This window comes from Polypterus senegalus, chromosome 15 (assembly GCF_016835505.1).
Source record: "Polypterus senegalus isolate Bchr_013 chromosome 15, ASM1683550v1, whole genome shotgun sequence".
In the NCBI taxonomy this organism is placed as follows: domain Eukaryota; kingdom Metazoa; phylum Chordata; class Cladistia; order Polypteriformes; family Polypteridae; genus Polypterus; species Polypterus senegalus.
In genome coordinates, this window is record NC_053168.1 from 104,954,729 (window position 1) to 105,098,907 (window position 144,179).

Genomic DNA, 144,179 nt, shown 5'->3' on the forward strand with positions numbered 1-144,179 from the left:
CATTAAATGGCAAAGGTCCGGCTTACTTGTCTGAACTTATCATGACTTACAAACATGAGCGCACATTAAGATCTCAAGATGCCGGTCTGCTTAGGATTCCAAGGATTAATAAAATAACAGTGGGGGGTCGAGCTTTTAGTTACAGGGCCCCTAAACTGTGGAATGGTCTTCCTGCTTCCATAAGAGATGCCCCTTCAGTCTCAGCCTTTAAATCCCGGCTGAAGACTCACTACTTCAGTTTAGCATATCCTGACTAGAGCTGCTGATTAACTGTACAGACTGCATCTCTGTTGTTAGTCATTAGTACTAAAACATAAGTAACATGATAATTATATTTGAATACTAACCCTCACCTATTCTGTTTCTTTTCTCGGTACCCAAATGTGGCAATTGGTGCCACGGCCCACCTGCCAAGTTGTTTGCCTGCCTATGGTAAAGTCATCCCTGATGGAGGATCACAGGAATCATGAGTAAGTGGGGTCCTTTCATCGGAGCAACGTTTCAGCCGTGGCATGGCCAAATGGGGAGGCAGCTAGATGGATGAGGTCTCCAGGACTCTAAAAATATCCAAACCTAATTATGTCATATCATCTACTGTTAAACCGTACTTCTAAAATTTTTATTATTATGCTGTCTTAAGGAATTGTTCTGTTCTGTGTATTGTATTGTATTGACCCCCTACTTTTGACACCCACTGCACGCCCAACCTACCTGGAAAGGGGTCTCTCTTTGAACTGCCTTTCCCGAGGTTTCTTTCATTTTCCTACAAGGTTTTTATTGGGAGTTTTTCCTTGTCTTCTCAGAGAGTCAAGGCTGGGGGGCTGTCAAAAGGCAGGGCCTGTTAAAGCCCATTGCAGCACTTCCTGTGTGATTTTGGGCTATACAAAAATAAACTGTATTGTATTGTATTATAAGGGTCTCATTGCTGCACTGAGATGATGCTAGAGGTGATGGGGTGTTTGTCATAAGGTAACTTCAAAGTTAGAGAGTACAAGCAAGACAGTTTGTAAGTAGGTAGGGAATGGGCATATGTATTACTTTAATAACCCTAGCATGTCTAATCTAACTTCCCTGCTATTACAGGCCATGGGCAATGCCTTCAAAACATCAAAGAGAAAGTAAGGGATCACGTCATCTTGTCCACCATCACATGCCTTTGTGATGATTGTTCACCATTATGTTGAGCATCTAGAGACATATTGCCAATACCTTGCTTCATTATTAAGCTGTTCATGCTCATCTCAATTAGCTCCTCAGCACATCACCTCTTCTTGGTTCCTGGGGGGTTCCTCCACATGGAGGTTCTTATTTGCCTTCCAGATGCTGTAGAGAAGATGGAGATCCTCTGTCAAGTTCAGTGCCACTCATTTTTAGTTGGTCCCATGCTGTCTGTAAGTGCTCAGTTTGCTGACCACTGCATTATGGTTTCTTTACATTTACATTTACAATGTTTCATTTAGCAGACTCTTTCATCCAATGTTATGTTGTCTTTGGTGTGGCCTCGGCTTCCTTTTAATATTAGGCATAATGCCAATTGATATAAGTGCTCCATTGTGTTCTATGAAATTTTATACAATATTCGTTGAGATGTAGATGTTGACTTTTTATGTGACAAAGTTTGTTCAGATCTAGCTTTGTACAGAAAAGTGATTGTGGAATGCCAAATGCTTGAGGGGATGCTGCTCTACGGAATCTGTTTTCAATTAGGAAATCAGGAAACACATCGGGTTCATCCAGTCTCGTTACTGATAAAAAAAAAATCCTGTTGTGTGTGTTTTCATGGTTTAGAAATCATTGCATAAATACTGATGAGCACATTTGGGTACATTTGAGAGGGAAGCTCGGGAAAGCAACAAAAGTGTGCATCTTTGTTACTCATTCCTTCCACTTTAGGATTATAGGTACTACACCAAATTGCACACAGACATCGCGCAAACACGATTCACCCATCGAGTCATCTTCAGACCCATTATTCAGTTCAGGGTCCTCAAAGGTGATGTCTGTCCTGGCAACCTTGGATGCAATTTGAGATTTCATCTTCACTGGGACGTCAGTCCATCACAGGGCGTCACTCACTATCTTTTTGATCTTAAAAGCTAAGATGCTGAAAAAGTTTGACTGATACATCACTAAAGTTTTATTTTCTCATGGGCTTGAAGTTGCTTAAATAATTAGTGGATGATTAAAGAATTCATTTTACTTCAAGTAACGCAATATACATGTGAAAAGGTTTTGTATAAATGAATATAATCTTTGATTCAGCTTGCTACCTCACTGCTTTCTGGGCCTTGGTTTGAGACTCATCTGACCACTCTTCTGTGTCCCTCTACAATGCTTTACTGTAAAAGGATGGCTTAAATGTCAGTGCTGGTGTCTCATGGATCAAGCGTCCTGGGTTCAAATTTGTGGTCAGTTGTTGTCTGCGTGGAGTGTACATGTCCTCCTATTATGGATGGAGGTGGCAATGGGGATATTAAGTTGTTCCTCCAACACCCCAAAATCAAGCATGTTAGATGTTCAAACATGGCGTTTAGTCTGATGGATAAAAAGTTTGATTTTGGTCTCATTGGACCATAAAGTGATCTTTCAGTTGACTTCAGTGTCTCCCATGTGCCTTCTGACAAAGCCTAGCCCAGATATCTTGTGCATTTATTTCTAACTGTCACTTCCCCATAAAGCTGCAACTGGTGAACCAAGAGGCCAACATTTGTTGTCTACACAGTCTCTCTAGTCTCATTCACTGTAGCTTATAACTCCTTCAGAATTTTTATAGTTCTCTTGTCCTTCCTCATTAGTCTTCTTCTTTCATGATCGCTCAGTTTTTGTGGATGGCCTGCTCTCTATACAGTAGCTGCAGAGCTGTGCCATACTCATTCAACTTCTTAATGACTGGTTTAATTGGACTTTGGAGGATATTCAGTGACTTGCATACTTTCATGTCTCCATCCCCTGACTTGTACTCTAAATCATCCTATTCATTGAGATGCTTGGAGTGTTCTTTTGTCTTCATGAGGTGTATACTGTAGGTTAGGCCATCATACTGATTTACCATAATGTGGACCTTCAAGATTCAGGGGCATTTATACTACAGTCAGTTGAACCCCCTTGACTACAGATGTTTGATCTCCATTGAACTAATTATGTGACTTCTAAACTAACTGACTGCCCACTGATGATTTAGGTGGGTCATATTAAATGGGTGAATATTTATGTGATCTATTATTTTGTAATTTACTGTATATTTACAATTAATTTAGTTTATTCTGCAGGATAGTTTTGAAGTAAAGGGTCAGGCACCCATGCTTTATAGACAGCTACCCAATAAGCCAGTAGAAGTTTATGAGGTTTCACTTGCAAACACTAAGCAGCTTCTCTGAGCGTCTCCCAATACCCCATATTTTGTCCTTAGAACAGCTTGGTCCATCTTAGCCTAGAAGTGCTCAGTTGGGTTAAGATCTGGTAACTCAGCAAGGCTCATGTTCCTGGGATCATATTACTTTCTTTGTTGTTGAGCCATATTGTCATGATGGAAATGACCATCTTCAGATAGTCAGACATCAGCCTTGATGGGATGCACCTGGTCAACTGCAACATCACATTGAATTGAAATAATACCTAACCTCGCTGTTCTCACAAAGAGGTGGCACTAGCTGTGAAAGAGGCTAAGTAACAGTAAGAAGGATTAAAAGACTTTGTATGGACAAGCCACCACATTGAACAAATCACTGACATTTTATTGTTTTGAAAAGAATATTTTTTAAAACATTGAAAGCAACCAAGTTATAAAAAATGTCTATGTCCAAAGACATGAAAACACCTAGATTACTCAAATGTACTTTTGTCCATTGAAAAGAATTAGAAAGCATCCCACAGAAACACATGACTACTACCAGCAGAGGGAATTTGAACCCACTGTCCCTGCGCTTCACTCTTAAAACTTCTTTAAAGGCACTTTAAGGTTCTTTACTGAGTTGGGTGGTTCATTTCATTCTTAGAAGGTGCTTTAAAAACTTCAAATATGTGAAAAAAAAATCTGAAATCTTTAATGTATGGTAGGCTACCTAGCAGGGCACTAACAGAGTAAGAAAACTTGGACTTAGATTGCGGTATTTTATACAGCAAAAGTCCTTTAGAAATCAGGGTCTCTCATTATTTTAAAAAAATCTGTTACCATCTATTCATGGTTATTTACTGTATGGAGCCTGTTATGGATCTACATTAATAAACGTTCTTTCTAGAAACTTCATGGGGCTTTTGGGATCCAAAAATGGTTAACCTATGCAATTGTTCTGAAGAACCACTCTGGAACCTTTAATGTTAAGAGTGTTTCTAGTCCCAAAGCTTAATCTCTACACATTTGTATTATTAGGAAAGAAGAGAAAATCAAAAGCAATAGGGAAACACTGAGAGGTGTTTAGTCCTGGTCCACCATAGTGTCTTCTTGAATGCCAATCGGTCACTCATACGCCACACCCTGCTATGTAGCTGCTGAGGTCCCGTCCTCTGCAATGGTTTCTCCAGGCCACCCTGTGGATGAACAAAATAGCATAAATATAACCAGCAATAAATCTGAAAGAGCCTGGGGGCACAAAAGTGATGGAGGTCAAGAAGACTTGTGTGCAAATGAATTTGCCTGTTCACATTCTCACTTAAGCCGACAAGGGAAGCATCTTACCAGGCGCTGATTCCATTGGGGTCTCTCACCACTCTTTTAGCACATGCAATGTCATCAGCGATGTCACTATTCAGCAGACCTGCAGAGAGTGAGAGAGCTGTTGTCACATGTTCACTTACTGTAACTCAACCCATTTATGAATACCTTTAATTAAAAAGACCAATTGTATCATATCTAACATCTTTCAGAGTCATTGCCTGTACGGTGAAGCTGTTTATTTTGTGAAGAATTTGACAATGTGTTGTGGGTTTTTTTGGGAGGTTTTTTCTTGTCTTCTTAGAGAGTGAAGACTGGGGGGCTGTCAAGAAACAGGGCCTGTTCAGTCTTTTGAGGCATTCCTTGTGTGATTTTGGACTGTACAAGAAATAACTTGTTGTTTGCAGGGTTGGAGCTGACTCCAGGGATATCAGGTACTTTTCTGTTTCTTCCCCCTGACCCAGAAGAAGAACTATAACCATGATTTAACAACTTGCGTTTCAAATAAGTCAGTAGGTTTAACAGGTTAAAGTTACGTCAACATGAAGAGAACATGGAAACACTACAAACAGACACTACTAATAATCAACCAGATTAGACTGCTTTGCCAATGTGCAGCCCAAAGAAAGTGTAGTGATAATGTGTAAATAGATAAAAATTAAAATAAATTCTCAAAACGCAGGCACAATTTAGTTAAAATCACACCGCTTTAAGCATAAAGGAGCTGCCTAACCTTTTAATAAATTGTTGAAGGGCATTTTGTTAAATGAGGAGAAACATCTCAGGTTAAAGTGTATTAGTACTGATAAAGAAGCATCCAGAAACTGAGACAGTGAATTCAATTCTGTCGTCTGTCTAAGTATTTTAGAGAATAATGACATTTATACTGTCAGATATGTTGGTTTAATGCCAGGCATGAATTATATGCACACATTAAAACAGACCGCATAAAAAATCTGTGACCATCCAGAACTGAAGCTGCCCACCACCGACCAAAGTCCAGATTAACTGTGAACAACGTAACAGTGAAACAACACTGCAAGTAAACACATTTATCTGAACTACCTGGAATAACAGTTTTACAGTGGAATCTACCAGAAGCAAAGGGACAATTGCTTTCCTTATGCCCACCTCGCCTCCTCTGCACCTTCTAGAAAGATTCATTTGTAATGAGGAATACGCCTCTGACATGAACATAGACCTTCGCAATGGACACTCTAAACATTTGCACTTTTACTACCTAACAGGGCCAAGAGCAAGTTAGTGGGGATGTGCACCTCTTGACTGGTGCCATATCCAGGGTTTGCTCTCAGTGTTGCAGTGAATTGACTAAGCAGGTTAGAGAGTGGATCACTAATGAATGTAGCTTTATATGACAGTACTGGGAATAGCAGGGCACCTCAGACTGACCTCACCAATCTCTAGGTGGCACACTTTCCATTTCATGCACACAATGGAGGTGCTCCTCCATGATTCCAAGTGTTTACTTATAACTTGCCCCAGGCCTCTGCTTATTACTAAGACGTAGTAACTGACACAGCATGGTCTCAAAATGAAGCGCTCAGTACTTGTCATATTTCTGTGTACGTTCACTATCATCTTATCAGCCCTTTACAAATATGGAACTTCTTGCTGGCGTGGATAATACATATTACTCTTTTTATTATCCCTAAAGCAACACTACTGTTTACTAGGTAATGAACTATAAAATGGTGTTTCTCTCAAAAGATTATTTTACTGTGAGGCTTCACCTCTAAAACTCTCTAAAATATGCACTTCATGTCCAGATATTTAATATAAGCTCCCCACTCCCAGAAATCCTAAGACTCTCAAGAAAAACATGACTTTTCTAGGAAATGCATAAGTTACTTGCCTTCATTCTCTTTACTTGGCCATAGGAATGCACTAAAATCTCTAAAAAGAGTCACAGACTGGTATTTTGCCCAATATTTGCCAAGACAGGCTGAAGTTTACCATAATGTTAGAAATGGTGGGCATTCTAACTGGCAAATGTGCATTTCGTAGATGGTGAAATCACTAAATGATGAAATTTCAAGCAGTTACTTGCAGACAATTTACTTACCATGTCAATTATTAGTAACTGTTGATTAAATAAATCTGACACCCATATATTCAAAGGCACTCTAGCAAGCTTTAGACACATGGAAGTGCTAAGCCCTACAGAGGAGTCACACATGGCATTGTAACACAGTAGAAGTTGGGAGCTTCCCATTCAAGACCTGCAGAATCCACAAAAGTTCAAAAAGACTCAACTTCACAAAAGAAACACAGGTACTCACGGCTGCATGGGATCCCGCATCCATCTGCAGATCGGATTCTTCCGTCTCTACACCACCAGCGACTGTTAATCTGGAAGATGCCATAATCTGTGGAGTCATCTGTGTTGTGGTTTTCTGCATTGGTGTTGTAATCTGACTCCCATTTTGCTAGACAGACCCCTGTTTGGAGATGGAGACAGAGAGAAAGAGAAATGAGAATGGTCAGTCCAGAGTGCAATGAGTGAGCAACAGGATTATGAAGGGGTGGGTAGAGGATGAGATAGACCACATCTTAGGGGTGGATTAGTACAAAAACATGGGTCTGGAGTGAGGACTCTGGGTTTTCAAAGTCTACTTTGACAGATACTGTATATGAAATTGAAAAGACATAGTTTAAATTGAGGTGAAAGACTCATGACCTCAAAATGGTTTGAAGAACAGGATTTGAAGTGATCCAAATAAGGAAGCACAGAATAGCACAAAATCTAAGAATTTTTCAAAATCAGACCTTTAAGACATTGAATCTGCTTATTATTGGACTCTCAAAGATGCCTGGAGACTCACTGAAGGTGCACCTGTCTGTTCTGGGACCTGAACTGGGTCCAGTCCTGCTGAAGTTCAGCAAGCAGGTAAGCAGATAAAAAAATACTTACAGTCAGCCAGCTGGACTCCTCTGTATCCACTCATTCCTGATGCCTTCAGTATCTTTGCCAGCTCACATCGCCCATAAACTTTCCCTGTGGCTGGAGAACAGATGCCAACTAGCAGCAGCACTGCAAGCAGAAGAGGGGAAGACATGGTTGTCTCTGTCTATGTCTTACACTCACTCTTCTCCAGCTTTGCCTGCAACCCACCAAGGATTTTGAAAGACAATAGAAGAAGGTAAGAGAGAGCTTGGTGTGGACTTCAACCAAGAATCAGTAGTCTGCTGTGTTGCTTCACATTTATATCCTCTTAGTTAATCTTGAACAGATTGAGTGAGTAAACAGAGGTGTGGAAGCAAACATTGAAAAATAGATCAGGAGTTTGACTCCTGAACTTTAAAGGGGATGTATGAATCTGATAAATAGCTTTACAACTTAAAAAGAACATTGGTTCAGCTCCCAGATGTACACAAAAAAATTCAAAAGTGTATAAAGATTAAAGATATACAATATTACATCCTTTACCCATTCATCAGGTTCCGGGAGAATGGCAGCTATGAGGACCTGTCCACATACATCTCTTACATATTGGAATGATTTGAAATCAAGAAACCTCACAGCATGAGACATATGAAAGGAGGCCATTCATACCATCAGACTTCTATTGCCTGTTTTTGTAATGTTGGAAGAAATATGTGCCGACTTGAAAAATATGCAAAGACCATGCAGAAATCACCGATTAATTGAACAAGAAATGAAACACAGTGAGGAAACAATGCACTTTCATAGTGACCGTGAGAGTACATTAGCGGGATTGAGAAGGTTTATTGGCCCTGTGTATGTGTGAGTGAGTGAGTGAGTGAGTGAGTGAGTGAGTGAGTGAGTGAGTGAGTGAGTGAGTGAGTGAGTGAGTGAGTGAGTGAGTGAGCGAGCCCGGGACTGGGGTCCTATCCAGGACTCTTTTGAGTTAGTACTTCCAAGATAAGATACAGTCCCCTGTGACTCTGAGCTGGATTAAGTGAGTTTGACAATGTTATGTTTGTCAAAATTTTGATTTGATTTGGATATGCAACTGTAAATTGTAATGGACACAGACAGGTACGCATTGAGCAAAAAACATTAAGGGATCCTATAAAAGACTAAGGGTGTCAATTTTTGCTTTGCACCCTCCCCCACCATAATCTCTCAGTTATAGGCGAGGAGCAAAAGCTTTCATTTTGTCAAAAATTTTGATATCCGGTTTTTGATGGTTTGCCATGTTTTAGGGTCCCCTGATACTGAAAACATCAGTATCTCAATGATGGGTGTGTGTCAGTCTGTGTCTGTAAGTGTGTGTCTGTGTGTCACAGAGCCTTGAGGAGTATCTAGAGGTAAAACAGCTAACCGAGAAAATACCAAACTTGAAACTTAAGCCTGTTATGAGATGACAATGTGCTGATTAGTTTTGACCCAAATCGTGCAAGAGAAAGAGGCCCTCTAGAGGAACCCACAGACACCGTAATTCTGTAATTAATTATGGATTCTTCTCGCCAATTGCTATCATAATGACATATTTTATGACCAGAAAGATCAGCATCAGAGCAGTAAATAATTACTGAAATGCTATAGGATAGTTTATGTAACTTGGTTCCTAGGGTGTAAAGCCTACTGACGCTCACTCTCAAAATATTTTATAATCTAAATTTAAAAATACTACAACCTGACTATTTTTTAAAGGAATCATATTCATTTAGAAGTCATTCACAAAACTTACAAGTCAGCCTTGATAATGTGTTCTTGGTCCCCAAAAAAAGCAAAGTCACACGCAACATTCATTTTTGCCATTTTTCTGTACTCCGTTTAAGCTGCTACAATGGCATAAAGAAATTACAGAGTGTAACACACTAAATGTGGACTTTCAGAACTGCATAATTGGGCAACCTGTGCTGTACGGTTAATATTATGTTGATGAATTCTGCTAGCATGAGCTGTCCAGACAGTAGTTTAAGAACTGATGACCTGTCAGCCTAGCTGGTCCAGCAGAGTATGTGTCCACTGGCTGCATTTGATTAGCAGAGGAACAAGCTGAGGCCACTGTGAGTACCATCTACACCTCTACACTGATCTACCATGACATATGACAAGCAGCACTCAGGAAAGACTGGAAGGAGCAGAACTTGTTCATCAAAAAAGAAGACAAAAAGCCATCCACTCTCTAAAAAGCAAATTAATTTAACAGTGGACAAGATTGATGCAGAATAGCCATTTACAGAAAATGCCTCCAAATAAATCTGTAAGGCCAGTGACAGTATGTCACATCAAGAGTACTGAGATCAGAGTAAGATGAAACGCATTTAGGGGTCCATGGTGATGTACAGTTTTTATTTTAAAAAGTGCACTTAGGCTTTGAGGGGTGTAATTGTGTATGGTAGTGTGGTGGAGGAGGGAATTGGTGGAGCATCTACTGACGTGCAGACGTGCGCAGTTCAGCTGATTTCCTCATTAATACTCTGGAGTCTGTAATTAGGGCACCTGCACCCATAGGGATAATAGGAGCCTGAACAGGATATACTGAAAAAAATACCAAGTTCAGAAAACAAAGAAGGAGAAAGAAAGAGAGCTGGAGGCAACAATGAAATGAAAATAAGAAGAAGCAGGATCATGGCTGTGCAAGGCAGGCAAGCAGTCAGGGAGTTGCTCTGGAAGAAGTAGGCAGATGGCAATTATGTGGTAGGGTCATTTGTGCTCCTTGGGTGTATTCAACCACCCTGAGCAACTGCTGCAGAAGGCCAAGGGATGGTGACAGGAGAAGGGAACAGGGCATCCAGGGTTCCCTGCTGAATGCCCAGGGAAACTGGCAGGAACTTGGGCCAGATAGAGGGTTGACTGCCCTTGCTGGAGGACATCTCCTCTCGTTGAAGAGAGCAAAAAGGGTGAGCAGAAGAATCTTTGGTTTTAAAGGGATGCACACGCTCGTAAATAGTTTTCAATCAATAGATCCTGACTGTATTTTAACCTTGGAGTTCAACCATTTATAGGATTATTTGTTGTTGTTTTAACCTCTGCAAACACTGTTTTTATCATGGATTATTTATTAACTTATTTTTTTGAAATACTCCACTGCACTTTTTGAAAACTGCCGTGAATAAAAGGAGAGTAATATTTTGCACCTTCCTCTGCTATTATGTGTTCTCGTTGCCCAGTCCATCCTCAGTACATGAGTATCAATGTCCCAGGTTTTAGAGGAATATGCCAGCTGTGGGCATCCTGGGCACAACACAGAGATGAGGTAAATAAATTCCGGAAAAGGAATTTAAATTAACAAGTTGACACTGTCACCAATACATTTTTATTTATTTATTTTATCCTACCCCACTCTGTCCTCTAAACACACTGGGATGAACTCATTTAAACGACAAGGTTTAATTTGCACCATGCTGTTACCTGCACTGTGGCTGTTACTGCCAGCATAGGCTTCACTTTCCTGTGAACCTTCATTTAAAAAGCGGGTTTAGGGAGTGGAGAGATGGATGGATGACATCACTTCTGCTATCACACATTCATTCATTTTTAGTGTAGACACTTTTTTTATCCATCCATCCATCCATCCATCCATCATCCAACCCGCTATATCCAACTACAGGGCCATGGGGTTCTGCTGGAGCCAATCCCAGGCAACAAAGGGCACAAGGCAGGGAACAAACCCCGGGCAGGGCACCAGCCCACCGCAGACTTTCTTTTATTCCACCTTAAAATGTTTTAAATGAAACAAATAAATAAAATATGTCAATTGTCAAAGATAGGCTTTAATATTTGAATTAAAAAAACATTTTAATTACAATATAAGGAATATATACACTGATGTTTAGATATAAAACAGAAAATCTCTCCATAATGAAATCCATTTTGTCCAGTTTGGGATTTCGGGGGCTAGGGACTATGGCTAGCAGCCAATCATCTGCACTTCCGAACAGGTCATCACCTGAAGCTACTCAAGTTCAGCCACAGCCAAGACCAACCAGGAAAGTTTAGGTTGATGCTGAAGAGGTGTTGGCAAGGCCAGTAGGGGGGCGCTTACGGTATGGTCTAAGTATGCATCCCAATGACCCAGTGCAGTGACACTAGGCTTTAAAAATGGTGCCGTCCTTTGGATGAAATATGAAAAACAAGGTCCTGACTCTCTGTGGTCATAAAAGATCCCTGGACAACCTTAAGAAAGAGTAGGTTGTGTCCTGATGTCCAGGCTAAATTGCCAACCATGGCCTAGTCATTCTGATCCACTAATCATCCTCAGTATCTGAATAGCTAACCATCTCTCACCCTTTTTACACCTAACAGCTAATGTGTGGTGAGTGTACTTGCCCAAAATGGCTGCCATCCCATCCTTCAGGTCGATGCATGTTAGAAGTGGTTTATGTGGCTCTTCACTCACTATGTAAAGTGCTTTGAATAGTGAGAAAAGTATTATGTAAATGTAATCAATTCTTCTTCTTCTTCTTCTTCTTATTATTATTATTATTATTATTATTATAAGGCACATCAACCACCCTTCTAAGGGCCAATCATGAATTGTCCAAATAATCAAACCTGCATGACTTTGAGATGTGAGAAATAAAGACTTGCCAACAATGGAAGACTATGCTATCTCCGCACAGACAGTGGCCATAGAGGAATCTGAATTGTGACTACCATTAACTTACATACTGTAAGAAATATGAAAATCCAGAAGCATACATGTTATAAGTAAATGCAAAGTGGTGCCACCCTTTTATGATTTAGAGGTTCACAAAATTATGACTCCTAGATGTAGAAAGCAAATGAAATCTCAGCTTGCAGTTAAAGCCTAGTTGAGCCAACATCTGGCCATATCGTTAAATCTGTACTTTATGTTGTCAAATGTTCTCCTTGGGTTATCCTGAGGGTACATCTGTTTTGTTCTCACATCACATACAGTGGTGTGAAAAACTATTTGCCTCCTTCCTGATTTCTTATTCTTTTGCATGTTTGTCACACAAAATGTTTCTGATCATCAAACACATTTAACCATTAGTCAAATATAACACAAATAAACACAAAATGCAGTTTTTAAATGATGGTTTTTATTATTTAGGGAGAAAAAAATCCAAACCTACATGGCCCTGTGTGAAAAAGTAATTGCCCCCTTGTTAAAAAATAACCTAACTGTGGTGTATCTCACCTGAGTTCAATTTCCGTAGCCACCCCCAGGCCTGATTACTGCCACACCTGTTTCAATCAAGAAATCACTTAAATAGGAGCTGCCTGACCCAGAGAAGTAGACAAAAAGCACCTCAAAAGCTAGACATCATGCCAAGATGAAATTCAGGAACAAATGAGAACAGAAGTAATTGAGATCTATCAGTCTGGTAAAGGTTATAAAGCCATTTCTAAAGCTTTGGGACTCCAGCGAACCACAGTGAGAGCCATTATCCACAAATGGCAAAACATGGAACAGTGGTGAACCTTCCCAGGAGTGGCCGGCGGACCAAAATTACCCCAAGAGCGCAGAGACGACTCATCCGAGAGGTCACAAAAGACCCCAGGACAACGTCTAAAGAACTGCAGGCCTCACTTGCCTCAATTAAGGTCAGTGTTCACGACTCCACCATAAGAAAGAGACTGGACAAAAACGGCCTGCATGGCAGATTTCCAAGACGCAAACCACTGTTAAGCAAAAAGAACATTGGGGCTCGTCTCAGTTTTGCTAAGAAACATCTCAATGATTGCCAAGACTTTTGGGAAAATACCTTGTGGACTGATGAGACAAAAGTTGAACTTTTTGGAAGGCAAATGTCCCGTTACAGCTGGCGTAAAAGGAACACAGCATTTCAGAAAAAGAACATCATACCAACAGTAAAATATGGTGGTGGTAGTGTGATGGTCTGGGGTTGTTTTGCTGCTTCAGGACCTGGAAGGCTTGCTGTGATAGATGGAACCATGAATTCTACTGTCTACCAAAAATCCTGAAGGAGAATGTCCGGCCTTCTGTTCGTCAACTCAAGCTGAAGCGATCTTGGGTGCTGCAACAGGACAATGACCCAAAACACACCAGCAAATCCACCTCTGAATGGCTGAAGAAAAACAAAACGAAGACTTTGGAGTGGCCTAGTCAAAGTCCTGACCTGAATCCAAATGAGATGCTATGGCATGACCTTAAAAAGGCGGTTCATGCTAGAAGACCCTCAAATAAAGCTGAATTACAACAATTCTGCAAAGATGAGTGGGCCAAAATTCCTCCAGAGCGCTGTAAAGACTCATTGCAAGTTATTGCAAACGCTTGATTGCAGTTATTGCTGCTAAGGGTGGCCCAACCAGTTATTAGGTTCAGGGGGCAATTACTTTTCACACAGGGCCATGTAGGTTTGGATTTTTTCTCCCTAAATAATAAAAACCATCATTTAAAAACTGCATTTTGTGTTTACTTGTGTTATATTTGACTAATGGTTAAATGTGTTTGATGATCAGAAACATTTTGTGTGACAAACATGCAAAAGAATAAGAAATCAGGAAGGGGGAAAATAGTTTTTCACACCACTGTAGAAGTGAATGCTCGGTTATTTTACAGTTCTAAATTGAGTGCAGCTACGTGCAAATGTGGAGACTGTCATAAACTGGAGAGAATCTGGTGCCTTGCAGCCCTCAATTGGTTTAAACAGTCTGAGAATGTGTTATGTTATCTTATCTAATGTTTGCTGTCTTAGGTGCAGCCATCGGCTTCAACACATGAAATGATGCCAACTGCAATAAATGTCCCGTTGTATTCTCTGAGATTAAGTATAATTATCACTGAAATATAGATGTTGACTTTTTATGTGACAACAGTTGTTTGGTTCTAGTTTTATTTAAGACATATCAAATGGTAAATGCCACATGCTTGTGAGGTTTCTGCTTTATCAGCACTCTTTTTATTTATGTAATGATGAAATGCACCAAATTCAGCCAGTCTCAGTACAGACAAAGCATTGCGCTTGTGTAATTTTGTGGGTTAGTTTAGAAATCATTGAATAAATACGACTGAGTACAGTTAGGTATATCTGAGAGGGGAGCTCAGGAAAAACAACTATTTGGTTAGGAGTGTGCAGGAGCTGAAGCAAAGAACCTTATGAGAAAAGTAAAATGTGTGATAAGCTCACTTCATTGAGCTGCAAATGAGGTTTCTGCCTAAAAGCAGTTCTTTTTTTTTAAGATTTTATTGATTTTATTAAAATGAAATAATATTCCATAGAAGCAAGTCAAGTTTAACAAAACTAGGGTTCAAAACAAATCAACCCCCACCCATGAGAAAGAGAGTTAGGCCAGCAGAATAAAACTTTAAACTAATAAAAATAAGTAAATAGATAAATGAATAAATTAATAACAATAAATAGAATAAAAAGATGAGAGAATCCACTTCCTCAATTTAAATGTTTATTCTAAAATGTCATTGATTAGATCCTGCCAGGTTTTGAAAAGTTCTGCACAGATCCTCTTAGTGAGAATTAGATTTTTTCCAATTTCAAATAATACAGTATATAACATCAGTTACCCATTGACTTAGAAAAGGAGAGTTAGGATTCTTCCAGTTGAGCAAGATAAGTCTATGTGCCAATAATAAAGTAAAGTAAAGGCAATTACAGTTTGTTTGTCCTTCTCCAATTTAAGCCCATCTTAAAAGCAGTTCTTTTAATTAACCTGTTACTTCTGACTATATGCTGTGTGGACCACCGGTGAACGTACAACCGCCCTAACCCGACACAAGTTTGCCACACAACACGGAATTTATTTACAATTGGGGAGCCTTTGTTTCTCCCCACAGCACTGTCCCAAAACACCACAATACAATAAAGCACAGTCCTTTAGATTCTTTCTTCATTTTGTTTTTGATTTTATTAAAATGAAATAACATTCCACAAACAAACAAATAACTCAAGTTTTACAAAAAAAAATCAGCTCCCACCCCTGAGAAAGAGAGCATGGCCAACAGAGTAAACCTTTAAGCTAGTAAAAATAAGTAAATAGATAATTTAATAAATGAAAATATAAATGGAGTAAAAGAGGGGAGAGAACCCGCTTCTTCAATTTAAATGCTTATTTTAAAATGTTATTGATTAGATCCTGCCAGGTTTTGAAAAAGTTTTGTACAGATCCTGTGAGTGCAAATTTCATTTTTTCCAGTTTCAAATAGTATATAACATCAGTTACCCAACTGACTTAAAAGAGGAGAGTTAGGATTCTTCCAGTTGAGCAAAATAAGTCTACGTGCCAATAGTGTAGTGAAGGCAATCACAGTTTGTCCTTCTCCACTTTAAGCCCATCTGGAAGTCCACCAACAACAGCTATTAGTGAATCAGGAGGGATTGTCACACCAAGGCTGCCTGAAAGGCATTTAACAATTTTGGTCCAGAATGATGTTAATTTGGTGCAGGCCCAAAACATGTGACCCAGTGAGGCTGGAACTTGATTGCAGCTTCGCAGGCTGGATTTTGCCGTGGAAACATTTTGGACAGTTTTAAGCGAGACAGATGTGCTCAATAGGTGATTTTAAGATAAATAATTGTATGCTTTGCTTAACCTTAGAAGGCTGGCGTCCTTCAACATCTGCAATAAGATGCTGCAGATGTTCTATCAGACAGTTGTGGCGAGTGCCCTCGTCTACGCTGGTGGTGTGCTGGGGAGGCAGCATAAAGAAGAGGGACGCCTCACGCCTGGACAAACTGGTGAGGAAGGCAGGCTCTATTGTAGGCACGGAGCTGGATAGTTTGACATTCGTGGCAGAGCGACGGGTGCTGAGCAGGCTCCTGTCAATCATGGAGAATCCACTGCATCCACTGAACAGGATCATCTCCAGACAGAGGAGCAGCTTCAGCGACAGACTGCTGTTACCGTTCTGCTTCACTGACAGACTGAGGAGATCGCTCCTCCCCCATACTATGTGACTCTTCAATTCCACCCGGGGGATAAATGTTAATATTATACAAAATTATTGTCTGTCTGTTATATTTTCATTGTTATCACTCTTTAATTTAATATTGGTCTTTATCAGTATGCTGCTGCTGGAGTATGTGAATTTCCCCTTGGGGATTAATAAAGTACCTATCTATCTATCTATCTATCTATCTATCTATCTATCACAGAGCTCGAGTGAATTCTGTGCATTGCTACTTTCCACTCCTTTTCTGAGATGTTGAGTGACAGATCATTTTCCCACTGTCCTCTTGCATCTTTGAATGGGAGGGACTGTAAAATGGTTTTATATATTACAAAAATGCTGTCTGAGTCCCCAAGACTGTTCATATTTTTTCCGACATCGAGGAAGGTAGGAGGTGAGGAAAATTGGGCAGGTTCTGTTTAACAAAGTTTCTAATTTGAAGGGAGTGAAAGAAATGTGATGCTGGAAAGTTAAATTTGGAGTGTAATTGTTCATAGGATGCAAAAATTTTGTCTATGTACAAATCTCTAATTGATTTAATCCCGAATGTTTTCCAGGCATTAAAAACTGTGTACGTTTGAGTGGGTGGAAAAAGGTGGTTCTCGTGCAGAGGTGCTTCCTACTTCCTACATTGGTTCCATATTCTGAGTCAGTGAAGCACAATTGAGTTGAGACTCTTCCTTCTATCCGTCTCTCGGTTTATCCTTCCACCTCCACTCCCTCTCAAGCAAGCGTCATCCACCTCCTCCCGACTCTGGCTTCCTGAATGGAGTGAGGCGGTTCATTTGATAGGTCTTGGGAGTGTTCCAGGTGGCTCATTAATATTACCTGGAATCACTCCCAGGTGCATTGGAGGTCCTCTATAGGGCTCTGTAGCTCCCCCTGGTGACCCTGACGGAACCCAACAGGGCTGCACCACACTCCAACTCCCAGCGTGCCCTGTGGGAATCTGTGGTGGCACAGCCATCCAGGAGGGCTGCCTCTATGCTCTCTCCTCCAGTCCTTCCATTCCATTGGTGTTCCATCCAGGTAATGGCCGTGACCACTTGTCACAGTTGTCAGAGTCCAATTTTAATTCTATAAGACAGCTGCTTGCATGTGAAAGAGTGGATTGAACAGAGCATCTATGTCTGCTTTCTCCCTTCCCATTGCAGACATTACAGGGGAATTCCTGGGTCCCTCTGGGGGTGGGTGGTCTACTGTTGGGTCTAACTGCTTAAAATGATTTTGCTCTTTATCATCTGCTGCTTCATTTCATTTTGATATTTGCAGTGAATATGATTGAAATATTCGCCATGTGGGAAGCCAAAGACTATTAAATGTGTGCAACTTGATTTTTTATTCCTTCCCCTGTAGGTTTATGAGGAAACTACTAAGTACAGGTATCACCCGACCTTTACCTTCCCTATAATTCAGCTTGAAACCTACTTATACCATACAGGGTCCTTGGAATGCTGTGTTTATCCTGGCACCATTTTGTACAAGGCAACTTGCTACCCCGGTCAGGGTGTTAGTTCATCACATGGTATTAAATGCTACCCTTTTGATATAAATAAAAAAGATGTGGTGAAAGCAAAGGAGATACTTCACTAACTGTTCAATTTCTCATGGCTGTGATATTTCCTACATAATTAATAATAGAGCAAAGAACTAATGGCATCAACATACAGAAAACAAATTACATTTACATGTGCATTTATTCACTTAGCAGATGATAACATAAGAGGTCAACATAATCAAGTAAACATTAGTCTGGGCCTGTTTTGAAACAAGTGGTACAAGACAAGGTTACAAAATTGACAATGACAAGTGAAGAGCTCTAAACCACACAGCACAAAGCAAGACTAGTTACTCTATTCTTCGTTACTAAGAACAAATTGTCAAAACCATTATCAATTAGAGAGATGCTTACAGAACAAGAGAGGCTTCAAACTCTCCTTAAACACTCTGAGGGAGTCAGCAATTTGACTGGAGTTGGGCAGCTCTTTCCACCAACTGAAAGCTACACATGAAAAGAGTCTGGATTGAGATTTGATGCCATGTGGATGTGGTATCAACAGACATCATTCACTAGCAGACCTGAGTGGGCTATAAGGAGCACAGGACCCATGAGTAATTGGTGCTGACCCACTGGTTACTCTGTAGACATGTATTAAGGATTTGCATGCTGCTACAGGGAGAGAGTGTTGTGACATATGCCCATCTTGGCTGGTTCAATACAAGATGTGTCACTGCATTTTGAATCATTTGCAGTGGCTTGGTAGTGCATGCAGGTACTCCAGCCAGTTAAGACTTGCAGTAGACCAGAAGTGACAAGACCAATACCTTCACCTGGAGTTGTGCTGTGTACCTTGTCAGACATGGTGTAATACAATTTATTTTTGTATAGCCCAAAATCACACAAGAAGTGCCACAGTGGGCTTTAACAGGCCCTGCCTCTTGACAGCCCCCCACCCTTGACTCTCTAAGAAGACAAGAAAAAAATCCCCCAAAAAAAATGGAAGAGACCTTGGGAAAGGAAGTTCAAAGAGAGACCCCATTCCAGGTAGGTTGGGCGTGCAGTGGGTGTCAAAAAGAAGGGGGTCAATACAATACAATACAATACACAGATCAGAACAAATTCTCAATACAGTATAAAAATGGTATGAAGCAGAATTTAAGAATAGATGATATCACATAATATGATTTGGATTTGTTTAGAGTCCTGGAGACCTCAGCCATCAAGCTGCCTCCCCCATTTGGCCATTTCACAGCTGAAACAGCATTGGGCCAGCCAATCCGATGAAAGGACCGTTCTTTCCCACAATTCCTGCGATCCTCCATCAGGGATGACTTTACCTTAAGCAGGCAAAACAACTTGGCAGGTGGGCCGTGGTGAATGACTAACAAAAAAGATGCAGTCTGTGCAGTTAATCAGTAGCTCTAGTCAGGATATGCTAAACTGAAGTAGTGAGTCTTCAGTCGGGATTTAAAAGCTGAAACCAAAGGGGCATCTCTTATAGTAGCAGGAAGACCATTCCACAGTTTAGGGGCCCTGTAACTAAAAGGTCGACCTCCCACTGTTATTTTATTAATCCTTGGAATCATAAGCAGACCGGCATCTTGAGATCTTAATGTGTGCTCTGGTTTGTAAGTCATGATAAGTTCAGACAAGTAAGTCGGACCTTGGCCATTTAATGCTTTATATGTTAAAAGTTGGATTTTGAAATCTGCCCTAAACTTAACTGGGTGCCAGTGTAAGGATTTAAGGAACTGGAGTTATGTGTTCATTTTCTTGTTCTTGTAATAATTCTTGCAGCAGCTTTTGGATTAACTGGAGGCTGCATAAAGAACAGTTTGAAGATCCAGTGAACACCACATTGCAGTAATCAGTCCTACTAGAAATAAATGCATGAATTAATTTCTCAGAATCCTATATTTAGAAAGCACCTTAATTTACCAGCATTTTAAGATGGAAGAAACATGATTTGGACAACTTTGTAATATGTGCTTTAAATGACATGCTAGAGTCAAAGATAACTCCTAGATTGCAAGCTGATTCAGTAAAATTAATGGTTATTACAACTGTTAAATGATGACAAAATATTGTTTTGATCAGCGTCATTCCCTCCAACAATTACCATCTCTGTTTTATCTGTTTTTAAAGACAAGTTCTCATTTATCCACTCTTTTAATTCACTAACACAACTAATTAAAGACAACATCGGAGAAACTTCATTTGATCTAAATGAAAGGTATAACTGGGTGTCATTTGCATACGAGTAAAAATTAACATGTTTCCTAATGAGAGATCCCAGTGGAAGCATGTAAAGTGAACTTTGGTTATCACGGTTAATCCGTTCCAGACTCTACCGTGATAAATGAATTTTCACGAAGTAGGATTCTTTATTTATAAATCGAATATTTTCGCAGTTAGAGTATAGAAAACCTGTTTACGACCTTTTAAATGCGTTTTTTAACATTATTAGAGCCCTCTAGACATGAAATAACACCCTTTAGTCACCATTACACTCGTATTAGACAAAATATGAGAAAATAAGACATATTAGACATTACAAATATATTATTACTAGGCTCACCCGCCTTTTAAGGCGACTGACTTTTATCCTCAATTTCTGTGCGCTCCATGTGTACATCAGGCATGTAAGTGTAGGGAATGAGAATATCAAAGTGCCCATTCATAACATCTCCCAAAATCTTAAAAGTTTTTTTATCCCCTCGAGTGCCTGTCCAAAGTCGTACAATGTCAGCCCGAATCTGTACTGCTAAAGACGGAGTTTCATGCACTAAATAAGCTATAGATGAGAATAAGCAAGCACCATCTCCCCAGATATTTACTACGCGGTGAGGCATTTGTACTCCATCAATATTAATTATTTCCAGAGACATAATTTTGTCTATTTTTCCAGCGCATCGCGCACAAAAGCAAGGGAACAATGGCAGCACCAGAACTCTGCTCACATCGCGTCGCTTCGTACCGCAAGCCGCAAGTAGTAAGTCTGTGATAAGCAGAATACCGCTACGCTTTGCACTCACGGGACGGAAGGACAATCCTTAATGCTTTTATATAGTAGATTATTGTACTGTACATTTAATTACACACAACCACTAACCTATGAAGGCACAACTTCAGTAGGAGAGTCTTCAGGTGGTGCAGTATCTTCAGCAGGTGCATCGTTGTCTTCTTCTGCTGAAGGAGTAGGCAGTGGGTGTCTGGATGCATGGCTGAAGAACATCTTGATAGGCAGTTGCTGGCGCTGTCTTTTCATATGCGTGAGGAGGCTTTTGTAGGGTATTGCCATCTTTGATCATATCCAAGAGTTTCACCTTCTCCTAGATAGTAAGCATCTTCCTCCAGTGCTTAGTTTTATTGTCAGAAGGTTTAGAAAAAGCAGCACATTTAGGAACCCTCGTGGGGCTTAGATAAAAGTTCTCAGAAAGTGCACGCGTAGTGATGTAAGCGTGTATGAGAAAAAATCGCGATAGGGTGAAGCCGCGAAAGTCGAAGCGTGATATAGCGAGGGATCACTGTAAAGTGAAAACAGCAAAGATCCCAGTACTGAGCCCTGCGGGACACCATATTGAACTTCTGTGTATAATGATGGAGTACTGTCAGCACATTTCTGTACATATTGGAATCGATTTGATAAATAAGAACTAAACCAAGTAAACACAGTGCCTGTAAGCCCAACATCATTTTCTAGCCTGTGCAGTAAAAAAGAATGGTCAATGGTGTCAAATGCTGCACTTAAGTCTAACAACATAATTACAGTGGAGTTTCCTTCCTCAGAGGATATCAGAATGTCGTTTACAACCCGCGTTAGTGCCATTTTTGTACTATGACCATTGCGGAAACTAGACTGGAATTTCTCAAATAAATTGTAATGAATAAGGTGTGACTGAAGCTGATTGGCGACTACTTTTTCTAGTATTTTAGAGAGAAAGGCTAAATTTGAAATCTGCCTATTATTATTTAGTATGTGTGGGTCTAGGACTGACTTTTTAAGTAATGGTTTAATGACTGACAATTTTAGTGCATCAGGTACTGTGCCATGCAGTAATGAACTATTGATAATGTTTAGAATAGGTGCTGCAAGAACATCCATTGCACTTTTTACTAGTTTTGTTGGCACTGGATCTAGGGAACAAGTAGTTGGTTTCATTTTAGAAATTAAAGTTAAGACTTCCTGCTCAGTTACAGGATTAAAATTACTAAAGTACTGAATGCAATGTGAGGCAGGGTCTGCTAAGCTAGTATTTGGTTTGTACTGTGATGCTGAGATCTAGGATTTTATATTTTTAATTTTCTCATTGAAGAAGTTCATAAAGTCTGTACTGCTAATATCTGTTGGTATTTTGCACTGTAGATATGAATTCCCATTTGTTAATTTAGCAACTGTTCTAAACAGTACCCGAGGATTTTTATTATTGCTCTCTATTATTGTAGAATAGTATTCTGAGAGAGCTTTTTTATATTTCTTAACACTGTCCATGTAATTTGAAAGACATGTAGCTTTGTTGTTCTCCATCTGTGCTCCAGTTTTCGACACTCTAATTTAAGAGCTCGAGTGTTTTCATTAAACCAGGGAGAGTTTCGATGTGGTTTGATCACTTTTGTTTTAAGGGGAGCCACTGCATCCAGAGCATCTGTCAAGGTCACATTATAATGTGATGTTAGCTGATCTAAATTGTTTTCCACGTTTACATTTGATGTTAACTAATCTAAATGGTTTTCCACAATTACACTCAACTTACTCAAAGTATCTATACATTTTGAAGCAGAATTACAATCTAGATGTCACACTGTCTTTGGTTTAATCTGTGACAGTAGAGTGTTGTACCATGTTAGCCATAGATTGATACAGGAGAAAATAAGGTGAAATGACACTTTTTATTGGCTAACTAAATAGATTAAAAATGCAAGCTTTCGAGGCAGCGAAGGCCCCTTCAACATGCAAGGTGTAACAAAGAAACTGAAAAATACTCTAGCTTATATTGGGACAGCAAAGTGATTTTTTTCTTTCATCTTAACAACCTTTTTGTTCAAATGTTAGCAAAATTAATAAATCTTAGATGACTTAACCCTGAAAGAAGGGAACAATGAACTAAAAAAAATGTAGAGATAAGATAACCATCACTAGAAAAAGTCCTGTAAGGTTTTTTTGAAGTGTATTGTCTGTAAGATAGGCCACTGATGTAGTCAGCTGGTCAATCAGTCTGTTAGTCCACATATCTGGTCATAAAAGTCTTGTATTTATTCAGACCATTTTGTAGAGTGTTGAATTTAAGTATAACTTTGTATTCCCATTCTCTCCACTCCTGTGGGGTCTTGAAATTACCCATAAGCACAGTGACCCTCAGATCCTTTATGCTGTGGCCATTACTATTAAAGTGTGCTGCCACTGGAAGATCAATACTGTTCTGATTAATATGAAATCTGTGTGAACCGAAGCAATTTCCACCATAGGATTGTATGTAGATACAATTAATCCATTCCAGATCATACGAACTGTATGTAAATATATATATTTTTAGTTTTTAAGCACAAATATAGTTAATTATACCATTGAATGCACAGCGTAATAGTAAACTAAATGTAAAAACATTGAATAACACTGAGAAAACCTTGAACAACAGAGAAAACTAACATTGCAATAGTTCGCGCTATAGTGCTAGGAACTGCTCACTAAAAACACTTTTTTTAATGAGTTTTAAGCACAGGGAAAAAAATTAAAATTTGAAAAATCCATAATTAAATAAACCACCAAGAAAAGTAACATTGCCACAATGCACACTATGAACCAATCGCTGTAAACAGAACTGAAAACAAAAACAAGCCTTTTCCACCTTATAAGTCCAGCCCTCCCTCTCTCGCTCTCTCTCTCTCTCGCTCTTTAGCGTGTGTCTCTTTTGGCGAGCCTGGAGTGCCTGTGTGTGTGCCTCTGTCTCGTGTGTGTCTCTGTCTTGCCCACCTGTGTGTGTGTGTGTGCCTCTCTCGCATGCCTGTGTGTGTGTGTCACGCTCTCTCTCTCTTGCTCGCTCGCTCGCTGTACAGGAAATGCACAGGGAGAGACTGAACATGTACAAACCAAAAGGGAAACTGACTTGTTCGTATACAGAGTGTGTGGTCGTGAACTGAGGCAAAAGTTTGGTGAACTTTTTGGTCGTAAACCGATTTGTACGTGTACCGAGACGTTCGTGAACTGAGGTTCCACTGTATATTTAAATCTAATGTGTGGTTATTATTATGAGTTGGACCTTTGACAATCTGACAAAATCATACTGAATTTAACAAATGAGTAAAACATTTGCTAAAAGTGTCAGTTTCCACATCAATGTGTACATTAAAATCCCCCATCAGTACCACGTGATCATAATTTATGGCCAAATCAGATAAAAGTTTGCTAAATTCAGTCATGAATAATGAATATGACCTTGGTGGTCTGTAGACTAGCACCACAATTGTGTTGGAATCTGTTTTAATATTTAAAATGAATGCCTCAAAGGATGAAAAGTTGCCTAAATTTTTGGATGTGATTTGTATTTTGTTACAATGAATTATTCCAAGGCCTCCTCCTCAACCAGAATCTCTAGACTTATGAAGGAATGAGTATCCATCTGGTGACGCCTCAGCTAGGGGGACAGTGTCACATTTACTAAGCTAGGTTTCAGTGAGAAGACACAGATCAGATTTTATACTTAATATAATATCATTTACCAAAACGGCTTTACTGCCAAGAGAGCGAATGTTCAATAAGCGGCATTTAAAACTGCATGCTTCTTTCTGAACTGGTGATATGTTTATTGTTTTAATTTTAAGTCAATTTCTATTACAGATGACCCTGGTGGAGGGTCTGGTTTTATCCCTTGGTCTAATTATACACCTTATTTTTTGGTTATCAAGTAATTTAAGGTTTGCATCAAGACTAAATTTACTGGATGCCCCACAACAGGGATTATGGGTAACAGCTTCAGGAAAATAACAGGTGGGATAAAGAACAGCCTGTGATTTAAGATCACATGACTGCGGCCTGGATGGTGCTCTAATCAGTCAATCAGGCAGTTTTGCTGCCATATTTTGGGATAATACATAAGATCCACTTCAGTTAGGATGAAGACCATCTCTTTTGAAAAATCCAAGCCTTTCCCAAAAATCAAAAAATTGTTCACAAATACTATGCTTTTATTTGTATGCCAGGTTTCTAGCCAGCAGTAAGAGGAATGCAATCTGCTATAAATCACATCCCCTCTATATAATTTTAGCAAGAGGCCAGATACAACTAAATTCCAAATTTTTTCTTTTAGCTTTGGTGCATAAAAAGATGAAGTTCCTCTTTAATACCTCAGATTGCTGTAAATAAATATCATTAGTGCCGACATGAAGCAATAAGGTAGATACTTCATCGTTGGTGAGACGGTCCAATGTGGCCTCTATGTTAGAAGTCTTGGCCCCTGCGAGGCACTTAACATTAACTGCTGGTTTAGCATAGTCTGGAATTCTAACATTCAGGACAGTATGGAATCGCCAATTATGAGCACTTCTTATTCTTAGTTTCCACAGGCGCACTGCGGAGTGCTGAGAATCTATTCTGGGTCAGAATTGGTGACCTGGGTGCTGAGGGACTAAATTTGGGCTTCTTAGACCCCCGCCTTACTGTTGCCCACTCTCCCTGTGGCTGAATTGGTGCTGCTGATCTTGCATATGTAATACAAAGTGAATCTGCATTATTGATAGACAGTTAAAATGTGGTCAGTGACGAAGAGCTGGTCAACAACCATCATCCTTGGGCTGTGTACTGACATAGTAGGCATTGGAAATAATGAGCCAAGCTTTATAGATACAATGTGTAAACTCGACAGACTTGAGCAACATAGACTCTGTTTTCCCAGCAAGCATCTCTTTCCTGCTACATGTTGGCAGGGGTGCTTTTGAAACAGAAGTGTAGGCGCTCCCACACCTGCCAGTTTGCCCATCTTCTATCATCCTGGAATGAGTAAGGCTTTAACTTGTTCTCTCTCCACATGCTGTGGTACCCATGTCTATAGCCTTTTTGGGATTCTGTGCCATCTTAGTGTTTACTGCCCCCTAGTAGCCTCTACCTTTCCACACTGCCAGTGTGACCCTATTTGTTTAATTGATTCTTCACACAGAACTGCTCTCAGGATTCTACAACTCTGTCATTTGCATTGCTGTGTCTTTCAGGCACCCTTCATACCAAATAAAGACAGACAAAAGTAAAGAAAGTGGGTTTAATGTCTGTATTTTGGAATTTTATTAAATTATAAAAAAAGATTAGGAATATACTCATTTATTATTACATGCTAATTATAATGTTTTTGCTGTGTAGGCCTGGATATTACTATTCCTTAGTCTCATACCTGAGACATGCTCTCCAAACTCTGCAAGATGGTCTTCTGTGTTGTTGTAACCATTGATGATGTAAACAGTAACAGTTCCAACAGTTCCAATGTTGTTCCTCAGTGGAATCACTTCTTCAGCATATATTCTCTGCAAGATGGTCAAATGAGCTGTGGCATATTCTGAGTTTTCAAGTGGGCACGCTCTTTCCTTGATTTTTCACATTCCTCCATTTGCTGACCAGCTTAATCCAGCGTTTTTATTATTGTTCTAGTATCAGAATGTAGTTTAAGTTAATTTGTTTTGGATTCAACAGATGTTTTTTTTTATATATTTTTGATTCTTGTTTTTTTTCACATCTCACGTCCCCCTTTTTGTTACTTCGCACCCCCCTAGGGGGCCCATCCCACAGGTTGAGAACCACTGGCTTAACCTTTCAGAATCACACAAAGCAATCTATATCTACTAAATATCTCAATTATACTTTAGCCTATATTCAAAATATTAAAAAAGGGTAAAATAAAATATGAAAATATTAATATATATTTACCAGCTCAATGTCAGTGCAATTTTTGATTTTGCACTATTTTAGAATTTAAATAGAAATATAATGAAAAACCTTGTTCTACAAAGATGTCTTATTGCCTAAACTAAACATAAATATAATACTTCATATGTGATCAAAATGCTTAGTGCTCCAAGAGTTATGATTTAGCCAGTGTTTTATACAAGTAAATATTTCCTTGGTTTAAACTTTTTTCAGTTTATGAAATATTGCTTTGTATATTATTGTTATTAATGACTTTGGTCAATTTGTATTTTATGTTTTGAATACTGTTTTGCAAAATCTTAATATAATATTTATTTATGAAGTGTATTTATGGTTCAGTGTTTTCAGTTATATAAGTTGTGTTTTGTAGGGTGGAATCTCGGAAGGCAGGGCCACCTTTACATGTCAGCTGAAGCATCATCCTCTGTCTATGTATTCTGGGGGGGTCTACTCTAGAAAGGCATTGTGATTTCTTTGTGATAACATCTAGTTCATTGTTATATTGGCTCTGTTGTTGGAATTAAGGACTTGGATTTTGAACTGGCTTAGGTGGCTTGCTTTATTTTTTAAAAAATGTCTTTTTTGTTAAATGAATCTTCAAAACATTTTGTGAAAAAAAAACTTGTTTTTTGTTTGACGCTTTCAGGACAAGAATTTTTTGGTTTTGTTTCCTTGGATCCTTTATGAATGTTATATTGCAGAATTGTATGGATTTTTAAGATATGGCTCTCCTTCTTTTGGCCCAATTGTGAAGGGAGAAAGGCCATTTGGATCCTCATTTAAAACTGAGGATAGTTGTGACAATGAGTCTTTGGGCCTGAGGTTCCATTTCAGTAGTGTGAACCTCATCCTGTCATTTTCCTCATATTTATGGTATTTGTTTTTTGGAAAGCCACATAAAATCATAACACAAAGGTACCAGAATCTTTCTAGTTGTACAAAATTTGTAAATGGTTTTGGATAAAATATCTCATCAAAACCAAGGTTTAATTTAAATTTATCTTTAACCAATTTCCCATTTCATTTTTCAGTATATACTATACTTATCACAGTGGTGTCAGCAGTAGGATGGCCAGTTGTCGGGCTGTGAATGAGATTGGAGTGCATTAGAGTTAAGCCATCAGACTTGCACCAGTAGAGTTTTTCCTTACAATTCCACTGCGGTTTGGACTGCCCATCTGGCTCCCACTGCTGATGCCCCCCAGGGATGTAGAGGAGAGCTTGACAGAAGAATGCATTTCTCTTAATGCCTGCCTGTGAACAGGGGTTATGAATGAACAGTGCTGAGTCTAGTTTCATGCTATATGGTTTTTAAACATATAAATATTAAAACATTTAATATTACATTTAGTTCTTTTTTGGAATGAGAGATGATGTGAATTGCATATGATTATGATAATGATTTTTCATTTGGAAAATAATGTTCTTAAATAATAATTAACAGAGCTGCATATATGTAGTTAACTGCTTTGCAGAGGCCTCAAGCACTATATTCTGTCAGCAGGAAAGGAGAAAGACCTTGATCTGGTTTGTAAAGAAAAGCACATCAGGGTGAGAGTTTTCTAAATATTGCTGTCTTTGGTCCTTAGATATGGTCAGGCTAGCCACAGCAAACATCTTCAGCTGTCATTCCAGAAATCTGCTTCACTAGAAGACATTTCCCTTTGCAAGTAAATGTATAAGTATTGCAACTCCAGGTGTTACATTTCCACTGGTTCCTTCTCATATCGTAGACTGAAGAGGTTTCTGGCCTGGGAAGTCACCTCCTGTGTGCGCAGTGTGACTCCAAAGATATCTTCATGAATTCGCTGTTGGTCCTGTAGATAGAAAATTATGATGTAAATATGGAAGGATGTACAAGAGGTAAAATAAAAACTAGCTGGTCTGAGGCCATCACTCGGGATATAGTATTTTGACAGTCCACCATGCTTGGCAACTCATCTTTCAAGTCTTCAAAGGTGCTATTACAAAAAAACAAGTGTCATTGCAATCTGAGTCTGTCGATTATTTGTTAAATGATGCAATGTTGTCCATTATTGAGTTGTTGCCCTGGCTAAAATTTAATATATTTCTTTCCAGAACTTTTCGTTCTGGCTTATCAAGTACTGTCTTGATTTCTGTACAAATCAGCACTGTTGTGATGTCCTGTGTTTAACATGGTTGTAAGCTCATTCTAAGAACTTTCTCGACAGAAATGAGACAATTCAATTTTTTTGCGACATATCAAAATTGCTTAGGATAAAATATTAAGTGACGCTGACTTAAAAAACTATATATCTATTCAGGGTCCTGGGGTAACACTCACAGCGGGGTATCTGATGTTCTTCAAGTAATTATATGGGTGGCAACACAATTCTGATCTCTTAGTCCCCCATTTGGAATGGTCTACAATTTTATGAACAGCAATAGCATCTTTCAAAGCATTGTGACCATCAGCACCAACCATTGCAGTTTCATGAAAGGATGTGGGGCTACCAACGCTATACATGCCACCCACCTGCTCATGGAACAACATCGAGAAAAGAACAAGACCATCTACATTATATTCCTGGACCTGGAAAAGGCATTTGCCTGTGTTCCCCATGCCCTGATCTGGAAGGCCCTCTGGGAACACAGCATGCCCGAAGCCTACATGTCATAGGTCAAGTTACTCTACACCAATGTGATGAGCAGAGTGAGGTGCCCCATCGAAGCATCATCCCCCTTCCTAATACGTGTTGGCATCCACCAGAGCTCAGTGCTGTCACCACTCCTCTTCATTCTGTGTGAGGATACAGCCACAGCAGACATCCAAAACCCAATCCCATGGACACTGTATGCTGACAACATCATAGTCACAGAAGAAGCATGATCTGCTCTTGAGCAGCTAGTGCAAAAGTGGAAAGATCAATTGGAGGAAAATGGCTGACAGCTAATCATCAAAAGGACAGAGTACTTCGAAAACAGCACACAGACAGTCAGGATCATCCTATGTGTGTACGGTCAAGACCTGAACAAAACCACTGAGTTCAAGAACCTGGGCTCCCATGTAAGCACCAATGAAGACAGCTCTCCTGACGCCCAAGTTCAAGTCACTGCAGCTTGAAAAGTTATAGGAGTCCTGGTGATTTACAAATGCTTAACTATATCAAGGTGAAAATGTACAAGACCATTGTCCGATCTGTGGCCCTCTACTGCATTGAATGCTGGCTGACGACTGTGCAACAAGAACAAGCATTCCACATGATGGAATTGAAAATGGTTCGATGATGACTCGGCCTCTCACAATGGGACCATATCATGAACAAGGATGTTAGGATGATGATAGGAACAGAACTGCTTACCAAAAAGATGTGAGAGGCCTGCCTGAGATGGTATGGACATGTATTTCACAGCAAAGAAGAAGCAGTGGCCCAGATAGCCCTAAGATTCAGTCCAGTTGACAAGCGATCACACGGGAGGCCCAAAAAGAGCTGGCTTGACAAGATCAAAGAGGATATACAACAAATCGACGTTGATCTGGAAGTCGCCATAGACCAAATGAAGTGGAGAAGGGCATAGAAGGCAACAAACCCTGCGTTAGCATGGGACAAACACTGGGAAAGAGAGAATAGCATATTTCCACAAAAGGAGCAAATCACTGGTATTTATTTTCTCTAGGTGGTAGACGTCAAAAATAGGTAAACAGAAACTAAAACTTTCAGACAAGCAGGCTCAATTAAATAATTACATTTTGTTAAAGGGCATGCCAGAAATCGTACTGAAGAGTGCTTAGACACTAAACTGACATTCTTAAGCCTAATTTATTAATTCCATTTTTTAAAATATGTCACAAAGAGTATTTAATTCCTTCTTTTGGTCTTAAATAAAATGGCATCTGATCTATTGAGCAAAATGCTACACCAGGCTTGCTCTCGGTGCTGCTGGGATAATCTCTGGCCCACCTCGTGACTCCGACTTGGATTAGGCCAGTTAATGCTTTATTATGTCAAATTCATTGAGCCATTTTGGGAAGAAAGATTTTTGAGAGTCAACTTGTATTGCTTCAGTGTCTCCAATAGGGAGGCCGATTAGGTTCATCAATGGAAATGTTATGTGCATTCATGACAGTCATTTCACTTGCAAACAAAGCTGCACTGCCACTAGAGTTAACCATTTATTTAAAAGTCTACTAAATACCTGAAAGATGGCAGCCATTTTACCAGCAAGAAAAGAACTTTATTATAATATATTTACACATAGTGGTGAACAAAACAGGAAAGTTTTGTTTTGCATAGTATTTTCCAAAACTGACACCCAAATTTATTTTAGATGCATTTCTGCAATCACAAAAAAGTTAAACTCATTACAAAGAGTTTTTTTAAAGACTTCTTGGGGTGGAAACCAAGACATATTGTTCCCTAAGGCATCAATGTCACTTCTGTGCTTATGCATCTGTACACCAGTAAAATAATTTTTATTCAATGGCTTTCATTCACATTATCATATATTCATAACATTATACATTTCTGTATGAAGACATATCAAAATGCATCTTTATTCAAATTATTGCACTTATCCTGACAAAAACTTTCTGCATGGAAAACCTGCCTTTTGCTGTTACCTCGCAACTGCCTTTTTTCTTGTTTTAATTCACGCAGATGAGGCTGAGGATATACATACAAGTATACAAGTGCATTGGAAGAATGTACCGAGTATTATTTTTGTCTCCTACACATCTTTAGGTTTACAATTGACAAGACTGTCACCTTAATTTGGCAAAGCAGACATCATACTACCAGAACAATCCTAACACACATCTCACGACTTTACGCGTGACAAGAAAGGAGTCCAGTGATTTTGTTTCCACTAGTAAACTTTATTTAAACACTAAATGAAAGGCAGGAACTGCAGAATTAGAACATGAAAATTCAACCCGATTAAAACTAAAAGCCTTTCTTCCTGTGTTAATTTTACCAATTTCACTGGTTGAGAAACACCATAGTCTCATTTTTGTGCAAATTAAAAGTAGTTTCCATCTTAATCCATGACATTAAGTACATTTTTTTCTTAATTTTTAATACAACTTACCTTGATGAAAGGTTCAAACTTGCTGTAGGCCAGTTTTAAAACAGTTGTAAACAGTATGGTGTCACACACATGCAAATAGGTGGCAACTGAAGGGCTTAAAGAATAATGATAACAAATCTGCCCAGGGGGTGGCGGGGTGCACTAAAACTCTTTCTAGGTTCCCTGCACACCTTTCCCGGTAAATCCCACCAGGAACCATTGCCTCAACTCGGGACACGTCACTTCCAGTCCCGGGCCCGAGGACGACATCACTTTCCCCAGACTTCCTATAAAGCCTCTCACCCTTCCTCTGGAATTCAATTCTGTTTTGGACTCAGTCTTGTAAACTACTCTGGTCTTACAATTCTTTACTATTGCAGCCAGGAACATATTATACCGGTGGCTGCCCCAAACCTTTCCCATGTCTGAAGTCTCGTCTTGTTACAATGGTTCAACATGTTTCCTTACATTCTTATATTTATTTCACAAACAGTGGTACTTCACTGTAAGCTGCACACAGCAAAAAGTATAATATTTATGATACCACCATGAAAAAGAAAGAAGCATACACTATGGTTCTTTAGGTCTATATGTTAAGGAAGCCGTTAGTAAAACGTCTGAATAAAAATGTAATGGAATTATTATATTACAAATGTTTAAACTGGTATTTAAAAATGATATCAATATCAACTGAAATGTTTATTTTCTGTCTTATCATTGCAGCCCTACTTTTAGCTTTGAAACGTCACATTGGACAGACACAGAAATGAGATCTCCTTACCCTCAGCTTGCTTAGATAATCACCAGCCTCACTGAGGGCCATGCCTGAGTGGGAAGCCACAATCTGCTGCACTGTTTTCAGCACGTTCTTAGCCATGTTAACATCTCCACATACGTACATGTGACCATTCTGTTCATACAATGTCTGGAAAACAAGTGTAGCCATCTGCTGTTGCAGAATGTCTTGGACATAAACCTGAGGAGACAAGGCAGAAGAGCTGTCTGAGACATCTATGATGACATCTACAAGCTATGTCAGCAGCCATACCACATGCACTTCAGAAAAGGTCATCCACCTGAAGCTAAGCAGGTTCAGGCCCAGCCAGTACTTCTGCAAAAAACGTGGGTTGCTGCTGGATGAGGTGTTAGTGAGGACAGCAGGGGGCACTTACCCCATGGTCTGAATGTGGATCCCAATGCACCAGTGCAGTGATGGGGACATTGTGCAGTAAAAATGGCACCATTCTTTAAATGAGACGTAAAACCAAGGACATGACTCTGTGGACATAAAAGATCCCTGGGCATCCTTTGTAAAGAGTAGGGTGCATCCTGATGTCCGATTTAAACTGCCCACTATGACCTAGTCATTACAGCCCCCTAATCATCCCCTGTCTCTAACTGGCTAAATTTCTTACCCCTTCACCACCTAACCGCTAATGTGTGGTGAGTGCACTGGTGCAAAAATGGCCGCTGTCACATAATCCAGGTGGATGCTACACATTAGTTGTGGTTGAAATGGACCTTCAGTCTTAGTAGTGCTTTGAGTAGTGAGAAAATCACTATATAAATGTATAGAAAAGAAAGAAAAATATATTTAAAAAAAATCAACAATCTGTGTTGTGAACAGCAGAATATCAAGTATGAATGTTTTAAAAAATAAATACAACAGATGACAATCATATGATTGATTTACCTGTTTGACTGTCACATTATAAATACTTGGTGACTGGCTAAACAACCTCTTTAAAACTGGAGTGGACATCATTTCATGAATATGAGTCTGTAGCTTTGAGACATCCATTGCTTTAATATTTCTAAGTGAATCTCACAGTTTACATGCCTATATCACTCCATTTAGGAATCACCAATTATCTGTATGACATGTGTGAACAGTAAAGTAAATGGAGAGAACTAAAACAGACACATGGAGGATGCACAAACGGCAAAAGCTAACTCTGCATTTTGTCACATATTAATATAAGTAGACCATTTACATCTTGTAAATTTGAAAGGGGGTTACCTTATTGAAAATCCAAGGTGAAGTTCTAGCAAATACCATGTTATTACTGAAGAATGTTCTTGTTTTATAAATGTAACATGACTATCATCCATTAACAAAAACCACATTGAGTCATTTAATGTTATAGATATGGTATGTGCCCACCTTGCACATGCTGTCTGTGTAGAAATATGAAATTTCCAGTACCTTTGTGGTGGTCTCTCTGGAGTAGGCAGTGTAAACTGCACTGAGAGCTCCTTTGCTCTTGGCTTCTTCTACATCTTCTCTGTAAATGTGGTCCCACTCTGATTTACGACATCCAAACACCAAGATCATGTCACCAGGCTTTTTGCCTGAAATAGTCAAATTTATTGTTATGTGTACATAGTAGCATGAAATTTGTACTTGCATGGCTCCTCAGAGCAACTTGCAAAAATACATTACTAAAAAAAATGAATAAATAAATTAAAAACATACAATATGCAATAGCAAGTATTATATATAGGTATGCACCTCTTAACAGCCACGATATGTTCTGTGAAATAAGATGTTATGCAATTTGGGCGTTGGGTAAACGCCATGTTTTATACATTCATTAGCAAAGTTACATGGGCTACTGTAGTGTGCCTGTTTTGACCAAATACAAAGAGATAATGCTACAATACTCCAGAGCCAATGCGATATGAGAGACTGGATGCTGCTGCCTATTACTTTATAAGCAGGGAAAGATAACATTAAAGGAGACATACATGTATTGCATGTGGGAACCTGTTGTATTCACTGTGTCCGGTTACATTTGATATGTCCCATCCTCCAATTGGGATTTCTGAACTCTATTATAATCTTAATGTACCACAAATGTATATGCTGTAGAAAATTGCCTGAATGGACTTTTTGAGGCACACAGCTATATGCATAAATATATATCTATACTAATAAAAGGCAAAGCCCTCACTCACTCACTGACTCTCTGACTCACTGACTCATCACTAATTCTCCAACTTCCCGTGTAGGTAGAAGGCTGAAATTTGGCAGGCTTATTCCTTACAGCTTACTTACAAAAGTTAAGCACGTTTTATTTCGAAATTCTACGCGTAACGGTCATAACGGTCAATAACAGTCGACAACGTCCGCCATGTTGAACTTTCTTATTTATGGCTCCATCTTAACGAAATTTGGTAGGCGGCTTCCCTGCGCTAACCGAAACCAATGTACATACTTATTTCAGTGGTATGACGCCACTGTCAGCCGCCATATTGAACTTTCCAACGTCACTAATTCTCTAGCTTCCCGTGTAGGTAGAAGGCTGAAATTTGGAAGGCTCATTCCTTACGGCTTACTTACAAAAGTTTAGCAGGTTTAATTTCGAAATTCTACGCATAACGGTCATAATGGTCAACAACGTCCGCCATGTTGAACTTTCTTATTTATGGCCCCATCTTCACGAAATTTGGTAGGCGGCTTCCCTACGCTAACCGAAACCAAAGTACGTACTTATTTCGGTGGTATGATGCCACTGTCGGCCGCCATATTGAACTTTTCAACAGTCTTTGTTACTTATGGGCCTATCTTCAAGAAATTTGGTACGCGGGTTCCCAACGCTAGCTGAATCCTACTTACGTATATATATATGTCCATAGCCTACAGCTCAGTCACCGTGTGAGGCGGCGTTGGGTCCCCCATCCCAACGCCTCCTACGTTGTTGGCTGCCTGGCGAAATAAGGCCGTCTGTCGCTTCAGTCTCTTCATTCCCTTCCTTGCTTCGCCACGGGATTCACGTCTCCCTGCTGATAACTACATCCTTTTTATTTAATCCACGGCTTCTCCGCTGTTTTATTGTTCATTTATTACGATTATAGTTATTGTGTAGGTATTTTAGAATTACTTTACATTGTTCAGGTACCCATTTCCTTTATCATTCCAACCCCCATTAACATGTCTATCGAGGTGATCACCATCGATCAAATAACTGTCACTTACTGAGTGGTTTCCATGCCCAGAGATGGCACCTATCTTTTCCATTCTATGTGTTACATATTGCACGACCATATCAGGCTCACTCTTGATATCTGGAGAAACATTGTGTCTTATGTATTGAATGACTGGGACAGGTTCAAGGTGTGGACTGATGACGGTAAAGGAGATAATTATACTACACAGGAGCACTAGAAGAGTGAAATGCTTAAGCATTCACCTATGGTTCTGCATGTGAGTTGATGGCTGCCGCTGAATTGTTTGGTTGTCGCTTTCAAGTGTACCGAAATGGCCAAATATTTTACACCTTTGGACAACCGCCAATGCCTCTTAAACATCTTAGATCCACATGTGACGATTTCAGTAGTGGACACTTTGATGTTTATGAATGTTTAAACTCTCAAAAGCTGGATATGAAGTTATCGATGAAACTGGTTGTATACTTACAACGCTTGACAGATGCCAAATGTCACTTTAACACAAGTCCTACAAATACTGTCGTAATTGAAACAAACCATGAAACTCAAACCGATTATGACAGTAGCAATCCAAGCTGTGAGATTTGAAACAAGATTACTGTCCAAATGTACGTTGCATGCTCAAGAGTAAGCTCAGCGCATAGCTACAGCTTGGTCATATTACAACCGGAGGGCCGAACTCACAACGTAGCATACAAAGAGATCCTTAACAAATAATTATTGGTATTTTGCTATATATGTATATATAGATATAGATATAATGTGTGTGTGTGTATGTATATATATATATATATATATATATATAGATATATAGATATACAGATAGATAGATATATATACTGTATATATAATGTTAATGTGTGTGTATGTATGTATGTGTATAGCAACAGTGACAAAACAATTACATTGACAATCATGTTGTTATTTTCAAAATGTTTCTTTAATTTTTAAAACATTACTTGTGTTATATTTGACTTTAACACACTATTTCTCCTGTAGATATTATATATATAGATAGATAGATATATATACTGTATATATAATGTTAATGTGTGTATGTATGTATGGACAAAACAATATTTTTTCAAAATGTTTCTTTTAATTTTTCATTACTTCTTTAACACACTATTTCTCCATGCGATGTGGTATATATATATATATATATATATATATATATATATATATATATATATATATATATATCTATACTAATAAAAGGTAAAGCCCTCACTGACTCACTCACTCACTCATCACTAATTCTCCAACTTCCCGTGTAGGTAGAAGGCTGAAATTTGGCAGGCTCATTCCTTACAGCTTACTTACAAAAGTTGGGCAGGTTTCATTGCGAAATTCTATGCGTAATGGTCATAACTGGAACGTATTTTTGTCCTTATACTGCAATACAAAGCAGCTCGATAGCCGTGAGAGGCAGAGTTTCGTATTAAAATATTTAACCAATCACATTTCAGCCGTAATTTGTTGCCAGGCAGAGAGAATAGACTGCAGCTCGATAGCCGTGGGAGGCAGAGTTTCATATTAAAGCATTTAACCAATCACATTTTAGCCATCATTTGTTGCCAGGCAGAGAGGCTTTCACAATCTGTTATGTAGGCACTCTAACACAGAATAAATGTCGATTAACCTGTTGCTTCAACCAATCAGATTTTGAGTTGATGTCAGTAGGGCCCTCAAGCAGGCGTACAGCAACTTCACCGTATTCAGACCCATTGATTGGATAGAAGCCGATATGAGGAACTCTCCGAGGCCACTGAACGCACCGCAAACGCTACGAGCGAAAGATCGTCGTGTGCACTACGGCCAACTCCATGGCAGGATTCTGAACAATATTATTTGCCAGACACAGACCAGATTTCAAGACCACGAAAACCTGATGTTTGTCACGCTCCTCAAGCCCCAGAAGTTTCGGAAATACAAGAAAAATTTCACGCATGCAGCCTTCTCCACTTTAACACAAGAGCCACGGAGTGCTTTTTGATCTGTCTTGGCTAAAAACAGAACTGACTCTAATGTATGCCATGGATGATTTTGCAGGAAAATCTCCCACTGATCTCCTTGACTTCCTTCATCAGAAAAATCTGAATGAAAGCATGGGGCAGCTGTTCACATTGGCATATTTGGCGGTGAGCATTCTCGTGTACACTGCTTCTGTCGAGCGGACATTTTCAGCCCTAAGGCGAATTGAAACTTATGCCAGAAATACCATAGGGCGGGTTCGCCTTTCAGCATTAGCTTCGATGGTGATAGAAAGTGAGGTTTTGATGGAATTGAAGCGCACGGATAATCCGTACGACAGAGTAATATATACTGTATATGGAAGAGAAGGTCTGTGATACGGTTTGCATATTAGCAGTTGGAGATCCACAAAGGGAGAAAATGAATCACGTATCATAAAGTAGTTTTTATTCCTGAGCTTTCAACCCCTACCAGGGGTCTTCATCAGAGGATAATGCTTAGACTTACAAGAATCAATATATAGCAATACCTTACAGGGGGAGGGAGTGGGGGGGGTGGCTAGGTCCGTGTGTTTGATTTGAAAACATGGCTCTATCTCAGTTCACACCCAAAATTTGGATACGCTATGTGGACGACACATTCGTCATAATAAAAAATGATCAGCTGAATGAATTCTACAAGCACATCAACTCAATATTCCCGGCAATCCAATTCACAATGGAGAAAGAAATTAACTGACACATCAGCTTCCTGGACATCTACATTGAAAGAAGTAATGACGCCACCCTGACTACTAGTGTTTACCGTAAAGAATGCTATGCAGACAAGATATTACACTTCGCCAGCAACCACCCAATATCTCATAAACTGAGCTGTGTTAAAACTCTATTCAAAAGAGTCCACACCCATTGTAATACGAAGGAAACAAAAATGAAAGAGAGACGCTATCTCTTTCACCTTTTCACTTCAAACGGATACTAGAAAACATTCTTTAATCGAAGCCTACACAGAAGACGCCAAAAAACTCAACAAACAATTGACTCGAATCATAACCCCCACCCAACCTGGCACCCACTCCCTTATCACCACAATGTGTCTGAAGGTGCTGCACGCATCTTGGCCAAGTCAGGTGTCAGAATAGCACACAAACCCATGAACAATCTGCGCACGGTCCTCTTTAATGCCAAAAACAAGAAATCGACAGCAGAAACACTAAACGCAGTATACAGCATTCCATGCAGTTCGTGCTCAGCGGTATACATAGGACAAACTTCAAAAAGAATCGCAACACGTATACAGGAACACCGCAACGCCGTCAGAAGAAAGGACGCACTGTCATTGATCTATAAGCATACTAAATCAACAGGACATACATTTAATTGGGACGATGTACAAGTAAAATTTAAAGCCAATAATAAAAGTGCTAGAGAGCTGGCTGAATCCTGGTTATCAAATGAGAACGCCATCAACAGACACTTGGACATAAATCCAGCATATACAAACTTAAGAAAAACTTATTCTTAATAAACAAGACTTTACTCCCAACAACCTCACCCCCCAACACGGACCTAGCCACCCCCCCTCCTCCCCCTGTAAGATATTGCTATATATTGCCTTTGATTCTTGTAAGTCTAAGCATTATCCTCTGATGAAGACCCCTGGTAGAGGTTGAAGGCTCAGGAATAAAAACTACTTTATGATACGTGATTCATTTTCTCCCTTTGTGGATCTCCAACTGCTAATATATATATATATAGCTCTCCCGACAGCATGATCATACCCCGAGTTCCAGCAGAGCATCATGGACTATGTAGTGTTTATACACAGCCCTGCTGGATACCTTGGGGGCCACCAGGCGTCGCTGTAGGGGGGCTCGTAGGCTGTTATGTGCCCTATGACCCAGGAGTGCGTCACGGTCACGTGACAGGAAGAAATGATGTGCTCCTGGGTTGAAGAAAGGACTGTTTACCCTGACCCGGAAGGAATAAGGAACTGTGGACTGATTGGGCAGGAACACCTCTGGGTCAGGGGCTATAAATGGACTATGGGCTAGTCCAGACACTGAGCTGAGCTGGGAGGTAGGAGGGGGAAGTGTCTGGGCGAGGAGGAGAGAATATTATTGTTGTGATTATTGAATTTATGAGTGTAGAGTGCTTGGTGCACTCATAAATTCAATGGTGCAGATCATCAATCGTCATAATCGTCCTTCCATTTTATAATTTTTTCGCGACTAGCAATGATTAAATGAACGGTAAAAAAGTAAGACAGAAGCGATGGTGACTTATTCAGGCAGGCAGGCGACAGCTCAATAGCTGGAATTTGGATATAAGTAGGTTCTATTTAGTCGCCAGAAATATCTTTCGTAGGAATGGAAGTTGAATTTAGTCTTTAAATTTCTATGGTGAAGAAAAATTTATGCAATTATGACTAAATTTAACTTACATTCCTACTAAACATATTTCTGTTGACTAAATAACAATTACTTTTATTTATAATTTAAATAGAACTTGAACAGATACGATAGTTCATAATACCCATGCAGCACTAAGTGCACATAAGATTAGGAGTCATCCGTTTTAACAAGCAGCGTATTGCACTGATACGAAATAGCCTGCCTATTTAATTATTTAGGAATGGATAAATAAATTAAGATTTTGTACAAATAATGTTTTTAATTTTTCTTCCTCGCTAGATTCTGGCACCCCTAGCAACAGCTGCTCGACCCCCAAAGGATATATAGATAGATAGATAGATAGATAGATAGATAGATAGATAGATAGATAGATAGATAGATAGATAGATAGATAGATAGATAGATAGATATATGTATATATATATATATATGTATGTATATGTGTGTGTATATATATGTAGATATGTATGTATATATGTATGTGTGTATATATATATTGTAATGGATGGCCGGCCATTTATCCCGGCCAATACCCCCAAGCCGCCAGGTGGAGCCCTCCTTGCAGCGTGGAGGTCCCCAGAAGACCAGCAGGGCATAATGGACATTGGAGTTTTTATGCAAAGCCCTGCTGGATGCCGTGGGGCCACAGGAGGGAGCTGCAGGGAGGACCGAGGGCTTCTTCGTGCCCTGTGACCCGGAGGTTCGTCACAGGAAGAGCGACGGACTTCCAGGTTGAAGAAAAGAACTTTTTACCTGACCCGGAAGTGATTGAGGATCACATGGACTGGGGTTTGAGAACACTTCCGGGTCAGGGAGTATAAAAGGACTTTGGGAACTCACAGACAATGAGCTGAGCTGGGTGGAAGGGTGGCAACGCGTCTGGGAGCTGGAGGATTGATTTATTGTTCATTATTGTGTAGTACTGTAATTATATGAGTATTGTGGAGAAGAGTGTGCTTTGTGCACTGTGGGAGAAAAATAAAGTCAACTTGAGGACTTTTACCTGGTGTCTGGAGTCGTGGACAGGGGTTCAAGGGAGCGAGAGTGCCCCCTTATCGTTCACAATATAAATATATATATATATATATATATATATATATATATATATATAGTATAGTATGGGTGCCAAACAGGCAAATACATTGATTTTCTGAATATATAAAGTCAAAACTTGAATATATAAAGTCATATCCCGAATATATAAAGTCAAAACTTAAATATATAAAGTCAGTGTCGGAATATATAAAGTAAGCACTTGAATATATAAAGTCAAAACCTGAGTATATAAAGTCAGCGTTGGAATATTTAAAGTCAAAACTTGAATATATAAAGTCAGCGTCGGAATTTATAAAGTCAGCGCTGGAATATTTAAAGTCAAAACTTGAATATATAAAGTCAGCGTCGGAATTTATAAACTCAGCGCTGGAATATCCATCCATTTCCCAACAAGTTGAATTCGACCACAGGGTCACGGGGGTCTGCTGGAGCCAATCCCAGCCAACACTGGGCGCAAGGCAGGAACCAATCCTGGGCAGGGCACATGCATCATTTTCAAAACATTAACCGAACAGTGTTTTTTTAATTTATTTTTCTGAATACGTTTTTGTTAACTTATTTCAGTTTTTTTACTTTACTAAAAATGTTTCAATCAATTTATTTTGACTTTGACTTTATATATTCAGGAATGAGTTTATATACTCCGATGTTGACTTAATAAATTCTGACGCTAACTTTATATATTCAGGTATTGACTTTATATATTCCAGCGCGAAATCAGAAGTGATGTTGTCTGGACCGGAAGTGATGTCAGCAAAGGGACTGGCTCAAGAAGTGATTTCTTCTGAGGCACCGTAACCTTGCAGGATTTCCTGGGAAAGGTTTGTGGGGAACTGAGAAAGACAGTCAGCGCACTCCGCCACCACCTGGTCAGATGTTTTATTACAATTACTTGGACCCTTTAGCAGCCTGCTACTCGCAGGTGTGTGACTAATACTTATATATATATATATATATACATATATATTGTGGCAGTAGGGGGCGCTAGTGCTCCCTTGAACCCTCAGGGATGACTCCAAACACCAGGTAAAAGTCCAAGACCTTTTATTTTCCTTTAACACAAATGTGCACCAAGCACCCTCCACACTACTCATACAATAAACTAACACAATAACCACTACTAATAAACTCTCCTCCTCGCCCAGACACTTTGCTCCTCTCCCACCCAGCACAGCTCAGTGTCTGGACTGAGCCACAGTCCTTTTATAGCCCCTAACCCGGAGGTATTTCTGTCCCATCAGTCCATAGTTCCTAATTCCTTCCGGGTCAGGGCAATCAGTCCTTTACTTCAACCCGGGAGCACGACATTTCTTCCCGTCACGTGACCGTGACGTAGTCCCGGGTCATACGGCATCACACAGCCTATAAGCCCCCCCACAGCAACTCCTGGTGGCCCCCAAGATATCCAGCAGGGCTGTGTATAAACACTACAAAGTCCATAAGGCCCTGCTGGACCTCGGGGCACAATCCTGCTGTCGGGAGAGCTCCTCCTGGGGCCTGGGGTGCGGACTGGCATGGGAAGCCGTCATTCCTCCACAATATATATATATATATATATATATATATATATATATATATATATATATATATATATATATATACTAAGTTCTGTTTGTCCAGTCTCTCTGATCAGTTTGGCTTTGGTGTGATTGGTCAGTTTGGCTTAGTGACACGATGGAAGAGAAAATGCAAGAGTGAGACACAGAAAAAGGAGTAAAGGCTTAAAAAGTAAATTGAGAGTGTCACCTTCAAAGATGGCAAATTTAAAACAAGGCAAGAAAAAGATGACTCAAAAATAATAACAGAGTTTGAGAAGCAGGTTTTACAGGAACATGCTTGATAGAGGGAACACCTAAATCTACTGCACCAAGTGCCAAGATACAAGGGCAAAACTGTTTGAATCCAAAGGTTCCCAAACCCCAAATTAAACCTTAAGGTTCAGTTTATGGATAATTAGAGCTGCCAGGTAAGAGGAAAAGAGGAAGGCCTTAAGAGAAGATTTATGGTTGGTGTGAGAGAAGGCATGAAGGTGGTGGGTGTAATGGAGCAAGATGCAGAGGACAGGATGATCTGGAAAAAGATGATCCACAGTGGAGACCTTTAACAGGACCGGCCAGAAAAGAAGAAGAAGATAATTATTTACACATATGAATAAGCTTTTCCTGTAGACATTTAATGTATCTCTATGACCCTAGGAGAAGAGTAGATTAAGTAGTTTCACCCTGGAGCTCAGCTAACAAAAGAACTTAGCTCAGGAATTTCAAAATACATCTTTGTCAAAAGAATGCAAGCTCCATGGCTTCAGGGGATCTTCTTATTTAAGCAGCTCATTGAACATTAATCTACTGTGCCAAATAACATGCAAGTCAAGGGACTACAGGTCAAAAATCTTCGTTCAATGGAGCTCAAGTCAATGAGTGTAATGGGATATAACACTTACCAGACTTGGACCAAATCATTGTTTACAGATGATTAAATTAATGGGCCTTACATACAAACCAATGGTCCTTGGGTCTTAACATAACACTACAGTCAATAGCCCTCAAGTCAGTGAAAAGAACAGAAGACTTAAGTTAACAGACTTTGATTCAATCAGTCTTAAAGGACACCACAGTTAATAGACCTCAACTTATTGTTTCTTAGCAACATGAAAGTCGAAGGTCATCAAGTCAATGAACCTTCAAGAATCCTTTAGGCAATAGACTTTAAGTCTACAATTTACCAGGACAGTTAAGTGAACTAATGGACACTTAAATCAATGAACCCTATCTTAATAGGTTTATAGGGTCATAATATGTTCAAGGATTGCTTTATTTTGCACAATGAAAACCTTAATAATGTAATGTTAAAAACAGTGTTTCAGGCTAGGGTAGCAGTGATGACTATGTTTTGATGTGTCACAATGAGGCATGGACAATTAGAAGAAAGCATACCAACCTTGTTGCTCTATCTCATACTGACGCTGTTGCCAGAAACCCCTGAAGGGAGCAATTCCTGTTCCGGGCCCAACCAAAATACAAGGCACTGAGTCATCATCAGGGAGGTGGAATGTAGGAGTTCTACAGAAAAGCAATTAATAACAAAAGAGCAAGAAATGAATGGGAAGCTAACCTCATAGTCAAACGGAGAGTTCATACTGTGACATTAGGTTTGACTTTGTCGGTATATCACCTAAACCCAAGGGCACTATTACTCTTACCCTCGAATGAAGCAGGGCACCATGTCTCCTGGTTTGGTATGGTTTAGCCATGTGGAGCAGACCCCTTGGTGCAGAGGCCCCTTACCATCTGTTACAGAGAAACACACAAGTTAAACCTCTAATTCTCCTGCACTAGCTGTCCAAGTTACTGTAGGATGTTTGACAATGATTTGGCTGCAACCAATAAGGCAGATAAGCCATCATCCTCTTTAATAGGAATGTTATATTATGGATAAAAAAGGACACATGATGGTCAGACAGAGAGGGAGTATAGCAGTTAGTGTCAAAGTTATCCATTATTTGCTGCAGTGTCATTTTGGCATCAGTACCAAGGTGAGAGCTTGTATGCGGGGCTACATAATAACAGGGTTTTTTTTGTGTCTGTGCTGAGTTGCATTTTGTTTTCACATACTATCATGTATGTGTGTGTACGTAAATGTTGTCCCTGCAAGTCAAACGGGGAAAGACGATGAAGGGAGACCGCAACCCTGAGATGGGAATTTCCTATTTAATCATTCGATGACCTGCAGTGGGCTGGCGCCCTACCCGGGATTTGTTTCCTGCCTTGCGCCCTGTGTTGGCTGGGATTGGCTCCAGCAGACCCCCGTAACCCTGTAGTTAGGATATTGCGGGTTGGATAATGGATGGATGGAATCATCCAATGACATCTGGGACATTCAGTATTAAATGAGAGGAGCGGAAAAGAAGAGAGGGGTGAGGAGAGAGAAAGAGAGAGAAAGGAGCCGTTTTATACATTCATTTTCCAACTCATCACTTCTGTTCATTGTGCAATTCCACTGCTTGCTTTTCCAGTATCCGGATCCTCATCACGACAACCAGTGCAGAGAAACCCCAGGGTCTGGATTACTATCAGCCATTGCCAAGGACTTACACAGTGAGGTTGTTTTGTATTTCGGGAAGAAGCAAAATATCACTTCAACCAATATTTAATTATCGCCGGACTCATTTACCACATACATTTCAAGTGACATTTATCATTATTCTGTGTTTGTGTTTCTTAGTTTATTAATTTATTGTTTTGGGGCAAGGGAGGGTTTTTGTAAATATTATTATTGTTTATTTGTGTGTTCGTATAAATAATATATATATATAATAATTCAATGTTGTCTTTGGGCTGGTGGTGAATTGTGTGCACATATATAGTATTGAGTATTTGTCTGTCCTTGTGTGTGTGTGTGTATATTTATCCACTGTCAATATATCTGCCCTTGATTTTACATTGATGACTTGTAGTTCCTGTTATTTCGTCATTTGAGGGAAAAAAGGACTGTTTCTAAGGAGTATGGCTTGTTATTTGCTTGAGAATCCTCAGGTTAGCCAAGGCAATAAAGAGTCTTGGTAGTGTAGTTACCAGTCTAGATAAAGGGGTCGGCCGTTACAAGCTGGTATCACTACCAAGGTCAAAAGTTTTGTTTTGATTAAGCACTAGTCATGAACTAAGTGGATTAAAGCAGTTACATATTGTGGAGGAGGACCAGAGGAGGGCTTGTACCTCCTCCAGACCGCGAGGGGGCGTCCGTCCTGGTTACGCTGGTGGCCTCGGGTAGGGGGCATGGAAGCCCAGCCCTGTAGGGGCCCATGTCCACCGCCAGGCGGCGCCCCACTTCCAGACCATCATCTGCCACATCCGGCAGAGGCAGGAGCCCGGCCAGAACGCCCAGGAGGACCGGAGGAGGGCCTGTACCTCCACTAAACCACGAGGGGGTCCCTGAGGGGGGGGAACACGACAGGGGACACCCGGACGGCTTCCGGGTGCGCAGCCGGCACTTCCGCCACGCATGGGCGTGTCTGCGGAGGAGTGCCGGGAAGCAGCTGGAGCCCATCCGGGTTCCCATAAAAGGGGCCGCCTTCCAGCAGTCGGGGCGAGAGTCGGGAGGAAGGAAGATGAAGCTGGCGAGAGGACAGGAGGCGGCCAGAAAAGGACTGTGTGGCTTGGACTTTGGGGGATCGGTGCTGGAGGCACTGGGGGTAATTGCACGGTAGAGACTTGTAAATATTAGTGTAAATAAACGGTGTGTGGTGAAATTATGATGTCCGTCTGTCTGTGTCGGGGCCAGCGTTCACAATATCTTATCTGTCCTGTTACAGTGCTATGGAACTAACAGTGACAACCTGTCATTTTAGACTATGTTCCTTTGTATTTGCCTTCCAGTTGCTTAACAGGACAACAAAGGAGATAAAAGGCACCATAAGAGTAGTTAATTGTAGATCGACTCATGGAACAGGAAAATTAGGACAGGTGAGACAAATAAGCAGTACAAGGACAAAGCAAACCACAAAACATGAAGTAATCATAAACCAAAGTGAGAGTGACAGAAACTGAAAGAAAGCTCAACACATAATCATCATGACAAAAAACATGACTTCTTTGTGTGCTCAAAAACATGGCTTCTTGAGTGTAGCCTAAAGAGAATTAGAACAGGTCCATGGCCTGGTACCCCACTAGCAAACAGTAGGGCAGACTTACAAATGAAGAGATGTAAGAAAACAAGAGGCCTGGGATAAAGAAAGAGGAAAGGAGATACTGTAGATATTGCAAATAAAAATTCACAAGCAAGAAAGCAGAGAGGACAAAATGACAGACACACATGGACTGGTGGGAAGAGACAATGACACATAGACGAGAAGGGAAGCACCAAGACAAGCCCCTGCCAAAGTAGGACCAGTACAGACCAGTACACTAATGGAAATAAATTCAGATGGGCAGACAGAACAAGACAGACACCAATAGAAAGGCTTAATACAGCACAAAACACACAGGTTAACTGGCAAACCCGTGCATGGACAGACAGGAGGATGACTCTCACCTCTGCTCCGGTACTGCACAACAGCCACAGTGATATGGACCTCCCCAGGGTGGGCAGCACTAGAAGAGCTAATAGAATAGTAGCGAGGCTTCAGAAGAGGAAGCTGACTGAGGAGCAGGGAGGTGGGCAGCATAACGGATGGAAACTCCTGCAGTACTTCCTCAAGGGTGGGTGCATTGTTCCATTTCCAGTGATCATACTCACGGCCAGCCTGCACATTAGAGAATAGTGTCAGAGTCCTTGTACATTCCAGGTGTGTAAAATGAAGACTTTCCATCTTAAATGTACCTTATCTTATCTGAGACCCAGATCTGCTCACAAAATGTCCAGGCACAATTTCTACACCCCAACTCTCAGATCACACCTACCTGGGTGAGAACACTAAGCCTTTTCTTGTCTTGGCTGGAGGTAGCCAACAGTAAAAGACTGGAAAGAAACTGGGGGCTAGGAGTCGATGTAAGATCAAGAAAATGAGACAGTGCCTGCCGCAGGGTGCAGGGAGGCAGGCGGTCAGTGCGCGCCCATGAGCTGACACCTGAAGAGAAAAGAAGCAAGTGCGTTAATAAGGACTGTCCAGCCTTTCCTAACTGACCTGGGGCCTCATGTATAACGCCGTGCGTAGAATTCGCACTATAACATGGTGTAAGCACAAAAGCCGAAATGTGCTTACGCACAGAAAAATCCAGATGCAGGAATCTGTGCGTACTCCAACTTCCACGTTCTTCCGCTAGATAAATCCCGATCAGCGTGAAAAGTAACGCTTTATATAACGCCCCGACTCCCAGAATTATGCCTCTTTGAATATGCAAATCAATATAAATTACCCTTAAGCGCAGCTTTCTGTGAAAAGACAATGGGAAAAGCACGGGGGAAAATATAAGAATTTCAGCGAATACCAAGTGGAGGCAAAGGAAAAACATACTATTTGTTCAAATAAACCGTGGTATAATCAACAAAAGGAAGTTGATCGAGTGACATAGCGTGTTGGAGAAACTTGAAAGCTCACGTTCACAAAATTGCACAGTGCCGGAAATAAAAAAGAAGTCACATATCAAAGTCGCCGTGAAAAGCCGAGTTGTAAGCCCACTGTCTGAGTGTCATATGAAAGCTTATTAGGGTACAGAGAAAAAAGCCACACGGTGGGGAAAAAGCACGAAATGTCAACTTCAATCTCGAAATTTCCACTTTAATCATGCACTTTATTTTGTCATTAAAGTAGAACATCATAAACTTCATCTTAAAATCGTTTAATTAACGAGTTTATCAAATCACATCGTAATTAAAGTAGCACATTAAATGCTTTGTTTTGTATGTGATCTTCTACTCGTATGTGATCTATGTGTGTGAATCACTACTTGCTTCTTAAACTGGCTCTCTTCCTCCGACTGGACACAGAATCCATTACATTCGTGATATTACAGCTCTATGAATAACTAAAATACTGAGATGTATACATGATATCATTTTCATGATGATAGGAGTTAAAGCACGTTATTAAACATAGGCGTCACGCGCAGTGATTATGTGCGACCTTCGATGAAATCATTTATTGCAGCAGTACTCAGGGTCGGCTCTAGGCTTGTGGTGGCCCTAGGCAGAGGAAGAATCGGTGGCTCCTTCGCCCACCAATGTCAATATGGTATCTTATGCACGGTGGATGGCCACGTCCGTTGCGGACACTGCATAGCCGCCTCGTGCTCATGCCACAAGCATTTAACTTTTGCCGAAATCTGTTGCTGTGTTTTTAGCTGTGTTGTTATTTTCTCTTTCTGTTTTATATTCAATATATATTGGCATAGCCACCCCTGCAATCCTTGCTTTTCTTTCTCCAAGTAACACACAATCAGCTCTGTAATAGACGTTAAGCCATCTTTAAGCTTAGAGCGCAGATTCTTCAAAACGTTTAAGGAACATTGAAATATCTTCGTAGTTCATGTTTAATTATTCCATCCTTCACGACAGTCCCAGTGAAGAATATAGATTATTTAAATGAAGTTAAAGTTTTATCTGTATAATATAATCAACATATTTTGCTGCATTTCATCTTAAAAATTATATCGTCATCATATGTAAATACGCGCTTTATAAAGTGGCTCAGCTTGTGCGATATTATAACTGTAGTGCAAGTTTACAGTGGGGTGATTGTACTTATAAGTACAAACAGTTCTACAAGGAGCAATTGATTAAGTGCGTTTAAAGTTCTTTGGGATGAAACTGTTTCTGAACCACGAGGTCCGTACAGGAAAGGCTTTGAAACGTTTTGCCGTGGCTGAGGCAGTGTGTGCTTGAAGCTGTATACCGATAATTCTCTTTCCGATCAGCTGCTGCTGTGATTCCCCACTCAGATACAGTGATATAAATACTCCGAGTCGTGCAGTTAGAGTAATATGCAAAAAAATGATCCGCTGTGGCAACTCCTAACGGGAGCAGCTGAAAGAAGAAGAAGAAGAAGGTGCAGTGAGAGTAACAATGATAAAGCAGTTATGGTATTTGGAATACTATGACTATTCCCTGGACCATTATATTGTTACAAGTTAATTACAATCAGATGCATTACACTAATAAACAATATGCGGTTAGTTTCAGTGTATTTATGAAGCCGCATCAGGAAAATAAGGTGTAACCACACAGGAACAGTAGTACTGCTTGACGCTGGGTGCCGCCAGTCTGCAAAACTGAGCAGAGCAACTTGCGTACGACAAGGTATGAGGTACCGTGGAAAAGTGCATTGCTTTATGCCAAGTGTAGGTTTTATACATCGCGATTTGAACGTGGAAAAGATCTTACACAACATTTCTGTGCGTACGCACCGTTTATACATGAGGCCCCTGGAATTCTCCTCTCTGCTAAATGCTTTGACATACTGCAGAGATCCCTAAGTCCCCAGTTCCTCTGAGTTGAGCCATGGAAATCCAGTGATTACAACATAAGTTCGAATTCATGCCCCATATGGGATCCTATCATCTGAGTGTCACCCAAGAGAGATACACGTGTGTTTATGAATATCGCTAATAGATAGATTTTATTACATACATACTAACAGGTAGTCCCCTGACTTACCATTATTTTCCTCCAAGGTCTCAAGGACAATGTTCTCATTGATAGGTGGAGGGTCTATAACACGGGCAAGCACAGCATCGACTAGTTCTTGCCGGTTAGTGGGGAAGATCCCAAGGTGATCTCCAGGAACGTATTGGAGCTTCTCCTGGTCTCTGGTGTCCAGGCGCAGTAAGATAGTTTCACGGCTACATGAAGAGAGCAGAAAAGACGTACAGAGAAAGTGTTCTTTGGTATCTGACTTGCTCAAAACAGCACAAAATTAGGAATTAAAAGAATGTGTAAGTACCAGGAGCTCTCACTCTGCAGATTCTGCCTAGAGATGACCCAACTGAGAAGAACCTTCTTCTTGTGGATCTTTGAAAGTGCTACAAATGCAAAAATTAACAGGTAATTCAGGTAATTTAGACATCATGGTATTCAGTCATTTCTGACCAGAATATTTCAAAATTTTAGCACTATATGGAGCTCAGTGGCACACTGATTCCAGTTAGTGGTCACTCATAGTGGAGTACTTTGCCTATGAAAACCTCATCACCAACGGCTGTTTTCTCAAGGATAAAATCTGACCATTACTTTCTTAAGATGTGTTGACCTACCATTAATATTCCGAAATTCCCCAATCTGTAATCTGACTTTCAAAATTCCCAAACACTGAATTGATGAATTGCATCCTTTCACAAAAATTAGTGGAAGAATAAAATCAAATCTTAAAAGGGAACGTCTAGGACTTGCAAACCTGAAACCAAGTCCATGGGTTTCTTAGCAGTCACCCTCCTGCATTTCTCAGGCTGCCACTGCATGCTCTTTGCAAAGACGCAGGTATCCAGTCCAAGGCTAGATTCTTGTTCAACGCAAAACGTTTGGCAGGCTGCCTGTTGAAGGAAGAATAAGATGCAGTTAGTAAGAGTGGACAAGTGCAAACCTGCAGAGATCTCCTGATTTTTTATGTCTGCACCTCAGACATCAGTAAACTACCCTCAGGAAATTAATTGCAGTTTGGGTAAAGCAGCAATTGTTGTTAAAATTGAAAGTCAAAAGACAGAGCATCTAAATTAAAATGGGTTGTGTAAAAGGCGAAAAAATAATGAAAGGCAAGTTAGTATCACTGAGTACGGTCTCCCAGATCTGTTTAGTACATTTAATGTAGTAACAATTAGATGAGATATTTAAGGACATTAAGACAGACATATACTGTAGATGAATGGGAGCACATCTCAGTATACTAAATGGCTAAGCTCATACCAGTTAGAAGGCAACATTAAAGATTAAATTCAGTTTGGTGGCTCAAAGGTCAACATCTGAAATTCTTCATTTTAAAATTCTTTTAGCAGCCAGCAGACTGAGTGCTTAGTCACTGAGTTAGGTCAGTAACCTGGAGTGATCAGTACAGCGGCCTGGCAGACTAGCCACTTACAGACCTTTCAGGTAGGATTTCATCCACAGGACAGGCTCCCCACAAAGTGATGATTTAAATAGGATCACTGAAAATACCAATGCACTCCAAAGGGCCAGAGTTAGAGGGAAACAACAAAAATCCACTTATGGAGGGGCCCGGAGTTTGGAGGACATTCACTGTAATTGAAAGAAAATTGAGAAGAGTGTAACAGATATTGGGAGCCACAACACATACATTTCAGAACAAGTCAGTCGAATGAAGCCAGTACTTGTATGAAAGGCTAGCTAGGAAAAGCCTTGGTTGCTGCTGGAAGAGGTGTTGGTGAGGCCAGCAGGGGGTGCCTACTCTGTGGTCCGAGTTTGGATCCCAATGCCCCAGTGCAGGGATAGGGACATTGTGGAAGGTAAAAAAAAAATGGTACCTTCCTCCAGAAGTGTGATCATAAAAAATCCATGGGCATCTTTGGTAAAGAGTAGGGTGTTTCCTGAGGTTCTGGCTAAATAGCCCACCATGGCCTAATCATTTTGGACTCCTTATCTCCATTTCTAATTGGCCAACTATCACTACCACCTCTTTATCACCTAATAACTAATGTGAGTTGAGTGTACTGGCACAAAATGGATTGTGGATGCTGCACATTGGTGGTGGTTAAAGGTAACCCTATGTAAAGTGCTTTAAGTGTCTTAAAAGCGCTAATTAAATCAACACTATAAGTAGTCTTCTTCTTCTTCTTCTACATGCTGGAGGTGTCAGGGGTCCAGGGTGGTCAATGAGATTCTGTGTGGTCAAGACAGTGCCCAGAGTTAAGAAAAACTATGAAGAAACCGCATGCTGAAATAGAGGATGCAAAGAGTTTCTAAACATCTGCAGATGTACAAGAGAGTGTAACCGTGATCGTTATTCATGGGCGCAAGGGATGGAGAGTGAAGTGACCCGAGTAACCCCATTGTTACCCTAGTGTCTAGGTTTGCTTTTACATCTATGCCGTATTTGTGCCAATCAGTATCAATTCAGTCTATTACAGGATGCGAAAAAGAGATTTTTACATAGAAGTTATTCCAAGTTGATAATACACACTTGCTTATAAAACTGTCTGCTATGTTAAGAGAGGCATTTTTTTGATCTAGTCTCATACACATAATCATGTATGTACAGATTTCAAATGAACGCACTATTCGCAAATCTATGTTAAGTCACTGGATCGCAAATTATCAGATTTAAAATGACCTTTTTCAAGGTTGTATATCCTCATCTTGTAGGCAGTGTGGTGTAGCAGTTAAGGCTTTGAACTTTGAACCCTGATGTGGTGGTTTCAGATCCTGCTACTGACACTGTGTGAACACAAGTAAGTCACTTCATCTGCCTGTTCCCCAAATAAAATGAAACCAATCATAACTTGAATGTTGTAAGATACCTCATATAAACACATCAGGTAAATAATAAACCTAAAAGAGATGATTATAATGAATAATGATGGTGCACAATTTTTTGAATTATTAAGTTGAGTATGTGTTTCCCAATAGAGATGAATGAATTATTAGAATTACCTCTTTTCCACAAATAACACTCCTCACTCCAGCTGTTGACAAGCCTTGCCTTCATGTTCTGTATATGGATGAAATAGACCTTACACAGTGACAGTGAATTACTGCCTTGAAGACCCACCTCTCCCTGTCATTCATTGGTCAAGAGTTCTGTCTTCAAAAAGGCCTCCCATGAGTCTTTAGGTTTGCCATTGTGTATTTTTACATTGACAATTCCAGAAGTAGCCAATTAACAACACTTTACCCAAAAAGCATTAGTTTTGCGCATTTTGAGTAAGCGACTTGATAAGTGACACAAATAATGTGAGATTTGTTTTCTTTTTTCATGGAATATTTTTCACATTGTTTGCCATTGCGCAGCACTGGTCGCTAGACTTCTTTACCTCCATTCTGCCTAAAAACATGAGATTTACATTTTTCATGGACACCACTACAAACTACATGGGGTAAGTAACACATAAAAATATCATTTTTGGGTGTGTGATCCTTTAATACTTCAGAGGTAAGCCATTAATTGTCAGGACTAATGTTCCTCCTTTAGATTTCCTTTGTCCATTAAGTACCTGATTGACCTTCTTCATTGATGCAATTGATTTCATGACTTTACCATTGAATTTTTTAAGTTAAAGTGCACTTTGAATGAGGTCATTACTGCTCTACAGTATTCCACCTTACAAGGGAAACAATCTTGTTTATTTTTATTATTATTCTCACTCAGCATTTGCTTTTTCATTTTGTTTGGATTTTGCTATTATTATTCTTTAAATTAATTAACAGATATTATACTATACTATATTATTTTCATTATGGTTCTTTCAATCAGCATATGTAGTTACAGGTATTATTATAATTAGATACTTCATAGAGTTTGGAACTTTGAGTGGATTACCTTAGTTAAAGTGAGACATTTCTTTTTCATTGTAATACAGGTAAACTATCATCTTTACTTCCTGCATTTTTGTTTGTTATTTACATATAATATTTTATGTTCCTTCTTTCAGGGTAGCATGGTAGTGCTGCCTTGCAGTTCGGAGACCAGAGTTCACTTCCTGTGTGCTCCCAGCATGTGTCTGGAATACTCTCAGAGATGTGCAGGTTAAATAAATTGGCCTTGCTAAAGTGGTCCTAGTGATGTCCCATGAACCTGTCCTGGATAAGTGGGATAGAAAAATTGTTTATGCATGTATAGTCTAGCAAACATGTCACTATCACAATGTCAGGATCTAAAGGAGAGGGGTGATTGCCTCCAGACGTGTTGGTAACACATACTGATTGAAAAAAACATAATGAAAATAAATAAACCCTAAACAAAAGTGAAAAAGTAAATGCTGAGTGAGAATAATAGCAAAAATAAACAAATGGTTTTCCTCGTTATGTAGAATACTGTAGATGCAGCAATAACCTCATTCAACTTAAAATAAAATGAAATGTTTGGATTTTTATAACTACTGGGATATTTTGGACCTTGCTTTGGACTTTTTGGACCTTATGTCAAAGCACTGATTGACCTCATCATCAGCATTATGTATCCCTTTTCTTTAATTTCATTTTCCATCACTTATCCAAAATCAGGCTGTGGAGGCAACAGTTTTAGCAGTGAGGCCCATATGTCCTTTTCCCCAGCTATACTTTCGAACTCATACTGTGAGACCCTAAGGCTTTCCCAGTCCATTCTTCCCAGCAAGCCCTGAGTCTTCCACGGGATCTCCTCCAGGCTGGGCATTCCTGTAAAACCTCCACAGGGATGTGTCCGGGTGACATCCGTATCAGATGCCTGAACCACCTCAATTGGGTCCACTTGATGTGGAGGTTCAGTGGCTCTGCTCTGAGCCTTTCCCAGATGTCTGTGCTTCTCACCCCCTCTCTAAAGGCAGAGCCCAGCCACTCTATGCAGAAAGCTCATTTCGGCTGTTTGCACCTGTGGTCTCATTCTTTTCGTCATGACCAAAGGTGAGGGTAGATCGACTTGACCACAAGGGGTACGCTGTATTTAAACCTACCAGCTGGTTATATGTAAACTCCTTTTCACTGGCCTTTAAGCAATTGAATGTGTTCTTCAGAATATCTCACAATACAAGATTTCCTTCTAAACATCTCTCATTTAAGACATGTTTCTGATGTCCTGCAAGTAAAAACTGAGCTCCTTTCAGAACAGTTAAAGAAGAAACATGAAGACAGCTGTGAAGTATTACCTTGAAAACGTCTGATGCCCAAGTTCGAAAGGATTCTTCCTGTCCACACAGTTCATCACCCTCCCCCATCTCCAGAATGCATTCACCACCCAGTTCATGGAGGAGTGTGTCCACCGCGTGGCCAAAGGCACAAAAATGGGGATAAGCACGGGATCCCAGGCCAAACACAGAGTACCTATAAGAGCCAAATCAATGCCACTGAAAGTTAGAAAATGGGCTTGAAATATTTTCACTCATTTTTTTTACACATTAGGAGATCAACAGTTCTCCCCCTACAAAGCTACCCTCAAACCTCTAACAGTAATGTCTAATTAGCTAATAGACCTTTCCCCATGCTCTGTGTTGTGCTAGTAAACCATCTTTCCAAATATCAAAAATTGTTCTAAAAATCCTACTCACCAACACACACAATATAAATGTGTTCATACAGTAGATTGTATCCTACTCCCTAGAAATGTTATTTAATGGAACTAGGATTAGATCCCATCTGTCACCTTTGTCCTCTTAAAGTCCCTGGCACATTTCTTCACTTGTTCTGGGAATGACCTCTGGCTGTGGCACTCTGGTGCTATGTCGCTGAATCCCTCTCTGATTCTTTCTTTCTCCATTCCTTAGGCCCCTGAAGATCTTCTCCTCATTTGTTCTCAAGTTCTTCTCCTCCTAGACCTTTCCATTCTTTCCTCACTTTTACTTTCCCTCTCCCAGTGGAGGCTATAAATGACTGCAGCCTGTCACAGATGTCTGGGGTTCTTACCTGGCCGGGATGCCTGGAGGGACCAGATAGAGGCATTAAAAGCTTCCAGGTCAGGAGGACACAACCGCCCTGAAGCAGGAGAGGACCACGGGAGAGGAGGAGAGATATTCCAACTCGTTAAGACCCGTGGCCACTGCCAGGGGGCGCCTTAAGCCTCCTAGAACCCGGGAGAACTTTACTTCTTGGCAAGATGGCAGCGGAACCTGCCAGGGACGCCCGGAGTGCTTCCGGGGCAAAGGGCAGGAAGTGCTGCCAGAAGTTCGTTTCCAGCTACCTGGAATGCATCCGGGGCGGGAATAAAAGGGCCTGCCTCCTAACAGTCTGTGAGCTAGAGTCGGGAGAGGGAGCAGGATGAAGCTCCCAGGAGGAGATTGGAGGCCAAGGACTGAGAGAAAGAAGGAATATTGGGGTGATTATTGATTTGTGCATTGTGTGGTGTTCGTGGACTGTGTTTATTGATGAATAATAAACGTGTGACTTTTATAAAGATGTGGTCTCCGACTGGTTGTGTCCGGGCAAGTCTCACAAGCCATTGCAGCTAAATTGCTTTTAGCCTCTTGCTGCAGTCTGAAAGTCTTTAATCTCTCCTGCAAGCTAAAAGTCTTCATTTTATAATCGTATCCTTCTTGAGTTTTCTCCATCCTAGATCAACAACTCTTTGGCTCTGCTACCCACAGCTGGCTTCATGCTGTTCAGTTGGTAAAGACCTGGTTAGGGGTCAGTTTCATCTGTCCATCTTTCCTGTTTTTTTTTTTTGTCCCTTAAAATTAAAGAGTGCCTTGCACTCTTATGTGGTGTGTGTGTGCCAGTTTACCCGTCGACTCTTATTTTTTATTCCTTCTTATTATGTTTTTGTTTAAATAGCCATCTCAGGTGTTGCTGGTGGGGGTGTTTTTGTTTTTGTTTTTATATGGCCCAAAAATGGTTATCATTGTTTTTTTTTTTTGCTGTATTCCTTTTTTATTGTATCAATACAAATTTTATCGCAAAAAATAAAAATAGTCACTGAACATGCAGATGGTGTTCTACTTAATTTCTATCAGTATTAAATACCAATAAAACTGTCATAAACGCAAAGTCATAACTGCTACAGGTTTTGCAAAAAATAATATGATAATCTCACTCCCTTGTTCTCCCTAATTTATAACAAGATAATCTCTTGAGACAAGCATACAAATAGTAGTTCATCCCAAAGCACTAACAAAATAATTATTGCTAACTGTGTAAAAAGCCTCTTTAACTTGGGATACAAAATATTGGCAAGGGTTTGAGGAATAATCATAGGAGTGAGTCGTACCTGACAGCACTGAGAGGCCCAGGGCTCTTTGTGTGGTCCAGTTCTGAGCTTCTCTTTACTTCCTCCAGAATGTTGTCCATAGATGATAGGCTGTTGAATCGCACCTTGTAGCTCCTGAAAAATAAGAACCAATGGGAACTGTTTCAGAAATCAGGGTTCTGCTGTCAGTTTACAGTAGTCCTGTTTCCCCTGGGGTAATGATATCTCACTATTTTAATGAACTGAGTCCCAGTAAGGAAGGGAAAATAGAATGTGCTGGGGTTTATAATCAAGTTCAGGATGGTAAGAGCTATGCTGTCCATACCTGCTCATATACATATCTTTTCCAAAAACAATAAAAAAAGATGGGACGGGGTGCATTCTTACATCATATTACCCAAACATAAAATGGTTACCTTAAATTAGGATAAATGAAAAAGTAAAGGCAATTTTAAAATTACACAGTAGCCGCAACAGATAGTAGCTAATGCAACACAACACAAGTATGATGGCTTATGGGTAGTTCGAACACAAACAGCACAACACTCTCCATTAGTCTAATTCAGCATTTCTCAACCTTTAAGTATTTGTGACCCAAGTTTTCATAACAGTTTTAATCGCACCCCCCTAACGTTTTTTTGAAAGGAGCCCAATAATACCAATTTCCATCCATCCATTTTCTAACCCACTGAATCCGAATAAAGGGTCACGGGGGTCTGCTGGAGCCAATCCCAGCCAACACAGGGCAGGAACCAATCCTGGGCAGGGTGCCAACCCACCGCAGGACACACACAACCACACCCACACTAGGGCCAATTTAGAATTGCCAATCCATCTAACCTGCATGTCTTTGGATTGTGGGAGGAAACCAGAGCGCCCGGAGGAAACCCACGCAGACACGGGGAGAACATGCAAACTCCATGCAGGGAGGACCCAGGAAGCGAACCCGGGTCTCCTAACTGCGAGGCAGCAGCGCTACCACTGCGCCACCATACCGCCCTAATACCAATTTGTTCTTTTTTAATTAATGATATACCATAGATGCATATTTTATTATACCTAGTGTGATATATGGCTGGCAGTTTATCCCGGCCAATACCCCCATGCCGCTAGATGGAGTCCTCCCTGCAACATGGAAGTGCCCCGAATTCCAGCAGGGCATCATGTATCATGGAGTTTGGCTTCACAGCCCTGCTGGATACCGTGGGGGCCGCCAGGGGACGCTGCAGGGAGACATGAACATTGTTTCTGTTATAGCCCAGAAGTACTTACAAGTCACGGGGATGGAAGAACTAAAGTACTTCCGGGCTGAAGAAAAGAAGAAGTTTTCATCTGACCCGGAAGTGCTATGAAATCACATGGACTGAGGGACAGAAGCACTTCCGGGTCAAGGACTATAAAAAGGACAGTGGGAAACCCAGCAGACTGAGTCGGAGTTGGGAGGAAGTGTAACGGAGCTGCTGGGTGAAGAGGATATTGTGATTATTGATTGTTGTTGTTATTATTGATTTATTGTGTATTGTGGAGGTGGAGGTGCTTGGTTCACATTATTCAGGAATTAAAATCATTTTTGATAATTTCACCTGGTGTCAGGACGTGTTATCTGTGGGTTTCACGGGGGAACAGTGACCCCTGCTGTCGCACTACTTAACTTTTATCGACATTTATCTAACTCTACATTTATTTTTCTAGTATCAGAATGTAGTTTAAGTTAATTTGTTTTGGTTTCAATGTATGTATTTTTCATGTTTTTGATTCTTGTTTTCTTTTTTTCACATTTTCGCAACTCCCCCTTTTTGTTACTTCGTGCATGCCCTAGGGGGGCCCGCCCCACAGTTTGAGAACCACTAATCTAGTTGAAGCCAAGGTTAAATGGATATGAACGCTGTGCTGCTGCAACATGCCTAGTGAGATTTCTTTGGGATGAGAAAGTAAAACCTGAAGAAAATAACCAAAGAATGCTGGTTTGTACAGATCACCAAGCTATGTGGGTACCCATCTTGAACAACCTTTGTGGTACCCCAAGTCATCATGATCTATGCATGTGCAGATCCATAGCTGATATTCAAATGTGCAACATCAGCAGACAACGTTATTATTCATTCTACTCTAATGAAGGCATTCGCCGTGTCTTATGTGGGCTTGTGTGCTCGATGTTGATGATCAATGACATCGAGCTTCACCAGTTGCACTTGTTCTTTTAACTTTAAAGCTTTTTGCCCATTCATAATCTTTTTGTTGAGTCAGGCTATTTTCACTTCTGAGTCAATATCCTTCAATGAATTCCAGCAGGTTTTACCCACCTGCCCAAAGAAATCTCACTATAGTGTGTTATTTAACAATGGTGCAATCACAGAGTGGTGCATTCATATTTATTTGAATTTGGCTTCATCTAAACTGTTGTATTGCACTGTTGCGATTACCATATAATTTTCATATTGCCTTAACGTTTTGATTTACCCTCATACCATGGCATCACTAAGTGGTATCTGCTTTGATTCAGGAGTAAACTCACTTCTTCTGTTCAATTTGTTTCACAGCAGGATGAGACATGTCCATTAGTGCCTTGGCAAAACTCTGAAGAAAAGGGAACAGATTATGGTCGAGTCATTTTTATTATTCCACCAGTATAACACCATCACCATAACTCCTCACAATATTATGACAAATACTTATTAGTCCTACTATTAGTCATATTATTAATAGATAACTTAAGTTTAAATAAATGTTACACATTAACATTGAACATGTATCAGACTGAACAAGTAACTGAACTATAGAAAGATCAGCAACCTGATCTTGCTAGCAATGTCTAGCAATTCCTAATTTCTAACACTATATTTTCTTTGAGTAATACACACATGGGTGAAGTTAACCAGTGTCAGGAACGTGCTGAAATATAGTTGTCCACGCCCTGATGCTAGATGCACCCATCTGCAATTCAAAGGGAAGACTAATATCCGGGTGCCAAAGCACTGATGCTTGTGTAAAAGCTTCCTTAAAATTATTAAATTCCTCTTTTGCTTCTGTTGTTATGCAAAATTTATGAGAGATTTTTTGAGTATGAGTAATAATATGGAAGATTGAAGAGAATTTTTAATAAACCTTTGGTAATTATTGCAAAAATGTAGAAACTATTGTACTTCTTCAATTCAGTTAGGTTCTTTCTGCTGTGAAATGGCCTTCATTTTGGTTTGGTACATACTAAGATGTGTCCAGATTTCATATCCAGTCATGATACCTGCTTTGTGAAGGATTCACATGCCAAGAGAGAAACACAGATAACAGGATGAAAATAAAAGAAAGTATGCATGATATATGCAATTACAGGTCCTATCGGTCACATAAATTACATTTCGTTGGTCCCTTTAGGTCAGTGGTTCTCAGGCCCTGTTTACGCAAGGCACACATTAACAATTCAAACATTTTTGTGGCCCACCTGTTAGCCTTCGCTGGCATATAATTTATTGCTCATGCATTTAGTAATTGGGGGGTAAATATTACTAACATACATTATTATGTAATTTTTTCTTTACATGTTTAGTTGCTCATTGCTTGCTACACAAATACAATAATAAATAGAGAGACAACGATAATCATTATCAGGTTTATTTTATTTTCATTTACGTTAGTAAAGTTGTCAAAGATGATGCTGTTTGGGCTTACATAGCATGTCAATTCTGGCTGAAATTTTTGATAAACACACTCGAAGATCATCCTCCACGTTAATTCTTGACTGATATTTTGTTTTCATGGCAGTCAATGCAGAAAATGAAACCTCGCACAAATAAGTTGTTGAAAAAGGTATAAGAACTTACATCGCTAGTGCTGACGACAACGGATATTCAAGCGAAACTATGCACCAAAAGGAAGAAATATCCGTAGCAGGATCATCAAATTTGATTTGTAATGTGCGATCGCTAGACAGCTCCGCTAATTCATCTTGTGCACGACCGGTTAATTCAGAGGATGCACACTGAAAAGGATTACAAATCCAGTCAAAAGCTCCAATGTCTTCGGACATGAAGTATTTATCAAAATATTCAGCAAGAGATGTCAGATGCTGTCTTATTACACCAGTGACCCGTTTCAGCATCTCGCAGTTGACTTCATTGCTCTCTATAAATTCACAAAATAACTGAAACATGTTGTGTGAATTGCTTTTGAGTCACGTGCGCCAAAGTCGTACCTTCTTCTTTAAAGCTGCCACATTGTCGTATGTCTTGAGTAAACTGGCATCTTTACCCTGCAGTGATGTGTTCAGACTGTTCAAAAGACTAAAAATGTAAGCAAGGTATGCCAGTATGGCAAGCCACTCAGTACAGTATCAACAACCTTACCGGCCAGGTCGAGACTGTGTTCGGTCAAAAACTGCAACAATTCGAAACGAAGTTCAAACACCCTTGCGAGAACTTTCTCTCTGGATAGCCAATGAATAGCTTGTGTTCTGCATCTGCCTCGATACAAAGTTGAGCAAATCATCGACTGTTCACTGTTCTGGTTTTAATGTTTACAATCCGTACACAGTCATCGAGCACAGATCCCAGAGTTTCGTACAAATTCTTTGAAGCCAATGCTTCACGATGGATCATGCAATGAGTGTCTACAATTTCGGGCGACACTTGCCCGACACTTGACACCATTGTTGTGGCCAGTCATTGTGGCAACACCGTCGGTGCAAACACCGATGCTGTTCATCCACTGCAGGCCAAACGTTTTGAAAAATCCGTTTATAATACAAAATATTTCATCCACTGTTGTTCTTGACGACAATAACTTGCAAAAAAGAAATTCTTCTTCCATAACATTTTGCCAACAATAGCGAACATAAACAAGCAGCTGTGCTTCGTCAGCGATATCAGTTGATTCATCTAATTGAATCGCAAACTTAGTAGACTGTAACCGTTCAGTTAACTGTGTGACAATGTCCCCCAACATTTCAGAAATTCTTCTGCAGACAGTTTCATTTGAGATGGGAATGCTTTTCAGCTTTGTAGCATATTCTGAGCCAAACAATACATCGCAAATCTCAAGAGCATCCAGCATGATAAGATCTTTTCCAATTGTGTGTGGTTTCTTTGCTTTTGCGATTCTCTGAGCAATCAAGTAGGATGCTTTAACAGTTTTTTCGTTGAGAGTAACTCTTGTTTTTAACACTGTCTTCTGTGGCTTTACGCTCAAAATATTCTTTGGTTTTATTCTGTAGATCTGGATGTCTTGTAGTAAGATGACAACGCAATTTCGTCGGCTTCATAGCTTCGTTCGAGAGGATTTGCAAACAAATAATGCACATCGGCAGATTTTGGTCATTTGCTGATGAAACGAAACCGCATTTAATATATTCCACATCATATTTTAGAGCATATTTAGTTTTCTTACAAGTAACAACTTTAGTGTCGTCTTGATCATAACCACTTTCGCTGCCACTACTATCTGTTTCTTGGTGTGAAGTCGAAGGCTTACGTTTCAAAAATCGATCCATTTTAAGGTCTAAACTTCTCTACAAGCCTTAAGTAATCTAAGTCTTCTTTAAACAATAAAAAGGTTATAACCGAAAAAGTGTGTGACAGTCTAATTTAAATTATTATTGCTTAAATCTCTTGCGTCATCGCTTGCATCAGCCAGTGTTAACAGCTACAGCTGCATTTTGATCCTACTAAATTACTAAAATAACGAAATTAAACAAAGCATCTCTAAGCCCTAAAATCCTGCAGCTTGCATCCGTACGTATGGTCTGCCGCTAACAATGCGTAAAAATGAGGATTATTTTCTTGTTTGCTCTGACTTTTTGTCTAATTTTGGTACTGATTTAAGACTTTAGCGCGGCTCACCATATTCCCTGTCACGGCCCATCTTTGGTCCGCGGCCCACGGGTTATGAACCACTGCTTTAGGTAACTGCATATAACTCCCAAAACATCACCACAGATATTAATACAGAGGATCGCATCACATAACCCACCCAGCGCAGCATAATTCAGACCCTTTCTGCTCTTACTTCTCCACTTTCTGGAGGATCCCCATTTCCAAAAGTGCTTGCTACCACCAACACCAAGTTTTCATGTTGCAGGTTGATATGGTCATACTCGTTCATGCAGATCACCTGCCAGCACACAGGAGAGAAGAAATTAGTTTTTGTTGGATAGCCAAGTCTGGGCACTTAAATTGATATATATTATTGAACAAATGTAACTTTGGAGAGGGGAAAATCAGGAAATTGAGTTAATAAAAGGCATTAGAACTTATAAGAAAATCAGCCAAAATACTAAAGAAGGAAGATTTAAACCATAACGATAAAACAAATCATAAGGAGAAAGGAGGAATATCTGAAATGGGAAAACTGAACAAAAAAATCTTGATGAAGAGATGTGAAGCTATTGACAAAAAGTATCCAAAGATGTAGAACATTAAATAGAGAAAAAGGAAAGTAGGTCAGTGAAAAGTAAAAGATGAAAGGTGGGAGAATGAGAAGGTTGAAGAGAGCTATGACAAGTAAGAAACACTAAAAGGGCATTCTACCAGCCAGATCAAGGAAAGAGGAAGGCGAATTTACAGAAAGAAATCTAAAATTCAGAGACTCGCACATTCTCGGGGGTTTCTGCAGGAATACTTTGGGAAAGTTTAAAAGTGATTTTAAGAAGACAGATTATTTTGTATCTCTCTCATAAAAATAAACTGGAGACCAAGAAGAAGTCAGAGTTACTCAGCGAGATCTCCAGTACAGAGCAAAAATATGCCATGTCAACAAATGCACCATTTTACAGGAAAAGATTGGCTCTACAAACAGAATTTAATCTCCCGACTACAAAAGAAACTGAACAACTCATCTTTAAATCTTGACATCATTATTATGAACACAGATAGAAGGCTAATAAATCAGCTCAACAAATCTACAAGCAGGATATCTGCAGCGCAATTCCAGAAATTACCTGCACAATTGAAGATATATAATATTGTATATTTTTATGGTCAATGATTTTAAGTTCATATATTCCACTCAGATTAAAGAAGATGAGGGATGATCAAAGTTTTTGGATGCATTACAAATACCACCGCTTAATACTCTTAGTGCAGAAGAACTTAACAAGCCTTTGACACTCTCAAAATTACTGGATGCTATAAACTCACTCCAAAGTGGGAAAGCAGAGGACACTGATGACTATTCTGTGGAATTTTGTAAAAAAAAAATCAACAAAGATATCTCAGTTAATATTAACAACATTCATAGAAACTAGAGACAACAAAAGTTTACCTTGGAAAAAGTGCTTCCTTCTGTAATATCAAAAGACCAAATTGGATTTTTAAAGGTGGACACTCAGCTTAAAACCCACAAATTCTAATACATCAGATATCTTATTATCTTTGGACACAGAAAAAGCCTTTGACAGAGTTGAATCGGATTACCTATACATCACACTGCACAAATTTGGGTCTGGCCTAAACATATCTGCATAGATCAAATTACTTTATACCAGTCCAGAAACCTCTGTCTGTCAATATGATATCAAACTACTTCAAACTAGAACATGGTACTCAACAAGGGAGCCCTCTGTTACCATTGTTTTTTGTAATAGCCGTTGACCCGTTGGCCATTTAGTTTCAAAATACATCAGAGATAAATGGGGTTATTGGAGAAGGACTCAAGCAAATATCAATATACACAGGTGACATGGTACTGTATATGTCAGACACACAAACGTCTTTACTATTGGTTCTTAAGACAGTAGCAGAATTTCAAAAGACATCAGGACTCAAAATCAATTTGAGTACAAGTGTGCTTTTTCTAATGAACTTTCTAGCATACCATACTAGAGTCGATGTCTATCCATTCATTCTATCCAAACAGTTTAAATATCAAGGGATAAACATCACAGGTAAATATAAAGATGTTTTTTCAGCACAATTTGTGGTAACAGGATGGAAAAAACCAAACCAAACAAGATGTGAACAGATGGTCTACCCTTCATCTCTCTTAAAATGGAGAATCAGTAGTGTCAAGACAAACATCCTTCACTGCAAAAAATGAAATCTAAGCAAGTGAAAAGTACTTATATCATGACGTTAAATCTTTTTTTTCTTATTGTAAGAATTATTGACTTGTCAAAAAACTTGTATTTACAATTATTTAGCATGTTTTGAGAAATCTTGTCAAGTAAATTTTGCTTACCCCTTTGGCAGATTTTTTTGCTAAATAAAAGCAGAACAACTCTCATTTAAAGTTTTTTTGTCTAGTTTTTGCATATGCATTTTTTGCAGTGTTCCCAAGCTTCTTTTTCTATTTCAGAGTATCCCTATATAAATTAAAAATCCTTTTTTGAAGAAACTAGATTCAATTATTACCTTATTTATTTGGAATTCAAGATATTCGCGCATTTAAAAATTGAATCCAAAAAGAGCTAAAGCAGAAGGTGGCATGGCACTACCTAACTTTCAGTTTAATACATGGGTGGCAAATATACACGCTATAAAGACCTGGAAATTGGCACAACTTAATGCATTTACATGAAGCTGGTCAGTAGTACAAATTAAATCTTACTGTACCTATTTATATGTCCTGTTTTATACACCATACTGACGATCATCAATATACCAATAATTCAGTTATCTGTCAGTAACTCAGAATATGAAACCAAAGCAGGATGCACTTCAAGGCACAGAAGTTTTTATCTGTTGCTATAATCACCTTTTTCAACCCTCTCAAATCTACACAATATTTAATTTTTTGAAAACATTTGGGATTAAGACACTTAAAGCAGGGGTTCTCAAACTCGATCCTGGGGGACCACTGTGGCTGCAGGTTTTTGTTCCAACCAGCCTCTGTTTTTAATTGGACTACTGGGCTGATTAAGTGAACTGTTGTTTCCCAGATTCCCAGTTTTGGGAACAATATACAAATTAGAAAACTAAGTTTGGTAAAAAAAACAAAAAAGTTTTAAAATGTACTAAGCAGTTAAATGTATTTTTTTCTTTTTAACAGTATTTTCATCTTGATTGTCATTCTACTTTTCTAGGTGTTCTAATTGTTTAATTAATCCGTTATTTACTACTTTGTGTGGCTGACGCTAAAGTAGTTGCAGCCTTTCACGATTGAGTGTTGTTTGCTTGGGTTTCTGCTCTGCTTGTTTTTAATTGTCATTATTAAGATTCAATGAAAGGAGAAAAATGCACAGAGAAAGGGCAAAATGTAATAAAGAGAGAGTTAATCATTTAAATCCATAGCAAAAACAGAAATATTTCAAAGTTTCTTATAAATGTAAAAATCATGCGGCTGTGCTTTTCTGAATGTAGAATAAAAGATAAATAATAGCAGCTAATTAAATGAGATCAGTGCTATCAGGTGTTGTCACTGATTAGGAATCTGGTTGGAACGAAAACCTGCAGCCACAGTGAGCCCCCCAGGACCGTTTGAGAACCCCTGACTTAAAGATTTGTATATTAATAACATATTTGCATTTTATAAACAATTACGCTTCAAATTTAAGTGCAAAGAAACACAATTTTTCCTCTATTTTCAAATTAGAGAATTTATTAAAATAAACCTACCCAATTTATCACACCTTCCACCCATTTCTCAGAAAAATGAGTGAACGTCAGCCATGCATAGAATTCACTCTAGCTGTATATGCACCAAGGATTCAATAATTCAACTTCAAATCTTTCATCAGTCACATTTATGTCATTTAAAATTGTTCAAAATATATCCCGTACAAAATCCAAACTGTAAGTGTTGTAATCTAGTATCAGCCTCACTGGGCCACATGTTTTGGGAGCTCACCAAATGAACATCTTTTTGGATAAAAATCTTTAAATACTTATCAGGACAGCCTTGGTGTCACAATGACTCCCATCATTCCAGATGGGATTAAAGTGGAAAACCTCCACACTAACCATGAATCCCAACACACCTTTTTAAGTCAGTGGGTAACTGATGTTCCACATTATTTGAAATTGGAAAAACTCTAATTCTTGTTTAGAGGATCTGTTCAAATTTTTTATAAAACATGGCAAAATTTAATAAAAAAAATTAGAATAAGTATAATGGAGGAAAAGATCCTTTCCCTTTTTTATTTTTTTCCTCTGCTCTTGGCTCTCCTCCTTTCCTGAAGTATTTTGTTGTATGCGTTCTGGAAATGTTCTCTGCTTCATTGTATACTATGTTACTATTTTGAAAAATAATTATTAAAAACAAATCTAAAAATTCACTACAAGGGAAATGAGATCTTATTAAGGATGAAAATACATTAAAAAGAGGAAAAGTGGAAAATATGGTAACATAAGAGGGAAATGAGATGTTAGAAAGTATGAAAATACATTAGAAGAAAGTGAAAGAATTAATATTATAATATAAGAGGACAAAACACATCACCGGTAGAATTAAGGCCCAAGTGGACAATTGAAATGTAAGGCTTTAAACCATTTATAAACCATTTTAGTAGTGTACAAAGCTGAAATAAATCTTGTTTGCTTCAACTTCATGCAGCCTGGAGGACAGAAAATTAAAAGAGAAATGATAGTAAATGACCAAAATAATAAAGACCAGTCATCCTGGCAAAATAAATAATCCTACCCTTGAGTAAAAGGCCTTTTTGAAGACATCATGAAGCAGTCTGGCAAATGTCTCTGACTTGCCGGTCTCAGTGGCGTACAGAATCCTGACTTTCACCCGCTTTGCCAAAGCGTGACTCATCAGACTGGCTGAGAATTTAATCGCCCTGAAAGAGACAAGTGCATTGCATTAGGCTGTCATCTCAGTATCATCACTCCCCTTTAACATCTCCCCTCTGTAAGTCAAGTTCCTTACTTCAGAAAGTCTCTGACTCTTTGTGGGTCTCTTCTTTCAAGATTCTGCTCCGAGAGTCTTATCATGCCAATATCCATTTGATTTAATTCTTTCCCCTCTAAACAGAAACCATTGCCATTGTTCTTTTTTTTTACTCCACACAAAAGTTTGCTTTGTTAATTTGTATATAAAATATAATATTTTTGTTCAAAGCACTCATTTCCTTAAGGGCTAATCCTCAAGTTAGTTATCAACTAAGAGAGGCTAACCCCGATCAAAAGCTTCCCAATAAACAAAAGTCTTCTTCCAAATCAAAACGCCAAGCATTCTGTATCTAAATGTAATGGATAAAGTCACATTATGGTTCCCAAAACTGTAGCCATGATATTCTGCACTAAATGCTATATTATTGGGACTGTTTACTCACAGTCCACAGACGTACTAATGTGGCACAGAATGAGATGCATGTTATGAGCTCAATCTCACCCTGGTCTCTGGACCACCACATTTCCACTAGTCGGAGGGCACAGTGAATGATGCTAGAATCTAGCAGGTGGCAGCACAAGAGTATCAACTAAGTCATAGGTGTCGAACTCCGGTCCTGGAGGGCCGCAGTGGCAGCAGGTTTTCATTCTCACCATCTTCTTCAATTAGTGACCAGTTTTTGCTGCTAATTAACTTCTTTTGCCTTAATTTTAATTAACTTGACTCAACCCCTTTAGTTGTCTCTTTTACCTTAGTTAACAGCCAATCAATAATGAGACACAAAACAAGCCGCCATGTCACACAATATCCAAAAATAATCAGAGGTGGTGGTCTCTGTAAGGTTGATCTCTCAGGTCATCAAAATATTTTGACAGTGTTCTTAGAAGAAACAGAATAATCAAGAGTTTTGGAAACTTCTGCTGTGGCAGAATGAGAGCAACGACAAGCCAATCAACAGCAAGAATCAGCTTCTCATTAAGAGATTGGTTGGAGTCTGAAATCCCAGTTTAGCTGGTCATCTGTCAGCTCGTTTCACGTCTAATTTCTGTTTGGCTGTCATTTAATGAAGAAAGAAATAAATTCAGAGGACTGAATCCTTAAAGACAAGGCTATTAAAATGAATGGAAAAGAAGTGAATTGGCAGTGAAAACTGCTCAATGATTAGGAAAAAAGTCAGAATGAAAACCTGCAGCCACTGCGGCCCTCGGGGCCTGGAGTTTGACACCCTAATAAGTGTTTATCAGAATAGTGATCCTTTATTTTAATGTAAACCATTTTCAATTATTCAACAAATAAGTAATCCCCTTTGCTTAACTACTTATTCAACAGTGATGAGTGAAGCAGGCAAGTTTTGATTGAAGTAGACTTTTGCAAGCAATTTCTCAATTACAGAACAGAATCCAACATTCACTAAAAAAAGTGTTCTGGGAGGTTTTAAAGTCATTTTTGGGTTGAAAAACACTAGAAACTGTTCCCTAAAGTCTCGTTCACACTTCTCTGTCTGCCAGTGCTCTTTTCTGCATCTACACAGCGCATTTAACCTTCTGTGTACTTGTCAGACCAATTCTGTTAATGCTTTTCATTCTTATCTTCACAGAAGTGCAGTGTGTTTTTAAATGTGATATGCTGAATATTTTTCACACAAAGACACACCAACAAACCCAATCATGCATATTACAGGATACTCTCAATACATGGGAAGGAGCCCCAGCAGCCCTGCCACGCCATTACCCAGTAACCCCAAGTAACTGTTTCTTTATTGCGAGCAGAAATGGTTGAGGTTATGCAGGCTTAACAAAACTTTGAGGTACTTTTCTGTTTCATCTTTAGAATTGCAATCACCAAGATTGTTATCATCAAAGTGGCTATAGTGCTTCCAGAACATGCTCAATAAAATGTCTACATGTTACAAGAAATACAGTAAGTCCTGTTATTAGTTTTTCACTAAACAGGTTTATTAATAACTAAATGACACATAGCAGAATACTAAATTAGCATAGAAAGTGCTTAAGATCAGAAGTAAACATTTTTCTTTTTGTATCAATAGAAGGGATCCCGCAGTTAATTCAATTTTTTGTGAATTATATCACTGTTCATCAAGTAATGGCCAGTGCCTGGCACATTAACAGGTCAGCCCAAGGACTGTGGGCCTCTCCACCTTTCTGACAGTCCTCTCTACCATCAAATTCCCCCAAAAGCCAGACATCAACATATCTTAATGGACACTTACTCTGCAACTTTACGGAAACTTATTTTCTTCTTATTTTTGTAATCATTATTTTTCCAGGGATCCGGCTGTATGGAAGAAAGTGAACAAAAGATTGTCAATAAAAGTAATCACAGACAAAATCTACAAGACTGAGCCTATGGAGCAAACACCAGTCAGTCCAATACTGCACATAGAATTGGAAGTGTGCTTTAGTGGCAATGGGCTGGATGAGTTAGTTTCTTACCTGGTCAGGAAGCAATGGTAATGTGAGGACAGAAAGAAAGGCATAGTATTCCCTGCCCTATCCAGAAGGTTGGCAGAAGATACCAAGATAAAAGTGGTGTCCCAACAGGGATGGATCAAATAATCTTACCAGTATATTAGAGAGAAAGGGGGAGACAACCTATCTGGACTACATGCTAGATGACTATCTGGAACTAAATGCTAGATGACAGTGAACCTGGTCCTCAGTACCCATATGGACACCCACAGGGCATGCTGACATCTGTAGTCCCTTGGTGCAGCCCTGTCAGGGTTCCATGGGTTTCACCAGGGGGTGCTGCAGGAATTAGCAACCCCTATTTTGTGGGACCTCCACATGACCTAAAAGTTCTTCATATGGACCACACCCTAGCACCAGAAGTACCCCAAGTCTTAGATAAAAAGGAGCCACTCTGCCTCACCCAGGCAAGTTGGAGTTTGGTGGAAGAGGACAAAGCTCATCTGGGAGGAAAAGAGAGAAGAGAGAATACTTGTGCTTGTGTTATCTTGACAAAAACAATTGTAATGGCATTTGGTTATAATAAACCTTTTATCTGAACCCGGTGTTTGTGTCTGTAAGGTTGTGCTTGGGGTTAGGGGCTCAGTGGTGGACGCTAGTGGTCACAGATGATACAGTGAATCGTACTCTTCCAAAACAATAATATTATTTCCTTCATCCCTAAAGTACACAATATTCAACTTATTAAATAGACTCAATACTAGGACTTTTTGAAATTTAGTATAATAATAATATATTTACATCCTTTGAAACTTGCTTCAAATGTACCTTTTTACAAAAACCACTACTGACAGATTTTGTGCAATGAGACCTAGCAAATTTCCCCACTGGTCCCTCAAAGTCTATGGTAGAAATCATACTCTATAGCTGAAATGAAGATAGACGTGCTGTCTACAGTACATATTACACCAGTGCATCGCCAGGTAATATGAGATACTGTAGCACTGGGAACAGGGGCCTTTAAATTAGATTTCCAGAAAATGAATGGAAGTTAGCCCTAAATTAAATATGTGCTCTCTTAAATTGAGCAAAGCATGGTCTACCTCAATTCAAAGTTGTATAAAACACATGTCTCTCTTAACTAAGCAAATTGTACTCAAGTCAGGGCCCTATCTGTTGGCGATGTAACTGGGTTCCTGCTTCACTGGATCACTTGTTCTGGGAATGCTCCCTTTTTAGACCCTGTGGTGAAGTAAGTATGTGGACTGTGGCAGTGTGCAAAATTTTAAATAAAATACAGCGTGATCTGCGCTATCCAGGGATGTAGGTGTGTGTGGATACAAAGCTAGATGACCCCATGATTGTTAATATGGAAATTGGCTGTTCATGTTAGCATGTGAAGGCTCGATCAGCCTGGCTGGTTTCCTCATTGACGTTCCATGGGTCGTTAGGTGGAGCTCAAAGCACCCGCATAGGATAAAAGAAGCCTGAGCAGGATAGATAGGGATAATAGGAAAATAACAGAAGAGCAAGACAGATAAAACTGAAAAAGAAAGGAATGAGTAATAAAACGGAGAGCGGAAAGAGAGCAGCAAAGCAGTCAGGAAACCTTAGAAAAGAGCGAAGTAAGAGGCACTCCAGGCACAGATTGGATTGCACTTGCTGCACTGCTGAGAGCTGGACTGATAGAAGGTTCCTGGGGATCCCATGACTGCCAAAGCATTGGGAGATGAGGTTCAGCTTGTGGTTGCTGATGAATGGTGGCCAGGATGATGATTCAGAGAGGGGTCGTGTTGGCTACTTGACATGGTTGAGCATGGTGAGACAAGTGTTAGAGAGAAGCACTGCAGAATAGAGAAACCCAATCCTGACTCGTCTTATCCTTGGGTTTAATATCATCTGCTAATTTAGATTTTAACTTCTCCACAGAGCACGTGTTTTTATGGAATTATTTATTGAGTAGGCACCATACTTTTGAACACTCATTTCTTTGTGAATAAAATCACTTGGCACTTTTACACCTACTCCTGTTGTCTTGTGTCCTCATTGCACAGTCCACCATTGGTCTATCGACTATCGACGTCCCGGATTCAATGAGGTAATGGCAGCTACAGGCAACCTGGGCATCATAGACCCTATAGTTATAAAGTCCTATCTTATTCAACAGTTTTGTATTCACAATGTTCCCTATTGGTGTGTATTTCAGGTTGTTCTTGCAGTTATCGCTGAGTTTTTCACACCCTTGCAGGGTTTTTGATCATAAGGAATCTAGCTACTTGGTTCTTGGTTGGTTTTGACCTTCTGTAATGTTTTTTGTATTTTTATATTTATCGCTTTGTCGCCATTTTGTTTTTCTTTCTTACGTGCACCACCACTAACTTATAGGTTACCATGATAATGTGTGCAGCCCGTGTTCTCACTGAGGTGGTGGAATCAAACATAGCCCATTAGGCCACATCTCTGTCCAAGACTGTGGATATCACACTTGTTTCTTGTAACTCAAAATTCTAACTTTGTTTCTAGTACGGTAATGAATTTTTGATCTCCCTTTTAACTTTGATTTTTTGCTTCACGTCTTACAGTTTTGGTGCTTGAAATACTGGACTCCTGGACCTTTGCTTGCCCTTGGCTACATCCTTTCTCCTGATCCTTTAGTTTTATTCGGTGCTATTTTTCCATCTTAGCATAATGCTAATGATTTAATGGCTATGTTTGAGGTAATATTAAATTTGACTTTACTGTTGTGAACATGCAATTTTGACACCCCTGAGTCCATTTGTTTCATTTTTTTGGGGGAGGGTTTTTGATTTGTTTCTTTTTGTGTATTTCTATATTACTTTGTTACTCTGGCACAACATTTTGTGTGTTTTTGTGCGGGTGGAAGCAGTTTTTAATGAAAAAAGAATTGTAAGAAGTGGCAAAATCAAAATAAGGTTGAAACTGAAGGAACAGAAAAATTCATAACCAGAATAAACTAATAAAAGTGATCACTAAAGTATTTTTAGAAGAATCTGTAATTTCAGACAATAGAGGAATGAACACTCTGATCATTTTACAGTCATGTTGCTGACATATCCCCTTTTGTTTCATCTGGGAACAGCATAGCAACTGGCAACAAAAATGGTGGTGCCTATAAGTAAACACTATGACACTAGGGGAGAACATAATTGATTTTTGTCATAGTTGAGATAAAAAATAGATATAATCAGTGGATTCTTTGGTCTTTGAAACCCTGAAAATGATATTCAAAAAAATTAAAAGACCAAAGAACTGAGAGAAAAAATTAAAGTCGCCACTCAACTCATGAGAGTGTGTTTTTGGATGGTTACCACCATTTTGTATCTGACAGTTATTCAGGGCTTCTGTGCCTGTTACCAGTCATGTTACATGGAGGTCACCTCGTCATCAAACATGACATGGCAGTCCCCAAACAGCAAGCATCTACATCCCTTAATGTAAGAAAGAGGCTGAAGAATCCAAACTCCATTTAGGACTTTCACAACATTTCCTTTGATTATGATTGACCAGGTTTGGGTTCTGGTGTACAACGACTTTTCAAGGTTCAATTACAGTCCTGAGCTACACGGTTCCTCTAACTGTTCATTACAATTATGGCTTAATTAACAATTTACTGTAATAACAAACAATACGCTGCTAGCAGGTCTCTTATTTACACATTTGGAAGAATCTTAACCCACCTTTCATAACACAATGATCACATTTTAAAAAAAGTTAACACAACAAGAGAAAGTTCAAAACTTCTAAATTAGGCAGGCATGTATTAATATTTTCACCAATTAATTGAACATGCTGAGCCATTGGTAACCTTTTTGGATATTTCAGCATCTTTCAGTGATTAACTATATATTTGTTTTCTGTCACTGCCCTCTAAATGCATAGGAGAAAGGCTTTCAAATCTAATCTGAATAAGCCTCATTGATCTGCGATTTATTCACAATGAAATCCTATGAGGAAGCCATTAAGATCAATGATATTCAGGGAGTCACTACAGTCTATGTATTCGATAAGCTTTGCACTCATAAACTGCCACCTGCTTATAAAATATTATTATTTTATCTACCATATACTGTATATTTTTCATTCAGTTATTGCAATTATTTTTCCTTTTTTTTATACATTCTTGCCGTTTTTGTTTTCATTATTATGCTCTAACTGTGGCAAAATATTTCTTAGGCTCTTCCAAGAGAAATACTGATAAAGCTTTGCTCCCAGTGATATTTTCTGGAATGGGGGACTCCAAGTTAAACACTGATTTGTAGCAAAGAAATATTATGTCTGCTCAACCCTGAGACGTTTAAATATTCCACCTTGCAAACGTCTGCAGGCTGCAGTAACACCTGGAGAAGACAACAGCAAGCATGCTGAAAGGACCTCAGCTGACTTGTTGACTTTCATGGCAGACCCTGAGTCTGGATTTGTATGCTGAGATTATTTATTTTAAGCTAACTAAAAAATTATTATTTGCATCCAGGGGTGCATTTTCCAGAAATAATTAATCTTAGAGATTAACGATTTCTGATGCGCAGACTTGAAGTACAAGTTACTTTTGAATGTGTTTCCCAAAACACTTCTTAAGCAACAGTTTTACGAACAAGCATGAAGTATCACTTAGTTAACGCTGCCTCTAAAGTTGCCTACAATAAAGCATCTCAAATCAACTGAAAAGCAGTCCATTGGCAAAACTTTCATTATAAGGTGATGCTTTAATCCTCCTGTAGGATGAAAAACAAATTGAGAAAATAATATGAAGTAACCATAACATCATAATATAATAACATAATTGGTCCAAGCATATAAACATGCACAAAACTGTCTCTGAAACAAACACAGAGGAATGGCAGACACTCCATAAAATATTTTTAGATAGTAGCAGAGTGTTGTTGTTTACTAAGGAACGTATATTCTCTGGACGAACTCCAATTCATAGCACCACTGGACCCAGAAGTGCTTTCTTTGTGCAGTTTTGTACAAGTACTTTTGGGTCCGGCATGAAAGGAGCTTCCTCATCTGATTTGAGGAATTGGAGTCAGGTGAAGGACATTTACTGGAAAAGGTTTGGAAGAAAAAAAGGAAGGTACAGATTTCAAATAAAGGATTATTTGAACTTGTGGCTGGTCTTTGTTTAGTTGTTTAGTTATGTTGAGGTTTGAGGGTCCTGAGACATCCCCTACTGGTTTATATTTATACTAGCAAAATACCCGCGCTTCGCAGCGGTGAAATACTGTCTGAATATTTTTATTAATAAAAAAGTAAACATTTTTAGACTGAACGAAAATATGTAAAAAATTAATTGTTAAGGATCTCTCTGTATACCACGTTGTCAGTTCGGCCCTCTGGTTGTAATATGACTAAGCTGTGTGCTGAGCTCACTCTTGAGCATGCAACATACAGTTGGCCATGTGAAAAGCAATCCCGCCTCAAATCAATGCCAACCTTTTGTAGTGTTTGTCCCTGAGACTTATTAATTGTCATTGCGAAGCAGAGCCTTACTGGAAATTGAACGCGTTTGAATTGAAATGGGAGATTAGATGGTATAACGGGGATACGAGGAATAAAAACTGTGTCACCTGAGGCACTGCCAGTAAATATAGTTGCTTCAATTATGTTGTTTTGTAGAGATGTGACCTGAAGTCTTGTGCCGTTACAAAGTTTCGGTGGTTGTAAGTTTCTGCTTCCTTGGCAAAGGTCGTAAACGAAAGAAGACACCGCAGTGAACACAGAAGAGAACCCGTGGATTAAATAAAACCTACACAATAACTATAAAAATCGTAATAAATGAACAATGAAACAGCGGAGAACCCGTGGATTAAATAAAAAGGCTGCTTCGTTGGCGAAGCAAGGAAAAAGGACTTTCTTATATATCGTTCGTTTATAAAACAGTGTAGAAGCTGTGAGAAAGTTGCTTCCTTCGCAAAGTAAGGAAACGACTGAAGAGACGGCGGGGACGCGGTAAGTGTTCGGCAAGGCAGCTGAAGCGCTGCATTATGGGATCTGTAGTTTATTGTGTTACCAGTGCTTCATATCCCCGGGCCATTAATAACAATAATACAGTATATAAAATGATCTCGGGCGGATATAATTACACGCCGGGCCGGATGTTGCCTGCGGGCCTTGAGTTTGACACATATGGAGTAAATAGAACTTGAAAAGATATATTTTTTCGTACATCGAGCCCGCGTGCTATTGTGGTTTTGCTTGCATGCCTCAATAAGTCATCCTCCCCTCGCTCTTACTTTTTTACCGTTCATCTAATGAATACACTGAGTATGGCTTTACCAAAACAATCATTGATGGCAAATAAAGTATCCATTATTCAAGTATGTAGATCAGGGTATATATATACATATATATATATACCCGCGTATCGCAGCGGAGACGTAGTGTGTTAAAGAAGCTATGAAAAAGAAAAGGGAACATTTTAAAATAACGTAACATGACTGTCAATATACAGTAATTGTTTTGTGAGTGTTACTGAGTGTTGCTGTCATCAAGGATTTGATTATCATTATTTCTTTCAATCAGGTTCGTATTTGGAGGATGTGTTGTGTTCAAGTTACATTCCGTGTTTGTCAATCATTGTAAAGATGACAGGTTTCTTTCATCGATTCGTTTCTTACTGCATCAATAAACAGCTCGTCTTCTTCTTTATCTGAGACCTGACACACTGCATGCACGGGTTTTTTACACTGTCTTCCTTTAGCGGGACATTGACTTTTTCAACCGTGTGCTTTGTTTCCGCAGTAGCTGGATTTATGAATATGCTTGTATGTATCAGACGCTTCATATTTTTTGCTGCCTTTTCAATTGTGTAATTCGGTTTTTGTTCAGAGCTCTTTGGAACTGTTGCTTTTGTCTGTGCACTCGTCAGTTCACGTGAGCCTCGGTGTACATGCATCGAAGGTTCCCAGCTGTGCTGGTGCCATCTCGTGCTATGTCCATGGCTGTATCTAATGTTACCGAAGTCCCGGCACTTAAAACTTTCTCTCGCAGTTTCGCTGAGTTTGTGCCAAACACCACCCTGAACATCTCATTTTCCTCTGCATAAGGACAGTCCTTCACCCGTGAATATTTACCCGTGGCAGTTTGCTATTGGATTGCCGCTGACGGACGGCCTTATATGGGTAGGTACTAAATTACAAACGCCAGCAACAGCCTGTCTATGAACTTAATTTAAAGTTTAGGTTTACATCGTGCTTTGTTTCCGAAGTAGCAGAACTCATGAATATGGTTGTATATGTCACTCGCTCGCTTCTTATTGTTTCGCTGCCTTCTCAATTATATAATGCATGTTTTCTTCAGCGCTTTTTGGAGGTCTTCCTGGTTTTCTACGTACTGCGTGATTACGTGGGAGGCGTGATGATGTCACACGAAACTCCGCCCCACGGCGTTGAAGCTCATCTCCATTACAGTAAATGGAGAAAAACTGCTTCCAGTTATGACCATTACGCGTAGAATTTCGAAATGAAACCTGCCCAACTTTTGTAAGGAAGCTGAAAGGAATAACCCTACCAAATTTCAGCCTTCCACCCACACGGGAAGTTGGAGAATTAGTGATGAGTCAGTGAGTGAGTCAGTGAGTGAGTGAATGAGTGAGTGAGTGAGTGAGTGAGTGAGTGAGTGAGTGAGTGAGTGAGTGAGTGAGTGAGTGAGGGCTTTGTCGTTTATTAGTATAGATACACACATTGGAAGATGTGTTGGTGAGGGCAGCTGGGTGCTTACCCAGTGGTCTGTGTGTTGATCCCAATGCCCCAGTGCAGTGACAGGAACACTATGCTGTACATATGACGCCATCCTTCGGGTGAGATCCTCATGCTTTGTGATCATTAAAAATCAATAAGCTCCTTTCAAAAAGATTAGGTTTTATCCCAATGTCCTGACTAAATTGTTCATCATGGTCTCTTCCTTTCTGACCCCTTAATCATCCTCAGTCTCTAATTGGCTGCCTTTCTCACCCCTTTGCTTACCTAACAGCTAATTTTCCTCACTTTAAGTTCCCAATTAATAAGACGTATTATGTCCAAATCTTATTGAAGAATTTCATCACGAAGGGTTATCAACAGTAAAAATGAGCACACGGGCAATCCTAGCACCGAAAAACGACAAAGTCAAATGAATTAATGCTAAAATGTTGATCAGTTACACGGCAAATTGGTTAAATGTGTATCAATAGACTGTGTTGTAACAGTTGGTGGTGATCGTGTGGAAGGTGAAAACAACTTACAATATCCCAAAGAATATCTACAACCGTTAACACCATCTGGTCTTCCTCTGCACAAATTACAGTTGAAAGAAGGATGTATCCACGAAAGGTAATGTAGTACATCTTCAGGGGATAACATTAGCCAACAAAGGAGATCTTGATATGCCATTCATATTAAAACGTTTACAGTTTCCCGTTAAAATAGCTTTTGCGAAGACAATTTACAAATCTTAGAGACAAACATTCGAAAAAGTCGTTTTATTGAATAGAGAGAAAGAAACAAAATTCAATCACGGGCAGTTATACGTACGTTGCGTTGTCACGATGAAAGTCGAAACACAGACTCACAATTCAATGCGATATTGACCAAAATTTAATTCAAAAAAAATTTTTTTACTGAAGCTTTACAGTAAAAGAGTAAGTTTAAAAAGTTTTTGCATGTTAATTTCAAAGCCAAACAGAATGAAATTGTATTACGCAACAAATAACTCTAACACAACATGAAATATAATTTACTTTCAAATTATAACATTTTACTATTTTTTAATATTGTTAATTACTCACTGTAATGTGTGACGGATGGCCGGGGTCCATGTCTGGCCGGGAAGCCTCTTCACCACATCTGCCAGAGGGACAAGGGTGGGAAGCCCAGTATCTCCCCCTGGATGCCAGATGGCAGCCTCCCTGGGTTGCAGCGGTGCCTCGGATTCCCCGAGGACTTCATGGGGTTTGGAGTTCTGTGCCCCTCTGTTGGGTTCTGCAGACGCCAACAGCGGGGTGTTGCTGGCACCTTTTGGGCATTGGTTTCACCTTAGCCGGAAGTGCCGCCAGATGTCGCCAATCAAGCACCTGGAGCACTTCTGGGTACCCAATAAAAGGGAGCCAGCGACCACCACTGAGCGGCCAGAATCGGGAGGAAGAGGACGAGGTTGCCAGGGAGGAGTGGAGGTAAAAGAAGAAGAGTGTGTTGGCTTGTGGTGATTTACTGTCTGTGCTTTGGGAACGTGTATTGCCTGTGGGACATGGGGAAGACGTGCGCCCACAGGGGAAGAAAATAAATAGATTATTTTATTTTACCCGCGCCTCCTGTGTGAATCAGTGTCGGGTCGGGCACTATATAGCGGCCATCTTAAAAATGTAAAATAGTTAGTAAATTGTACATCTGCATTCCGATACGCAAGTTGCAAAACTGCAAAGAGGCTAGCGCATAGTGCAGGCACAGATTATCAGTGTGTACCTTTTATTCTTCTTGTCTATAGTTCAGTGACTTTGAGCATTTGTGAGTGGTGAATATCTGAAGCACTGAATTATCTGGCACATTTACTTGAACCATACCAGATGGGTGAACAAAGCAAAAGGCTACAAATAAGAGACATCTTTGAACCTAAAGAAAGGCAGGAGCCCAGCTGGACTATGAAAATCCCTGCAGTTTCAAATCATTCACATCTCTTTAGTACTGAATGAAACCCCTACAGACATCCATACCTGATACCAGAAGAAAGGGCTGATAATGTAGTTAAGCATTTCCTGGTGGAAGACAGGAGTAACACTGCCAGAGATAGGTGGGACAATCCAAACCCAGTCTGCAGGACACCCCCCACGTTCACGGAACTCATTCTGCATGTGCTTCATGAAAGATTCAGAGGCAGTGTGGTGGTCCATGACAGTCACTTTGGCCACCTTCCAAGATAAAAATCAACATTGTCTAGACTTCAGTGGAGTAATAGTGAACACAAATATAAAATTGTATCGACTCTGCATTCTGATTCTGTACAATGAATGACACCACTTTATCAGTTGCTTCCTATTTTTCATACCATTTAAATTATGAGCAATAAAAGGTGACTTCTCCTTCTGAGAGCTGCAATCTGAGGTTTCTTTCCTGACTGGAACACCAATAAATATTTGTAAATATTGAAATGTTTTATTAAAAGAGTGCTGTATTTCTAAAAATAACCATAAGGAATGATAGCCATAGCAGGTTTATATCTCATTTTGAAAATCAATCGTCACATGCCAGGAGTTTAGGCTCACCTGAAAACTGTGCAAGACAGCAATGTTAACCTCCACTGTGGCCTGATCTTTCCAGAGGGACAAGTTAGTCTTGGTGTCCAGTGCCATGTGCTTAGCCACTTCCTGCAAAAACAGAAAAACCGAAGGAGCAGGAGTTGGCACATGAAAGAGGAAGGAAAAGGTGAAGGTGAACTTTAAAGAGTACTGGGCTACAAGATGTCTGGATTGCTAATTAGGAGTGGGATTTCAGTTTTGGAGTTTTAATGCGGGCAGCTTTGGGTGCCATCTAAAGTACACAGACAGATGCACATCTTAAGAGTTTTAAAGCTTTTTTAGTCAACTAATTTGGTTGACCCTTCAGCTCATATACTGCCGGTTTCACCTCACTATCTTGACTGTCCAATACAATAAATTGCAATGCATTTGCTGTTCCAGGAGGCAACTCTCCCTACTACTACAGATACTTCAACATGTGTAGTGTAAGAAATGAAGGAACTAATCTACTGAAGCAACACTGGCAGCCCTTTCTACTACCTCTAATTAACCTTAAATCATATCTCATTCTCATTTCTTGTGAGCACTTCCTCATATTTCAGCTTCATGTTCTTTACAACTGACAAAAGCCACATCTCTGCTCACTCCTGACTAGTGTTTTCATTTCATGAAGTGAATATTCGGCCTAGGCAGACCACAGGCGACTCAGTAGGAGCTCTACAACTGTGTCTTGACGTTGTTATATTTTTTGGATTTTATTCTGTTCTGGTGGCTATCTTGTGTGTTTCTTGGGGAGCATCACAGGTTGGTTCCCGTTGACTGGGTAGATTTTCCCATCATTAGGGGACTTATCTCTCAAGGTCATAACTCACACGTAATTGCAGCTACAAGTTTAAAAGGTTTTCCATTTCACCCTGTCTTATCTATTTAACCTTTGTTAAACTGACTTTGAGAATTCCTTGCTTTTTTAATTGCTCTTTTTGGCTCCTGACTTTTGCTTTATTCATCTGACCTCAAGTTTCGCTCAATTTTTTGGCTACGTTGATTTTTCAGTCTTTTCAATCTCACATTTTTCTGTTTCACATCTCTTCCAGGAATACTCCACCCAAAAATTATATTTTTTGCTTAATCTATGTAGTTTGTTGTGATGGCTGAACAAAAATGTATAATGTCATGTTTCCATGCCGAATGGAGATTAGATTTTCTGATATAACAGCGGCCTATGATGACCAATATTGACAAAAGCAAACAAGGTCAAAAAGGCCATGAAAAAAATTTCATGTTACTTGTGTTGCATAATCCACATGCCAAATCAACCAAATCTCACCAGTTTCACTCATCACTAGTGGTAGGAAAATTGCTATCCACAAAATAACCCACTCAGACATGGAGACCACCTCTACAATCCATACACAGTAATTGAGCCAGGATTCAAATTCTACTTGACCAGTAAGATTTTAACCACCTAACTATACTGTACACTTACATGGTAGAGAGTACACAAATTACTGTTTTGGTTATCTTAAAAATATTGTGTTAGTCTAAATAGTATCACTAAACATTTATTGCATTTATGTAATTTAAAGTATACCACTTTGACACAGGCCAGTGCAGATTAATACAATCTCTTTGCCTGAAGGACTGCACTCTGGTGTCCTTCATGGACATTGTGGTTCCATTGAATTGCAGTTTTTTCTCAATCTATGAACATTAAAGGAAGACTACACAAAATTTAATCAGAAAGAAATTTCATACTCCAAGAATGTTGTAGCGATTGGCATCACAGAGGTTCCTCGAGCCAATCTCTGAGCTCAGATACCACCCATTAAAGGGGGACGCAGTAAACTCCAGACCACCAATTTCCAGCAGCAGAGACGCCACAGCAGGAAGAGCATTCCACTTGAGTCCCAGGTCAGCAAACCATGCATATCTACAAGTATTGGAAAGAAAGGCATCTGCTTAATGAAACACAGAAGAAAAAATTAGCAAAGGTGCTAAAGAGCAGCACACCAGAGAAGGAAGTATAAAAGGGTAACACATATGAAGGTCAGCTCAATGAAATAAGGAAGCAAAAAGTTATAAGGCCATAAAATGAAGAGCCCACTGAGACCTCTATATGATCTAGAAAAACATTTAAAGGGTAAAAATAAAGACGATACAAAAACAAAATCAGGAAAAAGAAATAATGTGGGTGTAACAAGAAAAACAGAGGACAAAGGATTCATTCAGTGACGGAAAATGAAAGAAGAAACAAAACATGGGAATTGAATTAAGAATTTGTGTTAGAAATGAAAATGAATTTGTCTGAAAAAAAGAAAGAAAGAAAGAAAGAAAGAAAGAAAGAAAGAAAGAATACTGCACCTTATAAAAAGAAACTATGGTAAAGGTATCACTGTAATATTGTGTTACGCACAATATTGAGAAAGTATTCAGATTCAAAACTTGCGACATATAAAGGAAGGAACACATAAAGGAATAAATATTACTCATCCTGTGTGGTTTGTAGTGATGGTTAAGAAAATCTTCTAATCTCATGTTTTCTTGCACAAAAGAGCTAACAAAGTTTAGTCTTTAACGCAGGAATTCCCAACCTGGGGTGCGAGATGGCATTTCGGGGGTGAGACAAAACGAAGGATGCATCACAGTTCGGCAAAATTGAGTGAGGTGTGTCATCTGACTTTATCGTTGTGCAGTCGGTGTCTTGCAGTGAGACACCATTTGTAGGTCATTTCTTAGTTTGTGCCCCTTTTCTATGATATGAAAAGAATCAAGCATTGTGTGCACAGTTCTCACTTGTTTATGAGCCACAGAAATGGGCTTCTTGCTGCGGGCTGAACATTCATAAAGGTGTGGAGCCGACCCGGACACAGACAGGCGGACATGTTGTTTGTCACCACTACACGTATTTTATTTACAAATATATACAATAAGTGGTCACTCAGACCCAGTCCAAATAGTGCACAAACCCCAACACACACAGTCCTGGCCACACAATGCCTTCTTCTCGGGCCGCCTCCACACTCTCTCCGTCTTCCACCCAACTCCAGCCTTGAATGAAGGGAAACGGCCCCTTTTATACACGAGCTCCAGGTGGTTCCCGGCATTCCTTCCTTGGCCACGGCCCAGCGTGGCGGAAGTGCCAGCTGTTCTCCCGGCAGCTCTCCGGGTGTCCGTCTAATTCTTCCCCCCAGCACTTCCTGGTGTGGCGGAAGTGCTGAGGTCACAAGTGCCCAAGGCATTGGGGTGCCTCCTGGCGGTGACCACGGGACCCTACAGGGTGGGGCTTCCGTGCCCTGAACCCGTGGCCCCCAAAGCAACCAGGAAGGTGGCCCCCACTTGATCCCAGATGGGCACACGACCACTTCCGGACCTTCAAGGCGACCCGGCCGGGTCGTGGCCCCTGGCATCCTCAACAAAGGCAAATAACTTTTTTTAAGAGAATGGAATTTGGACCTTACAATGGTCCTTACAGAAGGGCGAGGTCTGGAATTGATTTCTTTGCAAGCACTGATTATGAAATGTCACTGATTTTGTGGTTTGATTGACATTTTTGCCGGGGGAGACAAGGGGGACTGAATTAAATGAAACACCTGATGCTTGCACTCAGGCCATCTCACTTGTTGGCTGTCCTGCAGCAGTGAAGGGCGGTAACTTAATCTGTTTTTGAACTACTGTACATACGGTGTTATTGGGGACAAAGTTCGTAGGCTTGATCATTGATCGTGTGTCATTTCCTTGTGGCACTTAATCCTTTGTGGCATATCCCAAGCCCTGGATCGTCAATCAAGTGTCTAAGCTTCACGGGGGACACATTTACAAGATTATTAAAATTTAAAAAGGTAAATTGTTCATTTTGCATTTAAATTTAAATGCACTGAATTAAAAGCTTATTTTCTTCTAAGTTCAATTTGTTCACCCACTGTACTTTGTATGGTTCAATTTTTGGTTCAAAAATGAGAAATTTGATTTCTTCATCTTCAAATGTGATATTACTTTTGTAGGGGGAGCGAACGTAAATCAAACATTTTCTAGAGTGTGGGACATAGAAAGGTTGGGAACCATTGATTTCATGGAAGCAGGTGGATAACAGCAAATATTATCAAAATGTGCTTTTGAATTGAAGACAGGACTCTTGGCCAATGTATTAGGGGGAAAGGCAGATCTTCAGTGTAATAGCGCAGCCATGAGTGAAATGGCTTCCAGATTGTGGGCTACTTTTATTTTACTGCAGGAATTGTTTTAAGAATATATTAGCAAAAAATGCACACATTTTAAATGTTATGAGTATATGATTGGATGAATTGACATGAATTATGTGGCACAAGTTATGTGAGATTTTTTCTTGGATGTATAGATACTGTTTGCTGTTTTCCAGTGTTGGTCACTTCCTGCTTCATTAAAGTATAAACTTTGTTAACTCCGCTCTGCATTAAAACATATGATTAGATTTTATCTGTCACTCATCACCACAAACCACATGGGATAAGTAACATCTTAAGAAAATATTACTTTTGGATATATGTATACCTGGGGCGGCACGGTGGCGCAGTGGTAGCGCTGCTGCCTCGCAGTTAGGAGACCCGGGTTCGCTTCCCGAGTCCTCCCTGCATGGGTTTCCTCCGGGCGCTCTGGTTTCCTCCCACAATTCAAAGACATGCAGGTTAGGTGGATTGGCGATTCTAAATTGGCTGTGTGCTTGGTGTGTGGGTGTATTTGTGTGTGTCCTGCGGTGGGTTGGCACCCTCGATTGGTTCCTGCCTTGTGCCCTGTGTTGGCTGGGATTGGCTCCAGCAGACCCCCGTGACCCTGTATTCGGATTCAGCGGGTTAGAAAATGGATGGATGGGTGGATGTATACCTTTAAAGTAACACTTGTTCTATCTGATAGGTAAAACAGGGTACATGATATTAAATCAAAACCAAAAAATTGAAAACCTTCGCTAATATAAAGGAAACCCCAAATTGGGAGTTTTAGAAAATATCCCAATTTTCTGCAAATAAAAGACAAGCTTTGCTCAGCTGCAATCTATCAGACAGATATGTGATCAAGAAAACTGAGCAGAGAGTCGCTACAGATAAAGGACACAATTCTAACACCAAAGCCAAAATGCCTGACAAAATTCTAAGGGCAAAAGACAAACAAAAGTTCAGAAGACAAATCTAATGAAAAATAATTGTCCTGATCAAATAAAATAAAGCATTTAGAGAGCAAGAGATTTCTTTATAGAGTTCCAAAAGCTAGGATGCAAGGCATACTGCGTTGCCATCTTATATAGGTGGGTCTAGGTGACATCACAACCCATGTGACCTGTGGGGACTAGGTGGTCTTTCCGTGTTATAAACCCTGCAGATTTAGTTTTTTTCCCACTTAACTTGGGATTTTTTTTCTGTCCTCCCAGCCATCTGACTTTATCACTAGACTCGTGTTTAGAGATTTACAATATAATATTGTATATAAGTATGCTACTCTTTGACTAATCATATGCTTTACAAGATTGTATTGATTTTTTTCCTTGCTATTTATTCATTATTATTTTTACCTAGTCTTATTTGTTTTTTCTTTTCTTGTAACTTTCTCTTTGATATATTGTAAAGAACTTTACGCTACATTGTTTTATGAAAATGAACTATATAAATAAATGTTGTTGTGATCTGATTCAATGCAAACTGAGTACAAAATGGTGCCCAGACGATGTCAAAACAAAGCAAAAAAAAATGAGGATTTGAAGACAAAACAGCATTCAGAACAAGTCAGAATACCATGTTATATATAAACGTCTACGTGTGGAAGTGTGTGTGTCTGTTTGCCCGTCCCGGAAGTGAGAGGTGGAATCGGGATAAGAGCTCCACCTCCGAGGAAGCACAAGCAAGGCCAGCACATTGGCAAAATGAAACCTCCGAAGAAAGAGTCACTCGCTTAGCTTCTAATACAGAATCGAGGCGAGCACATTGGCAAAGTGGTATCCCTTTTACTGTTCCTCCCGCTGCTAATACACAAGCAATGCAAGCATGTCGGCAAAACAAAACCTCCTAGGAGAGAGATGCCCAGAGTAGTTCCTGTCAATTTCCTGACATCATTTCTGAAGATTTCAATAGTTTCTAGGACCCTGTGCATTTTACAGAACAGGCGTACACTGCTAATTATAGAGAAGCACAGCTCTGGGGAAGGATACCCGACCAACTTAACATGGATAGCACTGAATATGGATAGCACTTGTCAGAAAGGTAACTATGATGCCAACTGTCACTGATTGAGTTGCAGAAGTGAAGAGAGGTTGTTCATGATTCAAAAATCTCCAAGGCATTGCACAAAAATGGCCTTTATGGAAAAGTGGCAGTAAATAAGTGCTAACAGAAAAAAATTGTCCTTTTCCTTAAAGAATTTGCAAAGTATCCCCTGGAAGATACTGCAAAGACGTGTCAGAAAGCCTTATCGTCTAGTAAGACTAACATGGAACTTTTTGGTTTCAACACTAAGCAGTACGTGGGGTGTAAATGTAACACTGGATCTCAGACAGATGGCCCCATTCCCACTGTGAAAAGTAAGTGCTGGCAACATCACATTTTGATGTTGTGTTTTAGAAGCAGGGACTGGCAATCTGGACAGCATTGATAGCAAGATGAATGCAGCACATTCATTACTGACACCTCCTGAAGAAAATCCTGCTTTCCTTGGCTTGAAAGTTTAAACATGGGAGGGTGTTTGTCTTTGAACAGGATAATGACCCAAAGCACATTGCTAGAGCAACACTGAAGTGACATAAATGAGGAAAATCGAGGGCCTTAAGTGACCCAGTCAGAGTCCTGACCTTAATCCAGCTGTCCAACTCACTTCCCAACTAACCTGGCACAGGTTGAGCAACTTTGCAAAGAGGATTGTGCAAGTCCTGCTCTATCATAGGGTGCAAAATTACCATAAACGGATCTAAAAAGATCACTTGCTGTAATAGCTGAGAGAGGTGATTCAACCAAATACAGAATGATGAGGATGAATACTTACAAATTATTGACATTTCAACTTTTGGAACTTAATTTTAAGGGTTTATAATGTTCTTATTTTTTTGGGCATCCCTATGAAAAAGTGTGCCTGATTTACAAATAGAAATCCCCAGTCAAACTGATCATAAAACCCAGGTTGTGATAATTGTTTACGTAAAAAAGGTTTCGGACGCTGAATACTTTTTCAAATCACAGTATACAAGAATGAAGAATTGTAACATTGCTCATTAATAAAGTAAATGTAATGTCCTTGTTAATACAAAATTATATATAAAAGAGAAAAGGATTCAGTTTAATTTGCAGCCTAATTCTTGGTTCCAATTGTTCTCTTGGGAAGAAAGCAAACTAAAATGAATTAGAATATTTGTCCCATAATAAAAGACAGATTAAATAATTAGACAAGGGAAGAAGTAATAAAGTAGTCATAGGAAATGTTGGAAGAGGCATGAATATATTAAAGAGACAGTCTATATGGTGCTGTAGATGAAAAGTAGGGGGTAGGGAAGATAATGACTAAGTCATAAAAGGAGAGTAGAAAGAAAGAAAGAAAGAAAGAAAGAAAGAAAGAAAGAAAGAAAGAAAGAAAGAAAGAAAGAAAGAAAGAATATGAGTGGGCAGTAGCAGGAAAGTGGAAAATGAAATGGCATTGCAACTGTAGGAAACTACTCACCTGGGATGGATAATGGGCACTTCCAGGATGAGATCTGGAGGAATCTCAAATAAGCAAGGTTCTTCTCCAGCTGCCTGGAGGATCATAGGAAGAACATCAAATCTTCCATAGCGGGGCTCCCATCCCATCTGAATGCATATCTGTGTGAAGAAGACATGGCAGCTAGATTGCCAAGGTTGCAAACTGAAGATCTCTGACATCCTTTTGGTGGACAAATCCCGGGGATCTCAATGGCAGTGCCTACTAACACTGCAGTTAACTCAGGTAGTCACTTGGTACTTCTGCTTACCAAACTAAGAAAGTTGTATGACTATCAGAGGGATAGAGTAAGAAAGGCAGTAGTGTGGCTGAAGGCAGAATTACCATCAATCACTATGATGAAGACCTCTGTGCCAAGAAACCCAACTGTTATGATTCACTCACTTTAAAAATTTCTTTTTTTTTTTGGAAATAAATTAGTCTACAGACTTTCATAGATGGTTATTGGAGTTTTAACTATGGGAAATGCATAACTGCTGTTTAACTCTGAAGAAGAATATTTACCTATTAGGTTATTAGAATATTTAAATATATAGGTTGCTACGGGCATGGCTTGGTTGTCACATCACTAGTGAGATAATATAAAAGTCAACATGTAATTACTGGGGACATCCTAGATTGTTAAATTCTTCTAAAAAACGTTCCTGGTTCATTTCTCTAAGTGTTTTCATGCTTCGTCATATTTTGTGCCTGAATTAATCTCATATTTGCTTAATGTTCTGGCTTTGTTTACCTGAATAACAGTCTTCACAGTTTTGACCTCAAGCTCATTTTTTCATATCTCACTCCCATTTTGCCCTTCTCTTTTTGCCTTTTTGTCAGAACATTAACCTGCCCCACAGTTTCTTCAAAGAGACATACAGTATATATAATGGTTGTGTTCTTTGTTTCTTTTTTGTTAATTGAGCACATTCAGTGATATCTTTTCTTCTGTTAGAGTTTGTGCATTTGTCTGTGACAATTATTTCCTTTTCTTTGTATCATTCATCAATACCAGAATTCAGGGGTTGAGTTATCAGGATGTGTGAGAAAGGAGAAGAAGTGGTGACTAGCTGACCTTGGTAATTTCAACATTAGCTGGGTCCCCAATGACAGAACCATCTGGCATGCAATACCCGGCATAACGAATCAGCAGAGAGTTCCACACCCGGAAATCACCACGGCCTTTCCGCCTCTGAGGAAAAATTGTTATGGCTGAGCTAAAGGGAGAATTGAAAGAAGAGAAGAAGACAACAATGGAGATAATGGCAGAGTAAGACACACAAGCCAGCATATAAGGGGTGACCTTCCACAATAAAGTACTCACCGAATGTTGCCCTTGTTTGTGGAGTACTTGATGTGACTACAGATGTGCTCAAACATCTCCTGGGCAGAAGTGCAGTCTCTGGCATCAAACACCTAGAGGGTTTTAGAGAACATGGTCAGACCGCACAGCAGATTACTGACTTGTCTATCCATATATCTTTATCTTATGATTTTCATAACAAAGTGTATTACAAAATTAAAGAAAAAAAAAACTCCACCAGAAGTTCACTGTTAATTTTCTGGTTCAAAAAAAGATTCAGATAATCAGTAGCCAATTCAGCCTTTACTTCTAACTGATGAGTCCTACATGGCTCATTATTAGGATTGGTAGAGGGTGTTCATTTCTTAAACCTCCATGAAACAAAATAGAATCAGACAGGGCAAATTAACCTTGTAACAAATGAATGAACTGCACACCATCATTTGACAAACTTCAGATGCAAACATATTTATAAATCTTAATCTTCATTCTGCAGACTAGCTGTTCTTAATCCAGAACTTGGCAGCGTGTATAGAATTTTTACAATCCAATTTAAACTATATACTTATATGAAAGCTATGGTTGGGAGCATGAACTGGTATCACATTGCTGCACCCAATCACAATGAACCACCTGGATTGGGACCCGAGTGCACAGGAAAAGTGTGAGGTTTTTGTTTTTAAAATGGCTGGATCCTGCCACCAACCCCCCAAGTTTTCCCTGTAAATTGAAGGACCTGCTTGCAGAGCTGGATGCAGATTAATATCATACCCAGGATGAAGCAATTGCAGGTTAAAGGACTTGCTCAAGGGCCCAACGGACAGAGTCACTTCTGGCATTTAAGGGAATTATTAAACATAAGGAAAGGGCTAAAGGTAACTCAAGGGTTAACTAAATGTAGCTTAAAGCTTAAGCACGTGAAGCCTCATCTTAAAGAAATCAACTTGATTTTCCAAGGTTAGAAGGAAGTAAATGAGAAACAAACACCCCTTTAGAAAACGAGGATAAACTAATGAGAAATCCCATACACATCGCCTCGTGATAATGAGATCAACAGAACAATCCTGAAACACCCCTCCAAAGGAAGTGGTGTTCAGAATAACAGGAGAGTCGACCTTAGTCTGAAATTACTTATATCTGTAGTTGATTAGATAAGGTGATAAAGTTCTGCATATTACAAGTAAGATGATATGATGTATTAGATAATGTAATAAAAAAGTATAAAAGACGGTGAATTGTTTAATTGATTGCTCACTCCATGGACTGAGACATTTGTGCATACTCTGTGCAAATAAAGAAATGTTCAGCATTTTCATCTGGGCTCCGTGACTGCCTTCTTTGAAGATGGAAGAAAGTTTAAGTTACATAGGCACGTCCTTGTTGGTTCAGTTTTGATGTAATCACTCAGGTTCACTTTATCATGGAAGTCCCCTTGGCATCTGAATATTGTTGCACAGGAGACACACAAGTGGGGATCAGGAGGTCCTCCAACACCATACCCCTGCTGCCAGTGTGAACAAATGAAAGCAAACTGCATGACAAAATGCATTTGAAATTCTACCACAAAATACTAAAGGTTTCCCTACCTTTCCATATCTGTTGTTGCTTGTGGGAGGGTGTGTGTCCAAAGTAATCTAGACCCTTCCTCTATACCCTCTTAGGCTATTTGTTGGGGCTTTAAATGTACTCTCCTGAGAATCAAAATCTGTTCAGCAGATTCACATGCTGGCCATAATAAAGATCAGGTTCTATAACTGGGCAGCCTCACTCATCCTCACCTGCAGCCGTGTCCACTGTATGCGTCCAATGCAGCGGGGTGCATTTCTCCAGGCCATCCTGGCCCCATAGATGAGTTCTGTCTCCTCCAGCTGGTAGGTGCCAGTGTTGTGGATTTCATTCTGCACTTGCCTCAGGCGCTGTTGATGGGCCTCGGACTGAAAACTGGGCAGAGTATTCAACAGAATGAAGGTGAGCAATAATCTGGAACTGAGCATCATAGACACAGTCCATAGCTGGGCATAAGAGATGTTAGCATGATGACAGTATCTGAGGTCTAACTGTCATAAATCATTGGTATAATTCACAGCCATAGGAATTCTACAAGATGCCCACCTGTGTTGGGAGCAGCAGTACTGAAAACTAAAGATCCTAGTATGCCAGCAACACCTCAAAAGGAGGTGGAAAATACAGGGGCTCTCTTGGTGTCTAAGAGCCCCCCCCCAGTTGAGCCCCATGAACACCCTGAAAGCCCAAAAGTCAAAAATGTGGTGTGCCCTTGAAGCTATATTTAACAACATATTATGGTGTTATACAGTAAATCACTCAATGGCCACTAGTGAGACTGTGAAAAAGTAGCAGAGTTCAGAGATAACTTCACAAGCCTGATGGCCCACTGTCAAGGGAGGGGACTACATCCTGTAAATCAGGAGAATCAGATAAAGAGAGCAAAGATTTTCAAAGGGAGTAAGTAAATTGAAGCCACATACAAGTGTTAGTGTTTGTCTGCATGGGACATCATCTTGCTGATGAAGAAGAGTTTGAATGCTACTGTTGATACTGTGCCATAGTCAGGGTTCATGCTTCAAACAGCCTGACGTTAGCCACATCTTCTTCACATCTTGTGGCCGTTAAAAATAGGAAAGCGATGACATTTGTCTATTAGGCTCTTAGAGTACTACAGTATGTTGCTGTTTATTATTATTTAACTAGCTGTGTAAGCCTGTGCTGTAAAAACCCCAGGCTCCTAGAAACCATGGATTCTGGCACTTCAATCAATCAGTCACATCAGTCATGTATTAGCGGCCCCTTGTCAGTTTTGTTTTGCCAATCTACTCGCCTCCATTGTTTATCAGTGGCTAAGCAAACTTTTCTCTCCTCGGAGGTTTTGTTTTGCCAATGTGCTCGACTGAATTGTGTATTAGCAGGAACGGTTTCACTTTGGCGACAGAGTCGCTTTCTTTGAGCTTCAAGCTGTAGCCTCGCACTTCTGGGCTGGGTAGACAGACACATACACTTCCACATGTAGACTTTTATATATAAGATAAACAAGCCCATTATTGTAATGAACCTGTGGTAGTTACAAAGAGCACTTCGGTACTCAGCAGTCATCAAGAGTGTCTGGGAACTGAAGAGAGGAATCTTTAATCAATGTGCACTTTAAACATGTTCTGCTAAAGAGGTCAGGCAAACGCACTGATACAGCACATTGCCGCACCCACCACACAACAAACCAGATTAGGACCTGAGTGCAGCCATGCAATGGGTGACACCTCAGCACCACACTAGTTCTGATGGAGTGGAACAGTATGAGGTTTTTTTATGGTGGCTGGAGTGCCAATTCTGCCACCAACCCCCAAGTTGTTCCCTGCAGGTTGGAGGGCCTACATGCAATGCTGGATACAGATTAACGTCATACCCAGGACAGAGCAATTGCAGGCTAAGGGCCTTTCTCAATGGCCCAACAGAGCAGAGTCCCTTTTGGCATTTTACGGGATTGCCAGGGCAGATACCTAGCCTCAGAGCCACCACTTAAAGCCTTACTTTAAGTTCTAATATCGGAAAAACAATAACCAAAGCAAACAATTCATTCTGCGATAAACTCAGATAATGAGGAAGTGCCCAGAGTGAATTATATATCATTGACTCAGTGTTATCATTCACAGCACTTCTGTTTCATTTCCATAATAACGCTGAAGAAATGATGTCACAGTGTTTTGACAATTGAAATAAACAAAATGGCACTGGGAAAACTATATCAAACATGGAGATCTGTTTTTGCATTTGATCATTTATGTTTTGCTTTATTTTCATTTCTTTTTGATATTTGCTGTACATGTTATCAGGGTTCAGGGGTATAAATGGCAGCTTCATGCACTTCCTGGTCTCCCTGATTAGACAACAAACTTTTCTTTGTTAGTGTGTGCTGTCATGTTTGATGTCAATTTTTTTTAAACAGAACCTTTACTTTGTTCTCTGATTTTGACTTATGTTTACGACTCTTAGTTTTGGTGAAAGTTAAGGCGGACTTTTGGTTAAAGAATCTAGGCTTGGCACTTGGTAACATTTCATCTTCTAGTTATGACCTTTTCTTGTCTGATGCTGCACAGGTGACAACAAAGACTGAAAAAAAAATAATGTCAGGAATGGATTCAGGATCCTAAAGAACCATTATGACTACATAATCAATTCAAAAAAAGATTTCAAAAGGAGCAAAAAAAAAGGGAGTTGGTATTAACCAGGAAAAGATCAGAACAGAGCTGCATGACATTGAAGTCATTCTGTGTGATGAAAAGTGGGAGCTCTGCCTGATGCTGGCGTGAAGAACGAGGGAGCGTGGCATTTGTTTGCCAAGGGCGTAACTCTAAATGATGTCATTCATCTACTTAATCTTCTCATTTCTTGTATATTCCATAGAAGAAGCAGAGTAAGATTTTACTGCTCAGCCAACATTGGAACACTAATTGGACCCCCATGATTACCACAGAATATTATGTACATGGACTAGAACCCTACAGCCAATTTAACCAGTGGTGTTTCAGTGTGTGTGAATGGACCTTGTGGTGAATAGAAGCCATATTGTAGGCTGTTTCCTACATTGCCCCCAGCAATGCTAAAATCAATTAAATGGGTTTTAGATGTTATGTTACGTTATGTTACATTATGTTATGTATTTGAAATATTCTAGAGAGATAACACAATTAAATATTCAAATTTTGCCCACGCAGAATATCAACAGTCAGTAAGACATATGGGTTAATGAGTGCCTGCACTCCAAATAGACCACTAATACTGTTAAAATACTAATCCCAGGTTCAGAATATTGGTCCAAGTTAATAGAGCAGTACTGTTAGAACACAGAGCAGGCCCAGCCCCACCTGAGATGTTACCACAGTTGATTTTCAGCTAGACCACTACAGATGGTAGAATTTTGATGCCAGGTATACCAGTGGGAATGGAACAGTGACTCATTTACATCAAAACCGCGAACAGAGTCCAGCTCTCAAATTCACCCACTTCCAGTTAAACTAACATGACTCTTAGATTACTGATACCATTTAGGCCAGCCTTGCTGTTAAAACGGTAGTTGTAGTTACACCTTTGCTACAAGTTTAATTTAGTCAGCCCCATTGATACACCCATACCGTTTGATGGAGCTGTAGTACTGATTGATGAAGTTCACTGCAGAGTTCAGGAGCTTCTCTGGGTCCTCAGACTCACCAGGTGACCGGTTAGTCAGCACCTCTGGGAACATGATGGAGCCAAAGCAAGAATTCTGCCCACAGGGCAGCTCCTGCAGTAAAAAGAGAGAGTATCAGGGACCACTGCTTCCCAAACCGTATTTTCCCTCACGTATGATAAAATCTCACTACGCCCAGTGCGTCCTTTAATGAGCTAAGGGTATCCTGCTCCTTGAAGGTTTGTCTACTGTTTGTCACAGGTTCCAAAATCCCAATCACACAACCCACACACATTTCGTCCAGACTTTGCACTCAGCCAGCCTAGAAGGATTGGCCTGTAAGAGGAGAAGCACACCTTGACTGCTGCCTCCCAGTGAGCCAAGCCCAGCTTCACTTACGCACCCTGGTGCTCTGCATGTGCAGAGTGTCATGGAAAACATCTCCAGTCTCCCAGTTCTTCAGGCGGGTGAAATGTGAAGTCCTAGGAGGATGAGTGGAGCTGAAAAGAAAGAGAAAGAAAACCTAAGCTATGGACATTTTCAAAGCAAAAACATCTTACAGCATATGGTGGACCTATCATTGTCTAGAGAATATCTTTTGTTGTCAGAGATCCGCTATATTACTTGTGTACACACTTCTCAGACATATGCATTAGCACAATGAAAGGGCAGAGTTGCACTTATTTCACTGTCAGCGCAAGGAGAGGCAACTATTAAAAAGATGATCCAGAAAAGTATGAATTGTTCCACAGGGTGAGAACTAAGGAATATATGAATACTATATGTATGAATCATCCATTCATTCAATTTCCAAATTGGGTAAAAGTCAGGAATAATTTAAGACGCCAGTCTATTGCTGGATATGCTATAACCCACTTGCACATTTAGAGGTGCATTTAAACTCAACAGTCAGCTTAAGCCATGATAGTGAAAACCCAGTGTCATGCATGTGCGTCAGAGGGTTACCTCAGAAATAAACACTACCACCAGGGGACGCGATGCTTAACACTTCTGTCTCTTTTTCCACACACAACTCCAAGAAGACACTCATTGAGATCATCTGGTGCCGCCCCTTACAGTCCACAAGCTATAAAAGAAGGGCACTTCCACAAGAATACATCTCATTCTTGAGATGAGCCACCCGCACTATGGAGTTCCGACCCTGACATCTGACCACTCTCTAGAGACATTTAACTGAAGCCTAAGGCTACATTTTGCTTTTGTTTTCTTGTCGTACCATTGTGCGCTTGTTAATTTGAACAAATTTATTTGAAGTAAACACTGCAACCTGGTTGACTCCCCAGAATTTCGTCTTGACTCATGTCTTATTCACATCCAACGACACTAGAAATCCAGGGAAGAGTGAATGTCTTTACTCATTTATGTTATCTGTGTTCTTTGTTTATTGTTTATTTTATTGATTTGATTGAAACATCAAGTCCTATATTCTTTAAAAAAACAACAACTATTGTTAAACATTTCTTAGATTTTCAATTAAGTTTGGGTTTGTGGAACATCTTTTGAGGTGGGTTTGTGGGACAGTCAATATAAATAACATCCAATTAAAACAAATAAATACCAATTAGCAGCAAGGAACTAAGGAGAGGTAGTGTTATATATCACTAAATCCTCACTATCTGTGGATTCTGTTCCCATGGCTTCACTTTTCTACCATTCCACAATGGCCACGGTTTAATTGTATCCATACACAGCCATGTGCAGCAGATAAAAATGTTGAAAGACATATGTGTAATGTGAGCTTGAGAAATAACAGGTACTGTATGTGATTCACCCTTAGATGTCTTGAGCTGCATGAGCACATCACTGAATGGATCGATTTAGGTCTACCAAGCGCCAAGAGGCATGAGTAAGCTGTTGAACTCCATTCATGATTGGAACGGCAGCTTGTGATTGTTCCCTATAAATGAGGAATTCCCAGTAATTGCGGGTCATGAGTGTGCACTGATTAAGTGCCTGTCCTTTGTTCAACCATCCATCACTACCACTGAATGGATAGTTTTGTGAGGTCTTCGGATCTGTCCAGTGGCATAGCTAGGGGCGGGCGTAGGGAGCAGTCCGCCCTGGGCGACATATTTTTGGGGGTGGCATTATTGGCCAAAAGGCTCAGTACAATTTGTGTGTAAGTAGCAGCATTTGGAAAAATATCACTCATGATTGAAAACAGTAAAATTCTCTGATTTTTATCCACAAATGCTTCAAAAATAATTTTCAGACTGTCCTCCTGTGACGGCATCAGACACAGCAGTTGAAATGCATGAGGCAATAACAAAAATAAACATAAACATTACACCGATAATAATTTCTAGGAAGATAAGCAGCTAATTTACAATTTATTATTTCATTTCGTTATCAGTCCAAATGTGTTTTGGCTCTGCGCAGAAAACATCCCCACCTATCACTTGCACACTACACTGGTTCTCATTTTCACAGTGTAATTAAATTAAACTAATAATTAGAACACGGCTTATTAGTGTGTCTACTCTATACTATATTCTTGTCTAGTTGATGCTTATAAATAATTGTATGTGAAAAATTATTGCTGTTTCTCTATATATGAATAAATCTATACAAAATCTATCTTAACTTTTCTTTATACGTCATTTTAATTATCTATTTAAAATAGGCAAACATATTCAGATATGCTGGAGGGCGGCAAGCTGAAGCACTGCCCCGCCCCGAGCGGCACGAACTCGAGCTACGCCACTGGATCGGCCCTGCTGTGATCATTCACAGCCTCTGGTAGAGTGCCTAAAAGACAACCGAATTTTAATATGTAAAAATGAATGTAAAAAAGGTTTCTGTAGGTGAACCTGTGAAAGGATTATTGAACCTAGCCTCATCTTTCTCAAAGGATCGACACTTCAGTATCTGCAGCTTCCATATCCATGAGGTTTTTCAGTAACGTGGATAATGAGAAATGACAGCACTATAAAAGACAATCTTACTCCTAAAACAAAAGTAATGTTTTAGTCTATATAACAAAAATATTTGTGTAATTTATGAACAAAGTAAAGAGACTGTTGTCATCAGTGTTCTCATTTTTTTTTTTTTGCATGTTTTCCTGAACCCTTTTGTTAATACTTTATATCATAATCTCGTTTTTTGGGTTGCGAAATCTATTTCTGACACTGTTTTTTAGGTAAGGTTAGTATTTTCAGACACCATCTTGTTTTTCATGCACAGTGCAGTTGTGGTTAGTGGTTAGGTTTTAGCTTTCTGTTTAAGACTTCTTATTTCTGGCAATCGACTTTGATGTTTGATTAGTATTTTCATTTGACAAAAGATTTAATGGACCTTCTGATGATGTATCTTTTGGCAAGCTTTCTTAACGTTTCTTCTCCTGGTCACCTCCATCCCCTTGCCTTTACTTTACTTCATGTTAGGCATAACAAAGACAATGTTAAAGTAAAGGTTAAATAAAAGTAAAGCAAGAAGAATGAAGAAATTATAAACCAACTGCATGAAGCAGTATTACAATTACTAATGAGAAAAATAATTTAAATCATTTATTATGGCGTCTTGGACAAGTTTATGCCTCAAGCAGGCAGATGAGGTGTATCCAGGGTACACGTCACCTGTGACCAAACAAGGCCATGAGCTCCAGTGATAATGCAAATGAATGCAATGGTGCCAAACTTCAGTCTGTTCTAATCAGAAGTATCCAAGAGATGGTAGAGGAATTTATCAGTCGTGACACTCCACTTCAGACCGCCATGAAATGTTTGATTGGTAATAAACACTGATGTGTTTCAAGCAAACTCTTTAGCAGGGCTTTTTTTCTATAACATTCAAAGCATATGGTATATCTCTTGGTGAGAGTTAATCAATAGATTTACAAAACATAAGAATGAAAGAAAACACTGCAGTAAATTAAAATGAAACAGAATGAACAATGAAATTCCTTTTTAGTGAAAGATTATGTCATACATTTGCATTTAAGATTAAATGAAATGACAACAGGATTAACCACAAGGACTGCATGGAGCAGGGTAAACAGAGGCTGTATACATAAGAATGGATACATTAATTGGAGAATGAAAAAAAATATATACAGGTGCCGGTCATAAAATTAGAATATCATGACAAAGTTGATTTATTTCAGTAATTCCATTCAAAAAGTGAAACTTGTATATTAGATTCATTCATTATACACAGACAGATGTATTTCAAATGTTTATTTCTTTTAATTTTGATAATTATAACTGACAACCAATGAAAGACCCAAATTCATTATCTCGGAAAATTAGAATATTGTGAAAAGGTTCAATATTGAAGACACCTGGTGCCACACTCTAATCAGCTAATTAACTCCAAACACCTGCAAAAGCCTTTAAATGGTCTCTCAGTCTAGTTCTGTAGGCTACACAATCATGGGGAAGACTGCTGACTTGACAGTTGTCCAAAAGATGACCATTGACACCTTGCACAAGGAGGGCAAGACACAAAAGGTCATTGCTAAAGAGGCTGGCTGTTCACAGAGCTCTGTGTCCAAGCACATTAACAGAGAGGTGAAGGGAAGGACAAGATGTGGTAGAAAAAAGTGTACAAGCAATAGGGATAACCGCACCCTGGAGAGGATTGTGAAACAAAACCCATTTAAAACTGTGGGGGAGATTCACAAAGAGTGGACTACAGCTGGAGTCAGTGCTTCAAGAACCAGCACACACAGATGTATGCAAGACATGAGTTTCAGCTGTCGCATTCAAGCCACTCTTGAACAAGAGACAGCGTCAGAAGCGTCTCGCCTGGGCTAAAGACAAAAAGGACTGGACTGCTGCTGAGTGTTCCAAAGTTATGTTCTCTGATGAAAGTAAATTTTGCATTTCCTTTGGAAATCAAGGTCCCAGAGTCTGGAGGAAGAGAGGAGAGGCACAGAATCCATGTTGCTTGAGGTCCAGTGTAAAGTTTCCACAGTCAGTGATGGTTTGGTATTGGTCCATTGTGTTTTCTGAGGTCCAAGGTCAACGCAGCTGTCTATCAGGAAGTTTCAGAGCACTTCATGCTTCCTGCTGCTGACGAACTTTATGGAGATGCAGATTTCATTTTCCAATAGGACCTGGCACCTGCACAAAGTGCCAAAACTACCAGTACCTGGTTTAAGGACCATGATATCCCTGTTCTTGATTGGCCAGCAAACTCACCTGACCTTAACCCCATAGATTTTCTAAGAGGAAGATGCAATACGCCAGACCCAACAATTCAGTAGAGCTGAAGGCCACTATCAGAGCAACATGGGCTCTCATAACACCTGAGCAGTGCCACAGACTGATCGACTCCATGCCACGGCGCATTGCTGCAGTAATCCAGGCCAAAGGAGCCCCAACTAAATATTGAGTGCTGTACATGCTCATACTTTTCGTGTTCATACCTTTCAGTTGGCCAACATTTCTAAAAATCCTTTTTTTGCATTGGTCTTAATTGATATTCTAATTTTCCGAGATACTGAATTTGGGACTTTCATTAGTTGTCAGTTATAATCATCAAAATGAAAAGAAATAAACATTTGAAATACATCAGTCTGTGTGTAATGAATGAATCAAATATACAAGTTTCACTTTTTGGATGGATTACTGAAATAAATCAACTTTGTCATGATATTCTAATTTTATGACCGGCACCTGTATATAGAAAAAAACATAATTGGAATTGTGATTTGGGACTTAGTTCACTTGAGCTGCCTTGTGTTTTAAGCAACTCCATTTTGCCTGTTGTGCTCTATAGGGCTTCATTCTTCTGCTGCAGAACATGTTGGTTAAAAATAAATCTTTTCTTATATATAAACATCTACGCGTGGAAGTGTGTGTGTCTGTCCAGCCAGGAAGTGAGAGGTGGAGACGGATTAAGGGCTCCACCTCTCAAGAAACAGAAAACTAAATGTCTACGTGTGGAAGTGTGTATGTCTGTTTGTCTGGCCCGGGAGTGCAAGGCTACTACAGCATGAAGTTTACGAGTTGGAAGAAGGAAGTGACACTGTTGACAAAGTAAAACCACCGAGAAAAGAGAGAAACTCTTACCCAAGCGAGACAAGCACATCATCTACACCAGGGGTCTCCAACTCCGGTCCTCGAGGACCACCGTGGCTGCAGGATTTCATTCTAACCCTTTTCTTAATTATTGACCTGTTTTCGCTGCTACTTAACTTCTTTTGAATTCATTTTAATTGTCTTGCTCTTGAAGACTCAGACACCTTGTTTCATTTTCCTTAATTAGCAGCCAAACAATCATGAGATACAAAATGAGCCAAAACAACTGGTGTCCGTCATATAATATCTGAAAATAAAGAAAGGTTAGGCTCTTGGGAATGTTGATCTGCTTAGGTCCCCTAAATATTTTAACAATGCTCTTAGAAAAGAGAAAATCAACAATTTCAGAAGAGTCTAAAATTGCACAACAAGCTATGGAATTAAAGAACCTGTTTAATTAACAACGAGACTCGGCACCTAATTAAGCAACCAGTTGGAATTTGAGGGCCTGACTTAGTTGGTCTTCTGTTGGCTCATTCACTTCACATTTCATTTCTGTTTGGGTGCCATTTAAGAAAAGAAATTAAACAATTCAGAGGAACAACAAACAAATTCAGGGGAACAAATCTTAAAATACAAGTCAATTAAAATTAACTCAAAAGTAGTTAATTAGCAGCAAAAACAGTGCACTAATTAAGAAAAATGTTAGAATGAAAACCTGCAGTTACTGGGGCCCTCCAGGACTGGAGTTGGGGACCCCTGATCTACACGTAGAAGTGTGTGTGTCTGTCCGTCTCGGAAGTGAGAGGTGGAGTTGGGGTAAGGGCTCAACCTCCAAGGATATGCAAGCGAGGCCAGCACGTTGGCAAAATGAAACCTCTGAAGAGTCACTCGCTTAGCGGCTAATACAGAAGCGAGGCGAGCACATCAGCAAAACGGTATCCCTTTTACTTTTCCTCCTGCCACTAATACACAAGCGATGCGAGCACGTCAGCAAAATGAAACCTCCTAGGAGAGAGATGCCCATAGTCATCCCTTTCAATTAGCTGAAATCTCTATATTTCAATTTTCTTTCTGACGATTTTAATAGTTTCTAGGACCCTGGGCTTTTTACAGTACGGGCTTACACATCTAGTATTTTATAAAGATTTTAATTTTGTCCTATTACTAACCTGTAGTGCTTATTTTTGTAAGTGCTTCTTTTAATTTACAACCTTGGGACTCCCAGTCATAGTACTGTCAGCCACAAAAAGAGGGGAATGTTGCCTTAAGAATACCTCACGCTTTGTATTCTTCCTAGCCTTAGATTTAGCTATATTAATAGTACATAGTAAAGCCTTAATATCTGTTACAAGTCTTTAAACAGACCCCCTACTCCACTTCCCACAACAGCGTGACCACCCATTGGCTATGGCATTGAATTGAAAGGACTGTCAGATTAATCCCCAAGACTTTTTATGTTAAGTGACATCACAGAAATATGAAAAGAATGGCAGTTTATCAAGCAAAAGACGGTCACTATGCGGGCATGTATGACTGGAGGCTACTGTCATTTTGAAATGCTCTGTGTATGTGACATAATGGCGTTCTGTTAGATATGCCCGTGTTAATCAACTTGGTATTCTCTACTGTTAGGTAATCCAATAGCCTCCTGTTCTTCCCGTGACGTCAGCTGTGTTATTGAATGTAGACATTGTAATGGCATCAGTCTCTTTGAAGTGTTATGGCACAGAGAACATGACACCTATAAGCAATTCAAAAAGGACAGAGATTCACTCCCCAATGCTCTTCACATGAACTGCTCATATTAAAATACAGAAACAACATTATGCATAGTGATCCTGCTATTGGTCTTCTTGGATTTGGGATTTGTAAGTCACTATCCAAATAAAAGTTACGCATAAAAAAGTATCGTTTTTAACAGCCCAAAGGGGTACTTACCAGCTCAGCGCAGTGGACATGGTGCCCTTTACGTTTTCAGCGATTTTGGCTGTCTGGTCTCCACTCATTGTGACTCACTGATCATATTTTGTGCCCGGCTTTTCTAATGTCACTTTCTGCTGGTCACTCCCACTGCCACATACCTGACACCCACCTTGTGTCCCCACCACTCACCTGCTACGCCTACACCGTCTCCCTTCTCACACAGTCATCACTGATGGCCCATGTTGGATACAAGGAGCCTCTTTGAAAGGTGCTTGAGAGCAGACAATAAGGCAAACAAAGCTCTCAGTCACTGGAGTCCCTGGCACCTGCTCTTCTGTCCTTTATAGTAATCAATAAAGCAAAGAGAAAACAGCCACAACAGTTCACTTTAGACAAAATTAAACTTTGTGTTGTTGAAGTCTCTAGCTAGACAGGGAAGAGCAAAGAATTCTACTACATTCTACTGCATAATGTTTGGCCAGCCATCATTTACATGCATTTAGTCACTGCTTACAAAAAAGTGGGTGAGCGTTGGCAAAATCTTAACACGAGGGCTTTACAGTGTTTACAACATGGTGACTGGTAGTGAAGCATACAGGAGATAAAGTTGTCACAGCCTCAGACAGTCTTTGACCTTATCATGGACATAAAAGAGACTGAAACCAAATGACCACTAATTCATGCAAAGAAGGCAACAACAATAAGTTGTAGATAGAGTCGCCATCACACAGGTGTACACAAAGTCACTGAGGTCACTGGAGTGGAAATGAACAAACTGCAGTAGCATCGTAATGAGTCAAATAGAATTAGCTGCTTATTACTCGTGACAAGTGCAATCTGAGCTTTACTGCACGTTTGTGGTAGCTCGTTCAGTCATTGAACTCGCTATGCATAAAACGCTAAGGATTGTGTCTGTCTGTCACACAATTACTCACAAACTACTGGGGCTCGAATCTTCTTCTTGATCTTGGCATGATACATGCTGGTGAAGCAAAAATTCTGGATAGCAGAAACCTCCACATTTGTGTTTTCTTATGGAAAACTGCAAGAGAGGGTGACATGCCAGAAAGGAAAAGAACATCTGTTTAGCAAAAGGCACGTGGCTGAGGACGCTCATAGGAAGAAGAATAACAGAGGTGTCATCTGATGAGCATCAAAGATGAGGAAGTACAGGTGGAAGACGTATGCTCTAAAGACAGACAAATGCCTACGCAAACTGAACTGTGCTCATGTTCTCACACCAAAGTGATCACTGTGATCGCAAGAAAGAGTATACACCATGATGGTGCAAGAAAGATCTCCAGCAGTGGCATCTTCTGAGCGTCAAGCCAAACACATGAGGCACTTCAGTGATGAAGAACAAGAAACAATAAGACAAAAAACAGTGAAGTGCATAGCAAAACAAGAGGGAAGCCTGAATATAAAGCCAATGAGCAGCTGCCATGCCACACATACTCCACAATACAGAATGCAGGAACTACAGAGAAACATATGAGGAGATTTTCAAATGATAACACCTTCCACACACGTGCAGACATTGCTTTTACACACTTGCATCAAGGTTTGCTTGAAGAGCATTTCTTACGAAAGTTAAATCAATGATGTGCTCAATGCGGGGCAGAATTTTTTTCAGAATAAAAACAAAAGAATGTGTCGCCAAAATGGAAATATTCAGCTTGCTCTATAAGGACCACCAGAACTAATATAGGACATTATAAATCCAAGAGGAACTAAAAGAAGAAAGTGTTTAGAACACGTAAGAGGTTATCTGCAGCTCCCTATTGTTTGCATCGATAGGAGCCTCTTTTGATAATCCCCCAGGACAAGGAGCATATGTTTTCACTTACCTTCCCAGAGGTCAGCGTGTTCTGCATATTCCACTATTACTGTACTGTGGACCCCCTGGGGCTGCAGGTTTTTATTTAAACCAACTCCTGTTTTAAATTGGACTTCTAGGCTAATTAAGTGAGCTGTTATTTCCTAGTTTCTGTGTTATGGGGGTCAATGAAAAAATTACAAAAGTTGTTTAACACATCCAACCTGCTATATCCTAACTACAGGAGTCACAGGGGTCTGCTGGAGCCATTCCCAGGGCACAAGGCAGGAAACAAACCCCGGGCAGGGCACCAGCCCACCACAGGGTGCACACACACATACCAAGCACACACTAGAGACAATTTAGAATCACCAATGCACCTAAACTGCATGTCGTTGGACTGTGGGAGAAAACCAGAGTACGTGGAGGAAACCCACACAGACACGGGGAGAACATGCAAACTCCACGCAGGGAGGAACCGGGAAACGAACCCGGAGCTCCTAACTGCGAGACAGCAGCACTACCCACTGCGCCACTGTGCCGCCCTGTTTAATACATTTTAAGAAAAATTAAGCAGGTATATGTGGATTTTTTTTACTTTTTTACTTTTTATTTATGTTCATCCTGATTTCCATTCTGCCTTTCCATTATTGAGTAATTATCAGGTTTGACACTAAAGCAGTTGCAGCCTTTCATCATTTAGTATTGTTTGCTCTTTTTCCCCAACATTTCCACTGTGGCTCTGCTGGCAGCCTGGTGATTACCTCCGGCACTCTGGGAGACAAAAGGTGAAGTCCAGCAGTTGATGTTGTGTGTAACCATGTTATCAAAAAAAAAAAAAAAGTACCAACCAACTATGTATGCATGAAGACAGACATATGCGGGAGCTGCTGTTGCAAGCAGCTGCTCACGGCAGTGCAGAAAGTAAATAAGAATATTGTGGTGCTTACTGTTTTCACCAATTATTGTTCAGGGGAGCCCTTAATATAATTTATTTGATATTCATAAGTGTCATGATTTCAGATTGAAACTGAACTTTTTCTGGAAGAAATACATTTTCCTATGCTAAGATAAGGCTTCCCTCGTATGTTTTTTACCATTGACATTGTTTTTTAGCTTTTGGCAAGATAAATATTCTTATTGGAATCCTTTATCAAAAGTTTAAAAATGATTAATATCCTTTTTTCAAATTTTCTGCAACACCTTTTTATTATTTGATGGATGCCACCATTTTGTATTTTGTTAACTGACTCTGAGCTTTATTCTCATTGTGGTTTTGACAAATGTTTGTTTGTATTGTCATCATTTACCAAACAGTTTTGTCCAAGGTGACTTACAACATTTGAAATACATTTGGTTACATTTCTTCTGTTTTATTCCAGTTCCATTGACTTTGAAATAACAGAAGAATGTACAGACCTTATCAACCTTCAATTATCATGGGAAACGTAAGATCGCTGGTGAATAAAATGGATAAGCTCTCAACACTGATCAGAAGCCAAAGGGAATACAAGCTCAGCAGTCTCTTGTGCTTCACGAAGACGTGGCTTAGAGCTGAAACACCAGACTCTTTAGTTGCACTAGATGGATTTGAAATCGTGCAGGTGATTTTGTATGGATTTGCTATATGTCAGGTTTAAAGATATACAATAAAACATCAATTATCTGTCAGGGGTCGGGGCCGAGGCCATGACGGATAAGAGAAAATAATAGAACAGCTACTTTAAAAATGGTATACGGTAGATTAGCGAATAGTCATATTTACTGTATTTACAAAACAAAATATAATATAGTATTAACAAAATGAATCAATTCATATAATACTGTAACGACCAGCATACTAAGGAAACACAATACAGAGGTACTGGAGTTTTCTACTGTGACAGATAGGGGGCAGTATCGCTCCCTTGAACCCCTGTCCACGACTCCAGACACTAGGTAAAAGTCCAGTTGGTGACTTTATTAAATTGCCACAGTGCACAAAGCACCCTCTCCTCCACTATATTCATAAATCAACAATAACACAATCAATAAACAATCCTCCAACTCCCAGACGTGTTCCACCCAGCTCAGCTCGCCATCTGGGAGCTCCCACAGTCCTTTTATATTCCCTGACCCGGAAGTGTTCCCAATCCCAGTCCGTGTGATCCTGTATCACTTCCGGGTCAGGTAAAAGTTCTTTTCTTCACCCTGGAAGCCCGTCGCTCTTCCTTTGACGAACTTCCGGGTTAAAGGGCACAAAGAAGTCTTTGGTCCTCCCTGCAGCTCCCTCTTGTGGCCCCTGTGGTATCCAGCAGGGTTTTGTATAAAAACTACATGTCCCATGACTCCCTGCTGGTCTTCAGGGCACCTCCATACTGCAGGGAGGGCTCCATCTGGCGGCCTGGGGGTATTGGCCGGGATGACAAGCTACGTTTTACACTACGTTTTACTCGGAGTCTTTGTTCCTCGTAACAAACACTGCCCTGTCTTATACTCTGTTATCTGGGTTACTGAGCACACCTCCAAAACGTTAAAAGAAAGCTTTCCCTACCAATCAGTTTATCTCCTGACACTTACATTCTTTTTTTCACTATATCACAAACACTCCTGCTTATTGTCTCCTGACTCTTTACTCAAAACATCTTTCTGCTGCACCTTCCTTTCTCTCCTAACTTCTCCTGTCACTCATTTCCTAACAGATGTCTGCCCCTTACAGAATAGAAGAACTTCAGCCAGTCTCATTACTTACACCATTCATTACACACTTTCTGCTCCCCAACAGCATATCACGGGCTGCCTGCACGTCACAATATATTAACAAAACATAATATAAAAGAATTTAAACAGAAAATTACAATACAGGAGAACATTAATACTGTATGAATACATTCACATTACCGTCAGTGGTTTCCATTTTCAAGAAGTTTTTCAATTTTGTCGGGATCACGCTTTATATCGTTCACTGTTGTTCTTCCTACTCCGTAAACTGAAGCAATATTTGAAGCACTTTTGCCATTTTGTAAACGTTTAACAATTTTAGTTTTTTGTGCCAATTCCAATACCACACACTTATGTTTATAAACCATAACAATATATAGTAGATTAATTATAATAAAAGAGAGAAGCAATGAAACACTTTTAAAAGTGAAGGTACGTACTGTAACTGACACTGTGATTTCAAAATATGGCCTGATACGTGGTGCTGGGGAAGAACACTATGTGCTAGCAGAAGGGAGAGTTGTTCTGATGTGAAGATGTGTAATACCGCACAGCAGTAGTACAGTAATAGGTAGGCGGTAGCATGTGCTTTTTTTTTAATGAACTGAACCAGTTCTTCAGCAGGTTTGATTCATTCTTATCAGTCCAGCCCACCTGTAAAGCTAGCCTGCAAGTGCAAGCTAAGTAGGTTCCGGAATCCCAATTGCCATCTGCACCCTGCACGACCTTCCCCTACAATGACATCACAGCTGTGGTCTCCAGCCCCCCTCCACTCCTTGGACTTTATGACTCTGCTGATTAAGTGATGAGAGAGCTTGAAAAACTCTGCATCAACAAGGCTTTGGGGCTTTATGGAATCAGCCCCAGGGTGCTGAAAACACATGCCAACCAGCTCTGCAGGATCCTTCAGCACCTGCTCTCCCTTTCCCTCAATTTGCAGATGGTTCCACAGCTGTGTGATCCTAGTGCCAAAAAAGGGCATTGCAGTGATCCCAAGGACTCCAGACCAGCTTCTCTTACTTAATACATCATGAAGACCTTTGAGAGGTTGGTCCTAAAACAGCGATGATCCCTGCCTTCAGACTCTGCAGTTTGCTGATCAGACACATATAGGTATGGAAGATGCTCTCATCTATGTGTTCCACGGAGTCTACTCTCACTTTAACACCACAATCTGGTTAATGTTCTTTGATTTTTCCAGTGCTTTTAACACCTTTCTGCCTCATCAACTGGGAGAAAAGCTCAAGGCCTTGAATCTTGATGTCCCCACAATCTGTTGGATCATGGACTACCTGAACAACAGAAAACAGTTTGTAAGGCTGAAGGACGGTGTCAGAAATGGTGTGTAATACTGGATCACCTCAGGGACCTGTCCTGTCTCCCTTGCTGTTTACATCTACACAACAGACTTCAAGCACAATACCCGCGTTTGCCATCCACAGAAATTTTCACATGACTCGTCCATCATAGGCTGCGTTAATAATGTCAGAGTATTGGAATATTGTGGAGGACTTGTCGTGCAGGGACAACAGGCTGAAAGTCAGCATCAACAAGACAAAGGAGCTAGTGGTGGACATCAGGTGTGCCAAAGAACCTCTGAGACCAGTCACCATTCAAGGGGAGGATGTGCAAGTGTTACAGAGCCACAGTTACCTGGGGGTTCACGTAAACAACAAACTGGACTGGTCAGACAACACAGTTGCTCTCAACAAAAAGTGCCAGAGCAGATTGTACTTGATATGGTGATCCCAGTCTTTTGATGTGGGCAGCAAACTGCTGCAAATGTTATACCAGTCAATAGTAACCAGTGTATTCTATTCAGTGGTCTCCTGGGGAAGCAACCTGATCTCAAAGAAGCTCATGAACAAACTTAACAGGAAAGCCATCACAGAGCAAACCCTGGACTCATTGGAAGTTGTTGTGGAAAAGAAGATTGTAGTAAAATTGAATGCCATCATAAAAAAAAACACTCCATCCACTTCAGGGGGCGCTGTCTTGAAGCACTTTCAGCCACAGGCGCATTCCTCCAATGTGTACTAAGAAGTGCCTTTGGGGGTCTTTCTTGCTTACGGCTATCAGGCAATTTAATGCTTCCTCCTGAGGCACTCATTACATTCATTTTGAAATACCATTTTGAAACATATACACAATATACATTTATTTATTTATTTTTATTTACTTTGTTGCAATCATACTTAAATAGTTACTACATATCCTAGCATCCCTGGCAGTATCACACTATTGGACTGTTTGGAGAGTTGCAGGGGTTTGTGGGAAGAAAACTGAGCCAGTGGGCTCTTTAAAAAGAGACACCAAGGGACACCTATTGTTCTTCTGTCAATTAAAATGCTGTTCTCATTCTTTTGGATTACCAGTTTATTGTATTGGATCACTGTTCCTGTCTGGCTTGCCTGTTCGTATGAGTTTGTACAGATTGGACATGTCTTCATCAGAGGGGGCACTCCCAATCACCTAATCCCATACCACATCAGGAAACCGATGGGACAAACTTTGGATTAATTACAATGAACCGTTCATAGTATTTTCCATTCACCATCCATTGTCAACTGCCTCTACTACACTGGACAGTGCCTTAGACATTGTTGTTAGTGTTTATTGTTAGGTGTTTATTGTTGTTGAGTTAAGTTATAATCGGCATCAGGTATCTGGTAAGGGCTCTTGGCATACGTGTTTATGGTATTGCATGTTCTTATTTTCATTCATTTGATTAATATATTTCATTACTACTTTTTCATTTATTGGGCCTCTGCCTGTGTCTCTATAAGTGACTGTGTGCATTTGGACTCAATGCTGGGTGTGTTTGTGGAGTTCCCACTATAAAATAAATAAATCACTGTCCTTCCAATGGTATCAATGGTCATGATATTTGTCTAATCATTACTATATACAATAGGCAGATAGATAGATAGATAGATAGATAGATAGATAGATAGATAGATAGATAGATAGATAGATAGATAGATAGATAGATAGATAGATACTTTATTAATCCCAAGGGGAAATTCACATAATCCAGCAGCAGTATACTGATACAAAAACAATATTAAATTAAATAGTAATAAAAATGAAAAAATAAAAATAAAAAAGCAGACAATAACTTTGAATAATGTTAGCATTTACTCCCCCAGATGGAATTGAAGAGTCGCATAGTGTGAGGGAGGAACGATCTCCTCAGTCTGTCAGTGGAGCAGGACGGGGACAACAGTCTGTCACTGAAGCTACTCCTCTGCCTGGAGATGATCCTGTTCAGTGGATGCAGTGGATTCTCCATGATTGACAGGAGTTTGCTTAGTGCCCGTCGCTCTGCCGCAGATGTTAAACTGTCCAACTTTACTCCTACAATAGAAAAAAATAAAATAGAAAAACTCCTACAATAGAGCCTGCCTTCTTAACAAGTTAAGATAGATAGATAGATAGATAGATAGATAGATAGATAGATAGATAGATAGATAGATAGATAGATAGATAGATAGATAGATAGATACTTTATTTGTCCACCGGGGAAATTAAAACTTTACAGATGCTAGAAAGAGAGAGAAATATATACAGTATACGATATATAAATAATATATCCAACATTAAATCCCCAAATACACATAAGAATGTCTTACTTGAATACTGGAGAGCTGCTGCAGTCAATAATAAGCTTGTAGGTGGTCAAACCTAACATTTGAATGCAGCAGGTACAGCTTGTTGGGTCATCAAAGGGGACACACCATAAGAAGTTTGGTCACCCTTTAGAGTCTTGATATCAGAGTAAGCCGTTTCAGTTGTTGAGTTTAAAAATAAACATCAATATGATGATTCAGCCCACCCTATGCAGTAATGTGGATAAATTTAGTCAGCATTTCAAAGTCTGGGTCACACTTACTGTGTATACTTCAGATGTAATGTGCTTGCATCTTATATTTCTCATTCATATAAGTCTCCAGACTATTTCCTGCTTTTTCCATTCTGTCTCATTATATCAAATGAAACTCACCCAGTCTTAAATAACATCTGAAACTGGAGGCTTAAGCCAGTTCACCAAAACAACAAAAATGTTAACAGGGCCTGACACAATGATATCCTAGCTAAAAAGGTCTCATTTATTTATAAATGTATTGTTTTACCAACCTATACACGCTATTTGTTACTTAACATTAAAGGTCAAACAATCTGTTAATCCTGCTACGATATAAGTGGATGTTTGATTTTGTATTTGCTTGTCTTTTGCCCTTTGAATGCTTTCTCTCTTGGAAACACTCATCCCAGCCATTTTGAATTCTTTAGTTTTTCCTATGAATGTTACATTTGCTGCTGTAGGCTGGCGCCCTGCCCGGGGTTTGTTTCCTGCCTTGCGCCCTGTGTTGGCTGGGATTTGCTCCAGCAGACCCCCGTGACCCTGTAGTTAGGATATAGCGGGTTGGATAATGGATGGATGGATGGATAATTATAATAAATTAATTATGTAGTCAATCTTATTACTACATAATGTATAAACGATTATTTTAACCCTATACAGTTCTATAGTTAAAAAAATATTTGAGAAATTTCCTGTCATGTATAGACATTTTGTTGGGCTGTCAGACATGTGTTGTCATTGTACTAGTAGTATGATGCCCACTTTGCCATTTACGATGACAAACTCAGTCATTTTAATCCTAAAGATCTGCTGCGGACAGGAATGCTATTTGTTACATTACTCCACAGCACTTGAGAATGCGTATTCTCAGCTTCATCTGCAAGAATCAAGAAACAAAAAAGGGCAGTTGTAAGTGACACCAAGGTATGGGATCTGTGTGGTGTGTTTACCTGTGAAGAAAATGCAGCAATATGCCTGGTAAAATATGCACCATGAAATGTGATGTGCTCTTCTACAGTGATGTGAGCGAGAGTCTGAAAATATCACTGATCGTTACACAGCCATGGGAAAGCACAGGGAAGCAATATTCTCTGCTTTCAACTCAAAAAAACTTTACAAATTTAAAAACAAACTATTTTGTGAAAGTGTATGCGAAATGAATTTTAGAATCATCATAATGATAAGCTGGTGGCACAGTGGCACAGTGGGTAGCGCTGCTGTCTTGCAATTAGGAGACCCGGGTCCTCCCTGCGTGGATTTTGCATGTTCTCTCCATGTCTGTGTGGGTTTCCTCCAGGTGCTCCAGTTTCGTCCCACAGTCCAAAGACATGCAGGTTAGGTGCATTGGCGATCCTAAATTCTCCATAGTGTGTTCTTGGTGTTTGGATGTGTGTGTGTGCCCTGCAGTGGGCAGGCGCCCTGCCTGGGGTTTGTTTCCTGCCTTGCACCCTGTGTTGGCTGGGATTGGCAGCAGACCCCCGTGACCCTGTAGTTAGGATATAGCAGGTTGAATAATGGATGGATGGATAATGATAAGCTATAATTCAAGTTTTCCATGGATAAAATTCATTCCAACTGTTTTATGAAACCAACACTGGGTCACCAGGATCCAGAGTCTTACCCGAGTAGCCTTGGGCACAAAGCAGGAGCAAAACCAGGCCAAGGCACCTAATGAGTCAAGACCACCCACCCATCCAAAGAAAATTCCACGCAGACAGTTGACTAGGCCAGGATTCAAAGTCAGGAGCTAACAGACATCTGCACTAGTTATTGTTCTACCACACTATCCTTTATTGGATAAAACCATATGTTAAATAAATAAATGTAACTGTAAACTTCTTTTTAAAAAATACACTGAATAGCCAAACATTTCCATTTCCCCGGTCATCACTGCAAGTGGGCCCTTGGACAATTATCCATCTGTTCATTCATATTTAGATCACTATGCCCTTCTGTAGTGTTTTGTCTCATTTTACTCTTTCTTTTAATTTTTACTTTTGTGTAATTAATTTGTCTTGTTATTATAATTTTTAATAGCTGTGAGTTTGGATTTTATATCTTAAAGTAATTAAGCGCATTCACCAAAGTTCACTATATAATGTAAAAACATTTCCAGGTAACCTGGGACAGCTGAGACGGGATGCAAGCAGACTACATTAGGCTGTCAGCAGGAAACTCTGTTTATTTGTCGTATGAGGAAGGCAGCTGCCTTCAACTTCTGTGCTAATAAAGAAGGGAGCTGAAAATGGCAAAGCAAACACGTGATGCTGGACATTAATGATCTACGTGTTTCTGCTGACCGTGTTTACTTACAATGTAGTACGGTTCATCGTGCCCTGTGTCCGGCTAGCAAATGAAAGCGGCCAATAATGATGATAAACTTTATATGATGGAAGTGATCTAATTGTGTAACTTTTACTTGTGTATAAGGAAGACCTCATCTAGCAGAAAAGGTGTGCATCTTGTTACAGAATGCTGTGTGTGTCCAGTTACAGCGTCCTGTAACAGGAGTGCTCCCTCTTCGAAAAGAATAAATGGTTTATGATTTAAACTTCCTCCTGCCTGTTTTCTCTTAGAGGTTTTACTACCACACTTTATTTGAAGCAATAAACCAGTAAAACAATGATGTCTAAAACTGGCCAGAAAAACAATGTGGCATTTATTGTACTGGTGATTTTTTTGTATCTGAAAGCCTTCAGGTAAAATTCTTCTTCTTTGCAGATTCCATGTAATTTCTCTACGCAGTTGGCAATTACATGACTTGGCAGTTGAGGTCAAGGTGTTAATTTGAAACAATTTTATTCAACCTCTGCGATGAACTGGCTTGTCTAGGGCTCTTTCCTGCAAGTGCTACTTGGAAACCTTCTTCTTCTATTATAGTGCTATGATAGCATTTGACACAAGGAAGGATCATTTATTATTATTAATAGTAGTAGAAGTACTAGTTTCCATTATCAAAGTTAAGGAGAAAATAAATTATTAGCCAGTTAACAGAACTGTAGCACTGCCACATAAATTTATGTTCTGGTTTGTCTTTCGTCTAGCATTAGCGTTATAGCATTAGATGGGCAGGATGAATAGGGAGGACCTTTCTGAGGTATGGGGTTGTTGTTTTGCGATTTCCAGGAGTTCCGTGGAAACGGACACACAATTGAAAAGGAGCGCGAAAAGGCAGGAAGAGAGAGGAAAAACAGCCCGAGCTTTATGGTGGATGGGAAAGACGTGACCTATCTAAGGCCAGGAAAAGGATTGTTTCTTATGGAGCACCAAAAGTCCGCTGCAGTTTGGGGGTGATCACCTCGAAGAATCCTGATACACTGAGGGAAGTGGACTAGACAGTGGATGGGATCGAGATCAGAGCAAGCAATAAATCTTTTATTCTGGGATTGGCACGTCTGAAGAATTGAAATGTTGGGAGATACAATAATCTTGTAAAGAGACTAAATTGAGCGGATGTTGTGGGATCCTTTTGGGTTCATGATTTCATTTTACTGTATATGGTGGGAGAGGAGATGGTGGGCAGTTTCAGAATTGGCTTATGTCCGGGGAGTTTGGGGGATTGCATATAAATCATTAATTACATTTTTTCTCTTCACCTTTTCTCTGGGTCATTTTTGTAAAATATACTTTTATTAGTGGATGTAATTTTCAGCACCAAGGGAAGGGATCTGAAGACAGGTTGGGGTTGACATGCAATCCATAGTTAATTTTTCACTATAAACTTAGTGAAGCATAGTGGTTTACGATCGCTACAGAACTATTGTGTAGTAGTTTTTTTCAATAAAATAATGTTATGCTTCTAAGCATTCATCCTATGAATTCACTTTTCTTATTGTAGAGTCACAGAGTGCCAGAGTCCACTTGAGTATTGTTGGACACAAGTCAGGAATCAACCCTGAACATCATAAAACACAGTCCTCACATTTATACGAGAGAAATTGTGACAAAGATAAAAAAAAAGTAAAGGTGTACTAAATATGACTCGTAATATTTAATTTTTGTGTGTTATTTTAGTATTAATTAGATGTGGCTTTTAAAACTGATGTGGCTAGAGCTCATAAAGTGAAGCTCATGTTACCTGCATTGTGTGATTAAATTTTTCTGTAACTGCAGTACAAATGAGCTCATTAAATCATTAGGATGCACATAACTAATGAATCAAATGTTTTTGAAGAAAAACATTACAGTGGAATGACAAATGTGTTTTAAAAAGGGTGTTGAGTACTGGAGGATATGCAAATTCAAAAAAAAGAAAAGGTATAAGCATTAAAATGGATTTGTTTAAGCTTAGATAATCTAACCAGTGTGTATATACTTTTAAGAAGATGTGAAATGGGGGATAAGGACTTTTCCTTTTTTTCTTTTTTTATAATATTTTATTGAATTTATTAAAATCAAACAACATTCCATACAAGCAAGTCAAATTTTACAAAACTAGGTTCAAGGACTTTAAGGTTAGCATGCATCATGGGTAGCTTTAAGTAACCTTACTAACAAGCAACCAGACCATGAGAACTTACCGGCTGTCCAATTTCTGCTGATTCAATATCTTACATAAAGTAGTTATCAAAAACACCCTATAAAGGAAAAGATTAAAAAAAAAACTACCAGGCTCAGAATTTTATGTAAATACAGTTAAACCCAAGTCAGGCTTGGGATGATGTGTAGTAATCCACACTACAGTGTTAACTCCTAATAACCCTTGGGGCAGTATTGTGCTGCAGTCAAGTGGATGAAATAACATCATGCTGCAAAAAATCATGAATATTTTTAAGTGTTCTGACACTTTATGGTAACAACAATATTCAATTGTGGGGTGGAGCCTTTAAATAAAAATGCAATAGCAAATGAAAGCCATAAAGTTCAGTTTTAGAACCAACTGAAACTAACCATTTCTCTATTTGAGCAATAGTGATGACAATGTGAATTGGTCATTGGACGTTGACACAGAAAGTAAAACTAATACATGTACGACTGAACGGCTGCGATATACCTGGTGAATGTAGTAGTGTGAAGCTTTACCGTGGTGCACCAGTAGCTGTGTGGAAAAAAACTGAAATGACTAAGTATTGTTCACAATGCAGCAACTGTGAATGTTCGCCTCAAGAGAAATATGGAGGTCGCTCAGACTAACGTCAGACCGGGGATGGCAAGCTGCACTGACTTTTTCTCTCACTCCTCTGCAGACCATCCACGGGAAATCCCACTAGGTCCCGGCACCATTGATGACATCTCTTCCAGTTCTGGCGCTATTGATGATGCCACTTCTGGCACCGGTGCCATCGATGATGCCACTTCCAGTCCCCGAAAATGTCACTTCTGGTTTCCGGTGCTATTGATGGTGTCACTTCTGGTCCCAATGACAAAACTTCCAGTTCTAGTCCCAATGGCATCACTTCCTGTCCTGGCCTTTAAAGCTGCCATATTCTCACACTCAAATCAGTTCTGTTTTGGACTCAAACCTGTGAACATCTCAACAAAATTACCCAATTGCAGCCAGGGCACACTATACAGGTGGTTGCCCCAAATATTTTTGGACTGTTATTGTGAGAACAGCCATATCTGTAACTCGAAAAAGGAAAGGCTTTCAGGCAAGCTGCTGGCTTCTCTTAGAATATCCATGCATTCTGTTCAAAGAAAGTTAATGGAATATCATCCAGAGCACAGTGCTTGAGGTGGCTTTTGGCTTTTGCTAAGGTATCCTGAAGTGTAACCTTGCGACATTGTTAATGTGTTGCAGACCTCTCAGTAAGAAGACAGTGCGAGTGCTCATGAAGGACAGTGTGTTAGGCTGAGTGCAGTGTGTCTAAGGTGAGAGAATGTTAAATATAAGGTAAATGCTGCAGGATGTACTTGTGAATCTAGGATAACAATTTAGGCATTTCCAAGATTAACATGTCCACCTAAATAAAAAGAACCTTTGAGGTTAAAGTGCCTTTCGTGAACATTTTTTCACGATAAAACAGAAATATAGTAGTCAAAGAGTTGGGGAGCCAAAGTGATACCCTGTCTGGTGGAAGGTATTTTTTACAAAATATATTTGTTAAAACAACAGAAAAATGCAAGGACTGCTGATCCTATCATGAAAACAGTTCTGCTTTATGCTTCTTCTTAGGAGGAAACATCCTCTGAGAAATCAAGGTCCAAAATGAACTTCGACCTCTGGTGGTCTTGTTCTTTAAATAACAAAGTGGATTTATATTATATCGTAGTTATTTAAATTATATCATGGTTCAGTGGAATTTTTATCCGCCATTCTAAATGAATAAACAGTTACTCTTTATCGTTGCCCATAATTCTTATTTAATAAGAGGCAGTGAAGTCCTTGCTAAGCTTTTGTGTGTGACAGAGGCCAATTTAGAGATTGTTTAGAGAATTTTATTAAGTGAACTATAATGAAGGTACAGCCAAAATAGAAGAAAGTGGCCAAAAGTGAGGATGAGTTTAAAAGTCATGTCATGTCAGGTTAATTTCAAAAAAGGAAGGGTTCAAGAACCCAAAAAAGGTTTTAGGAAACAAACAAGCCATGAGCTGGGTCTTCAAGGCACTAACGGAAGCAGCAGTCCTAATATCAGAGGTTGACTTTTTCCAAAGTCACAGGGTGTCTACTGAAAAGGCCTCCTTTTGATTTCAAATGAGAACAGGGACTAGCCAAAAGTGACAAAAGATCCTGAGGCTGATTCTGGACAGTAGCTCATCTTAATGTGTGCAAAGAAACCATTGAAGAAAATCAATGCTGTGCACATACGGCAGCCAGGTCAGGAGTTTGTCCAAGATCTAACACCTCAACTGACTCCTGATCCTTCTTGTGTCATTACAGGGACCAAGAAAGACTGACCCAGCAGCACTGATGCATGGCAGGATTATTATTATTATTAATGTTATTATTTTCTATTTCAGTATGTATGAAGGAGGATAAACCCCACTTCACAAGTGAGCAGACAGATTGACGAGACAAGGCTGCATTAATCTCACACAATGCCTGGGTTTGTTGCTTTCAGAAGACCCTGCTGGGTATTTTCCACTCAGGATGGTTTGTGAAGCAAGCTGCGTGAGGTTAGGAAAATAACTTTGGCTTTCTTTTATGGTCCACTATCTGTGAACACACAACTTCCCTCACCTTCTTTATAATACCTCTACTTATTATGATGGCTTATGGGCAAGGAGAGGAATAAGCATTTGATTGTTCTCTTGGATTCTTGACACAACTGAGGAAAAACAAAATCTCCTAAGTAATGCCAAGACACACACAGACTTTGCTTTGTCTTTGTTTTTCTTCTTTGTTGAAAGTGAACTGTAAGCCCCATTGTATGACTGTGCAAAGTCAGGCTTTTGTGTCGTCAAGGGCCTATAAATGTGATTTTGGTGTGCAGGCAGAGCAGGAGAGGTGTGGGGCAAGCTGTCGACAGGTAAAACATTAACTGGCACTGAGCGGAGTACAATACCGCTAAGTGGCACAAACCCATACTTAGTCTTTTCAGGCCACTTGAACGTGTTTGGGCTACAGGAGGAAAAACAGTGTACACTGAGAAACTCAGGGAAAGAGTACTGAATACTAATTGCTTAACTAATATGTGGTGAGCATAATGATGGCTGCTGTCGCATCATCTAGGTGGGTGCTACACATTGATGGTTGTTGAAGTGGCACCCCTCGGAAAGTGAACCACTTTAAGTAGTGAGGAAATTGCTTTCAAATGCAATTAAATAATTTACTATAATCCATCCATCCATTATCCAACCTGCTATATCCTAACTACAGGGTCACGGGGGCCTGCTGGAGCCAATCCCAGCCAACACATTGCACAAGGCAGGAAACAAACCCCGGGCAGGGCACCAGCCCACTGCAGATTTACTATTATTATTAGTACTATTTAATTATATAATTAGTGATTAAAAACGGGACTTGCATCTGCTCTTTGGGAGAAGAGAAGCTGCAACTCTGCCTGTTACGAAGCTGTTTTTCATATTTAATTATGAAAAATAACTGACACACTAAATAACTGAACTATTTGTGCTTTACCCATATTCATTTCAGTACTCTTCTAAAATGCAGTTATGTAACTAAACTTAATATTGTCTATTTAATTTCTTTAAACCACATAACCCAAAGTAAAGACAGCAGAATCAGTGTAATCTATTATATGAAAAATAACTTACAAGCTTAATCAGCTTAAGGTTTAATCAATATGTGCATAAATATGATTTATAATTCTGTTAAACAAAGCAATTTATGTGCAACATCTTATCTTTTTGCAAATAACTTTCACTTCCAGCCAACCTAAATAATTTAATGTGAATAAAACAGTACCAAGAGTAACATCTAGATCAATGATGGCAGCAAAGAGGAACTACTGTATTTGATTGATATTACAACAAAACAATGGGCTGCGTTTATATTTTATTAATCTGCATTCTGCACGCCCGCTGCGGCCATTCATACCACTGATTGGCTCTATTAAAAAAGACTGGAAATGAAAAGTGACGAATGAATGAGTAATAATTGAGTACTGATAAATAATACATGATGAGCAAAATCTGATCAGTGAAGTGCGAGGCATGACGAACGGTGAAGAATGATAAGCGAATAGTGACAAGCAATGTGGGATGAGCTGCTAGTGAGTAGTGATGTGCAATGAGTGACGAGTGACTACTGATACATAATATGGAGTAATACTGATGTTTGATAACTGGATAAATGATAACATCATGATCTTCTAGAATGGGCAACATACTGGAGAAAGATGGAACATTTAATAGCATCATGAAGTGTTGACTCCCTAAGAGTTGTTTCCTGTATCATTTTGTAATAATTCACTCAAACAAGAACACGAACAAGTCGCCACAATGTCCAGTCCCAATAGGAATCAGAACTTGCTGTATGTTCAGATTTAGCCAATATTGTACCACATCTGGCCACCCCACCACCCACCAAAAAGATAAACATAGAAAATAAGTGATTTCTTAAATTAAGCAAAGGATACCAAGTAAAACACGGATATATACACTGTCACAGATATCACAGAGATATCAAGAAGGTTTGGGACAGCCACCCATATATCATGTCCTGGCTGAAAAAAGTTCAAAATTAATCACAGATCTTTACAGATCGGAGTCCACAACTGACTGACTCTTGTCAGCAAAGATGGTGTCTTTATATGCCAGCACCGGAACTGACATCATCAAAGGCACCGGAGCCTGAAATGACATCATCGAAGGCGCCGGAACCCGACGGGATTTCCCGAGAATGGACTACAAGGGATTGAGAAAAACAGTCAGTGCACCTTGCCGTCCCCTGGTCAGATGTGGAATTACTATTATTCAGGCCCTTTAGTTGTCTCCTACTCACATGTGTGTGACAACACACACATTAAAAAAGAGGGTTCAAATAAACAGACCATAACAGACACTAATCAATGCACAAAACAAACTATTCCCACTAAAACCCAACCACCCATACACATATAAAACAAATAAATCATAAAGAAAAAGTCCAACACAGATGCACAAGAAGCTCAGTTCCAGGTTTTAATGGATAATGAAAGAAGCGGAACTGATTCATTTGTAAAGCCACCATAAATCTGTTTTTAACTGAAAAAACTGAAAGTTTCTGAAAATGGAAGGTAGAAAGTATAATCCTCAGGAAAAGCAACAACAACAACAACATTTATTTATATAGCACATTTTCATACAAACAGTAGCTCAAAGTGCTTTACATAATGAAGAAAAGAAAAAGAAAAGACAAAATAGGAAATTAAAATAAGACAGCATTAGTTAACATAGAATAAGAGTAAGGTCCAATGGCCAGGGTGGACAGAAAAAACAAAAAAACTACAGACGGCTGGAGAAAAAAATAAAATCTGTAAGGATTCCAGACCAGTCCAAGCAACCTAAATGATCTTACAGTGTGGATCATGAAGATGCATCAAGCTATGGAGCAACATCCAAAATGATAGTTTAGGTGTCTACCTTAATAACTGTGTGAGATGAAATGGGGAACAACAGCAAGGTGACCAGGGGTAAAATGCTGGGCTGCAGATGTGTGGGATTTTTTCAACAATCAATACACTGTAAAATATGAAACTGGATCTGTGGCACAAATCCACCTAATGTTATTAGCAAGGGGATTATACATTTTGTTGATGGGATAGACTCCCAACCTCCACAGACCCACATATACATGAAGAGACTCTAGACCTAATTGAGTTACAGTGAACACCACCATATTAAATTTGTATCAATGCCAGAGAAAGACATTTTACAATTATTTATAAATTCATTTTCAGATACATTCAATTTGAGCCTAGTCTGTTGAAGAAATCACTTGCTGTATTGCCACATTGAATTCCTTTCCATTATTAAAACGAAATCATAATTGATTCCGGTAACAACATGCTGAGTTGATCTGGCCAGGCCTCTCTAAACCCAGCACCTTTCTCCATCTGTTCCTGAATGAGTTTTGTGAAGTGTAATGCCCCCAGCATGTCCTGGTTCTGCCCCCAGGCCTTTTCCTAGTAGGCAGCACCTTGAACGCCTTCTGTGAGAGACACCAAAGAGGCATTCTAGCTACGTTTACAAGCTCCCTCAGTGGTTCTACTCTAATTTGCTCCCATATTGACAAGCCCCTCACCTTATCAGACCGAGTGAGCCCGGCAACCCTGTGCAGGAAATTTCATCTTGGCCGCTTGAACTTTGTCACAGATGTGTGTCAGAGGGTCTCTTTCCGGGCTCATCTGAGGTAAGAGATACTACTCTGGGACACAAGGGGGCACTGTTGCTAACAGTATCGTCTCTTACTCCTTCCTCAGCTTACAGAAGCCACCTGATGAGGGCTCTGCCCCTTCCAGACAGAGAACTATAAAACCAAGGCATTCCTGGAAAGTTTTGGAACTGGGCCAATACCAGGACAGAGCTCTACCCCAAAAGAACTGACCACTCAACCAAGCTAATTTGATGTCTCTTGTGACAAACAGCCGGGTCCCATGCCCGGCTGGGACGCCTCTGCTACATATGTCCCGGGGGAGCCACCATGGACAGTGCAATGCCTCTCACGGGGCGCCTGGGGGCAGCCTCCCTGGCCGTGAGTCCTTCCTCAGTCTCCCCCGTGGCTCCAAGGGACATGGAGTCCACCACAGCCCAGTTGGGAGATTGGGTGGCCACTAGGGGGTACTGCAGAGAACCAGCCGCTACAATGGACGACTTACCAGCCCCACCCGGAGGTGCAATTAAGACCAGCTGGTCAGGCACCTGGAGCACTTCCGGGTGGGCTATAAAGCAGGCAACCTCCCTCCATTCTAGACCAGAATCGGGAGGAAGAGGACGAGGTTGCCTGGGAGGAGCGGTGGTGGCAGAAAGGGTTGGTTGTAGTTTGTTTGGTGCTTTTGGGACTGTGTATTGCCTGTGGGTCACGGGGAAGACGTGCGCCCACGGGAGAAGAAAAAACAATAAAGCCTGTGTTTTGTACACGTGCCTCTGCGTGGTCTGTGCCGGGTCGGGCGCTATATAGCGCCTTTTACACTCTCTAGGCACTGAAGCCTACAATTTTGTTGTTACATGGCACTGTTATTAAAAGGAGTGACTCAGTTGGCACCCCAACATTTTATGGATTAGTGTCAGACCACAACTTACTATTTCACTTTTTCAGTCACTACTCAGAGCTTGTGACCATAGGTAGGATGGTGATGCACAGCAAATTGAATAGTAAATCAACAGCTTAGTCTACAGATTTATCTCTCACTTCACCAACATGGTCCATGTTTAATCCCACAATCACTTCTACCCTCACTTGTAAGTAAAATCCTCGAGTACTTGAACTTTTCCTCAGATCTGTAAGTGCTAATGCTAATCTCTCTGGCATTACACTCAGCGACTGTCCATCCCAGTGTGCACCAGCGGTCACAGCCTGATTAGACTAAAAGTACCACGTCATTATCAAAGAGCTAAAATGCAACCCTTCGGTTTCAAAAGTGGATATCCTTCAGATCTTCATGAAAATTATGAACAGAGAAGTAGAAAAGATGCACCCATGGTGGTTTTGATGTAATAGTAAGTATGCAAACGCATATCTCACTCCTGTCATGAGTATGACCCCTTTTTAAATGTTCTCTATGATTATTCCAGGTCTGTGTGTGGCTTCTTCTTCTTTTTAAAGGTTTGTGTGTGTGCAGAATTTGTTTTGGAACTGACTTCTTATCCGGGATTATTTTTACTATGGCAAAATGTTTTGAGTCTTGCCATGGCACCATTTTTGTTTTTCTTATGGGCACTGCCATTTTGAACTGCTTTGCTTGTAGTTCCTGTGTGCTGTCACATACACATGTGCTTAGGGGACACTTTCAAGGCTCTTGCTCCTATACTCCCAGATCCAGATAGCATTGGCTTGCCTCCATCATCCACAAACTGGAATTTTTTCTGATAAAAGATACATTTTTTGTTTTTAAAATACTTCCATCTGACGTTTTGCCTGGTTACACTGCACCATAGCTGTAATCTGTTATAAATGAGATTCTGATTTCTTCTAATGCCACCAACATCTAGGATTTTTGCACGACTCTATACACTATAGACCCTAATATTCTAGTACACCAGCATGAGAATTTAGTTGCATTTTTCAGGTCATTTTATATATGTACAAACAAGTCTAGAGACAGTACGTCCACATTCTGATCTGTAGTTAGACGTGGTGTCTATCACTATTGGCTACCGAGATCAGTTCTGTCGGAGACTATATACTTCATGAACATAATATCAACTCAACTTGTATGCCGACTATAACTTTGATGTATTTATCAGTAGATTCCAATTATCCATCCTCAGTTAATCATTGTTACAGCAATAGATGAAAGAAAATATTATGCCCAACTTCAAAAGCAAAGAAAGCATCAACAAATGCAACAAAATCTGAAATATCACTAAAATTCCTTATAAGGGATGGAAAAATAACATGTTTATTGAAAGAAGGAAAAAATATAACAAGGCAAATATAACAAATATGATCAAAAGAGCAGAAATGGTTGCCTTGAATGCAATCCAAAGCTAACAAGTTACAAAACACTATCTGAACAGCAGAAACTGAATAATCATTCAAACCAGAAAATCCAAATGGAAGAGCAATACTTAACAATAGACTCCTTACCAACTCAATGAGCTACTACTTAATTCTTTTCTCTGAATGACTTATAAAGTCAGAGGGCAGACCCAAAAACAGTGATGTCAGGGTGGCCCTGCCTCCTGGGGCTTCACTCACAAAGTGCATGGAATGGCCACATATGATTGACAAATAATAAACAAAACCCACCAGAAATGGCATAAAAACATAATAATTCTAAACTAACAAAAGCAACAATAACACAGTGAATATATACAAGCCATGGAAAACGACTGGCAATAATAGACCAATGTGATCATGTATGCCTTACAGTCACTACATTGTTTTATAATGTCTGTCTTTAGTGTGGGCACTGGAGAAAGGGTTCCACTACTCGAAGGGAGTGTGATATGAGATGTATACTTACCACTGTACACCGACATGGACATTCAACTGCCCACAGAGGCCCTCTTGGTTGACCAGGCGGGTCCTTCAATCAGAAAAGTTCAGTTTCCAGGTGTGCTGTAGGAAGGAATGTGGAAGCATCATTTTGGATGTGTTATTCTGGGGGACAGAACATGGTATTCTATGATTTGTAAAAAAATTTCATTTCATTGTACCAGGGATTCTGAAATTAATGTCTATGTATGCTTCCAGCAAAAGTGAAATTTTGTTTTCAATTTTACATTAACCAGGTTTCCATCAGGAGTTTTTGCGAAAAAATATTTAGCGCTTCAAATTTTAGCTGATGGAAATGCTAATTATCGATAAAATGTTGTACATGTCGACATAATATTTTTCCGTTTAACTTTAGTGCATAAATTCCATATCGATACTTCAGATGTCACAAAAACAAAAACACTTTTTGTCGGAAAAAAATGGCTTTAACGCAAATAAATGTGTCACATGATACATTTTCATCACGTGCAATCAAAACGAGAATAGCGGAGCGGTTCGCATGGTCTGATGAAGAGCCTCGTTATTTCTTGTGGTGAGCCAATGCAGTAGCGGATAGGCTGGGTCTCCTGCTACTAAAAGGGGTACCTGAACTCCCTCCACATCAACTGTAGCCTGGGGGTGTCTCTCAGGATGTCTAAATAATACAAAAATCGCAAAGGTAGTTTACTGTGCCAGTCAAAATATTTAATAAACCATGGGTTTCATTATCTAAACATTTTTTCTTATTATTAAATGGCAGATGTTTTAGCATATATGAGAAACTCTCTCATTAATATTAACTTTAGTTTTTTTTTATTAAACGTCGTTATTTTGTATTAATTCAAATATCAGTTTTAATTAAAAACCTTAAGGGAAGCAGGTTACAGTACTAATTCAGTTGTTATCACACTGAGAAGGGATGTTGAAAAGCAGACTCACCTGTACAGATCCGATGCTGCAAACACAGCTGCATCATGGGCACTTCCAGGAGTGCCAACACAAATGTCTCGTATCAATCAAGGGCCTGGAGAACAATAGATGGCCACCCTTTGTGATTAATGTAATCGCGGTAGCCTTCCATCGGGGGAAGAATAGGCACATGCGTGCCAGCCAGCGCACCGTAAATCTGTGGCACAAGATGCACCAAAGAATTGCGGTATGCAATTTCATTGGCCTTAGCTACAGTCGGAAGTCTGATATAACGCTGCATTAATTTTTCTTTAATTGCGTATTAACACAGCATATACACATCGATGGACGGTAGTTTTACTAACCCCGAAAGTTTCTCCAACTACTCTATACTCGGCGCAGGTTGCCAGCTTGTAAAGGGCGATGGCAATCCACTTTGGGATTGGAACTGGTGGTCGGTGACAACCTGTGATGGGCGCAACATCAGGACTGATGAATCCACACAACATCTCAAACATCGGCCGTGTCATTCTAAAATGTTGCAGCCAGAGATTTTCTGTGAAGTGTCTCTCCACCACCTCCTCCCAGAAGGTCTTATTCCGTCGTCTCTCCCATACCCGTGGGTTTCGTCGCACTGGGGTACTTTCTTCGAGCTCTAGGGCTATCAGACAAGCAACTGCTTCATTCTGCTGTCGTCTCCGGATATTATGTACAATTCCAATTATTTGTGAAACTGAAATAATAGTAAGCTGGCAAATTTCAAAAAACTGTCTGAATAATCTCCCCATTTCTTTGTTTCTTTGTTTAGTGGAAAACAAAAGGTAGATAATTTGCGACATACACAAAATTATGTATGGAAACGGCTCAAGGGCAGATTTTTTTTCGCAATACAACAAAACTTATGCGACAGTTCGTTTTGGAGGGGATGACGTCATCATGCACACCATTTTATCGATAAAAAGCCAGTTGGATGGAAACAGGCTGGAGACAGCAAATTTCGCACATTTTTTTTTTACGTATATTCTGTTTGTCGATAACAAAACGTTGCAAAAAACTGGATGGAAACTTGGCTATTGACACCATTTTGATACATGTTGTTTCACTTGTTAACTTGCAAACAATTCCCAGAATTTTCTGTGAGGTACTTGTTTGGGTGACGGTATAAAGATCACACACATTAGTTCTTTAGTATCCAAGCTTGACAAACTTTTGCTATACAAAACTTATTTTTATTAGTCCTGGTCAACAAATCCTTGCTTTGAACTTAGACTAGGATTTTTTTTTTTTGATTGCACTCTGATTTAGGTGAAAGAATTTTCCACTTTTAGTGTTGATCGTTGCCTGTCCCCAGCCTCTGCATCTTCCAGTCATAATTTTTTTTTTTGGATTCACCGTATATGCTCATGTACTGTTATAAGTCGGGTCTCGAAACCCCAAAAAATCGATCATAAAATCGGACACTGACTTGTACGCCCATTCAAAAATTTTACACTATTTTTCTTCATTATGTAAAGCACTTTGAGCTACTTTTTTGTATGAAAATGTGCTATATAAATAAATGTTGTTGTTTAATTTAAAACCAGCTTCAAATTTTCTTCTGATCAAATGCTCCATTGTAGATAAGGGATGCTCTTACGTTAAAGGTGTATGAGGGTGCGAGATACAAAAAACACAAAACAGTGCAAACGTCACTTCAGAATAGTTTGGATATTACCGTGTGGTCACGTAGGCATGATAAAGAGGGAAGTTAGGAGCACACACTGATACAGTGCATTGCCGCACCCACATAGAAAAACAGGCAGTGTACTCCATGGTTACTCTCTCAGGTGGGCGTTAGCATTATCATAATCTCTTGGACCAATAGCGTGAGTTTTCCACATTCAACTTATACAACCAACATTATAAAATACCAGAAGTTATACTGTAAAGTCAATTCTCGACTTATCTGCAGGAGAACTTATCCGTGAGTATATACAGTACTGTCTCTGTTGAGTCAGTACACCCAGTATCGATTTGTTGGTTAATACTACCCTTTAACTTACTAAAAGGGAAGCTCATTGTCCTGTTTGTTGGGAGGTGAGGCAAGGTCATACATACAAAAGGACACATCACTTTCAAGAGACTTCAGGGGATACTATATTTCTGTGTACCATACAAGTCAGAGGGTGACAATTCCCAGCTTGTTGTGCCTGGCTTGCATTTATTTTCTATTTTATAGTGTTTCACTTTGTTATTTTGAATTATTGTTTTTCATATTTTTATGTAATTTCTGTTATGTTGGTTTATTATTTGATATCTGTGCATTGTAAATGTGACTTTATTGTCTGAACTTTGTGGACGGAGCCCCAGGAGGTTGGGCCACCCTGACATCACTTCTGCTGGGTTCTCCCTCTGCCTTTTATATCTGATCAGAGAAAGGAACTGGGCAGTGCATCACTGAGTTTGAGAGCGTCAGGAGTTCATACTGGATATTGCTTTCCGTTTGTCTTTTTTGGCTGCTAGACATATTTTTGCCTTGGATTCTGTTCTGTGATCACATATTGAGATTTATTTGCCTCAGACTGCGTTTTTAGGGAATTTTTTTTTTCTCCATTTTCTCAGTTTTTCTATTGCAATACATTATTTATAATGATTTTTGTTTTGGGTTGTCTCAACAAGACAGAGTTTTCTGTTGTTCTCTCTCTTGTAAGACATTTTTGGACTTTCTTTAGTTATGAACATTTAAAACTAGCTCCCATTTTTAGGCCTGCAAGTGGTTGTGGGAATAAAAAAAACGTAATTTTTTTTCAGCACGGCAATGACACAAGCACATTGCTAACACAACTAAAACCTACGTGGTTTCTTTTGAGAAAAAACTCTTCTTTATGGTTCTATGCAGTAGCTTAAAAATGGTGCAGATGCTATCAACAAACATGGCAGATGAGCTGAGGCCTCCAAAAAGATTCACAACAGGCAGGCTACAATTTCCACAGACCAACCCAGAAATTTCAAACCTCAAAACAAATTGCCCCAGAAAATCTACCTGCACATCACCACCTGATAATGGGCAGCTGGCCTTTAAAGTTCAAAAAGACTATGATATATAAACATTTCTTTCAACAGAGATAAAACCTCTAGCTTATAAAGACAATCCCAAACTGTAATCTTAAAAAATTGTGGTTTTATCTACTGTCACGCATGAGCGCATGAGGAGCGGCTAAAGGACCCGACGGACACCGCAATCAGCCGTGCCGGGGGACAGTGGCAGAGTACTAACCTTTCTTATTTTGTTTCCCTAGAAAGACAGAAACGTCGCCGCCATAAACACACCCGGAAGTCTACAGCTAGTGGAAATTCGACCCTCATGGCCCGCCAAGAGCCCAGGCATTTGAGTTCTGGGACAAGCTTGGGCAGTGGCTACGGCCAAATATGAACCAGGCCCGGTAGGTAGCTAGTAGAGCAAATGGCCTGTGAAGGGTTAGTAAACGCCATGCCGGACAATCTCGCCCAGCAGGTCCAACGGCACTCGTATACAGATATGAACGGTCTTTTGGAGGTCCTGGAGCGCCAACAGGCAGTTCTCCAACTCAGGGCGTCGGAGAAGCCTGCTCGTGGGGCCCAACAGGGACAGGTGGCCACCCCGGAGCCCATCCGTCGAGCAGCGGAACCTCCACCAAAACAACGTGAATGCTGTTACAAGTGTGGTGAGGTCAGGCACCTCCTTTCCACTTGTCCTCTCAAAACCAATGGACTGCAGCTGGGCCAGAGGAGAAAGGTATTGTGCTCTGTCCTATCCCCTGGCGATCCCTAATACAGGAGTGGTGTTGGTGAATGGACACTCGGTGGTGGCACTGTTTGACTCCGGGAGTAAAGTCTCCATCGTTGCATCCTGTTATGTTTTACAGTGACAATGGGTGGCTCGGTGAATGAGTGTAACTTGTGTACACAGGGAGACCAGGGTGTATAGGTCCGCAAAATATTATATCTCCTGGAAGGGGACACTGAAACAAATGCTCGTCGCTGTTTTGCCCGAGCCCCCCTTCCAGCTGATTCTTGGACAAGACTGGTCAGAGAGTAATTGCGGTAGAACAATGGCCACTCCCGCACCTAGCCTGGGTCTGACTATGGAGGGTCAAGGGGCTCTTCTGGCCACTCCCACGCCTTGCACTTCGGCAGCCTTTGATGATGTGGGTGACTGCCCAGACTTCTCTTCGGCAAGGGACCCTAACCCAGAAGTACAACTGGGTGGAGCTCCGAGTCGGACGGGAATTCCTACAGACCATCCTCCTGACCCACTTGCTGACGTGGAACATCAGTTTCGCCTTACGCCGGCATCCTTTAAAAGAGAACAGTGGAATAATGATTCCCTGAAGTTCGCCAGGAATGCTGAATGATTCCGCAAATGTCATACTGTCCGAGGACTCCACACCACCGGTGCCCTACTTTGTTCTAGATAATGATCTGTTGTACTGGGTGGCAGAACACGAAGGTGAGAGGTGGAAACTATTGCTCGTCCCGTGAACCTACCAGCGGGAGGTTTGTGAACTGGCTCATGCCCACCTCTTAGGCGCCCACCTTGGGGCCAAAAAAACATTGGAGCGAGTGAAGCTCCGATTTTATTGGCCCAGAATAAATGAGGAGGTCCGACGTTTCTGTCAGTCTTGTCCGACTTGTCAGCTACAACAGATACCCAGGAGGGGTCATGCTCCTCTTGTTCCCATTCCCCTCATAGACATCCCGTTTGAAAGGATCGGTGTCAATCTAGTTGGGCCCCTTGAACCTTCAGCACAAGGCCATAGATATATTTTAGTTGTGGTGGATTATGCGACCTGGTACCCAGAGGCGGTTCCCCTGCAAGCCGCTAACACGAAGAATATTGCACGGGAATTAGTAGGACTTTTCTCCCGAGTGGGCATACCTAAAGAAGTCCTGACGGACCAAGGTACCCCCTTCACCTCGGATACGTTCAGGGAGGTTGCCAAATTACTCCATATACAGCATCTTAAAACATCCGTTTATCATCCTCAAATGGACGGGTTAGTGGAAAGATTTAACCAGACCCTCAAACAGATGCTCCACAAGGTAGTCAGAGCGGACGGTAGGAACTGGGACCAACTATTGCCACTCGTACTTTTCGCCTATCAGGAGGTGCCCCAAGCCTCTACGAGGTTTTACCCTTTTGAGTTACTGAACGGGTGTCAGCCCCGGGGCCTTTTGGACATCCTAAAAGAAGGATGGGAAGGTGAGTCACTTCCCTCCTCCAATATATTGTAGGATTAAAGTTGGACAGTTTAACATCTGTGGCAGAGCGACGGGCACTAAGCAAACTCCTGTCAATCATGAATAATCCACTGCATCCACTTAACAATGTCATCTCCAGGCAGAGGAGTAGCTTCAGTGACAGACTTTTGTCACTGTCCTGCTCCACTGACAGACTGAGGAGATCGTTCCTCCCCCACACTATGCGACTCTTCAATTCCACCCGGGGGAGTAAATGCTAACATTAATTTTATTTAAATTTTTTTCATTTTTTTCATTTTTATTACTATTTAATTTAATATTTCTTATTCTTATTCAATGTTTCTTTGTATGAGTATACTGCTGCTGGATTATGTGAATTTCCCCTTGGGATTAATAAAGTATCTATCTATCTATCTATCTATATTAGAGTATATCGCGCAATTACGCGATAGATTGGGAAAGATCAGACCTTTATTAAAAGACCACATGTCGAAAGCTCAAGCAGCACAGGCACGGTTTTATAACAGAAATACCTCCTTATGCGAGTTTCAATCAGGGGACCGTGTTACGGTGCTTGTGCCCACCTCCCACTCCAAACTCCTGGCTCATTGGCTTGGCCCTTACGAGGTAAAGGAACGAAAACGGCTTGTGGACTATTTGGTTAGCCAACCAAATCGTCGACCAAGCGAGAGGGTGTATCATATCAACATTCTAAAGCCGTGGAAGGACAGGGAAGACTCTCCGCCTACCGGCCACACCCTCTCCCTTTTCTCGAAAACAACGGACCTTAACCTCGGTTGTAACCTGACGCTCCTCCAACGACAGGAGCTTGAACAAGCAATCCTGTCTGTCCCGGAAGTTGTCAGTGAAGCACCAGGCCGCACCTCGCTGATTCAGCATGACATAGTCACTGACCTGGGTGTGGTAGTTAAGGTATGCCCCAACTGACTCCCGGAGGCGAAACGTGCAGAAGTGGAGCTGGAAGTCCAGCGAATGCTGGATCTGGACATTATTGAGGAAAGCCATAGTCCGTGGTCCAGTCCCATCATCCTCGTTTCTAAACCAGACGGGTGGAGATTTTGTAATGACTTTCGCTGTCTTAATCAAGTCTCCAAGTTCAACACCTACCCCATGCCCCGTGTGGACGAACTACTTGAACGACTGGGGATTGACTTGACAAAGGGGTACTGACAAATTCCATTAGCAGCATCCGCAAGAGAAAAAAACGCATTTAGTACCCCTAGTGGACACTGGCAATACAAGGTCCTCCCATTTGGACTGCACGGGGCTCCAGCGACTTTTCAACTTCTGGTAGATAGAGTGCTACGGCCCCACCAGTCCTATTGTGCTGCCTACCTGGATGATGTTGTCATTTATTCCGGCACCTGGGAGAAACATGTCTTGCTGGTTTATGCCGTTCTCCTGACGCCAGCGAAGGCCGGGCTTTGGATCAACCCATGGAAGTGTTATTTCAGTTTGAACGAAGCCAAGTATTTAGGCAACCTAGTAGGCAGAGGATTGGTGAAACCACAAAGGTCAAAAATCAAAGACATCCTGGAATGGCCTCGTCCAATAGTCAAAAGACAGGTGCAAGTCTTCTTGGGTTTAACGAGTTACTACCGCCGGTTCGTACCTCGTTTTTCCGAGAGAGCAACGCCTTTGACAGAACTGACAAAGAAACTGGCTCCTTAAAATGTGGTGTGGACCGCTGATACGGAACAGGCATTCAGTGACTTAAAAAAGGCCCTGACTTCGACACCTATGTTGAGAACCCCTGATTTTTCTCTTCCTTTTCTCCTGCAGACTGACGTTTCGGACACAGGTTTGGGCGCCGTGCTGAGCCAAAGCGTCAATGGTGTCGAACATCCTGTATTTTACTTGAGCCAGAAACTGTTGGACCGGGAGACCAGGTACGCAGCCGTGGAACGGGAAGCCTTGGCCATTAACTGGGCGGTGACGTACCTGCGGTACTACCTGCTGGGCCGGGAGTTCACCGTGATGACGGACCATGCCGCTCTTCAGTGGATGGCCCTGCACAGGGAGTCGAATCCTCGGGTCACCAGGTGGTTTTTGGACCTGCAGCCCTACAAGTTCACCATCGCTTATCGCCATGGCTCTCTTTTCAACCAATGCTGATGCTCTCTCTCAGGTCCACGACCTCTCGGTTAGGGTCGCCCGCCCTGATGGGTCTGGGCTGGTGGGGGGTCCTGTCACGCACGAGCACATGGGGAGAGGCTTAAGGACCCGACATACGCCACAATTAGCCGTGCCGGGGGACAGTGGCGGAGTACTAACCTTTCTTATTTTGTTTCCCTAGAAAGACAGAAACGCAGCTGCCATAAACACACCCAGAAGTCTACTACTACCTCCTGCTTCTGGGGTCCTTTCTAACCTCCGGTCCCCCAAAGATGACATCACTCTTCCCATCATTCAACACGACTCTCCCTATCATTTCCTGTGCACCCTTATAAAATGCCCAATGTCCTTTGTTTTGGTTGTCTGTTGTACTCTGTAGAAAACACTGACTATATCTTTTTGGAAAAACATTTCTTTTACAGTATACGGGACTTAAATCACCCTAAACCTTTATACTTGTTTTGTGCTTTATTACACTACATAAATGAAATAAATGACAGAAATGCTCAAAATATCAAAAAGAATATACCTAAAAGGCAATTCAATGCAAATAAGTCCCAATATGTAATCCAAAAGCAAAACAAAACAAAGACGGAGCAGAAACAATCAGAAAAGACAGAAAATCCACCCAAAAAACAATACTCACTATAAACATCTTTGTGCTGGAATGTTCTCATGAACTTAGCTTACTCAGCACTGGTCCTAAAAATCAAGAGGGAGTGATGTCACCCACAAAATACAAAGAATGGCACACAATTAAAGAGACGATACCCAATTATGAACATAGCAGAATAAACAAAACTATGCACAAATAATCATTCGAAAATGACAATGAAAAATAAAATGCACATAAATACTAAATACAAATATAACTACCATTGTGATTATGAAAAGGAATAACAATCTGAAACAACAAAAATGACAATAGAAATTCCACAAATTAAACAGAACAAATCAGGACACTTCAAACTTGATTGTAACTATTAATAATAACCGCTGTTGAAAATATAAGAAAAATAAACACACCAAACCCAGACCTATACTAATAGGATTCTGAGAAATCATTGACAGCTTCCTACATTTAATGCTATCATCATTCCCTTGAAAAATGCTACAGGGATGTTCTAGCACATTTCAAACACGTCTGTCTCCCTGGTCAGTAGATATTCAAACAAATGTTTTCTCAGATATCAAATTAAATTAAACCTGCACTGTGCCCAGCCAGCCTGTTGCAATTCAAGTGAAAACGTCTGTGGAGTTCACGTGTGAAAAATTCTGAGAACGTAATGTTATTATTTATTTATTTCTACTCAAATTCTGCATATTGTTATTTCTTGTCATATTGTTATGTCCTTATAATAAGGTTCATGGTCATCTACAATGCGAAGGAAAAGAAGCCTCTTCTGTCAAGTTCACTGTGATTCTCAAGTCTCTAGTTATGACACTCAATGGTAGCATTTCACCAGTCCCATCTTCCACTTATGATTCGAGCAGAGATATTATTTTAGATATCGTTTGTTATAGCTTCTTGTGATTTCTTTGAACAGCATTTAGTTATTTTCTTTTTCTTATTAAGATAGATAGATAGATAGATAGATAGATAGATAGATAGATAGATAGATAGATAGATAGATAGATAGATAGAAGTTTATCTATCTATCGCCATTTGGCACCTGTCAACCCATCTGTTGCCTGTAACATCACGTAATGCCACATAGCAACTTCTCACTGTTGAGCTTATCCACAAATATTTTTTCTTTTTTCAAGAATTAAATATATGATTTTGTGTCTGACTTTTTATAAGAGTTTATCCCCTTTGATAAGGGGAGACCTTTAGGTCTGTAGGCCCTAAGCCTTATGGGGTTGTTGGGGCCTCCACTATGCTGGTAATAATAAGACCTTAACAAAGGTTTAGTTGAATTTGATAGGACAAAGACCCAAAGACACTTTAGAATAGGTTCTACTTATAGTTTATCTGAAAATGCTGCATAACAAGACCTTAAAAAAGCCTCGTTTGCACTTAAAAAGATTTACAAAGCACCATAGACAACGAGTGGGCTACCTAGGCGCATCTGTTAGATAGTTACTGTGATGTAACAAGGCCACAACAAACACTTTGTCCTTTCTCTTAATAAGACTTACCAAGTACCAGTGACACTTTAAACTAGAGTCTCTCCTTAGTGCTTCTACTAGTCCAGGACAGTTGCGTAACAATATCTTAACAAAGGCTTTTTTGTGTTACACACCAATAAGTAACTTATTAAGGCAAGGTCTTAAACACAGAAAAGGTTACCTGAGTAGTTTAAAAAAATCAAATTGTAGCTCAGCCTTGTTAAAGGACAGGAAAGTGCCAGCATTTGGGGTTTTTCCAGATGGTCTCAAACCACTGCTGATTTTCTTTCATATTAATGCCTTTCTTTCTGTAAAGCTCATTGTTACCTTTAATAGAATTCCTTATTTATACAGACTGCTAGTTATGTAAAGGCAGAAGTGTATCACAGAAATGTTGACATTGTGCTTTGTTCTTGCAGCTGCCAACACCAATTGGAATTTCTTTTTCATTTTCTTTACTCATTTTCTTCCTTTTATCCGTCTAGACGTGCACTTTATAAACCAGTCAAACCTGTCCATCACAGAGCATGCTCACAAATAGTGATACACCCTGACACGGGGTGCACTCAGTCTACATGAAGTGCATTTGTCTGGCTCATGTAAACGCTAGAAGAACACACAAGCTCCACAGAGATGGCAGCTGACCCATGGTCCAAGTGTTCTGAAGCGTCAGAGCAATCATCCAAAACCTTGTATCCCTAGCTCTGTTTTTAATTGGCATGAATTCATACCTTTATTGACAGTAGTGTTTTTTTTTTGTGTGTCCATATTAAAGTAAGCATTTTAAACTGGTGCAGCTAAAATGATTCAGTAGTCACTACTGTTGCACCTAAGGTTTGAATTTTCATATTTATATGCCAGGAAGAAAATTCAATGTATCAACCAATGTATCTATGGTTCTCTATGAAAAGAAAAACTTCCTAATGTTTGTGCGAAATTTACTCTTAACGAGTTTCCAACTGTGTCCCCGTGTTCTTGATGAACTCATTTTAAAATACAAGTCTCAATCCACTGTACTAATTCCCTTCATAATTTTAAACACTTCAATCATGTCACCTCTTAATGTTCTTTTGCTTAAACTGTACAGACTCAGCTCTTTTAATCTTTCCTCATAATTCAACCCCTGTAGACCTGGAATCAGCCTAGTCGCTCTTCTCTGGACCTTTTCTAGTGCTGCTATGTCCTTTTTGTAGCCTGGAGACCAAAACTGCACACAGTACTCAAGATGAGGCCTCACCAGTGCATTATAAAGGTTGAGCATAACCTCCTTGGACTTGTACTCCACACATCGTGCTATATAACCTAACATTCTGTTAGCCTTCTTAATGGCTTCTGAACACTGTTTGGAAGTTGATAGCTTGCTGTAGAGTCCACTATGACTCCTAAATCCTTCTCATAAGGTGTTCTCTCGATTTCCAGACCGACCATTGTGTATTCAAACTTAACGTTTTTACTTCCTATGTGTAATATTTTACAGTTAGACATTAAATTTCATCTGCCACAAATCTGCCCAAGCCTGTATGCTATCCAAGTCCTTCTGTAATGATATAACAGATTCCAAATTATCTGCTAATCCACCTATCTTGGTATCATCTGCAAACTTAACCAGCTTGTTACTTATATTCCTATCTAAATCATTTATATATATTAAAAATAGCAGCGGCCCTAGCACTGACCCCTGTGGAACACCACTCTTAACATCGGCCAGTTCTGATGAGGTTCCTCGCACCATCACCCTCTGCTTCCTGTGTCTGAGCCAATTCTGCACCCATCTAAAAACATCACCCTGAACTCCCACTTCTTTTAGTTTGAGTTTGAATTGTTATGTTTTTACTTATGTTTTTTCTTAAAAGGGTTTACTAGAGGGGTACCCATCCTTTCCTTGGCATCTCAAGTTGTCTGCCTTCCCTGCCACTATTAAATTCTTTATATTCAAAGGGGGTACTAATGAAACAAAAACAAAATCAAATATGAACTCTGAAAAAGAAATATCAAAAAAGCAAAACCAGTCCACAATCCTACAAATCGAATTATTTTCCACAAAGACAAAGTACGTTCAAAAATATTTTAAAAAAGCATTTACAAAATGCAAAGTCCTAAATGAGAGTCATAAGACAGAAGCCGAAACTAATTGCACAAAAGACTTCTATTTTTTATTGATTGTAAAAGAGCAGGGAAAAAGATGGGGAGCAAGCAGATGAGGAAATTCTCAGACATACAGAAGGGCAAATTCTTGAAGAGGATTCAAAAAGAACGAAAAAGAAGGACGCTCTGCACATTACAAGGGTCACGTGGTTAACGGCTCTGTGTGTGGAGCCCTTCAGGTAAGCGTGTTCTTACAGTTGGACGGCAGACTAATGTACTGTAGTGACTCTGTTGGGATTATGTGTTGGGCTAGTCAGAGTTTTGAACTGAAATGCTTACTTATTAGGTGGCAACAGGAATGTTCAACAAGCTAGACTTGACATAAAAAGAAACACGGAAAAAATAATACAAGGTAGCCTTGTAAAAAGACTCCACTGAATTGCTTCCTTTATAGCAGGCATCAACGACTCACTCACACACACAGCCGCACTTCCCTAATTCCTAGTTAATCTTTATCCACCTTGGCTCAGTAGGTAAGCTATATTTCATTAGACTCAGTTTTACCAGAAAAAATAAACATCATTAAGGACCAACTGTATGACATAAATACATAAACAAAGATTGTGCTAACAAACCAAGAGAGTCCTTCAATAACAGTCTTCTGGATAGCCTTGTTGGCTACAACTCATTGCTTATTATTTAGAATTCCCTGAATGTCTGATTGATTGCACAAGTAGATGGTGAGAGATCTGTCTGGTTGTACATTTTACAAATTTGGATATCCTGTAAATGCCCAGGTTGACCTTTATATTGTCACATATGTAATGTCAAAAGTGTTGCATTTCTTGGGAAATTCTTGGAGGTGTTGCTGAGGAGGCAGACAACATAAATGTCACAAAATAGCAGCGCTCTTGAAAAAACAAAAAAGTTGTCATGGTAAAATGATAATAAAATGTCAACACTTGATCCTTGGGTCCTAAACTCACAAAATGATGTACAGAAAAGTCCACACAAACTTTATAAACTTTACAAATCACAACCTCTTTCTCAGATATACAGTTGTGACAGTTTAAAGGGTTTTCTCGCACCCTTGTACCCTCGGACCACACGTCAGACACCAGATAAAAGTCCAAATAATTATTTATTATAATCATTACGTGCACAAAGCACGCTCCTCTCCACAATTCTCAATAAACACCAATAAACTACTAATATACAATCCTCTAGCTCCCAGACGCGTTGCCACCCTTCCACCCAGCTTAGCTCGCCGTCTGGGAGCTCCCACAGTCCTTTTATATCCCCCGACCCGGAAGTGTTCCCAATCCAACAGTCCATAAGTCCTTATTCCTTCCGGGTCAGGGTAAACAATGCTTTTTCTCACCCCGGAAACCCGTCGCTCTTCCTATGACAAACTTCCGGGTCATAGGGCATGAAGAACTCTTCGGTCCTCCCTGCAGCTCCCTCTTGTGGCCCCCATGGCATCCAGCAGGGCGGTGCATAAAAATTCCATTGTCCATGATGCCCTGCTGGTCTTCTGGGGACCTCCATGCTGCAAGGAGGGCTCCACCTGGCGGCTTGGGGGTATTGGCCGGGATAAACAGCCGGCCATCCTCCACACAGTATATACTATAGTAACCATTAGTTTAACTGAATCAAAACACAATGTAGGTGTTATCTTTGATACTAACATGTCAATTAAAACACATTTTACAAAATGATCCAAAACATGCTTTTTCCCAAATTTAAAATGTTGGAAGATGAAGACATTTTCTAAACATGCAAAATACTAAGAAATTAATCACTGTATATACTCACATATAAATCGGGTCTTGAAACCCGAAAAATTGATCATAAAATCAGACCCCGACTTATACGCCCGTTCAAATATGCGACACTTCAGTTTTTTTTTACATCTACTTGCCTCCTCCAATTTCACAGCAGTTTCTCAAACACATCAAATTTTGTTGCAGCAGCGCAGTTACCAATTTCTTTCGCTACTTCAACGACATTTCATTTAAAACCAGCTTCATATTTTCTTCTGAACAAGCGCTCCATCGTAGATAAGGGATGGATGCTCTTATGATAAAGGTGTATGAGGGTGTGAGATACAAAAAACACAAATCAGTACAAACATTGTTTGGAATAGTTCGGGTATTACCGTGTGGTCACGTAGGCACAATAGAGAGAGAGAGAGGTTAGGAGCAGACTCTGATACAGCGCATTGCTGCACCCACATAGAAAAATATACAAGCGACATTATAAAATACCAGAAATTATACTGTAAAATCAAGTCCTGACTGATCCGTGGGAGAACTTATCCGCGAGTACATACGATAATGCATCTCTTTCTAGTAGGACTGATTATTGCAATGCTTTTTTCATTGGCTGTCCAAATTATTGTTTATGCAGCTTTCAGTTAATTCAAAATGCTGCTTCAAGAATTATTACAAAAACAAGAAAATATGAAGACAAAACTTCAGTTCTCAAGTCCTTACACTGGCTTCCAGTTAAGTTTAGGCTGATTTCAATCCTCCTTTTAACATATAAAGTCTTAAATGGCAAAGGCCCTGATTCCTTACCTTAGCTTATTACTTACAAACCAAAGTGCACATTGAGATCCCATGATGTTGGCTAACATAACATTCCAAGGAATAATAAAATAAGAATGGAACGTCGAGCTTTTAGTTACAGGGCTCCAAAGCTGTGGAATACTATAAGAGATGCCCCTTCAGTCTCAACTTTGAAATCCCAGCTGAAGACTCACCACTTCAGTTTAGCATACCCTGAGTAGAGCTGCTGATTAACTGTGCATACTGCATCTCTGTTTGTCAGTCATTTATACAGAAATACAAGTGTCACAGTTTTTTTTAAACTGTTACTAACCCTCCTTTATTCTGTTTTTCTTCTCTGTATCTGGATGTGGCTCTTGGTGTCACTGCCAGGCTGCTCTCCCACATATGGAAAAATCACGTCAGATACAGGAGCACTGGCATCATTGGACTGGACAGACAGCACAGACTCCACTATTGAATGCCCAGGAAGGGGTGGGAACCTAGATGGCTGAGGTCCTCAGGACTGTGACTTTGTTTTAGATTTTCTCTTTTACAGTTTTAATCTTCTCTGTTGTCAACTGGGCATAGTCAATCAATTAGTTAAGGGACAGATATTATTGGGTTCCATTTAGGTTTAATCAGTTTATACCGTGTTTTCTCTGTGCTTAAACAAATCTACTTTAATATGTGTACCACTTCTGTATTTAGTAATTAGTTTAATCTATACTTGCATTTTAACTGAGAATTGGTCGCAGCGCTCTGTGCCTGCACTCAGTGTAGAGCGCGCTACAAAAATTAGTTGCGATTGTAACACATTGAGGTTTTTTTGACTAACAGATAACTCACAAAACAAACAATATATTGTAGTTAGAGGGAAAAAAAATCTAATTGGTTTTTGAACGTTTTCAAATGCATATTGTTTTTGTCATTCAGTTGTGACATTTTGGATTGATTTCCTCTTTTTTTATTATTTTGTCTTTGCTATGATTCTGTCTGCCCCATACTGGTGCCTGCATTTCCTTGTCATTCTACCTGTCCTATTTTAATATTTGAACATTAAGCTCTTATTAGCGTAACACCAACAAGAAGTTGCTGTGCAATTCTACCACCCTAAGCAATAAACAGCAATTATTCCACTTGAAATTCAAATTCCTTTCCCTTTTCATTTGTGCTTATTTTATATACAGTATATACAATACAGTACTTCTCAAACTGATTCTGTCTTTTTGATATTGAATCCTGCCGACTACTCTAATTGTCTTTGAGTTATGAGCCTGGACAGTGATTTCAGCAGTGATACTCACATCTTAGCCCCAGCACCTTTATTTTTTTCTCTCAGCCTCATAGCCGCATCCTACAGCTCCTGCTTTGATGCTTCCTTTCATCGGTCCTTTACTGGGCTATTACTGTGTATAAACACACAGCTTTACTTCCAAATTCATACTCCAATCACTGTGCAAATATGACTTCTCGTAATCAAATTCTATTTTCTGCTGTCTTTTCCCTTCCTGAAATCACCAAACACTTTTCTCTATAGCATTACCCACCAACTGCTTGTAAACATTTGTGTAGCAAAAAGCATATTGATATTCAGGCAACCAACTATTAAGTCAAAGGAAAAAGATCAGTACTTATAGATGAAAACCTTTTTCAAAACAAGTAAAAAAAGCATTAACAGTAAAACCAATCATCTTTTTTTCCTTTGCTCTTTTTCTTTTACTCTCACTATTGATTTGCACTTGTCATTCATTTAATTTTATTCAAGCAGGTGTGATTCAGTTTACCCACTACCATTTAGACATCCCTTTATTATATAAAATAAATCCTGGGACGAGATGTGATTTTTTCAGAGAGATAATTTCATGTCCCGTGAAACAAGACTTTGTGCCAAAAGATTTAACCACGCCTGGGGCCAGAAATAAAAGACAAAGAGTAGATGACAAAGTAGAACATCGTAAAGAGGTTCAGAAAACGCTGGTGCGATACACATGCAGAGCAGGTTAGAGATAATAAAAGTACTAAAATTGGAAAGTCTCAAAAAAATGATAGTAAAGATCGCATTAGTGCAAACAAACGGAAATTATTACTCAGTGAAAAAACGGAACAGCAAAGAGTGATTGAATATATAGACATAGATGATATGACAGAAGTATGTAGATATTGTTCAGATTTAAACTTTAAGGCAGAGACTTGTAGATTGTCTAATTCGTGTTGCCATCAGGGAAAAATAGTGTTTCTTCCTAATGAAGAGGTGTATCCTAGAGAATTAAAAGATTTTTTGTTTGGTGAAAAAGAAATCCACATATGCGAGCGGCAGGGACGCAAAGTGGCTGGCATGTAGTCGGGCTGGGGGTTGGCAAGCGAAGCAAGCAGAGCCCCGAGAATACCTAAGTTAAAAAGCTTCCCTATCAAAATGCTGTCATTTTAGAATCTTTCATTTACGTAAACGTAGGCTTAGCATTTTTAAAGGGATAAATGGCTGGAATGTTTTTTCAGTGGTCAAAGGAGGCACGAAATGGATGCAGGACAGGAGTCTGGCCTAATGTAGACCACAGAAAAAAAGACTCAACACTGGCATTGCAACAAAATCTCCCTATGTCAGTAACAACAAACAGAGAGAAATACATCAGGGGTGCCCCAAGGGAAATGTTGCTATAGAACCTGAGAGAGAATGAGACTTTAGCATGCCAAATTTCACTGGATTACTCAATAGCACCAATTACAATCCATTGGCTTCCTACTGTTGACCAACATGAGAAAGATTCGGAAGAACTCACAATTAACCAGCACAATACCTCCAAACCAGCAGATGGCAGTAAGGCTGCCTCAGTAGAGGAAGGTGGGAATCTGGTGCTCAGTTTAGTGAAGAGGCGGCGGAGAAATTTCTGTTCAGACATGACCATATTTTGAGTTTGCTCTTCAGTGTCTAGTTTCTGATCTGGTGCATCTAATTTTCCTGATAGAGCAAATTAAACAAAATATAATGTAAGACAATAATATCAAACATCAATTAAGAATATTATTAAAGTATATTTTACATATACTGTAGTGCAAAAAATATATATTACAAATATCAAGAATAATGTTACAGGTATGTACATAAAGAATGTTAAAGAGTACATACAAATTTTGTGTGTATGCTTAATAAGAAGTATCACCCTTATAAAAATGAAATATATTACAATGTACCCAAACGTTATGTGGATATTTCTTTTAATATAACATATATATGCTTCAAATATATACTTTTAAGATTATGTCTGAAACATAAAGCAACAGATATTTCCCTCAATATACTAATCTAGAAAATTATTAGAAGCACCTGTACATCCACGTATCCATGCAATTATGTAATCATGTGACAGCAGTGCAATGCATACCATCATTAGATACATCAAAAACCAGAATGGAGGAAAAAATGTGATCTCATGATTTCAACCATGGCATGATTGTTAGGCTAGACTGCTGATCTTCTGGGATTTTCCACACAACAGCCAATAGAATAGTGTGAAAAACAAATAATAGTCCGTGAGCCGCAGATCCCTGAACAGAAAAACCTTTTGATGAGAGAACACGATTTGGTGTGGTCAGAGAGAAATGGAGAGACTGATTTTAGCCTACAGAATTGCTACAGTAACTCAGGTAACCACTCTGGATAACCATGGTGAGCAGAAAAGCATCTCTGAATGCACGACATGTTGAATCTTCAGGTGGAATGACTACAATGCCAAGAGCAGAAGGCGGAGCCTGCTGAAGGCACAGGCCTATCAAAACAGGCCAGATGAAGAATGTAGCTTGGTCTGAAGAATCTCAATTTCTGCTGAGGTACACTGATGGCTTGGTATGGAAGTGAAAAAAGCATCACTCAATGTAATATTTATGAATGGGTAGAAAGGTTAAAAACAGGATGTACAAGCATAATTGATAAAGCTCAATCTGGTCGACCATCAGCTTCATGCACATAAACCTACATTGACATGGTGAAAGCCTCCAATAGAGAAGACTGTTGCTGAACATTTGCATATCAGCTATGGATCTGCACATACCATATATGGTGCATGATGACTTGGGGTATCATAGAGTTTGTGCAAGATAGGTACCCAAATTGATTACTGATCTGCATAAGCGAACACCCTTCTGTGAATTTCATCAAGTTTCGCTCCTTCTGCCCAAAGAAGTCTCACTGCAGCATGACAACGGTGCA

General features: G+C 39.9%; 2 protein-coding genes across 2 annotated transcripts; both read right to left on the minus strand.

Moving 5' to 3' along the window:
* Window positions 1-3,859: 3,859 nt before the first annotated feature.
* Window positions 3,860-7,857, minus strand: LOC120515868 (lysozyme C-like). Its single transcript, XM_039737215.1, has 4 exons — window positions 7,584-7,857; window positions 6,952-7,110; window positions 4,676-4,754; window positions 3,860-4,527 (listed from the first exon to the last, which is right to left on the minus strand). Exons 1-4 carry the CDS (start codon window positions 7,726-7,728, stop codon window positions 4,461-4,463), a joined length of 450 nt encoding a protein of 149 aa, XP_039593149.1. The 5' UTR covers window positions 7,729-7,857; the 3' UTR covers window positions 3,860-4,460.
* An 18,844-nt stretch (window positions 7,858-26,701) lies between these two features.
* On the minus strand, window positions 26,702-103,131 carry LOC120515929 (nitric oxide synthase, endothelial-like). Its single transcript, XM_039737305.1, has 26 exons — window positions 103,074-103,131; window positions 95,552-95,648; window positions 95,114-95,262; window positions 91,751-91,913; window positions 89,994-90,085; window positions 89,745-89,886; window positions 88,649-88,788; window positions 82,736-82,910; window positions 81,008-81,109; window positions 80,459-80,653; window positions 70,554-70,618; window positions 68,126-68,270; window positions 63,557-63,661; window positions 60,075-60,136; window positions 57,581-57,694; window positions 55,530-55,704; window positions 51,134-51,269; window positions 50,684-50,762; window positions 50,398-50,582; window positions 47,706-47,872; window positions 47,338-47,548; window positions 44,510-44,597; window positions 44,248-44,369; window positions 34,123-34,268; window positions 32,698-32,892; window positions 26,702-28,705 (listed from the first exon to the last, which is right to left on the minus strand). The coding sequence occupies exons 1-26, from the start codon at window positions 103,091-103,093 to the stop codon at window positions 28,589-28,591; spliced, it is 3,387 nt and encodes a 1,128-aa protein (XP_039593239.1). The 5' UTR covers window positions 103,094-103,131; the 3' UTR covers window positions 26,702-28,588.
* Between the last annotated feature and the right edge of the window lie 41,048 nt (window positions 103,132-144,179).

Excerpts from the sequence above, each read along its gene's own strand:
- LOC120515868 (XM_039737215.1), bottom strand. The coding sequence starts at position 7,728 with ATGTCTTCCCCTCTTCTGCTTGCAGTGCTGCTGCTAGTTGGCATCTGT. Across the intron at positions 4,755-6,951 it reads ATGCGGGATCCCATGCAGCC|GTCTGCTGAATAGTGACATC; the intron begins GTGAGTACCTGT and ends CACTCTCTGCAG. Across the intron at positions 4,528-4,675 it reads CCCAATGGAATCAGCGCCTG|GGTGGCCTGGAGAAACCATT; the intron begins GTAAGATGCTTC and ends GTTCATCCACAG.
- LOC120515929 (XM_039737305.1), bottom strand. The coding sequence starts at position 103,093 with ATGTCCACTGCGCTGAGCTG. Across the intron at positions 44,370-44,509 it reads GTGCCCTGCTTCATTCGAGG|AACTCCTACATTCCACCTCC; the intron begins GTAAGAGTAATA and ends GCTTTTCTGTAG. Across the intron at positions 28,706-32,697 it reads ATTATCTAAGCAAGCTGAGG|GACCAACAGCGAATTCATGA; the intron begins GTAAGGAGATCT and ends TTCTATCTACAG.